The sequence below is a fragment of the Ipomoea nil genome, unplaced genomic scaffold, assembly GCF_001879475.1.
Source record: "Ipomoea nil cultivar Tokyo-kokei standard unplaced genomic scaffold, Asagao_1.1 scaffold3170, whole genome shotgun sequence".
In the NCBI taxonomy this organism is placed as follows: Eukaryota; Viridiplantae; Streptophyta; class Magnoliopsida; order Solanales; family Convolvulaceae; genus Ipomoea; species Ipomoea nil.
The window spans coordinates 783,765-927,943 of record NW_017619598.1 but is presented as its reverse complement, the minus strand read 5'-3'; the positions used below and the strand labels follow the sequence as shown (position 1 = coordinate 927,943).

The window sequence follows — 144,179 nt, the reverse complement described above, 5'->3', positions numbered from 1 at the left end:
AAACTGAGTCAAGCCAAACTTCAGAAACAAGTTAGAATTGAAGAAAAGTTTTGGCAACAAAAATCTCATTCTCAATGGGTGGTGGAAGGGGAGAGAAACTCAAAATATTTTCATGGCTTAGTGAAAGAGAGGAGAGCAAAACAGGTGATCCACAAGATTAAAAATAATGAGGGAGTGTGGGTAGAGGAACAAGGGCAAATTGCAGATTTAGCAGTGGAATTCTTCCAAAATCTATACACTGCTGAACCCCTAAATAGGGAAAATACAATTTTTGACTGTTTGCAGGTCTGTGTGACTGAGGAAGAGAACCAGAAGCTGATTGCAGAGCCTACTTTGGAGGAGATCAGGGCCACAGTCTTTAGCATGAACCCTAATAGTGCTTGTGGCCCTGATGGATTTGGAGGTGGATTCTATCAAATTTGTTGGGAGATAATAAAGCATGACCTTGGCAGCTTGGTAAGATCCTTTTTTGCTGGTAAAGGCCTAACAAGGGCCATAACCAGCACCTCTATTGTTTTAATTCCAAAAGTGCCAAATCCTGCCAGTTTTAATGAATTCAGGCCAATAAGCCTAAGTAATTTTTGCAGCAAAATAATCACCAAAATCATGGTTCAAAGACTGGCAGGAGTGCTAGCAAGAATAATATCCCCAACCCAATCTGGTTTTGTAAAAGAAAGGAATATAACAGATAATATCTTATTGGCACAAGAAATCTGCCATGGAATGACACCTTCAAATGAGGATGTTATTTTGAAGCTTGACATGACTAAAGCTTATGATAGAATGGATTGGGGATGTATTCAGCTAGTTCTTGAAAAACTGGGATTTTGTAGAAAATGGATTGAACTGGTAAATAACTCCATAAACAACATTTGGTATTCTGTGATCATAAATGGGGAGGCAAAGGGATTCTTTCACTCTACCAGAGGGTTGAGGCAAGGAGACCCTTTGTCTCCCAGTTTGTTTATTCTTGCTGCTGAGTTATTGTCCAGGTTAATAAGTCAAAAGGAGGCTCTCTTTACTCAACCAGTGATGGGGCCAAAAATCACACATTTGGCCTTTGCTGATGACATGGTGGTGTTCACATCTGGGAAAAATGGGGGAATTGAAGGTGTGATGGAGGCCCTGGGAAAATATGAAGGCCAGTCAGGACAATTAATCAATAAAAGCAAGAGTGCTTTTTATATGCACAAAAGGTCTACCCAAGAAGCTGTGGGGAGAATGGAGGAGGTAACAGGCTGTCAAGTTAAGGACTTCCCATTTACCTATCTGGGATGCCCCATATACCGGGGGAGGAAAAAAGTAAGTTTGTTTGTGAATCTGGTTGAGAGGGTGGCAGCAAGATGTAAGGGCTGGCAGGCTAGACTACTCTCACAAGGGGGAAAATCTGTTTTGATTAAATCAGTGCTTCAGACAATGCCCACACACATATTTTATGCTATCAAGCCCCCCAAAGCAGTGGTTAAGCAAATTGAAAGCCTGATAGCTGACTTTTTTTGGGGGAAAATGGAAGGGAAAAAGAAGCACCACTGGAGCTCGTGGAAAACATTGTCACAGCCAACATCTGAGGGGGGAGTAGGGTTCACTGGATTACAGGAAATGATTGATGCAGCTGGAGCTAAGTTGTGGTGGAATTTTAGAAGAGGAGAGTCAATCTGGAGTCAGTTTGTTAAAGCAAAATACTGCAATGAAGTACACCCAGTGGCTAGGGGTTGGAACTATAAGGACTCACATGTTTGGAGGAGGATGGTGGAAGTTAGAGAGAAAGTGGAACCTGAGATTCAATGGGATATAAGGAGGGGGAACCTGAATGTCTGGTGGGACAACTGGTCAGGGAAAGGGGCCCTTGCAATATGGTTAAATAGGAGAGGAAAAAGGAAAGCCAAAGACATGCTAAAAGATGGGTGGATAAATGGAGCTCTAGATTTGAACCACTTTGGGATTCAGGATCAGTCCTTAGCTCAGAACATCAGAATAAGAGAGGGGGCAGATAAGCCAAGGTGGAAGCCAACTGGGGGTGGCTTTAATTTTAAATCTGCAAAGGGTTTGATGAGGCAGCATAGAAATAGAGAAGGAGGCTTGTGGTGCAAGAAGATTTGGAACAAAGGGATTACTTGGAAGATGTCTTTTCTAGCATGGAGAGTTTTTAAAAAGAAATTGCCTGTGGATGATGTGCTAAGAAAAATGGGGTATCAAACAGTCTCTAAATGCCCTTGTTGTGTCAAGCCTGGGTGTGATACACTGCAACATATCTTTGGGATGGGGGACACTGCACATCAAGTTTGGGATTATTTCTCCAGGGCCATGGGAGCTAGAATTCTCATTAGAAGTGAAAGGCATGTATGTTATGAATGGTGGATGATGGCCTTTAAAAACAGGATGTTCAAGTTTATGGCAGACAGGCTCCCTATTCTGATTCTTTGGGAGCTTTGGGTATATTATACACATTGCAAATATGGGAAGGGGAAGCCTTCTGTTACAAGGATAATTTTTAAGGTGACAAAGGATCTAGCTGAATGCATTCAGAGAAAGTGGCCTGCTTGGGACCCTCTGCCCCCTAATTTTGGATTCATAATGAAAAGAGCTGAAAGCTTTGGCTGTGGTAAGATTGTGCAAAGGACAGGTTGGTGTAGACCAAGAAGAGGAAGTGTAAAGGTGAACTGGGCTATAGAAGACAACAGCTGTGGCTTCTTCATCAGAAATTCTAGGGGCATGTTCTGTGTTGCAGGTGTCTACTCTTTTGAGAATGGAGAGGACATACAGGCCGTAGCTAAGAGAATGCTTAGGGATTGTTGGAACTGGGGATGCAGAAATCATATAAGAGATATGTGCTTTGAATCTGATAAGGTGTTGGATTGGGAGTATGCTGACCAGGTCAACTCCAGTAGGACCAATGAAAGGGTTAATGCTGTAGCAAGGTGCCTGACTAGGATGTGTGCAGGGATGTGCATATGGTTTTTGAATGGGTGTGGTCTTCCTAGGGGACTGGACAGAGTTCTAGCTCTTGAAGGGATCCCCCATTTTGTTCTTCTCCCTGGAATGGATGCCTTAAGTAGATGATGTTGGGGGCTCCTGCTAAGTTGAGCAGGAGCCTTGGACTGGTACTGTCCCAATGATGCTCTTGATACTCAAAGACTGAGGGGCAGATCAGTTAGTTTCCATAAGTCCAGGAGGCACCAGATAGGCCCAATGAAGGTATCTGAGGGAGATTGGTGACCTGGCTCTTAGTCAAAAACCCCAATGAAGATCTTGCTAGCCTGGGCAGGTCAGAGGGTGCACAGGCCTGGGGAGCAGATTGATGAGGCCTATGGGCTGAAGTCTGTTCCCCAGAAAGATAATGACCCAATGATGGCTGCTTGCTGGGCAGTGCTGAGGGTGAAACAGCATGCTGAGGGTACTGACAGCAACATTGCTGGGCAGATGATTGTTTGGTGGACCTACTTTGGTAGGAATGAAGCCATTGAATTTTGCAGGTAGAGGAAAGCTGAAGATTGGAAGAGTGGATCTCCCGGCTCTTTATATGGACATGAAGGATAAGGATCACAACAAGAAGGGACTCTAGGGTGATTTTCTTCCTTAATGGCTCATTCGGGTTGGTGTTATGAAAGGTGGGGTCTTGATAGGCTCCACGTATAGCACACACTTGGAGTTGGGAGTGTTTTTGGCTTGAATGAATCCTTAGAAAAAAAAAAAAAATTTTGATTGAGACAAGTGAAAAAGTTAAGAGGGAGTGAGGGAGAAATAAGGATGAATATTGATGAAAAAAGAGCAAGGAATTGATGAATATGAGAAAGGAAAAATGATAAGTTAAAAGAGGGAAGGGAGTGAAGGAGATAAGCCATTGCTTAGGTCGGGATTGTAAAGGCTCCCCGGGCAAAACACGGTACGCCGTGCCGCGGGAGCTGACCTTGGGCCTAAGGGTGGCTGGGGAGGGAGCCATTGCTCATGTCGGAACCTCAAAAGCTCCCCCCGGGTAAGACATAGTACGCTATGCCGTGGGGAGTTGGTCTTAGGCATGAGGGTGGATGAGGTGAGTGCTATTGCTCAAGTCGGGACCTTCAAAGTCCCCCTGGATAAAAGCACGGTGCGCCGTGCCGGAGGGGATTGGACTTTGGCTTGAGAGTAGCAGGGTTAGATTGGATTCATAAAGCCTAGGCATCGTTCCCATCACTTGTGTGGGACGGGGAGCCTATCAATGACTATGGTATGTGGATGTTTGGAGAATAGTGAGTCTTTAAGGGGGAAACTCACTTAGTGGGTCTCTTTTAGTTGTAGGCCTTGGCCTTTTTACATGTCTTAGTTTAGGAGCTGGGAGCTCTAGAATTTCATTTGGAGGGGTGACCACTTTTGGGTCACCCCTTGTGGTGTATATATTTAGTTTGGCCGAATGGCCTTTAGACTCATTTGAGCCATAGCCCACTTTTGGGGCTATGACGTTTGATTGTAGACGCTTGGTTTTGGATGAAATAAATGTACAGCTTTATTAAAAAAAAATAAATAAATAAATAAATAAATACCAGTTACCCAAAATTTCAAATTAAATGAAACTTAGCTTATATCTATAATTCTATATAGATAGAGGATGGGTAAACATGATGATCTTGCCCTACCAAGGATGCCCATTGACCAGGATGTTTTTAACCCATGAAGCCGGCCTAGTCAAGACAAATCACTACTGGAAATTATGAAATTTTCGACCACTTGAAAGTGATATTAAATCAAGTCAAAAGTCTTGTTTCGACCACTTTTGGTATCCGGAAAAACCTTTATTGCTATTCCCAATCACTTTTTGCTTTCAACTTGATTTAAGATCACTTTCAAGTGGTCGGAAATTCCATAATTTCTAGTAATGAACTAATTTATAGGGGTGTATTCGATGAATACATTTTTTGAATTTTCAAGAATTTTATAAGTTTAAAAGTTTAAAGGTATTTGATTCAAATTTTTACGGAATTTTTAAAAGATAAATGATATTTAATTTAGACTTTTAAATAATCTTTAAAAGTTGAGTAGTATTCAATTTATATTTTTAAAAAGTCTTTAAAAATTCATTGGTATTCAAAAATTTATAGATTTTAACAAATAATTAAGTATTAGTCAAATAATCAAATCATCTTTGGATACACAAAATTACTTGAGGAGGCACTAAAATTATTTCCTTGAGTGTTATAAATTATTTGCAATGATAAATTTTTGGGTGGCCTCCTAGCATTATAATTTATAACTAATCTTATTGTCATCTAAGACATATCATTAATCTGAACAAAATAAATTCTATTTATTAATTGTCTATTATATGTTTAACTAGGCCACTTTGATGACTAACAAGTTATAATTAAAATAGACACAATAAATAAGTGAAATATAATTTTATTTCTCATATAAAAGAATTAGATTAGTCTTAATCATTATTTAACCAGATCACTTTGGTGACTAATAGGTTCTTTATATGATAGACTAAACTATAAACTTAACTAGGGTATAGGCTACAATTTTAATTTATTTACATTTAATCATTGTTATTTAGCATATGCACTTTGGAGACTAACAAGTTACTCACAACAATAGATAAAAATAAATAAATAATTTAATAATTATACAATTAATATATAAGATCAAACTTTTATTATGCAAATAACCGAATACTCCGTAGAATATTAGACTCCTGCTAATTTAATAAATTATACTATTATTTTTAGCCCAAAATAAAACACTAAACTTTAAAGCTAAAAAATTACATTAATGATTAAAATAAATAATCTTCCAAAATAATACTCCCCTTAAAATTGATAAAAGAATCTATAATTTATCAACAATTTAATAATTCAAAATAATTTATGAACAATTTATTGTGAATTGAGAAATGTTCTCACGTGAACTGTTATATAGTTATATTGTATTAATAGAAAGAGATTTTATTAATATTTAGATTACCTGCTACAATTATACATGGAGATATCTATTTATAGAGACAATTTATATATTGCACCAGGGCGCGCATTGCATTCTGCGCCCTGATGCAAAACGACGTCGTTTCAAATTTTTTTTTTTTTTTTTAAATTTCGCTATCTTGTGTTGGCGGTTAATTTTCTTTAAAAAAAAAAAAATCTCATGTTTAAAAATGTACATAATTTTATATTAGAATACACATAATTGTATACATGAATGTACATAATTGTATAACAAAATACACATACTTTTATTTTAAAAGATAAATACATATAATCTAACATAATACATAATATACATAAACTTTTAACATAATAAAGATCAACTCTTAACATAATAAACATAAATTACTTGTTTCGGATGTACATAATTGTATAAAAAAAGATGTACATGATTGTATAAAAAATGTACATAATTGTGTAAATAAATACACATAATTATATAAACAAATACACATAATTGTATAAACAAATACACATAATCACGTCAACTCCTTACATAACATATCAAAACGACGTCGTTTTGGGAAGCGCGAGGTGCACAGTGCTATGCGCGCCGTGGTGCAAGGTATAACGATTGATTTATAGAAGTAAAATACATAATCCAAGAAGACATTTGAAAGACAAAGACAAAAATCTAACAGATCTTTATAACTTAAGTAATTGAGTCCACATTTACTTAGACTTCAAGTTATTGTATTATATAAAACTCCTCCTTGAACTAATTACCATATGGATGAGCCCTTATTTGCCTCATTAAAAATCTTGGTATGGAAAATCCTGTGGAAAAAATAATACACACTCAAATCCTTAGTGCTTTAATGCTACTTTATTAAAACCTCAAGTCAAGGAAAATCCAGTGCGAAAATAAGACACATGGAAAAAGTGGGAAGCGCACCTGCAAATATATATTACTGATTACTCCCTTGATGTATAAATCGTTAGTCTTGCTTTTCAAGACTCCTTAGCTTCTCATGCCTATTTCATAAACAAGCTTGTCAAAAGTTGAGGTAGGCAAGAAGGACTAAGTAAAAAAGTCTACAAGGTTACGTTCTCACTAGATCTAATCTAGAGTTAATTCCAGCAAAGGTCCTTTGAATATAATGATTTTTCACATTTGGTCTTCGTCTTTTAATTTGGACAAATGTGACATTTGACTATCAAAATCGTTCCATCATTAGTCCTTCCGTCATCTTAGTGTTAGTTAGCCGTGATGTTCAGGGGTAAAATTGTCTTTTCGTTGCCTTAATTTCTTCTTCCTCTTCGTTCTCCATAGTGATATGAAGAACATAAATTCTGTAAACTGAAAAAGCTTCATATCACTACAACAATGGCTTGGATATGGACAACAACCGTAACAGTAGCCATTGCAGTCTATCTTCTCCGTGAGCTGTTGAACATCAAGAAAAAACTCCCTCCTGGCCCAAAGGGTATTTCCCTTTTGGGACATCTTCATTTGCTGGGCAAAACTCCCCACTAAGATCTTCATAAGATAGCCAAAAAACATGGTGGAAAGATTTTGATAGTCAGGTGTCACATTTGTCCAAATTAAAAGACGATGACCAAATATGGAAAATCACTATACTCAGAGGACCTTTATTTGGTGGAATTAATTCTCTAATCTAACATTAACTTGTCTAGTGTTTTAAAATTCATGTGTATGGAAGAACTTAGGTGAAATGTGCTTTGTTTTTCACCCATAATATAACACCTTTCAATTATTCAATACATGCATCATTATCCATTTATCCTCAAAAATAACTATAAAGTATCTATACTTGTGTTTAAGCCACAACACTTCTCGATATGCCCTATAATTGGTCTTAACTAGATACACTCTTTGCTAGCTTTATCTAGGGCGATAATCTCAAAGTGGTTGAAAAATGTTGCTACTAGTGTTTGTTTAGTATAATGCTATGATATGACAATTTTGTTATAGGTGAATAAATAACTAGTATGTGAACGAGCTTTATCTGGATCGAATTTAGATTCAACATCAGCATACCCTCCACTAGCTATCGTAGTTTTTTTTTTTTGTATATCAACTGTCTCTTTTTGCGAGAGTTTCATTGGTTATTTCCTCCTAATTTATTATATATAAATATTTTAGGTTATGTTATTGGATCTTAGGCTGAGATTATCCCAACAAATTTTGAATTGGGAAGATGATGTGGAATTGCTAAAGTAAATTTTCTTTTTGTTCATGTGGCTATCAAATTTGCTTTATTAGCAAATTTGCTAGCCAATTTACTAGGCAGCTTTTGCTGCCACCACCTTACTTTTTTATTTTTTTTTATTTCTTTTATTATTGTTAATGTTTTAGTTGCTCAAAAAACCCCAACATATAATTGGCAATATTATTATGGCAATCAAAGATAGGGTTAGCTTGGTGTCGGTTTGTGTTACAGAAGACTGATTGATCAGATACAGCAACAGATGTACTGACACAAAAGATCTGTTTTAGGAAGATGTTTCCTTTTTACTGAACGCGGTTTAAGAAGTCAGCTTTGGAAAGAATATCAGCGGATCTGTCTTGGAAAGGTATAGACCGAAAGTGTTCTTGCTATGGAAGTATAAGTACCCTTATTCAGTCATGAATTAGGGTTACGCTTTTGAGAATAAAGAAACACTCCGACATATACTAAGAGGCCACATCTTTGATTATCATGCCTCTTCTCAAGACAATTTGTTCTTGTTGATTATGATGAAGAACTTGAAAAGATATATCGTTGCTTAAAAGAAAAGGACGCTAAGATCACACAGTTGTGGGAACAACTTTGGGCTGCGTCACTGAAGTGGACGGCATCAGAGTTAGCTCTCCAAGTGAAGGGATTTCATTGGACTTCTGTATGCACGACTCTCCAACTTCAACAATCCACTAAATCCGTGTAGACTGGGTACATACCTTGTGTGGGGCACTTGGGTGAGATTATTGTTTCTCTACCTTTGTACATTGGATTATGAGTTAGTGGATTGGACGCTTCTGTGATCGTCCCCCAAATGTAGATACACACTGTATCGAACTGGGTAAACATCTTGTGTGTTGTTTCTTTTGCTTTCTGTCTTAGTTCTCTTTCTGGAATCAAATCAGCTATCTATCTAACTGACTGATATCATCGTTGATTCTGTCAGTCTAATCCATCAGTCATTTAATCCCATTAATATCCTTAAATTGAAGAAATACAAAATTACATGTGGTATCAGAGATTTTAAGTCTACATAGTGACTTGATCCGTACGGGAAGTGTTTGTTTTAGCATTGCTCTCTTTTTTATTGAAAGTGTCTTTGGTTGTCGGTTGGCAGTTTGCTTGCTTGTGTGTTTTTGGCTGGTTGTTTTTATTCAGGATGGATGCAAGCATGAAATCACCAGAATTGGATGGTCACAACTATTCATTCTGGAAGGCTCGTATGGAGATCTATCTCCAGGCACAGGGTACCAGGGTTTATCGTACTGTTCTCTCCGGATGGAGCCACCCAACTATTCAGAATCCTGATGGAACCACTGCGGCAAAGCCCATTGAAACTTGGACAGGAAATGAGATGACTGACTCTGATCTGAACAATAAAGCACTGAACTCTATCGTAGGATCTCTGCATGAATCTGTTTTTACCTTAGTTACTGGGGTAAAAGAAGCAAAACGAGTATGGGAAATTCTTGAAACCAGATTTGAGGGTACAAGTGATGTGAAGCAATCAAAGCTTCAAATGATTCTGTCAGAGTTTGAAGCTCTTAGAATGGGCGAAGAGGAAACAATATCAGTCTTTCACAGTCGTGTTCAGAATCTGATGAACAGAGCCTCAATAATTGGCGAACTGTTCACTGATGAAAGAGTAGTCAAAAAGATCCTTCGATCTTTGCCAAAACGCTTCCGAATGAAAGTAACCGCAATTCAGGAACACACAGGTTGGGAAAAGAAGAGTGTGGGAGAGCTTATGGGAAGCTTACACACGTATGAACTTGAAGTGCTGGCTGATGATGATCTTGCTGTCAACAGAAAAGGCAAGTCAGTGGCTTTTGTTGCTGAAGCTGATCGAGAATCGGACACAGATGACATAGATGATGAAGCCTTGGCGTTTGCTAACCAAGAATTTTAAGAAGATCTTGAAAGGTTTTAACAGAAGGAGTTAAGGACAACCCAACAAAACACAATACAAAGGTAGTAACTCCTCATATCAGAAAACAGAAACACCCTCTTTCACACAGAACAATCAGTCCCAAACTGGTCGAACAAGACAACCTAGAAACAGTTCGACTAACACAAGTAGATCTCTCAACCGGTCAGTGCAGTGTCGAGAGTGTGAAGGATTTGGTCACATACAGGCGGAGTGTGCAACTTATCTCAAGAGGAAGAAGACTATGTCTGTGGCTACACTAAGTGATGATGAGGATGAAGTATCTAATGATCAGTCAGATGACAACGTGGGAGACTTTGTGGCCTTCTTCTCAGCTATAGAGAATCAGTCAGAAGAAAATGAATCTGATGAAGGGTCTTATATTTCAACAGATGATTTTAAAGAGAGGCATACCCAACTTGAAATGGAATTTGCTAAACTTGTTGCAAGCTAGGAGCAACTGGTGAAAGTTAATAAAAATCTTAATGAAGAACTGAAGCAGCGAGATGATCTTCTCAAGAAACTAAACACAGAACTTGACACAAAAGAAGATCTTATAACTCAGATAAGATCTCGAGAGGGAAAATTGATAAAAGAGTTGGAGGATCTAAAGAAGAACATAAAAATGATGGACACCACATCAACTCTAGACAAAATTTTGGATTCTGGTCGAAATCCAAATGATAAAAAGGGTCTTGGTTATGAACGAGGAGAGCCTTCAAAGACTATTCCTGTGTTTGTCAAAGAGGGTATGACAATTAGTACACCAGCTCGCAAGTATGACCTTGGTCAGTCATCCCGGTCAGTCCAGATAAAGGAAAAAGGAAAGATCCATGCTCGAACTGCAAAAACTGATTTTGGCAGAGTGGCGTTCCAATCTCAGTACTCAAAGTTCAAAGCTAAATTTACCAGAATCAGACAATATACACCCATCTGTCACTACTATCAAACAAAAGGTCACACTCGACCTGAGTGTTATTTTTTTTACAGAGACCAAAGGAAGGAAAAATATCATAACAAGACTATTACACCGTTCACAAGACAAGTTTGGGTCAGGAAGTCAGAAGTAATATGCTATCCCACTATAGTTCTGACCGCCTCTACAACTGAAGCAAGATGGTATTTCGACAGTGGGTGTTCCAGACATATGACAGGAAATGTCAAGTGTCTTATGGCTGTTCAACCTAGCAGTGGATCAGTTACATATGGAGACGGACAAAAAGGGAAAATAGTTGGAAAAGGTACTTTAAATGTACCAGGCTTACCGCACCTAGAAGAAGTTCTATTAGTCAGTGGTCTGAAAGCAAATCTTATTAGCATCATTCAGTTGTGTGATCAAAACTGGAATGTGTGTTTCAATCGAAACTGTTGCAGAGTCAGTGATAAAGCAGATCAACTGGTAATGGGAGGAACACGATCCTCTGACACTGTTATGTGCTGACTAATGAAAATGATTGTCGCCTATCTAGATTAGATAAATCAAAACTAATACATATACGACTGGGTCACATAAACTACATAGATATGGATAAAATGATCAAATTAGATGTTGTGCGAGGAATACCTAAGATCAGAATAGAACAAAAAGGAGTCTGTGGTGTATGTGTCATTGGGAAACAAATAAGGACCCCTCACAAAGCAGTAAAAGTAATTACTACTAAAAGATGCCTAGAACTGGTTCATATAGATCTTATGGGACCAACACAAACTGAAAGCATTGGCGGAAAGAAATACATATTTGTGTGTGTAGATGACTTCTCTCGGTTCAGCTGGGTATATTTCCTAAGAGAAAAGTCTGAAGCCTTCAATGCTTTTAGAACCTTGTGTATAAGGGTTCAAAAAGAAAATAACGAGCCTATAATAAAAATTCAAAGACTAAGAAGTGATCATGGGAAAGAGTTTGAAAACTCTTTATATTCAGATTTCTGTTCCGAGAATGGAATAGCCCATAAATTCTCAGCCCCCCGAACACCTCAACAGAATGGTGTGGTGGAAAGAAAGAACCGAACCTTGCAGGAGATGGCTAGAGTTATGCTACATGCATCGCATCTGCCACAAAGTTTCTGGGCTAAAGCAGTACATACAGCATGTCATACTGTAAACAGAGTCTACATTAGACTAGGTACGTCCAAAACACCATATGAGATCTGGAAGGATAAGAAGCCAAACTTGAAGTATTTTCATGTGTTTGGAACAAAGTGTTATGTGCTGATCGACAGGGAACAAAGAGGGAAGTTTGAACCTAAGAGTGATGAGAGCATATTTCTGGGGTACTCTCCAAACAGTCGAGCCTATCGAGTCTACAACAAAAGAACTCAATCTGTAATGGAATCAGTAAATGTTGTTATAGATGACTATCCTGACGAATCTGTAGAAGCATCAGTGACTGATCCAGAGATAGAACCCCCTCTTAGTAAGTCAAACACAGCTAAAGACACCAGATCCAAAACACAAGATTCATCAGATGAAGATCAAGAAAGTTCTGAACAAGAGACTTCTCTCGCTGATAATGTGGGTAAGAACAAGCCCACCAGAACTTAGAAAAATCATCCTTCAGACAACATTATTGGCGATCCAACAGATGGGATGAATACCATAAGTCGGATGAGAAACAATCTGATAGAAATATCTGGATCAGCCTGCTATACCTAAAAAATAGAACCAAAAAGTGTAAAAGAAGCTTTACAGGATGATCTGTGGATCAAGGCTATTGCAAGAGGAGCTGCACCAATTTGACCGGAATCATGTCTGGGATCTGGTACCAAGACCTGATCGTGTCAACATAATCAGAACAAAGTGGATCTTCAAAAATAAAACTGATGTAGCTGCTAAAAGGATTCTGAAATATATCAAAGGAACAATTCAATATGGTCTATGGTACTCCAAGGACAGTGAGCTTGGTCTGGTTGCATACTGTGATGCTGATTGGGCAGGAAATATTGATGACAGAAAAAGTACTTCTGGTGGATGCTCTTCGTTGGAAAGAATTTGGTATCATGGCTGAGCAAGAAACAGAATTCGATTTCTTTAAGTACTGCAGAGGCAGAATATATAGCCGCTGGAGGTTGTTGTACTCAGTTGAGGTGGATGAAACAGATGCTTCTAGACTATGGTCTTACTCAAGGAATTATGACTCTTTATTGTGATAATGTCAGTGCCCTCAATATATCAAAGAATCCAGCAACATTCCAAAACGAAGCATATTGATATAAGGCATCACTACATCATAGATTTGGTAGAATCCAAGGAAATAGAGTTGGAATACATTCAAATGGATAAACAATTGGCTGACGTTCTGACTAAGCCACTGGATGCAAATCGTTTTGAAATTCTCAGATCTGCTCTGGGAATCTGCAGTATTGATTAATAAGGCAGTAGGATATACAGAAGGAGAGTATATGGTGTCACATTTACGGGTCAAAATTCAGTCTTTGACTTCCTTTTAAATCTCCCTCCTGTTTTTGTTAAGATAATATCTTAACCCGTCTTACCTAAAATTAATTCGCCTTTTTGAAATTCAAATCTTCAATCCTTCCGTTTCATTCCTAAAAAGGAGGTATACCATTGCGTCAATCACATCAGCTCTGCATGCATTCTGACAAGTCGCATTAAATAGGGTTATTCACCCTTGGGATTATATATGAGTTTTGGGTCAAGTGTGAAGGAAGAAGAGTTCAAAATATCTTTGTTCTCTAATTTCTCCTATCTACCTAGGGTTTACCTTCTCGCATACCCAAATTGCACATCAATGACATACGCTGTAAGAAATATCATTATCAAGCTTGGGAGAAAGATCCATTCACCAGAAACAGCCATTAAGCATGTCAAAACACTGCTCCAGTTAGCTATGAAGAAGAAATTGAAGCTTGACTCTGATCTACGCGATGAAATCATGGTCACCGTGCTTTCAGATTATCCGGAGTTCTATGCAGATTGGTCCGAGGATGATACCAGTGAGCTTTTGATGCTGGCCCAAGAGGCGAGTGATGAGGTTAGCCCTGCATCTATCCCAGAGCCTGCAGATGGTAATCGTGCTGGGGCATTCCTTCAGTATTTTGCTCAACGGGCTCTTGAATCCAAAGAAGTCTCACGTCGTCGAGCAGTAGCTCAACCCCGCTACCTACAAGCTACCTAGGACGAAGCCACACGCCTGATTGAGTTTCTTCGTAACAGGTCCAATGCCTCTGAATCTCCTATTGAAATCTCTCCTTACAAGCCTGATGATTTAAATTCTGATGCTATTAAGTCTGATATGCCTATTGTTCAATCTGATAATACGAAGGTGTTAATTTCTGAGAAAACTTCTGTATCTGTTGATCCTCCGTGTATCCTCTCTGAAAAGTCTGAACCTACAAAAGATGTTGTTGATGCTGTGTCTGATGAGAAAAATAAAACCTCTGAGTTGAGCAACAATCTTAGTTTGGTTGTGTATTCTGCTGATACTATGAAACATGCTCTGCATTCTACTGATATTGCTGTGTCCCCGATTGAGATCTATCCATCTGATAATCCCCCAAAATTGTCCACTGAGATTGAGGCTTCCAGTAAATCAAGCCCTCATGCATCTGATCAAATAGATGGGGTGCCTGTCTTTACATTTTCATCTTTGGCCGAGAGCCTGGAACACGTCCGGCATTTTGCAGGTTTACCCTCTGCCTCGATTCCAGAACCGTATCGAGTTATTCATCCTTCTGAGTCTTCCAGTGAAGACGAGAAGATCCTTGCTGAAGTGTATGGCTCACAAGCCCCGGTTTCTAAACCTCCTACTGTTGAAGCTACAGCGCATCCAGATTCAACCACCTTCAAGATTCGAGAGATCACAAATCTTCTGGGAACCTCATCTGCCCCAGTATCAGACACAAGTCACTCTGTATCACCAAGTCTTTCTGAGCCTTCCCTATCCAAGGAATCTAGAAAATCCAAACGCAAGAGTGTCCCTATAAAAGTTGTTGTTGAATCCGTTGATGACAATCTTGATGTAGCTCAACCTGAGAAGAGAAGAAAGTCTGCTGAATCAGTAAAACCTGAAGCTAATCCTCCCGTGCAACAAGTGTTCAAAACCCTGCGATCCTCTGTCAAGAACAAGGCACTTGTTGTGGTTCCTACTACCTCTACCCGGAAGGGAAAGCCAACTACTCGCTCAAGAGGACGAAGTGTCACACCTGAGGTTCAACCTGCTGCGGAGAATCCTGAAGCAAACATCTATAAACCTCAGTTTGTCTCCTCTTCTGCTCAAGAAAAATGGTCCACGATGATCTGGAGAGATCTTATTGTTCAGAGGTCTGTCGATGAAAACCAGTTGAACTCTGTTTGCGACATCTTGCCCTTGTTGAGTGAAGTGGGCCTCTTGAAGACTGTCACCTCCATCTGTCCCTACTCGAAGCTACTGACTTACGAGTTCTATTGTAATCTTAATGAGGAGATTGATAATTTGACGGGGACGCGGTGCATGCAAATCTTCATCCGGGGAAAATGGTATGTCTTTGGTCCAGATGTGATAAATGAATATTATGGTTTGAAGGGTGTTGATGAAGAAGAAATCACGGACTGGGATTTAGTGGCAAGGACCGTAACAGGTGGACAAACCTCTGAATGGCCTACGGGTGACATTGATACTCTGTCTAGCTCGAAACTCACCTCCAAATATGTCATTCTGCACCGTATTGCTCTTCACAACTGGCTACCATCTGCTCATTTTCATACGGTTGGCAAGCAATTGGAAGCTCTCCTGTTTCGGATTGGGACTAAAATGTCGATTGACCTAGGGTCATGAATCTTTTATCATATCCTCACATTGATACATCCGCGAGAACAGAATGTAAGGTTGCCTTTTCCTAACCTTATATTTGGGGTTCTGACAACGCAGGGACTTGTGCCAATGCCTAGTGAGGTTATCAGTCCGACTCTTCTGTATACTGTTGATCATCGTCTTCTGATTGGAAAGCACATTCGAGACGTTACGCCAGTGAATCCTCCTCCCTCTTCTGACGCTGACAAAGTGGATGCTGATTCTCCGCATGCGAGGGATGTTCAACTTTCTCTTCTCCTGAAGGCCCGGGTATATGAACTTGAGACTGTTTATGGAATAATTGCGAAGCAGCTGACTGCGGCCCGTACTGAATTGGCTACCATTCTTCTCCGCTTGAGCTTGACTGAATCTACTACTGCTGATGCTGCTAAGTCTGATAGTGAGAACCCCTCCAATGCTTGACTGCTCTTTGTCTATTTTTTGCCAAAAAGGGGGAGTGTGGAATTCAAGGGGAGTGTTTTTGTAGGAGTTTGTACCTTTTGGCCCTGTCTGGGCGTCTGATTGTGATGGCACCACTCGTATGAAGAATGTTGGTTTGGTTCAGCATAGTTTGTATGCTGTCTTTTTGTTATGATTTGTAATTCAGATCCTTGACTTTTATGCATTTGTTATCTTTGTCCTATTTAGTTTGTCTTTTTATCTTAGTCGAGTTGTTTTGCCAAATAATAGCCAAAGGGGGAGTTTGTTAGTGTTTTAATTGCTCAAAAAACCCCAACATATAATTGGCAATATTATTATGGCAATCGAAGATAGGGTTAGCTTGGTGTCGGTTTGTGTTACAGAAGACTGATTGATCAGATACAGCAACAGACGTATTGGCACAGAAGATCTGTTTTAGGAAGTTGTTTCCTTTTTACTGAACGCGGTTTAAGAAGTCAGCTTTGGAAAGAATATCAGCGGATCTGTCTTGGAAAGGTATGGACCGAATCTTTAAGATTACATTCTTCTCATATCGTCCTACCATCTACAAATCAGAGATGCATTTGGAAAGTGTTCTTGCTATGGAAGAATAAGTACTCTTATTCGGTCATGAATTAGGGTTACGCTTTTGAGAAGAAAGAAACACTCCGACTATCCCCTTTGTAGGGGGAATAGCCATTCCTAGGGAATCCCTTGGTATTAGCTATTCCCAAGTATTTGGGAATAGCTTTAGTACTATAATACAGAAAATACCCTACCACCGCCACCACTGCCGCCGTCTCCACCACCACCACCATCGCCACCGCCACCACCGTCGCCACCGCAACCGCAACCACCACCGCCGCCGCCACCGCCACCACCAACACCAACACCAACACCACCACATATTTTTATAAAGGTATTTATGTCTTTTGAAACATATTTCATTCTATTCTTTAAACCAATCAAACACTGTAATATAATTCCTAAAGTCTATTCCTTCTGCGAACCAAACAATAGAATAGAATTCATATTCTATTCTTTGCCTATTCCATTCGTTATGGAATAGAATTCATATTACCTCAAAATTCATTCTGTGAACCAAACGTGCTGTAAATGTCCTAATGGTTATGAACTTCTAGTTTACCACTTCGGATTTCCCTGCCACGTAATCTAGTTGTGAGGGATCGCTTGTTCTATTGTGTTCAACCTGGTGCATTTGCTCATGGACTTCACTTGATATATCCTTGATTTCTTATTTTTTATATTATATGTTTATTTGTGCTTTGTATACTGGCCTGGTACACTTTGTTTATTATGGGTCTAGCTTAATTGTGTGGGATAATGCAAGAACTTCATGCAATCTATGGCTATGTTTGGCAAATTTAACTGAAAAGGTAGCTGAAATTAAAACTAAAAAATTATAAGCTAGAAGCTGAAAATTAAAGAGCTATTAAGTTAGCTGATTATGCTTAAAAGTGTTTGGTAAAATTAACTTTTTGATAAGTTGATAAATGTAAAAAGACTAAAAAGTATATTTTAATAAAATTTAAATAGTTTTAAATTTAAATATGTTTGTTTACATATTAAAATTTAACATTTAAAAGTAATTGTGGTATACGATATTATAAGTGCACAAAGTGCTTGCTTTTTCTTTTTTCTTTTCTGTTCCAACTTCATGATGTATCTAATAAATATAAAATAATGAAACTAATATATTTTAATAAAATATAAAGTAAGAACATATATTTGAAAATGTATAAAGTAAAACAAAATGTTTATAGTTCATAAAATTAGTTCATACAAAAATTAATGTTCAAACACACAAATGTCAAATTGAAATTACAACAAAAAATATTGAAATAAAATGAGAATTCATCACTTGCTTGTATTATGCATATATATACTTTAAAGAGTTGTCGGGCGGTGAAGAGCGGTAGAAGATTGATGAATAAAAACATAGGAGAAGAGAAAATGTCAAAATGGTTTTAATTGGGAGGGGTAAATGTGTCATTTATTTAAAATAATAAGGATAAAGATGGAAAAAAAAAAAAAGTTAGGAGCCTACTGGCTTATTTTTTAAACACTATCTAAGATAAGTTTCAAAATAATCTCTTATTCTACGCTATTAACTTATTTTGGGAATATTACCAAATAGAATTATAACTTATTATTAGCTTAAAATAAATTATAAGCTTATACCTGAGTTTTGTGACATTATGCTGCTGCCCTCCGTAATAGAGACTGAAAGAGCAAGACGTAATATTTTTATCTATATTTTTACTTTTTTTATGGTAAATTTTATTTATGTTTTTCCAAGATAAACATTACTAATTTTATAGAAACACAGAAAGACATAAGGTGAAATACTCCTTTTCATTGGTATATTCAATTGGGTAGTGAAGACAGTTATTTTGATAAGAAGTCTCGTTAAAGAAGAATTTTCTTCTTCATTTATTTCACTATCATTCATCATTACAAATTTTATAGAAACACAGACAGAATATTTCATAGAGTAGCCTGCTTCCTGTAACTCTTTTGTTTGAATGCTACTGACTATAATACATACATTGTAGTACCACATCTCACATGTGAGAGGTCACTACATGCCATCTGAGCACAATGTGCTTGGCTGATGAGAGTCTATTATAACCATTGCGGAACAAGCTAAGGGACATGCTTGACCGGTAATTCACACTAGTGCAAAAATGAACAAAGAACACTAGTATTGCTATAATTAGTGAAACTAGTGTGGAGGAAAAATTAATCTAAAAAACATAACAATATTGTCAAATTAAATTAAAGTGTAATTAAATGATACATATTTTATTATCCACGTTGCTACATAAACCACGGTCCACCGTACAATTTGCCCTAGACTAGTTGGTGGAACAATTTATGGTTACACTTCCATGAAGTTTTAGTGGATTGTGGGCATCTATGGCAGGCTTGTAAGAGCAAAACACAAGAATCCATCAATACGAATAGCCCACAATTGAACTATCATCCCACTTCTAAGTTTACTTTGTTCTCTAATGATGTTCCATGTAGTTGTTAGCACATAAGTGATGCTGGAGGGTCCTCTCGCCTTCTTCATCTCCCACCGTCTCAAGCTCACCGATATCACGTCCATCTGTAATGATCCTAGTAGTCGAACACCAGGCTGTTAATCGTGGAAGTTGAGATTGGCTTAAACGGTGTCGTCTGAGTAGGTGAGGCAGTTAGGCAGTTAATTGCGTACGACGTCGTTTAGTGGTTAGTGAAGTGTTAGTTGAATCCCTTTGTATATAAACAGTGTAATAACGGCCAAAGAGGGTATTGAACACTCATAATGCAATTTCTCAGATTCTTCTTCTCTGTTTCTCTCCCTCTTCTCTATCTCTCTTCTCTTTAAAAATCTCTCAACCCTAGAAACGTTACATTTGGTATCAGAGCCCTCAAATGGAGGCTAGAATGAATCAATTGGAGAAGACTATGGCGGAATTAAGCCTCCAAGTAGAAGGACAAAGGCAGACTACACAGGATTTAGTCGAAAAGCTTGTTGCTCAAATGGATGGAAGGATGAATGAGTGGAAAAGCGAGATTGTAGAGACAATCAGATTGAATCGTCCGCCACCTCCACTCATAGATCCGGCTCCTGGTGGATCATCTGTCAACGGAGCAAGGCGGGAACCTCCTGCTAGTTCCCAGCTGGGCTCAATTCCACAACCAAGGAGAGCATGAAAGGCTCCAGTAGCTGGATTCCAGCTAGCTGAGGAAGATGACTCAGAGAATGAATTGGAACTAGAAGGATCCAACATCAATTGGAGAAGTCAGCTTCCGGCAGTTCGCAGACACACATCGGAATTTCCGATGACAAGGTATCAATACGAGTTTCCTCCTTTTGATTATGATCAACCACGTCTGTGGATTAATAGATGTGAACGGTTCTTGCAAATGTCACATATCCCCAAAATTGAAGTGATGCACTCTATGTTAACCTTACTGGTAGAGTAGGCCTCTGGTTTGAAAGCTACTTAACAGGGATGGAAGGTCCTTTTGTTTGGTCACATTTTGCTGAATCTGTGTGTAGAAGATTTGGGGAGGACAGTGGGGCTGTTATGGAAGCATTTTCTGGTTTTAAGCAGTTAGGGGAAGTCTTGGACTTCACGGATAAGTTCGTAGAATTGAGAAGCCAACTTATCCAAAAACATCCCACCCTCACAGACCTATATTTCCTTGAAGCTTATATGGCTCGACTTAAACCTAATCTTAGGTGTTTTGTGAAAACCATTCAACCTAGAACATTGGCAGATGCAATGTGGTTTGCTAAACAATTTGAGAAAGGCTTGCAATCCAATGAACACCCTAAACCAAACTTCTACTACAGTACCAAACCTACCACCATACTACCCTCACCCAAACCATATAATTCCAATTCCAAACCCACAAACTCACAAGGTTCCATAGCTTCAAATAGCCTTAACACCACTGCAAAAATACCAGAAGGAACTAAACTGAAGTCACAATTGAGAGAGCAGAATAAATGCTTTAAATGTTTCGAATCCTGGCAACCTGGGCATAGATGCAAGGGCTCTACCTTCCATGTTATTGAAGAAGGAGAATTTCATGATGCACCAGAGGAGTGGATAACAGAAGGACAGGAACAAGAAGTTATGATAGACCAGGAGCAGGCTGAGGTCTCCCTACATGCCATGATGGGGGGGGAGAGGGGATGAACACAATTAAACTACTTGGATCCATACACAAACAGCCAGTAGTAATCCTTGTGGATAGTGGAAGCACACATAGCTTCATAGACCCTAAACTACTATTACAACTGAGGATTGGGTCAGAAAAGACTCAGGCACTTAATGTCATAGTAGCTAATGGGAATCAGATGAGATGTGACTTAGTTTGCAAGAAATTGGAATGGCAGATTCAACAGGAAGTCTTTGAGAAAGACTTCAGAGTGCTTAAACTAGGAGGATGTGATATGGTTCTTGGAATGGATTGGATAGACCAATTTGCTCCCATACAACTCCACACTAGGCCCTTGGGTATTTCCTTCCATAAAGAAGGGAAGAAATTTCTGTTAAGAGGACTGTCCAGAAAGGGGAATAATCTGCAAGCAGCCACTAAAAGGGACTTAAAAAAGTGGCAAAAGTGTGGTATACAAGGATTTCTGGTGCAATGTGAAGGGGTTAGCAATAATAACAAGGAAGAAGAGGCCAACATGTGCTACAAGATGATGGTCCAGACTGAGTTTACAGAATTGTCTGCAATCTTAGATGACTATAAGGATATATTTGAAGAACCAAGGTCACTGCCTCCAAGAAGGGCTTATGACCACTCAATCCCTCTTATTACAGGTGCACAACCAGTAAACATCAAACCATACAGATACTCTTTTGATCAAAAGAATGTGATAGAAACCATGGTGGGAGAAATGTTGGAATCTGGGGTCATTGCAGAAAGTGTATCTCCTTTTGCTTCTCCTGTCTTGCTAGTACCCAAGAAAGATGGTAGTTGGAGATTTTGTGTTGATTACAGGGCTTTGAACAACACCACTGTTAAAAACAAATACCCCATTCCAGTGGTGGAAGATCTTTTTTCTGAGCTGGCTGGTTCCAAGTATTTCTCTAAGCTAGACTTGAGAGCAGGCTATCACCAAGTAAGAATGAGAGAGGGTGAAGAGTACAAAACTGCCTTTAAGACTCACCAGGGACTTTATGAATTCAGGGTTATGCCCTTTGGCCTCACTAATGCCCCAGCAACGTTCCAAGCCTTGATGAACCATGTGTTCAAATCCTTACTAAGAAAATTTGTGTTGGTATTTTTTGATGATATCCTTATTTACAGCCCAGGATTAGAGGACCATTGGAACCACTTGAGAGAAGTTCTAAACCTGATGAGAACTCATAAACTACTGGCCAAACTGAGCAAATGTGCATGTGCAAAAAAAGAGGTGGAATACTTGGGTCATGTTATATCAGAAAAGGGATTACATACAGATCCAGCTAAATTGAAGGCTGTAGCTGATTGGCCTAAACCAACCACTATCAAGGGACTAAGAGGATTCTTAGGTCTAACTGGTTACTATAGGAGGTTCATTAAAGCATATGGAGTAATTAGCAGGCCTTTGACAAGCATGCTAAAGAAGAACTCCTTTCATTGGAATGAGGAGGCTGAAACTGCATTTGCCAAACTAAAGCAAGCCTTGTGCTCATCACCAGTTCTAGCCCTACCTGATTTTCAGAAGACATTCATAATAGAAGCTGATGCTTGCAGTAAAGGCATGGGAGCTGTACTGATTCAAGAAGGAAAGCCAATTGCTTACTTCAGTAAGGCATTTGGAGACAAACATTTGGGGCTGTCTATATATGAGAAGGAGTATATGTCAATCATAAATGCTGTGGAGAAATGGAAATCATACCTACTAGGCAGACATTTCATTATTATGACAGATCACCATAGTCTTAAATTTCTGTTGGATCAGAAGATAACAACTACCACCCAGCAGAGGGGTCTATCTAAGCTCTTGGGGTTACATTACACTATCCAATACAAAAGGGGCATTGAGAACTGTGTTGTAGATGCCCTATCTAGAAGGGATACTGATCAGGAAGTGGAACTTAATTGTGTTCTTTCTAACTTCAACTAGTATTTTCACCCGTGCGATGCACGGAATGAAATTGTTGTAATATATTAAGAATATTTAAATCAATATATAATTATTTAAGAGTTAATTTCACCAGAGGTCGCTTATCTTTCCTGACAATTCCAAATTGAATCCTAGACTATAGTTATTAATTATTACGATTTATTCTATGTTATAATTCTTACGTTAATATTCTTACTATTATTATTAACACATAATTACTTTTAGATATTATTATTACCACTTATATTATTATTATTATTATTATTATTATTATTATTATATTATTATTATTATTATTATTATTAGTTTCTTTTCAAGTTCTGTTAGTATATAATGGCCGTGAGGCACAATAATAATATAACCATAATTAAATATTATTGTATTGTATTCCGTGAGTCAAAATAATAATATAACAATAATTAAATATTCTTCAATTCTATATTCTTCTAGGCTTTCTATTACCATCATTAATTATTATCTAAGTTACCATAATTAAATAATTTGACCAATTATAAAGAAAGATTATTAAATAATGCACGGGATAATTATTTAATTAAAAATTATAAAATTCATTAATAAAACATAAGGTTCTCAAAGTTTCTTCATAGAAACTATTTAATAAAGAATTTTTTAAGAAATTGGTGGACCAAACCGCCTACGGCAGTTTCGGTAGATAGATCTAAAAAAAATACGTGATTTCAAATTTTTTTTATCTAAAACGGACAACCGAGTCAAAAGTTATGCCTTGCCGAACTTTTGACACTTTTCAACTTAAAAATAAAAATAAAAAATTAATCGCCGAGTCAGCTGTCGAGCCGACCGCGGAGGAGGCCGATTCCGGCCTTCCTCGCCGCGGCAAGCGGCGCGATTTTTGCAACACTGATATATAGTATAGATATAGATTAGAATAGGAATTGTATTACACGATTTTATTTATAATATTAGAATAGAATTTTAACGCAGAATTATTGTATGAATGGGAAAGTAGAAATCAATATATTTTATTGGGAAGAGAGATTTTTTAGGAATTGGGCGGGAATTTAAAATTCCAGGATTTTGTTTATATATATAGTATAGATTATAATATGAATTGTATTACACTATTTTATTTATAATATTAGAATAGAATTTTGACGCAGAATTATTGTACGAATGGGAAAGTAGAAATCAATATATTTTATTGGGAAGAGAGATTTTTTAGGAATTGGGCGGGAATTTAAAATTCCAGGATTTTGTTTATATATATATAGTATATATTACAATAGGAATTGTATTACACAATTTTATTTATAATATTAGAATTGAATTTTAACGCAGAATTATTGTACGAATGGGAAAGTAGAAATCAATATATTTTATTTGGAAGAGAGATTTTTTAGGAATTGGGCAGGAAAAGTTAAAATTCTAGGATTTTATTTTTATATATAGTGTATAGATTAGAATAGGAATTGAATTACACTATTTTATTTATAATATTAGAATAGAATTTTAACGCAGAAATATTGTACGAATGTGAAAGTAGAAATCAATATATTTTATTGGGAAGAGAGATTTTTTAGGAATTGGGCGGGAAGTTAAAATTCCAGAATTTTGTTTATATATATAGTATAGATTAGAATAGGAATTATATTACACTATTTTATTTATAATATTAGAATTGAATTTTAACGCAGAATTATTGTACAGATTGGGAAAGTAGAAATCAATATATTTTATTGGGAAGAGAGATTTTTTAGGAATTTGGCGGGAAAAAGTTAAAATTCCAGGATTTTGTTTTTATATATAGTATAGATTAGAATAGGAATTGTATTACACTATTTAATTTATTATATTAGAATAGAATTTTAACGCAGAATTATTGTACGAATGGGAAAGTAGAAATCAATATATTTTATTGGGAAGAGAGATATTTTAGGAATTGGGCGAGAAAAGTTAGAATTCCAGGATTTTGTTTATATATATAGTATAGATTAGAATAGGAATTGTATTACACTATTTTATTTATAATATTAGAATAGAACTTTAACGCAGAATTATTGTACGAATGGAAAAGTAGAAATCAATATATTTTATGGGGAAGAGAGATTTTTTAGGAATTGGGCGGAAAGTTAAAATTCCAGGATTTTGTTAATATATATATATATATTATAGATTGGAATAGGAATGGTATTACACTATTTTATTTATAATATTAGAATAGAATTTTAACGCAGAATTATTGGACGAATGGGAAAGTAGAAATCAATATATTTTATTGGGAAGAGAGATTTTTTAGGAATTTGGCGGGAAAAGTTAAAATTCCAGGATTTTGTTTTTATATATAGTATAGATATTAGAATAGAACTTTAACGCAGAATTATTGTAAGAATGGAAAAGTAGAAATCAATATATTTTATTGGGAAGAGAGATTTTTTAGGAATTGGGCGGAAAGTTAAAATTCCAGGATTTTGTTAATATATATATATATATATTATAAATTGGAATAGGAATGGAATTACACTATTTTATTTATAATATTAGAATAGAATTTTAACGCAGAATTATTGGACGAATGGGAAAGTAGAAATCAATATATTTTATTGGGAATAGAGATTTTTTAGGAATTTGGCGGGAAAAGTTAAAATTCCAGGATTTTGTTTTTATATATAGTATAGATTTGAATATGAATTCTATTACACTATTTTATTTATAATATTAGAATAGAATTTTAACGCAGAATTATTGTACGAATGGGAAAGTAGAAATCAATATATTTTATTGGGAAGAGAGATATTTTAGTAATTGGGCGAGAAAAGTTAAAATTCCAGGATTTTGTTTATATTTTGTTGGGAAGAGAGATATTTTAGGAATTGGGCTGGAAAAGTTAAAATTCCAGGATTTTGTTTATATATATAGTATAGATTAGAATAGAAATTGTATTACACTATTTTATTTATAATATTAGAATAGAATTTTAACGCAGAATTATTGTACGAATGGGAAAGTAGAAATCAACATATTTTATTTGGAAGAGAGATTTTTTAGGAATTGGGCGGGAAAAGTTAAAGTTCCAGGATTTTGTTTTTATATATAGTATAGATTAGAATAGGAATTGAATTACACTATTTTATTTATAATATTTGAATAGAATTGAATTATTGGACGAATGGGAAAAAGTAGAAATCAATATATTTTATTGGGAAAATAGATTTTTTAGGAATTTGGCGGGAAAAGTTAAAATTTCAGGATTTTGTTTTTATATATAGTATAGATTAGAATAGGAATTGTATTGCACTATTTTATTTATAATATTAGAATAGAATTTTAACGCAGAATTATTGTAGGAATGGGAAAGTAGAAATCAATATATTTTATTGGGAAGAGAGATTTTTTAGGAATTGGGCGGGAGGTTAAAATTCCAGGATTTTGTTTATATATATATAGTATAAATTAGAATAGGAATTGTATTACACTATTTTATTTATAATATTAGAATAGAATTTTAACGCAGAATTATTGTACAAATGGAAAAGTAGAAATCAATATATTTTATTGGGAAGAGAGATATTTTAGGAATTTGGCGGGAAAAGTTAAAATTCCAGGATTTTGTTTTTATATATAGTATAGAGTATAGATTAGAATAGGAATTGTATTACACTATTTTATTTATAATATTTGAATAGTATTTTAACGCAGAATTATTGTACGAATGTGAAAGTAGAAATCAATATATTTTATTCGGAAGAGAGATTTTTAAGGAATTTGGCGGGAAAAGTTAAAATTCCAGGATTTTGTTTTTATATATAATATAGATTAGAATCTGAATTGTATTACACTATTTTATTTATAATATTAGAATAGAATTTTAACGCAGAATTATTGTACGAATGAGAAAGTAGAAATCAATATATTTTATTGGGAAGAGAGATTTTTTAGGAATTGGGCGGAAAGTTAAAATTACAGGATTTTGTTTATATATATATATATATATATATATATATATATATATATATATATATATATATATATATATATATATATATATATATATATATATATATATATATATATATATATATATATATATATATATATTATAGATTAGAATAGGAATTGTATTACACTATTTTATTTATAATATTCTTATTGGGAAGAGAGATTTTTTAGGAATTTGGCGGGAAAAAGTTAAAATTCCAGGATTTTGTTTTTATATATAGTATAGATTAGAATAGGAATTGTATTACACTATTTAATTTATTATATTAGAATAGAATTTTAACGCAGAATTATTGTACGAATGGGAAAGTAGAAATCAATATATTTTATTGGGAAGAGAGATATTTTAGGAATTGGGCGAGAAAAGTTAGAATTCCAGGATTTTGTTTATATATATAGTATAGATTAGAATAGGAATTGTATTACACTATTTTATTTATAATATTAGAATAGAACTTTAACGCAGAATTATTGTACGAATGGAAAAGTAGAAATCAATATATTTTATGGGGAAGAGAGATTTTTTAGGAATTGGGTGGAAAGTTAAAATTCCAGGATTTTGTTAATATATATATATATTATAGATTGGAATAGGAATGGTATTACACTATTTTATTTATAATATTAGAATAGAATTTTAACGCAGAATTATTGGACGAATGGGAAAGTAGAAATCAATATATTTTATTGGGAAGAGAGATTTTTTAGGAATTTGGCTGGAAAAGTTAAAATTCCAGGATTTTGTTTTTATATATAGTATAGATATTAGAATAGAACTTTAACGCAGAATTATTGTAAGAATGGAAAAGTAGAAATCAATATATTTTATTGGGAAGAGAGATTTTTTAGGAATTGGGCGGAAAGTTAAAATTCCAGGATTTTGTTAATATATATATATATATTATAAATTGGAATAGGAATGGAATTACACTATTTTATTTATAATATTAGAATAGAATTTTAACGCAGAATTATTGGACGAATGGGAAAGTAGAAATCAATATATTTTATTGGGAATAGAGATTTTTTAGGAATTTGGCGGGAAAAGTTAAAATTCCAGGATTTTGTTTTTATATATAGTATAGATTTGAATATGAATTCTATTACACTATTTTATTTATAATATTAGAATAGAATTTTAACGCAGAATTATTGTACGAATGGGAAAGTAGAAATCAATATATTTTATTGGGAAGAGAGATATTTTAGTAATTGGGCGAGAAAAGTTAAAATTCCAGGATTTTGTTTATATTTTGTTGGGAAGAGAGATATTTTAGGAATTGGGCTGGAAAAGTTAAAATTCCAGGATTTTGTTTATATATATAGTATAGATTAGAATAGAAATTGTATTACACTATTTTATTTATAATATTAGAATAGAATTTTAACGCAGAATTATTGTACGAATGGGAAAGTAGAAATCAACATATTTTATTTGGAAGAGAGATTTTTTAGGAATTGGGCGGGAAAAGTTAAAGTTCCAGGATTTTGTTTTTATATATAGTATAGATTAGAATAGGAATTGAATTACACTATTTTATTTATAATATTTGAATAGAATTGAATTATTGGACGAATGGGAAAAAGTAGAAATCAATATATTTTATTGGGAAAAGAGATTTTTTAGGAATTTGGCGGGAAAAGTTAAAATTTCAGGATTTTGTTTTTATATATAGTATAGATTAGAATAGGAATTGTATTGCACTATTTTATTTATAATATTAGAATAGAATTTTAACGCAGAATTATTGTAGGAATGGGAAAGTAGAAATCAATATATTTTATTGGGAAGAGAGATTTTTTAGGAATTGGGCGGGAGGTTAAAATTCCAGGATTTTGTTTATATATATATAGTATAAATTAGAATAGGAATTGTATTACACTATTTTATTTATAATATTAGAATAGAATTTTAACGCAGAATTATTGTACAAATGGAAAAGTAGAAATCAATATATTTTATTGGGAAGAGAGATTTTTTAGGAATTTGGCGGGAAAAGTTAAAATTCCAGGATTTTGTTTTTATATATAGTATAGAGTATAGATTAGAATAGGAATTGTATTACACTATTTTATTTATAATATTTGAATAGTATTTTAACGCAGAATTATTGTACTAATGTGAAAGTAGAAATCAATATATTTTATTCGGAAGAGAGATTTTTAAGGAATTTGGCGGGAAAAGTTAAAATTCCAAGATTTTGTTTTTATATATAATATAGATTAGAATATGAATTGTATTACACTATTTTATTTATAATATTAGAATAGAATTTTAACGCAGAATTATTGTACGAATGGGAAAGTAGAAATCAATATATTTTATTGGGAAGAGAGATTTTTTAGGAATTGGGCGGGAAGTTAAAATTACAGGATTTTGTTTATATATATATATATATATATATATATATATATATATATATATATATATATATATATATATATATATTATAGATTAGAATAGGAATTGTATTACACTATTTTATTTATAATATTCTTATTGGGAAGAGAGATTTTTTAGGAATTTGGCGGGAAAAAGTTAAAATTCCAGGATTTTGTTTTTATATATAGTATAGATTAGAATATGAATTGTATTACACTATTTAATTTATTATATTAGAATAGAATTTTAACGCAGAATTATTGTACGAATGGGAAAGTAGAAATCAATATATTTTATTGGGAAGAGAGATATTTTAGGAATTGGGCGAGAAAAGTTAGAATTCCAGGATTTTGTTTATATATATAGTATAGATTAGAATAGGAATTGTATTACACTATTTTATTTATAATATTAGAATAGAATTTTAACGCAGAATTATTGTACGAATGGGAAAGTAGAAATCAACATATTTTATTTGGAAGAGAGATTTTTTAGGAATTGGGCGGGAAAAGTTAAAATTCCAGGATTTTGTTTTTATATATAGTATAGATTCTGTGCTGGCTATTAAACCTCAGTGGATGGAGGAGGTGTTCAACAGCTATGAAGGGGATGAGTGGGCTCAAGGACAACTTGCAGCTAACTTAATCACCCCTGGGTCTGACCCTAAAATTACTATTGTAGATGGGTTGGTCAGATACAAGCAGAGACTGTATATTGGTGAAAAAGGAGATTTAAGGGCCAAATTGGTATTGCAGATGCATGATTCCCCATTAGGAGGGCACTCTGGACAGCAAGGAACATATCAAAGGTTGAGATCCTTGTTCTATTGGCAGAAAATGAAGTTGACAGTTAAGGAATTGGTGGAAAAATGTGATACCTGCCAGAGATGCAAATCTGAAACTGTGGCTTCACCTGGGCTATTGCAACCATTGGCCATCCCTGAACAAGCTTGGAAGGGAATTTCTATGGACTTTATTGAAGGCCTTCCTAAGTCCCAAGGGAAGGATGTAATTTTGGTAGTTGTGGATAAACTTACTAAGTACAGTTACTTCCTTGCATTGACTCACCCCTTTACAGCTGAAGGAGTGGCAATACTGTTCATGGAAAACATTTATAAGCTACATGGCTTACCTGAAAATATTGTAACTGACAGGGATAGAGTGTTTCTTAGCAAGTTTTGGCAGACAACCTTCAAACAGTTGCAAGTACAACTGAGCATGTCCACAGCATATCATCCCCAATCAGATGGACAAACTGAGAAAATCAACAGATGCCTGGAAACATATTTAAGGTGCATGGTTTTTAACAAGGCAAAAACTTGGGCTAAGTGGTTATACCTAGCTGAATATTGGTATAACACAAATTTCCACTCAGCACTGCAGTGTACACCATTTCAAGCCTTATATGGCTACTCACCACCAATGTTAGCTCTGAGATCTAACCAAGGGATTGGAGGGGATGACTGGCTTTCTGAAAGAGAAGCAGTCTTAGCAGGCCTCAAAGACAACCTAAAAAGAGCCCAGAACAGGATGAAACAACAAGCAGATAAAAGAAGAAGTGAAAGGTCCTTAGAGTTGGGAGATTGGGTCTATCTCAAGCTCCAACCTTACAGATAAACTATAGTGGCTGTGAGATCTAACATCAAGCTTGCATCCAAATATTATGGGCCCTATCAGGTGATTGAAAAGATAGGACCTGTGGCCTACAAACTGGCATTACCTCCCAGTGCACAGATTCATCCAGTCTTTCACATATCACAGTTGAAGAAGAAGGTTGGGGAACAAGCCACACCACAGTTGGAACCACCACTGGCTGGCCAAGATGGGGAGATGCTTGCTCAACCCCTCGCTGTACTAAATAAGAGGTTAGTCAAGAGGGATAACCAAGCCGTATCTCAAATCTTTGTGCAGTGGGCAAACTTACCAAAAGAAGCTGCAACATGGGAAGATTTCTACCACATTGTTCGCCAATTTCCAACATTCGATCCTTGGGGTCAAGGATCCTTAAATGGGGGAGGGAATGTAATGATCCCAGTAGTCGAACACCAGGCTGTTAATCGTGGAAGTTGAGATTGGCTGAAACGGTGTCGTCTGAGTAGGTGAGGCAGTTAGGCAGTTAATTGCGTACGACATCGTTTAGTGGTTAGTGAAGTGTTAGTTGAATCCCTTTGTATATAAACAGTGTAATAACGGCCAAAGAGGGTATTGAACACTCATAATGCAATTTCTCAGATTCTTCTTCTCTGTTTCTCTCCCTCTTCTCTATCTCTCTTCTCTCTAAAAATCTCTCAACCCTAGAAACGTTACACCATCATCGGCGTTATCACCGGGACATCCATGGAACCCACGTTCTTCTCATTGCGTGTACACAACATAACCTCTTCCTCCTCCGTCAGAAACGTCTCATATAAAAGCTTCGTCGGAATGAACAGCCTGTTATGGTGCTTGCTTGTGTCTTTTACTGTAAGCTGCTTTTGAACAACCAGTTTCTCCGCCGAGACTGATCGGGTTTCCGGCAGGTGGAGAAGCAGTCTCTTGATTTCCGCCGGCAGCTCCAGCGGTGGTTCTTGGCTGTTGTTTCTTCTGCCGCCGCGCTTTCGCTTATTGGAGTTGGTCATCTCCGCTGCCCCTCCCTCATTCCTGGATCTCTTTCTTTTTCTGCTCGGAGAAGGGTTCAGTTCCGGTACCGATTCTCCGCCGTCGCCGGAAGATGAGACACCGGATTCGAATTTGTAAGAACCCTTCGGAAGGGTATTGTGTTCCACACCTTTAAGACAATCCATGATTGTAAATAAATTCCTTAAAGAAACTATGAACTGTTGTGGTTAAGAGCAAATAATATTAGGTTTGGGATGTGTGTTATATATAGGAATCACTCAGACTTACTTTCTAAATCCAATTAGAATTGGGAAATCAGAAGTCAACAAACAAGTTTGAGAGTAATCGTTGATTTATGATAGAATTCGGAAAGTAAGTTCTAAACCCTCAATCCTAAACCCTCATTCCTAATCCCTAATTGTTGATTTCTGACACGATTTGGAAATTAAAGTATATACACACGATATCTGGAGATTTGTTCTAGTAGAATCAGGTCTAGTCCAATCATTTTTATAGGTCTATGCATAACCAAAAAAAAAAATAGACTCTACCTGAAATTAACATATATTTTTAAACCTAAAATTTAAATTACATAGAGAAACAAAAAAAATACTCATGCCGAGCAAAATAATAAATAACTTCCGCTTTAGGGTTTAGGATTTAAGTATTTTTTTTACGGTGAATTCCATTTTTAGTCCTATCGTTATATGGGCGTTTCCAATTTAAGTCCACCTCAATTTTTTTGCCACTTTATAACCACTATTATTGAATGTGTTCCACTTTTAGTCCCACCGTTAGTATTTCCATCAAGAGGCCGTGTAATCTAGGGGTATTTTGATCTTTCTTTTCATCCAAGACTATGTTTGACTAAAGAAATGAGAACATTAAACCTAAAACCTAAGAAACCTCGACGGCCCATGTTGGAACGAACGAAACGATGTAGCTTTGGCTTCCCATTCTCGTTGTCCGAAGAGCCATCTTCGAATATCAGAGGAGGAGGACGGAGCACCTGGATTAAAAGAAAAGAACAAACATAAAAAGACCAAATTAAAATACCCTTTAATTATACAGCATCTTGACGGAAATATTAACGGTGGACTAAAAGTGAAACACATTCAATAACAATGGTTGTAAAGTGGCAAAAAAAATTAAAGTGGACTGAAATTGAAAACGCCCCTATAACAATAGGACCAAAAATGGAATTCACTCATTTTTTTAAATGCAAAATGAATAAATAACTTCCGATTTCATAAATAAACAAACAATCACAATATTATCATAACAAATAATAAATTAAATATTTATGAAATTTTATAAAACAAATCAGAACTTAAACATGGGCAGCGCCAAAAATCTTTATGATGAGTTAAAAATCAAAATACATCAAAACGCTATAAAAATATGAAACATAATATTATATATATAACTTTATAATATATACACTGTTATGGATTTATATTTTTAATGGGAAAGTATAAGTTCACTGTCTGTTTTTGCACTGAAAATAGCATTTACCTGATTGCTTAAAAATATCCATGATGTTCCCTCTTTACGAAATAAAATAAATAAAATATAAATTATATTATATTATTTGGTTCACAGAAGGAATAGACTTTAAAAATTATATTACAGTGTTTGTTTGGTTTAATGAATAAAAAAATGAAATAAGTATTCAAATGACATAAATATCCGAGTTAATACCTCAAATGGTCCTTCGAGTATTAGCGTTTTACCAGGTATGGTCATCCTAGTTTAAAACGACTACAAGACGTCCTCCAAGTTTAAAAAAATAACCACCCATGGTCCTCCCGTTATGTTTGCTGTCAAATGATCGTTAAGTGTGAGGGAAAACCTGTCATTTCTCCTATATTAACTCAAAAACCAATCCAAATTAGACCAATTATGTTAGACCCATTGCTGAGTTGTTGTACTCGTCTTCTTCCAAAAAAGTTTTCTTCTTCTGCCAAGATAATGGACATCAATGTTGAGCTGGAGAATGAACCTGCGCGATCTGCTTGGCGGGCGAGAGGTGCGGGTGTAGGAGTAACGATCGGTGGTAGTGGAGATGGAGGAGGTGTTGAGCCTGGCTGCGGAGCAGCTGTAGTTGGCAGAAGTGAAGAAGTGGGCATAGTCGGAGTTGACGGTGCCGGGGTGGTGGTAGGAGAAGCGATCGGAGCTTGACCTCCAGGCTCCAACACCGGCGACGATTACGCAGACAAAACCAATGAGAAGAACGCGTTTCCGATCCATCCTCACAATGTGCATCAACAACTGGCTTTGTTTGGACATAATTTTTTTTTTAATGTTTGCCTCCAACAATATTCCTTAAACAGCCATAGAGCTCTTGGCATGTCTGCCCACAAAATGAAGTATTTATTGCCGTCAAAAGAATAACATGTACAGAGAAAGCAACATCGTTAGCAGCTACAAGTATCATCTCATCAAAACCAAATTCATTCGACCGCCGCTGGTGTGCAATCATCAATCGGAACAATGACGAAGGTTCCCGAAGATCGATGAGGCGAGTCTAGTCGTACCACCTTGTTGAGTTTGTCTCATATATGGATTAGGAATATGAGTTTGTCTCATACTAGGAGTAGGAGTGAAACGGGTAGACCCTTTGTACAGGGATTAGATGCCTATAAATATATTGGTTGTATCCCTAAGGGGTTGTGTCACCATTATCACCATCACTATGAATAAGAGTATTGTTTCACTCCCGTGGATGTAGGCACTTTGCCGAACCACGTAAATCTTGTCCTCTTTACCCTTCCAGCCATTGTTATTTGTTTCTTGTTCTTGTTAATCTCAACAAATTGGTATCAGAGCATAGTTGAGATGGCTAATTCAAGTACAAAATTCGAGATATCAAAGTTTGATGGTATAGGAAATTTTGGGTTCTGGCGGTCTGGGCAGAGGATTTGTTGGCATATCAGGGCCTTCTGAAAACCTTGAGGGCGGAAAAGCCAACTAATCTGGAAGAGGCTGATTGGGAGGAGTTGAAGAAGCAGAAAGCTATGAACGTGGTTCAAGTCGATGACTCTTATTATAGTGAAGGTGATGTTCTAGCGGTAACTAGTAACAAGTTCGAACATTGTTTGGACTTGTTAGGCGTTTCTAGAGTCTAGATGTGAAGGTGGTGAGGGGCGATGTAGTGTTGGGCAGCGCGGATACCAGGAGGGGTCGTGGACCTGGTATTGGTATGGGTGGATATTGGCTCGGTATGGGCCAGTATGGCACTGGTATGGGTCGGGCTTGGCATGAGTCACGGCTGGTATGGACGGACGCTACAGGATGAAGCGGTTCATGAACATGCACTGGGAACGTTTGATGCTGCGTGGTGCATGTTGCTGACCAGTGGTAATGGCTGGTTAGTGGAGCATTGGGCAAAACACACAGGTTTAGTGTGACTTTGTAGGGGCGCTGTTGTGTTGGGGCAGCGTGGATACCAGGAGGGGACATGGACCTGGTATGGGCCAGATGCAGGAGGTCAGCTAAACGGGACAGTAAGCATGAGTCGCGGCTGGTATAACAAGTCGACGGCTGAGGGGCGAATGGCTTGGGACAAAGCGGTTCGTGTACATGCTGAAAAATGTTTGATGCTGCGTGGTGCATATGGCTGGCTAGTTGGGATGAGCGTGGTTGTTCCTACCCATGTGTATATATGAGATAAGTCTTTTTCTCCTAAAGGGTATATATGTGAAGGTGGAGATGATGAGATAAGTCTTTTCTCCTAAAGAGCATATTCGTCAAGGTGGAGATTTGTTGAGTTATCTTTTCTCCTAAGGGACATATTCGCAAAGGTGGAGATAGTCTTTTTTCCTAAAGGGCATATATGTGAAGTTGGAGATGGTGAGATAAGTCTTTTCTCCTAAAGAGCATATTCGTCAAGGTGGAGATTTGTTGAGTTATCTTTTCTCCTAAAGAGCATATTCGCCAAGGTGGAGATTGTTGAGTTTGTCTCATATATGGATTAGGAATATGAGTTTGTCTCATACTAGGAGTATGAGTGAAACGGGTAGACCCTTAGTACAGGGATTAGATTCCTATAAATATATTGGTTGTATCCCTAAGGGGTTGTGTCACCACTATCACTATCACTATGAATAAGAGTATTGTTTCACTCCTGTGGATGTAGGCACTTTGCCGAACCACATAAATCTTGTCCTCTTTACCCTTTCTGCCATTGTTATTTGTTTCTTGTTCTTGTTAATCTCAACACACCTGTTTCTTGATCGACCAGAAATTGCAGTGGTGACGAATACGAGGGAATTCCGCAAATATTAATAGAAGCAGTGGTGAAGGGCGATATATCTCTCTGGGCTGGCGGCGTTCTTGAGAGAGATCCCGGGGTCAAACCTATGTCCCTGAAGTTGGCTTGCTACCAGAGGCTCGATCATAAGGTTTAAGAAGAAATATAGGTGAAATGACATGTTTATCCTCACATTTAACGTCCATTTGACACCAAACTTAACGGAGGACCACGAGTGGTTATTTTTTAAAATTTGGAGACGTCTCATGGTCGTTTTAAACTCGGATGACCACATCTGGTAAAACGCTAATACTCGGAGGATCATTGGAGGTATTAAGTCTAAATATCCTTCACATAGAATGTTGTATATATGGGAGAGAGAGCAACAACAACAACAACAACAACAACAACAACAACAACAACAACAATAATAATAATAATAATAATAATAATAATAATAATAATAATAATAATAATAATAATAATAATAATAAAGACCAAGACAAATTAAACAATAAAATAGGTCTATTTTCGAGAATGGTATTCCATTCCTGACCTATTATTCCATGTACCGAACATGCTGGAAATGTTTTATATGATAAGAATTTCACTATCTCATACCCAATAATAGTAATAAATAATAATAATAATAATAATAATAATAATAATAATAATAATAATAATAATAATAATAATAATAATAATAATAATAATAATAATAATAATAATAAATTCTTGTACAAGTAAACAAGAAAATTCTAAACCTGCTAAGAGGAAGTCAATACACGACAGACTCGAAGCACCAAAAAGGCAAATATGCAACAGCCATGTACATATTGATTCGCATGGCAAATATGCAACAGCCATGTACATATTGATTCGTACAATACACGACAGACTCGGAGCACCAAAAAGGCAAATATGCAACAGCCATGTACATATTGATTCGCATGCGAATGGCACAGGTTTTCTATATCCTGCTTTAGGTTTTTTTTTTTTTTTAGTCAAATCATGGTGACTCAACTGAACATTAACCACAGAGGCTAGACCGGTGCTCACTGCGCACAAGGAGCCCCCCTCACTTTGAGAGGTTGCTCCCACACTACCGCTGGTGAGACTCGATCCCTAGAGCTGTCAAAACGGGCCAGCCCGGCCCATATGGGCTGGCCCGTCTCGGGTTCAACTGGAAACGGGACGAGACGGGCCGGCCCGTTTTTCTACTGGTTGGGATTTTCCTAACCCAACCCGTGTAGGACGGGCTGACGGGCCAGCCCGTCAACCCGTTTTTTTTTTTTTTTTTTTTTTTTTTTTTTTTTTTTTTATTTACATTATTAAAATATTTATTATTGTATAGATAAAGAATTGAACCCATTGAACCCATAACCTCTAAGTTAGTAGTCAAGACTATTTCCAACCAACCACATTAACCACAATGAACAAATGTGTATATTTATATATATACAAATATGTATATACACATATAAAATTAGATTTTAGTTTTTAATATGTAATTATAATTTATTTAATTTATATTTAATACTAATATATTTTACATGTAATATTTTTTTATTTTGTAATTATAATACTATTAAGTTATAAAGTTTATAAAATATATAATTCATTACTTTATGTAATTTATATAATAAATAAACTTTAAATTAAAATTTATATAAAGATACAATTAATTGTATTAATTAATACTTGTAATAAATGTAATATAAATTAATTATCAATTATCAATTATATATTTAATAATGCTTGTGAATGATGTAAATAGATATATAATTATATTAAAATGTTCAACATGTGTTCTTAGCATAGTTGGTTTCAATATTAATAATAACTTGATAACTTAAGTAAAAGGTCAAGGGTTCAAGTCTTGTTAGTACCAATGTTTTTAAATATTAATAAAATACCCAATTATATAACACATTTGGGGGTGGGATGGGTGGGGATACGGGTTATACGGGCCGGCCCGTGTAACCCACGGGCCAACCCATATAACCCGTATCTCCCACGGGTTACACGGGCCGGGTTGAAAACGGTACGGGTGATATGCACATTTTACACTCATAGTTTAGCTACATATTTATAATAATTTTGCATTAGTTATTTAATATTAATATATATAATATATAATTTATATAATTTATAATACCTATTACGTACTACTACTATATATATGCATTATATATATATATATATATATATATATATATATATATATATATATATATATATATTATATTATATATTATTTAAATAAATTAAGTGGCCCACTTCTTAGTAAAAAAACAAAACAAATATAAGGATTATAATTATGTTGTCTTTTTTTTGTCTTCAATTCGTGTGGATCATGCAGGAAAGTTGAGAAAATGCGATTCCATCGCCGAGAGTCATGCAAAAGACATTTTCATGCAGTGATAAAAAATAAGAATTGGATGGTTGAGGTTCATTGAGCCTATTTTTAGAATGCTATAAATAGTAGGAGTTTCCTATTGTAAAATGTTCATTCTTCCCCTCTCGATTATTCTCTAAAGTTGTTACCAATGTCCATTCGTGGCTAATTTCTTCTAGCTTGGCTTAGTGAATTGATGCCCCGGAATTGATTATGCTGTAAGATTATTTATTTATTTTTATTATATATGTTTCTATGCATTTGAGTATTAAATATTCTGCTAAAATTATTTGAATAGTTATATCATTTAATTGCTAGGGAGGCCTACTAGTTATTTATTTGATATAATTATTTGCTATATTAGATAATGTTGTGCTACAAATTATTCTAATATTCAGTAGCAACTGAGGTTAATTATTGACGGCTTAGTGATAATTGGTCTCGGGTAGAATATTTTCCTAAATTAAATGCAACCGCTTGTGCTTGTGTTATTTAGTTTGTCGGTTTTCCTAGTTCCTATTGCTGCTATTAAATTAAATCTATAGCGCTTGTCTTAGATTATTTAGTAGTTAGGGGTAATTAAACCGCTTGTGCTTTATTTACCTACAACTAAGGGAAAACAGAAATGAAATAATTTCACAACAAATATTCAATTGCATATTAATTACTTTATTAATCAATGATCAGTGTTAAACTCCGGTGGTGGATCTTTACTGACCAAGGTTTCTTATTATAAGTGTTTTCGATATATTATTTTCACTGTTTATTCGTTCGATTAAATTTCTCGTTTATTTAATTTCTCTTTTATTTAATTTTTATTCTCGATATATTCCAAACCCCCCATTATTTCCTTGAGCACAAAAGTTAAACTAGTTACTCCTCGTGGGATCGGTCCTTACTCGGGGAGATTTTCTAGCTTATTTTGTGTTTGTTTATTTATTTATTTTGTTATTTGTTTATTTGTTTTTCAATTTGTCCCAAACGAAAATAAAAATAATAATTTTCTTTTCTTTCATTACTTTTACATAATTGCAAATCAAAATATATTTTCTTTTTGTTTATGCCTATAACTCGATCTGCTAATCAAGAACTCTTGCCGTACTATTCGGAAATTGAAAGAACTATACGCAGGTGGAAGAAACAAGCTTTGAGGAAATTAGAGTTTAGTGATCTGGCTACCGATTCTGCCAACTCTGATTTAGAAGAGGAACCCATGGCTCAAAATCGGACCTTAAAAGAGCTTGGAGCTCCAAATTTAGATCAACAACCATTATGCATCACTTTCCCTGCTCTGGATGCCAATGTGCAATTCGAACTAAAGTCTGGATTAATTCATCTTTTGCCTTCTTTTCATGGACTTGCAGGTGAAGATCCTCACAAACATTTGAAGGAATTCCATGTGGTGTGTTCAAGTATGAAACCCACAGGGGTTACTGAAGAACAAATCAAGTTGAGAGCCTTCCCATTTTCTTTGAAAGATTCAGCGAAGGATTGGCTATATTATTTACCTTCCGGAAGCATCACCACATGGAATAACTTAAAGACATCATTTCTTGAAAAATATTTCCCAGCTTCAAGGGCGGCCAACATTAGAAAGGAAATTTGTGGTATAAGGCAAAACAATGGAGAGTCATTGTATGAATATTGGGAGCGTTTCAAGAAGCTTTGTGCAAGTTGCCCGTACCATCAAATCAGTGATCAATTACTCATTCAGTATTTTTATGAAGGACTTTTTCCTATGGATAGAAGCATGATTGATGCCGCAAGCGGTGGTGCTTTAGTTGACAAGACACCGGACGCTGCGAGAACTCTAATTGCAAACATGGCTGCAAATTCTCAACAGTTTGGCAATAGACTTGTCCAACCGTCTAAGCAAGTGAATGAGGTAAATATTTCTGCTCTTGAACAACAAATTACTGGTTTAACTACTCTTGTTCGTCAATTAGCAGTAGGCAATATGCAAACTGTAAAAGCATGTGGAATTTGCTCGGTAGTTGGGCACCAAACTGATGCCTGCCCAACACTTCAAGAAGTTGAACAAGTCAACATGGCTGGAGGTTTTCCTGGACAACCTCAAGGTAAGTATGATCCATTTTCTAATAAATATAATCCTGGATGGAGGGATCACCCGAACCTTAGCTATGGGAACTCACAAGGGAACCAGTTTGTTCAGAATCGTTCCAACTTTCAACAGTATAGACAACAATTTCCTTCCAGCCAACAACCAGCCCAAAGCTCTAGCTCAGGTATGAATCTAGAAGATATTGTTAAATCTCTTGCTACTAACACTTTGCAGTTTCAACAAGAAACACAACTATTCCAACAAGAGACAAGAGCTAGTATTCAAGAAACAAAGGTTAGTATTCAAAACTTAGAAAGGCAAGTGGGCCAACTAGCAACTACGGTAAGTCGGTTGGAAGCACAGAGCTCTGGCAAATTACCCTCTCAAACGATCGTTAATCCTAAAGAGAATGTAAGTGCAATTACTGTGGGAAGTATGTCGCTGGAAAAGAATGTTGATTTAGACAAGGAAATAAGTGCAGGTAACATTGCCAATAAAGAGAAGTCCCAAGGTAACCTTTCTTCTTTTTCTGATTATGAACCAGTACCCCCTTTTCCTCAAGCTCTTTTGGTACCAATAAGAGGAAACTCAAATAATGATTTATATGAGACATTTCGTGAATGTGAGGCTAATAAACCACTTTTAGATTCTATGGAAAAAGTACCTCACTATGCAAATTTTCTAAAAGAGGTACGCACTTTGAAAAATAAACAAAATAAAGGAATTGATGAAGTGAAAGTGCACGAGACTGTCTCTATGGCTAGTCAACGCAATCTTCCTGAAAAGTGCAAAGATCCAGGTATGTTTACTATTCCGTGCATGATAAGTGGTGTGAAACTTGAAAATGCTATGTTAGATTTAGGAGCTTCTATTAATGTGATGCCATATTCTGTTTATAAATCGTTAAATCTTGGACCCCTGAGCAAATCTACTATAGTAATTCAATTGGCTGATGGATCTACTACATATCCTAGGGGTGTGGTTGAGGATTTGCTTGTTGAAGTTAATAATTTGGTTTTTCCTGCTGATTTTTATGTGCTTGATATGGAAAATAATAATAAAATTTCTCATATTTTGTTAGGAAGGCCATTCTTAAAAACTGCAAAAACAAAAATTGATATTCATAGTGGTATGCTTACTATGGAGTCTAATGGTAAACTTGTGACTTTTAATATTTATGATACCATGAAATCTCCTAGTGATGATAATTTTGCAATTTTTGTTGATTCTTTGAAGTTTGTTACATTTGATGAAATTGCTTCGAATGAAAAAGAAAGAACTAATAAATCATCTTTGAGTACTAATCTGCATGAAGGGGCTGTTTCTTTGAATACTCATAATCATCGAAGGTACTCAAAAAGACGATGGAAATTTAAAGATATATCATAAGTCGAGCCAACGACGATAAACAAAGGCGCTGCTTGGGAGGCAACCTAAGGTGTGTTTGTTCCATTTTTATTTTATTTTATTTTATTTTATTCCCTATTCTCATTCAATAACCCTTTTTCTGCATGTTTTTATTCAACATTGGGGACAACGTTGATAATAAGTGTGGGGGAGGGAATTTAGTTTTATTATTTGTTTGCATATGTCAAAATTTTCAAAAATTTTCACAAATATTTTCTTAGTATTTTATGCTAAATAAGTATTATTTTGAAAAATAATATTTTTTTTTCTTTCTTGGAATGCATAACATGATTGAATAAATAGTTTGGCAAGTTGTGATTAGTTTGTTAGCATCTCTTGTTTGATATGTAGTGGCTATATTAAGTAAGCAATAAACCTGTGAGTGTTTTGAGCTATTGACTGACACTTCGGTCTTATTTTCTTTCTATTGTGTGATTTCTTCCATAACTTTGTTTCTCTAGAACTTGCCTTGATTCTCTTTTAAAGCTAATTAGACCATGCATGATTCAAATGTGATTAAGGCCATTATTTGACTTTGAGCCTCACTAGCCAAATAACCGGTTTGTCCTATGATTTATTTCCCTTTGTTAACCACTTTGAGCTTTATGGCCATTCCTTTCTTTATTTTGGACCACATTACAAGCCTTTTATATCTAAAATAATGCCTTCACCCAGCTGAATAACTAGTGGAGCAAATTTTGGATTATTTTTGTAATCTACGTGAGGTTGGGAATGATAAGTGTGGGGGAGATCACTTACTCTTATTAATATGATTGAGAGTGAGGTGAGTTGTATCTTCGTTGCCAATATGTCGCTAGTCTTCTACGAAAAAAGAAAAGAGGAAGCAGTTCACGATTCAAAAAAAAAAAAAAAAAAGCATGAAAAATTGAAAAAAATGAAATGGAAAAATGAAGAATATACGTTTGAAAAAGAAGAATATTGCTGAAAATTTATGAGAAAATGAAAAAGAATCAGCAATTGATTTTGAGTTGAAGTTACTTCTAAATAAATGAAGTAAGGGGAAATTCTGGTAATACTGAGGAAGCATTCTGTACCTCAATGGGATGTATTTTTTGATTGGAAATTGAGGGTGTTGGATTACTTGTATTTATTTGTTCCTCTAGTTTGAAGCTTTTGTTTAAGCTAATTTCCTAAAAATTCCCTACCTTAACCCTAGCCCCATTACAACCTGTGAAAAGTCCTTATGATTTGTGTCATGCATGACTCTTGTAGTGGTGATTGAGAAGATATGCAAGCCTATGGTAGAGCAATTTTATAGGAATGAACATGAGTGAAATCTATACCCATCAAACACTTGAGTGATGAGTGATATTCCTGTGAGAGCTTACTTGTTTAGTTCTCTCCTTTTTTGAACAGAGGTGCTAACTTATTAATTGCAAGGTGCTTCAGATTGTTGTTCATGATATGTTATGAGTTTTGGGAATTTCATCTTAATTTACTTCGCAAATAATATTTTTTTTGCTTGAGGACAAGCAAATGTTTTAGTGTGGGGGATTTGATATGCACATTTTACACTCATATTTTAGCTACATATTTATAATAATTTTGCATTAGTTATTTAATATTATCTTATAATTAGTTCTTTTTATATATAATATTTAATATATATAATATATAATATATAATTTATATAATTTATAATACCTATTACGTACTACTACTATATATATGCATTTTATATATATATATATATATATATATATATATATATATATATATATATATATATATATATATATATTATTTAAATAAATTAAGTGGCCCACTTCTTAGTAAAAAAACAAAACAAATATAAGGATTATAATTATGTTGTCCTTTTTTTGTCTTCAATTCGTGTGGATCATGCAAGAAAGTAGAGAAAATGCGATTCCATCGCCGAGAGTCATGCAAAAGACATTTTCATGCAGCGATAAAAAATAAGAATTGGATGGTTGAGGTTCATTGAGCCTATTTTTAGAATGCTATAAATAGTAGGAGTTTCCTATTGTAAAATGTTCATTCTTTCCCTCTCGATTATTCTCTAAAGTTGTTACCAATGTCCATTCGTGGCTAATTTCTTCTAGCTTGGCTTAGTGAATTGATGCCCCGGAATTGATTATGCTGTAAGATTATTTATTTATTTTTATTATATATGTTTCTATGCATTTGAGTATTAAATATTCTGCTAAAATTATTTGAATAGTTGTATCATTTAATTGCTAGGGAGGCCTACTAGTTATTTATTTGATATAATTATTTGTTATATTAGATAATGTTGTGCTACAAATTATTCTAATATTCAGTAGCAACTGAGGTTAATTATTGACGGCTTAGTGATAATTGGTCTCGGGTAGAATATTTTCCTAAATTAAATGCAACCGCTTGTGCTTGTGTTATTTAGTTTGTCGGTTTTCCTAGTTCCTATTGCTGCTATTAAATTAAATCTATAGCGCTTGTCTTAGATTATTTAGTAGTTAGGGATAATTAAACTGCTTGTGCTTTATTTACCTACAACTAAGGGAAAACAGAAATGAAATAATTTCACGACAAATATTCAATTGCATATTAATTACTTTATTAATCAATGATCAGTGTTGAATTCTGGTGGTGGATCTTTACTAACCAAGGTTTCTTATTATAAGTGTTTCGATATATTATTTTCATTGCTTTATTCGTTCAGTTAAATTACTTATTTATTTAAATTCTCTTTTAATTTATCTTTATTCTCGATATATTCCAAACCCCCCTTCCTTTAATTTGAGCACATACATTAAACTAGTTACTCCTCGTGGGATCGATCCATACTCCCGCTACTACGTTTGTAAGGTTTTAATTTGGGAGCCTACGACAGCTCACCAACGGGCTGGAAATCCTCTAACTCAGCCCGTGTAAAATACGGGTTAAACGGGCCCAACCCTACGGGTTGGGCCCGTTTTGACAGCTCTATCGATCCCTGGTCATTCTTCCAAAGTTTCACCTCTATGACCAGTTGAGCTACCCATGCGGGCCCCACATATATATTACATATATAGTTTGTGTATGCGGATTTGACATATATATATATATATATATATATATATATATATATATATATATATATATATATATATATATATATATATATGTGTGTGTGTGTGTGTATATATATATATATATATATATATATATATATATATAATGTAGAATGCTATAAGGGTTCACAACTACTTTTAATTATTATTAGCAGAACATGTGGTTAGGAGACAGTATTTACAAATTAAAGAAAATTAATCTAGGTTCCCTTTACAACTTTCAATATTCTATTTGGAAATTACTTTTTTTGGTTGTCAAATTTTCTTTCAAATTCTCCCTTTTTTAGGAGACAGTATTTATAATTCACCTGTTAAGTGGTTATAGAAAGAGACAGTGTATTTGCATGGCTGTTGCATATTTGCCTTTTTGGTGTTAGGAGATGGCCTTACCTTAGGTCTATCTCCAAGGTAGCACAAAAAGGCAAAAAACCCTTACGATTGTGTCCTTATTTTAATAATTTTAAATATATTTTTTATTTGTTTTATTTTTATTTTTATTTTATTAAATACTTATATTTAAAATTTAAATTACATCATTTTAAAAATCTAATTGAAACGATCGAAACAAGACTGATATTGAATATATAATTATCCGTACATCGCACGTGCATTGCACGCGCACTGCACGAATAATTGAACAATTATTTACTCAAATTCAAGCAAGGATAACATCAAAAAACATAACTGATACAACCCATTTTATCAATTACACTATATAATATTTTCGTTGTTATAATTTATATTTGTATATTGATCAAAATATCATTGACTGTGTCACCGTGGCCTTCATGGTAGGCCAGAACCTCGAAACCTTTATATAAGTAGGATGAATACCTATTGCCATTGTGGATTGTGAAGTTCATGCTCCAAGACGAGAGGCTATCGTTCATCACAAACACTTGGTTGACAGCAAAATTTGGGTCTTTGAGATTTAATTTTTGGTTAATAAACACAAATGTGGCATTGTATTAAAATTCATTAATGCAACACGCAATATTATCCTTTTAATTTTTATGGCAACCTAGAGACATAGGCATCTGCATATTAAAGGACACAATCGAATTATTATCTGACGTAAGAAACAAACAAATTAAAAGAACTAGTACACTATCCGAAACTTTGGTCTTTGGAGAGTTAAAGAATAAAGTTTTGAATGTTAAATACAACCTTTGTCATAACTATTTACATTAATATCACTAATTCATTAAAATGCATCACGCAATTTATAATTAAATCAATGATAAAAAGAAATTGTAAAAGTTATATATATATATATATATAGTGAAAGGTTCCCGTGCGGTTGTGCGGTTGATTAATGTGCGTGAGATTTGTACTCAATGTGCGTGAGTGTTGTGTCTATTGTGTCTGAGATTTGTACTTAATGTGCATGAATGTGTAAAATGCAGCATAAAATATGGATGTTAGCTTCTTCCCCATCCCCAGTAGCCATTGCCCCCTCCCTGATGATGATGATGCGGAGGCGAGCTATGGTGGTTAAGAATTATGAGAATAATACAACAGAAATCCACACTTAGCTGGTGTGCAAATTTTGCTTTGCGTGCGTCATCTATATAAACATTCAACTGTACTGAAGGTAGCTGATAATCCAGAATTCATGGCCAAATTGAAGGAAGAAGTAACAAGAAGCTTGGGCGTTAATGTGCATGAGTTTTCTGTTCTGCTTCCTTCTGAGCTTGTAATTCTGAACTACTCACGCACATTAAGCACAAATCTCACGCATATTAATCACAATACTCAAGCACATTAAGTACAAAACTCACGCATATTAACATTACGCACATTAAGTACAAATCTCAGGCACATTAAGCACAACACTCACGCACATTAAATATAAACCTCACGCACATTAATCCACCGCACAAACCGCACGGGAAGCCACAAATGCACCTGATCCCTTCCCTATATGTGTGTGTGTGTGTGTATATATATATATATATATATATATATATATATATATATATATATATATATATATATATATATATATATGTGTGTGTGTGTGTGTGTGTGTGTGTGTGTGTGTGTGTGTGTGTGTGTGTGTGTGTGTGTGTGTGTGTGTGTGTGTGTGTGTGCGTGGTTTTCTTTCTTAAAGTACGTTGTTTATCTTTTTAAGGTGCGTGATTTGTATGCTTAAGGTGCGTCATTTGTGTGAAACTTAAGATGCACCATTTTAAAACCTTAGGTGCGTGGTTTGTGTTCTTAATATGCTTTGTCTGTGTGCAAGGTGCATGGTTTGTGTACTTAAGGTGCGTGGTTTGTGTTCTTAACATGTGTCATTTTAATGATTAAGGTGTGTCAATCGCATAACCGCATGGGAAGCCATCTGCACACCACAACTCATTTAGTTGTTATACCATTGACCAGGACCCACCTTGTAAAGTGGACTCCGATATTAAATTTTGTACTTTTAGTGTTGAAATTATGAACATCTAAAATATAAATTGTGTTTCTAAATTTTGAGAATTTCTAAATACAATATATAGCCATCGCAAATTGTGAACTTTTAAAAGGTAAATTGTGAACATTTAGCTCACTTGAACTTCACGGTCCATTAGATAAAATCAGCCCAGCTCCAATAAACCAAGCCATGAAAAATAATTTTATCCCAAGCGCAAATTATACCATGCGCCCTGGCTCAAAAATGACGTCGTTTTGTATCTTTTTCGCGTGTTTGCTATTAACCCCTTAAAAAAAATCATTTTCGAATGTACAGAATTATATAATAGAAAACACAGAATTTTATACCTAAAAAAAAATAATTTATACCTGAAAATCCACATGTTTCAAATGTACAGAATTTTATAACTGAAAAGTCCCATGTTTCGAATGTACAGAATTATATAATAGAAAACACAGAATTTTATACCTGAAAACATAAAATTTTATACCTAAAAACACATAATCTTTTTTAAAAGGATAAAAATCCCCTGTTTCGAATGTACAGAGCTTTATACCTGAAAATACAGAATTTTATAACAGAATACAAAACGACGTTGGGAGGCGCGGGGCGCACATTACTATGTGCGCCCTGGTGCACGATATAACGATTGAAGAAGGCAAATTATATCGTGCACCGCGGTGCATAATCAATTATGCACCGCGCATAAAAACGACGTCGTTTTGTTTAATGAAAAGAAGCGGCATCCGTTTTCCGCCGTTCTGCACCATTTCGCAAAATATAACTTTGTTATTCAGTTTCATTTTGTATACACATGCAGTTTCAGTTCAACACAACTACAATTTCATTTCGATATAACTACAGTTTCATTCGATATTTATAGACTCAAATATGTGAAAATGTTATTTAATTTCATTTTATATACACTATAGTTTTATTAAAACACAACTACATGATCATTTTGATATAATTACAGCTTCATTGTACAATATACACTCAAATATGTGAAATGTTATTCAGTTTCATTTTATATACACTGCAGTTTCATTTCACCACAACTACATTATCAATTTGATATAACTGTCTTTTCATTTGATAATATAAAAATAATACGTGAGGCAGTGTCGGTTTAAATATACTGTAATGGATACCCTATATATACACACTACTTGCCTCAAGTGAGGTTCGAACCTATCACCTCCCACATAGGGGAGCAATCAGGTACCAGTGGACCACAAGGTCCTTGGTGCGCTCGTTTCTTTATTCACTACAAGAAAAATGCACATAGACAACGGTTAATAACCGTTGTCGTAGGGGTATAATTTCTGTTGTTGAAGCCGGTGTTGTTGTAAGTCCCGCGCATAGACAACGGTTTTTTAACCGTTGTCTTTTCTAGAAACAACAACGGTTTTTTAACCGTTGTCTATTAAGTGTTGTTGAAGCCGGTGTTGTTGTAAGTCACGCACATAGACAACGGTTAATAACCGTTGTCTTTTCTAGAAACAACAACGGTTTTTTAACCGTTGTCTATTAAGTGTTGTTGAAGCCGGTGTTGTTGTATGTCACGCACATAGACAACGGTTAATAACCGTTGTCTTTTCTAGAAACAACAACGGTTTTTTAACCGTTGTCTATTAAGTGTTGTTGAAGCTGGTGTTGTTGTAAGTCACACACATAGACAACGGTTAATAACCGTTGTCTTTTCTAGAAAAAACAACGGTTTAAGAACCGTTGTCTATTGAGTGTTGTTGAAACCGGTGTTGTTAAAAGTCATGTACATAGACAACGGTTTTAAACCGTTGTCGTTTCTTTCAAAGACAACAGTTTTTGACCCGTTGTCTATTCAATGTTGTTGAAACCGGTGTTGTTAAAAGTGATGCACATAGACAACGGTTTTTAACTGTTGTCTTTTCTTTAAAAAACAACAGTTATAAACTGTTGTCTATTGTGTTATTGAAACCGCTATTGTTAAAAGTCACACTCATAAAGTGTTGTCTTTTGTAGAAAAGACAACAGTTTCAAACTGTTGTCTTTTGTAAAATAGACAACGGTTTTTAACCGTTGTCTAAACGGTTTTAACTATTTTTAACCTGCTGAAATTTTAATCATATAAAAATCAATTTATCCATTCACCATGGCCAAGTGTAGTTACAAAAGAACTAATTAACAAGTCTAAATACTTCCATGAACAATTCTAATCGAATCATATATCATCCAAGTCATAATACTACAAAAAAAATTCACGAACCAAGTCTAAGGATGCCAACTTCAAACCCAGCTCCTTTACTCTGTCCGTGTACCATGTCAAAGAGCTAGAACTTTCACTGAACTTCCTCTCTACCTGAATTTGTCAATACATTCATATCAGTGATGTTGTGTGGGTGAACCAAAGAATAAATAGTAGGCATGACATGCTCTTCAATACCAACTTACATCAGAAAGTACATCAGAAAGTTTAACAGACATGTATATGCCTCAAGTTTGGAATGAGTTTTACGAAGGTTTATGAGATCATTGACTTTGGTAGTTAACTCATCATTAAGCCATGTGTGATGCCTCTCAATTAGTATCATGATGTACATGATACTAACAAAGACATGTTTCTCATAGATATGTGACCTCCTTGAAGTATACTTTCTTCAAAATCTCTACAAAAAGTGTCACATTTTCTCCCTCATTAATGTAATCAAGCTCTTCAAAGAAGAGAGCAGCCCATTCATCAACTAATCCAGCCACAACAAAAGAGATGCTGCCAACAAATTTCCATAAATGCAAAAGTTATGAACCTGGCAGATTATATTAGATCTAATGGAAGCAAAGTATTATGAGAATTTAGTAGTTTGATAGGTTAGTGGATGCACCGGCTCCTATAGGGTTGAACTAAGTCTGCCCTTTAAGCTGACAATCATTCTGAAACCAAATCTACCAACCTCATCCCCTGTATAAAAGAAAGGCCTTGATACTTTTCTCTTCACCAAGTAAAAGCATAAAACATATATCTACCATACCTGATAAACTCTGAATTGCAACATGGAAGCATTCAGCCACAGCATTGCTAAATCGCTCTACCCTTTCTTGTTCATTAGCCTTTTGGTTCTCTATGCAAATGCATTTTCTTTGGCAAATGCTGAAGTTCACAAACACCAGTTTGTTGTAAGAATTTGATCCTAACAATGCTCTCTTTTCTCAGTATTTAATTTTTCATTTTCATTTGGTTTGTATTTGGCTCTCATAAACTGGAAGATACTGATTAGAGTTGTGAAACATATTCAAGCAACACCAGTGAAGAGGTCGTGCAATACCCATAACACAATAACAGTGAATGGACAGTTCCCTGGACCAACCTTCGAAGTGAACAATGGTGATACCTTAGAGATCAAGGATATCAATTAGACATAATACAATGTCACCATTCACTGGTAAGACCATGAGATCAACAGACCTATAGATCATTGTTAAATGAAGTCACCAAGTAATTAAAAATTTGAGTATTAATTTGTTAGCAAACTAGTAATGCTCATCACATCAAACGTAGAATATGAGAACACGTGAATGATCAGTAGTCACTTAAGTAAGATTTGTTCTATCTTGCCCAGTTGCACATAAGTAAACAAAGACAGACTACAGGAAGTCAATTAACAACAACTTTATTAAATTCCACTTAGTTTACCCTGTCCAGAGACTGCTGTTCATTTTGATTCATTTAAAACCATCATCTCAAGGCTAAAGTTTTATCTTGTATTCTTGTTTGTGAGAATAGAAGACATTAAGATTGATTACCTTTATAGGAAGGTTAGAGACAGAATCAAGCCAAGTAATAGTCCCTGAGAAAGAAGAAAATAAATTAGTTATCAATTATCTTGAAGATATTTGGTTCACGAAACTATGAAGAAATAAAATCAGACCTGGATTGGTTGGACGGATTAAAGCATATGTATTCAATTCTATAGATAAACCCCCATTTGTAATTACAAACTGGATTCTTTTAACTTTGCGCTTCTTCAATAAACGCATTCTTAATTGGTCCTTCAGATCTTCAAATCTGATATATAGAAAATAGTTACGGAGCATTTACAAGTTACAATATAAGTACAGACAAGTAACCGGGGGAAATTCTGGAATCCTGTGAGTATATAATAAGATGTAGCACCACCAAAGCTGCTCTAAAGGTTGAGGGAAAACATTTCAAGATTGATATTGTCCACACATCTTAATAATATGATGACATGTTTGCATTCTCATAATAGAAAGTATATATATGTGTAGATACATTCTTGTCAAGTATGTATTCAACAGAAGTATGAAAACCATCTAAGTACTACACTCATTAACATGCAAACGGTAGACTATATCATGAGGAATTAGTCTGAATTGTGAAACAATTGAAATACCAAACCCTACAGTAAAGGAAACTTTGTTGCAACAGACCTAACAGCTTGCTTCATGCTCAGAGTTGTCTTTCACCTCAGAAGTCTGCTCAGATTCTTCAGACACGGTTGCTTCTGAGCTGCTACTCTTCTACAATAGAGAAGTAGAGGATAATTTAAAAAGCCATTAGCGGAAAATCATAGCAAAAAGTAATGTAATAATGATGTGAAATAAGGAAAATATCAAAAGTGATCAATTTCAAAGAGAATTACAGAGACATTTTTCTTGAACTCTTGCATAGCTTTCTCATACTCAGACTTCAGAGGTGATGCCTTTGCCACATATGGAGCTTTCTCCTAACAGTAGAGTCCATATAGCAAACGTGTGACAGATGTATCGAGCAATTTAATTCAAATTTAAATACACAAACTTAATAATAACTCTAAAGCAGAAGATCAGAGCTCACAGAGTCAGACATTGCCTTCCATTTCTCACCACCAGCTTTCCCAACCTTAAATGAAATTAAACAGGAAATAATCTATCAATTGAAGCTTTGGTTCAATTTTAATATACAAAAACACAATAGTGATAATGCTTAAAATAATAATAACATTATGATCGTATCATCCAAACAACTATGCAATTAGTATTAAGAATAACTTAAATGCAATGCTTTAAGAAATCTCACAATGGCCATAGATTTGTTATCAGGAAAATTCTCCTTGTAATTCTTGCGGAAATCACTCTTGTATACCATAAAATCATTGCAATAGTAGAAACAAAATCAAGCAAATAGAAGAAAAAAAAAAACCTAAATATACATACGAGAAAACGAGGAAAATAGAGTGAAAATATTGAAGAACTATTAACAATATGAAATAACATAACAATATACATGAACACTATGCAGAGGCGAATGGTTAATTATTTATAGGCAAGAGGAAATCAATAAATTAAAATTTCTCACAAACTCACATCGGAGCCGGCGGCTGTGGCGTCGTCACAGGGAGGCCGCCATCGTCGCAGGGCAAGGGAGGGGTTCAGATCAACGGCGTGGCAGCGGCTGTGGCGTCGGCGTCGCGGTGGTGGCTGTGGCTTTGTCGCGGTGGCTGTGAACGGTGGTGGGTGTGACGTGAAGCCGGTGGTAGTTGTGCGATGGGTGCGAAGCCGGTGGTATGTTCAATTTTGTACTAGTGTTTTAGAAGCAATTAGACTTGGGCGCCTAAAAATAAGGTTTTGGTGGGAATGAGATTTGAGTGAAATAATTTTCAGATAATGATGATGGTAACAATATCTTTCATGTCAATAGTCAGAGTATACTTTTAAAATAAATATATAATTAAAATTTTGTCACTAAATCATAAACTTTTAATTAGAGTAATTTTTTACTTTCACAAAAATTATACAAATAATACATTTAGTGAGGGGTTTTTCTACCCATCACTAAATTTTTGTCACTAAAAATTGTTTTTTTTTTTTTTTGTAGTGTAAATATTCAAAATTTTTATATTGTAGATTCATAATTTCTATACTAAAGTTTTGTGATTTGTGAATACAGAGTTCAACATTTGGTAATATGAATATCGAAAATTATGAACATAGAGTTCTGTAATTGTGAATATATATAGAGTTCAATCATTATGAATATGAATTTCAAAAATTATGAATATATAGTTCGGTAATTATGAACATAGAACAGTGTGCACCATGGTGCACACAGTTGCACATCATAATTTGTCCTTTATTACCCAGACAGATGGCGGCCCAATTATTACAAAGATCGCGGCAAAAGAAATGGGCTATAACTAACTGTACAATATCAACTACTCTTTCATATCCATTCTCCACGTGTCCCATGCATGCCGGAATGGTTGATTACCAACATATAGCTAACCTTGTTAGTCATGCGCTAGCCGAAAGGATCGATTACCAACCTAGGCCCCTATCATACCGCCCTTACGCCGATCCACACCATACCGCACCATTCGGAACACCACACCGCACCGCCGGGGCCGTACTAGGCCATGTCGGACCGGCGCGACCGCACAGGGCCCCCAATTTTTTTAAAAAAATATTATAGATATAATCTATTATTTTTTATACTTGATAATTATTATTATTATTATTATTTGAATTCATAGATTGGTCTTAATTGTAATTGAAAATAAAACTTTAATTAATTAAAATTGAAATTTTGGTGAATAATTTTATATTTAAATATGAACGAAAATATAATTATTAAATTAACTTTTGAATTGTATTCTTTCTTTGTTCAAATGCCCGGAGGTCAAAGCTGCCAGCCCAAAATTATAAGTAAAAGATAAGGTGTAACACTTTAGTAAACAAAGGTTGGTGTGGTTTGGTGGGTTTAGTTTTGTTTGTTATGTTAGAGGTTTTGGGTTCTATCCTTCCTGGTAGCATCTTTAACCTATTTTATACAATCATTGTCTTTGTTCTCAGAGACAACACAGAAGCAAACTGGTTATATCCTAGATGTTACGCTTAAATATATAAGTGTTGGTGTAGCTTGATGGGTTTAGAGTTTATTATGTTAGAGGTCTCAGGTTCTATTTTTCCTGCGGGCATCCTAACACAGAAGCAACCCAGTTATATACCAGATGTTGCACATTCATACATAAGATGTTAACATCTTTTTTTATATTTTAAAGACAACGGTTAAATAAAACCGTTGTCTTAAACAAATAAAGAACGCGCAACGACAACGGTTTTAAAAAACCGTTGTCTTTGTAGTGTTGTGTATTCTAGTGCGCTTAAAGACAACACACCAACAACAACGGTAAAAAAACCGTTGTCCTTTAAATAAAAAAGAGCGTGCAAAGACAACGGTTTTTAAAAACCGTTGTCTTTGTAGTGTTGTGTATTCGAGTACACTTAAAGACAACACACCAATGACAATGGTTAAATAAAACCGTTGTCTTTTTTAAAAAAAGAGCGCACAAAGACAACGGTTTTAAAAAACCGTTGTCTTTCTAGTGTTGTGTATTCCAGTGCGCTTAAAGACAACACACCAACGACAACGGTTAAAAAAACCGTTGTCTTTTAAAAAAAAAAAAACGCACATAGACAACGGTTTAAAAAACCGTTGTCGTTGTGGTGTTGTCTTTTCACAAAATGCACAAAGACAACACACTTACAACAACGGTTAAGTAAAAACCGTTGTCTTTGACAAAAGTGTTGCATCAAAGACAACGGTTTTGGACCAAACTGTTGTCTTTTATACAAAAGACAACACTTTTCTTAAAAACTGTTGTCTTTCTAGTGTTGTCTATGTGCATTTTTCTTGTAGTGATTTAAAGAAATGACGTCGTTTTGACTGCGATGCACGTGCACCGCAGCCCACGATATAACGACCCCACGAAGAATCTGAATCCACTTTTACTTAACAAAAATTGAAACTGAATTCTACATATATTTTCTCCAGATTTCTCCATTCCTAGACCAGGCCCACTATTCGGCCCATTTTCCCCAATCATTATTGTATGGACCATGGTTCACACAATTTGTGTGGACCATATTTTGTCTAGTGTAAAATAATGTACATTCAATTCAAAAATAATGTACATTGTATTCAGGGGATGTACATTATTTTTGTTCTGAGTGTACATTATATTGTATAATGTATATTCAGTACAAAATTAATTGTACATTTAGTATATTAAAAATGTACTTTTTGTTATGATCCACATAACATTGTGTGGATCATGGTCCACACAATAATTTGCCCATTTTCCCTCTTCCTTTCGACTGATCAGTCCCAACCTCATGAGCCTCATTATCCAACCCATTAAGCCCTTTCTGTGGGCCCACCTTTAAGAGCACGGATAGTTATACCATGGATACGAATCCACGTTGCAAGACAGACCCGCGTTAAAATAAATAATTTATATACTGAATGTTCTAAAAAAAAGTATGCAAAATTACTAAAGGATTAAATAAAGCATTAGTTGGTTAACTAATTACTAGCAGAGACGGAGCCAAAGATGGGGCCAGCTGCCCCCCTTCATCCTACCCCAACCTCATATATAATATTTGTATGTATATATGTGTATATAGTACATGTTTTAGTATTAATATAAAAAAAAAACTATTATATGTTAAAACAAGAAATAAGTTAGATTAGTTGGTAGAATACATGTTTGGTAATAGTAAAGGTCAAGGGTTTGAATAGCATGTTTGGTATTTTTAGTTTTACAGTTTTCTTTGACTCCTTCAACACAGTCACGTTTTTAATAATTTTTTAATATATATATATATATATATATATATATATATATATATATATATATATATATATATATATATGTGTGTGTGTGTGTGTGTGTGTGTGTGTGTGTGTGTGTGTGTGTGTGTGTGTGTGTGTGTGTGTGTGTGTGTGAGAGAGAGAGATGTATAATTTATAATGTGTTTTATATTCAAAGTATTTTATCAAATTAATTATGTTTTTCATATTTTGTTATGAATATTTTTATAAAGTATCGATGTGTTTTATTTTTCGTCCATATCCAACAATATTTACAACTGTATTTCTTAAATTTTTTTTAATTATCTATTTTGTTTTAATGTTTCCCTTTACTGAAATTTTTTTTCGCCCCAGGATATCCTAAGCATCGGTGAAATCCATCTAAATTCTAGGGTTCAGGCTTTCTAGCACGATTCAGTACATGTACATATTGATTCGTATGCGAATGGCGCAGGTTTTGAGGTAAGTGACGAAGAGAAGGAAGTGAAGTTTCAGAGGAGATGGCAGAGGAGGGATCGGAGAGGGAGAATGCGTTGATGGATTCGATCGAGGCGCGTTGGGTGTTTCTATTGCGATTGGCAGTGAAGGGTGAAGAAGAAGAAATAACACTGTTTCATTAGATTGTCCTCAGATACAGGGAAGAGCTATTTATGAGAGGAAAAGGGAATCAAGGGAAAGCAACTGATTCTAACTAACTTCCTAACAGATTACAACAGAAAGATTAAGGCTAGTTACAACAGATTTTGGCTAGCTTTTTAGAGTGTTGTTTGCATGTGTTGACACCCCCCCGCAAGCTGGAATATACATGCTATGGAGATCCAGCTTGGAGATGAAGTTGTTGAATGTAGTTTGAGCATGTGGCTTTGTAAAGACATCTGCTAGTTGATTATCAGTTGAGACATGCAGTAGCCTTAGGATACCTTTCTGCAGCTTTTCCCTCACCAAGTGGCAATCAAGCTCTATGTGTTTTGTTCTCTCATGGAACACAGGATTTTCAGCTATGGCAATGGCTGACTTACTGTCACAATACAGCATGGCTGGAAAAACTTCCAAGACTCCTAGATCCTTCATGAGATAACATAACCATTGAATCTCACAAGCTGTTGTGGCTAGGGCTCTATATTCTGCTTCAGAAGAGCTTCTGCTAATAGTAGCCTGCTTCTTGGACTTCCATGAGACAAGGGATGAGCCAAGGAAGATGCAAAAGCCAGTAATGGACCTTCTTGTATCTGGACAAGCAGCCTAATCAGAGTCAGTAAAACCTTTTATTTGTAGAGTGGATTTTGCTGAGAAGAATAACCCTTGTCCAGGTGCAGCCTTGATGTATCTCAGGATCCTATGAGCAGCCTGCATATGAACATTAGTTGGACAGTCCAAAAATTGTGAAAGTTGTTGAACAGCATAACTGATGTCAGGCCTGGTGATAGTAAGGTATAGAAGCTTTCCTATCAGCCTCCTAAATTGAGTGATATCTTCCAACTGATCTCCGGAGGTTTTGCTGAGTTTGATTGAAGGAACCATAGGGGTTGAGGCTGGTTTGCATAGCAGAAAATCTGTTTCCTCAAGAAGTTCCAAGGCATACTTTCTTTGTGACATGGAAATGCCTCTACTATTCCTTGCAATCTCCAACCCCAGAAAGAACCTTAAAGGTCCTAAATCTTTAATGTGAAACACATTGTTGAGATGCTGCTTAATCTGCTCAACTTGAGGTAAATCAGGGCTTGCTATCACAACATCATCCACATAAATGAGTAAAGCTACAAAACTGTCTGCACTGCCTTTGGTGAATAAAGATGGATCAGAGATGGCTTGTTTGAAACCCATGCTGATCAGTTCTTGAGTTAGCTTTACATTCCATTGCCTGCTTGCCTGTTTCAACCCATAGAGAGATTTTACCAACTTGCAAACCTGGCCAGATTTCAAAGGAGTAAAACCAGGAGGTAGTTTCATATAAACATCTTCATTTAGATCACCATGCAAAAAAGCATTGTAGACATCTAATTGGTGAAGAGTACACCCCTTTATAGCTGCAATGGCTAACAACATCCTGATAGTGGTGATCTTGGCCACAGGACTGAATGTGTCCAAGTAATCTAAGCCAGGAGTTTGAGTATACCCCTTTGCAACAAGCCTAGCTTTGTGTCTTTCTATTGTTCCATCAGCTTTGAGCTTGGTCTTATATACCCATTTGCACCCTATAGGCTCTTTGTTGGGAGGAAAATTTGTGACTATCCAGGTGTTATTGTCTTGTAGGGCTTTGATCTTAGCCTCCATGGCCTTCTTCCAGCAATCTTCTTTAATTGCTTCATTGTAGTTCTTTGGCTCCTTAGCCTGTAAGGCATTGATGGCAAAGACTTTAAATCTTTCTATCAGATTGTCATAGGAGATAGTTTTAGAGATAGGATGTGGTGATGTCTTTTTGGCCACTGCATTTTGGCATGTATAATCCATCAAATAGGCAGGAACAGTCCTGGTTCTATTTGATCTCCTTGGTTGAGGTGCATGTGTTGATTCTGCACCATGCTGCCCATCATTGCTTGGTGGTGATGGTTGGGATTGAACTTGATCTGCTACTGATTCATCAACTTCAGAAAGATGCATATCAGTAGGGCTTTCCACATGCTCATGTAGATCAAGGCATACAGTTTCATCAGAGGGTAACACAAGATCAATAGACTGACTATCTTCAACATTGTGGAAAGGGAACTTGTTTTCATAGAAACAGGCATCCCTAGATAAGAATACCTCCCTACTTTGCAGATCAAGGAGCTTGTACCCCTTAACTCCATTAGCAAACCCCAAGAAGATGCATTTTCTAGCCCTTGGTGACATTTTGTTTCTCTGACAGCTGGGGACAACTGCAAAAGCCAAGCATCCAAGAACTTTAAGGTGTTGGTACTGGGGCATTTTGTTAAATAGGATCTGATAGGGGATCTTGTTATCCAAGGTTGCAGATGGCAGCCTGTTGATTATATACACTGCATGAAGGATGCAATCCCCCCAAAGATCCTCAGGCAGATTTGCTTGGAACCTTAGAGCTCTTGCCACTGCCAAGATGTGGCCATGCTTTCTCTCAACCACACTATTTTGTTGAGGAGTGTATACACAGGAGGTTTGGTGCACAATGCCTTTACTGAGGTAGAAATCTTCCAGGTTAAATTCTCTCCCATTATCTGATCTTATGCACTTTATACTTTTAGCAAACTGTGTGTTGATCAACTCATAGAAAGTCTGTATAATTTGCTTAACTTCACTTTTCTTCCTCATTAGGTAGACCCAGGTAGCCCTGCTGTGATCATCTACTAAGGTTAGGAAGTATTGATGACCATAAATGGTGGGGGTGTGATATGGACCCCAAATATCAACATGCACAAGGTCAAAACAGTTTGCAGAAATGGAAGAACTGGATTGAAAGGGCAACCTTCTTTGCTTTGCAAAATGACAATAGTCACAAACATCTGGTTTGTCATTACAAATCTTACTATCTAAGGTGTGTAAGTACTTGATTTTGCCCTCAGAGGGGTGCCCTAGCCTGGCATGCCAAAAACTACAGACATTAATAGCCAGATTACATTGAGTAAAAACAGGAAATGTAAGCTGATAGAGTCCCCTCCTTAGTTCAGCCATACCAATCATCTTCCCAAGGTGTTGAGCCTGTATAACACATTGATTAGAATGGAACAATATATGGCAATTTGATCTCCTTGTAAGCTCTCCTAATGAGAGTAAATTGTAGTGAAAGACAGGAACACACAGAACATTCAGCAGTATCAAGTCTGTGGAGAGCTGAGCAGTCCCTATGTGGGAAACCTGAGCTTGATTTCCATTAGGCAAGTCAACAAATATTCCCTTGACTTCTTTAGGATTTTGCAACAAATTTACATTGCACACAATGTGATGTGTGGCACCACTATCCAAAATCCATATTGACTCAGATTTTGTGAGATTGGCATTCTTACCTTCCATCCTAGTGTCAGGAATGAAGTTTGCTGCTACGGCATTAGCCTTGGCTGGTAAGATGTTGTTATTGAGAGGAGAACTGATGGCTCTTTCACTCTTCATGAATTCCAAGAATCTTCTAAAGTCATCTTCATTAACAGATGAGTTGATTTCTGATCCATTCTCTGAGCCATTGACAGTAGCTTGTGTTTGATTAACTGCCCCCCCTTTATTTCTTGATTTCCAGCCAGGGGGTAACCATGCTTCTTGTAGCATTTATCTATAGTGTGTCCAGTATAGCCACAGAAACTACACACTGGTTTTTGTTTTTGACCAGGGAAGGATCTTCTTGCATTATTGTCATATTTTGTAAAGAAAGCACTGGCCCCTGCCAAGCTATCTCCTGGAATAACCACTTCACCATCCAACTGTCTTTCTTGTTGGGGAACCATAGCAAAGGCTTCCCCTACATCAGGAAGAGGCTTCATCAACATTATCTGCCTCTTAGTGTTAGTGTAGTTCTCATTCAGTCCAATGAGAAATGCTGACAACATATCAGCTTCTAGATGTTCCCTAATCTTTTCAGATAGAGCCCTACCACACTCACAACTTGGTGAGCACTCACATGAGGGAATTGGTCTAAGAACAGACAACTCATCCCAAAGTAACTTCAAATGAGTGAAGTAATCATTAACAGATGCAGTACCTTGTTTGATCTGGTGAATCTCTGACTGAATCTCTGCAATGCGAAAAATATCTTGTTGGCTGAAACGTTTCTTCAAGTCCTTCCACATTCCTTCAGCCGTATTGATCCAGAGAACACTCCTTCCGATTGTTGGTGAAACAGCCCTGAGAATCCATGAAAGCACCATGGTGTTACATTGATCCCAGTAGAAGTACCTGGGATCTCCTCTGCTTGGAACAGCCATGGTTCCATCTACAAACACCATCTTATTCTTTGATCTCAACGCCATTTCCATGGCCCTCGCCCAGGGATGGTAGTTCGACCTCCCTTCTAACTGAGCAGTCACCAGCTGAAGAGAAGGAGTCTCACTGGGATGAAGATGCAGTGGATCAACTCGATCCTTAGGATCATAGGCAATAGGGTTTGGAGTGGGATTTGTGGAAGTTGTGGCATTCTGGCCGAGATTCGGAAAAGGATTTGCACTGGAGGAAGCCATTGTTGGTCTAACTGTGTTTATTGAAGGTGCACCCCAGGCCATGATCTTATGGCTCTGATACCATATTGCGATTGGCAGTGAAGGGTGAAGAAGAAGAAACAACACTGTTTCATTAGATTGTCCTCAGATACAGGGAAGAGCTATTTATGAGAGGAAAAGGGAATCAAGGGAAAGCAACTGATTCTAACTAACTTCCTAACAGATTACAACAGAAAGATTAAGGCTAGTTACAACAGATTTTGGCTAGCTTTTTAGAGTGTTGTTTGCATGTGTTGACAGTTTCAGGACGAGGAGGGATCGGAGATGGATAATGACGGCACTGATACCGGCGAAAGCGTCGATGATTCGCTGCAGCTGAACGGTATTGACTCCGACGACGAGGACAACGCCGAGCAGCGGCTGATTCGGACTGGTCATTGGATTGATTCTTTCGACGTCGAAGCTCTGGAAGTTCCCGGTGCTCATAAGAATTACTATGAGGTGCACTCTTAAGCATCCTTCAGCTCGTTTTGTGCTCTTCACTTACAGTGTCATTAGTTTTGGTTTTTACATGTTCACTTCACTAATCGAGATCCACTATAACAACTCGTTTGGTTCGCTGGAAAATATTTGAAGGGAAATGGAATTGAAATTTCATGGAAAATAAATTTCAAGAAAATAGATTCCATTGTTTGGTTGGTGGAAAAGAAATTACTGGGAATATGAGTTCCATTGTTTGGTTGAGTTTGGAATGGTAAAGAATAATGATTACAATGACAAATATAACCCTATACAATAATAATAATATAATAATAATAATGAGAGTAATTAATAAAGAATGATGAGGGTAAAATTGTCATATTAGTTTTTCATGGAAAACCTTTTCCATGGAAAACAAAATACCTAGTATGAGCTAGGAATTTGTTTTCCTCATTCTCAAGAAAAATTTTCCATCCAACCAAACAACATAAAACATCATTTTCCTTCACCTTTAGGAAAATGTTTTCCATCCAATCAAACACCCCCTAAAAGACTTTCGATTTGTGGATTTGTAGCTTCTCTACCATACCTTCAATTGAGCAAGGTAATGCAGCAGTAATTGTTTCATATTGTACTTAAAAAAACCATGATACTTTGTTTTAGAAAAATTATATTATGCTAAAGTTAGTAAATTCTTAATCTGGACATTAGGGATATAACTAATTGATGTTTCCCTTTGTTCATTCAATAGAACAATTGTAGTTATATTGATTAAAATAATTATCCAATTATTAGGTTTCCATCTATAAAATTCTGTAACTCAAGTTTGACTAGAAAGTCCATTTTTTGCGCCATGTCACATCTATAATTTCACTGCTTTAGATGTTCGGACCATTCTATTTTATATCATGTCTTACAAATTCGAGGGTGGAAAATTCTGCTGCTCTATGATTTTGTTCCCCTATTCCTTGCACTTTGCTTTAATTTATTACATTGTGTAGATTGTTAGAGAGCTTTGTTTATGCTAGTGTTTGGTAGAACAAAGACATCCATAAACTGCAAAATTGCTTCATCAACCCACACATTAAGGAACCACCTTCTACAGCTAGAGATTGGGAAGTCTACTTTTCTATCTTTTCAAATGCTTCAAAGAAATGGCAAAAGCGATAAGGGATGAAGAAAACAAATGATGCGGGCCGTGGGTCAATTATTGAATTTCAGAATTATAAAAAAAAAAAATCATTTGAGCCATAAATAAAAATTTAAATATATAAATGTATATATCGTATGGGTCTTTAATGTTTTTCCGAATTTCTAAATTTAGAACTTTTAAAAGAAAAAAAAAATTCATTTGAATTATCTCCACAAAAAATGGTCTTGGGCTTATAGAATGATATGTGGGTTTATGGAATGACATGTGCATAAAGAATATATTATATAATCATATATAAAAAAAAAAAAAAAAAAAAAAAAAAAAAAAAAAAAGTGTTCAATTAGAGTTTAAATTTACTCCTACAAAATTTGGAATTTGCTTTCTAAATGTAATTATCTTAGTTATTATTCGTATTGTGAAAATTATAATATAGATGAAATACAATTAAGAATAAATCAATGTAATTATGTAAATTCTCTTATAAATTTATTTGAATATGTACATAATTAGAGATTATATTAACCATATAAAATTTTAATTGTAATTTTAATTGTAATTTTGTGTTCCATAAAAATAATAAATACTTGACAAATGGAAGTTCAAAAATATTATTATATTAAACAATTTAAAATATTTTTATTTTTTCTATTTTTTTAATTTATATTTATAATAACATAAATTTTTTCCCGTGCATCCCGCGGGTGAATTACTAGTAATAATAATAATAATAATAATAATAATAATAATAATAATAATAATAATAATAATAATAATAATAATAATAATAATAATAATAATAATAATAATAATAATATAATAATAATAATAATAATATAATAAAATAAATAAAATTACAAATAAATAAATAAATAAATAAATAAAACATATGGGGAGCCGAACGTTCGGATCCCCTTAGTTTTGTCACTTTTCCCACATCGGTGAGAAAAGTGGCGTGGGAGCCTTGTGGCTCCTATAAAACTAAGTTTGCCCATCAGTAAGCTAACGAAACTGGCTCTTGTTATTCAATGAGTCGAAATGGCTCTACAGTAAACTTTTTTAAAAAAAATAAAAATATAGAGGTGTTTTGGAGAAATCATTCTAAAAAATACTAAGTGAAAATATTGTAAATTGCAATGTTTGTATTTTCAGTGGTTTGGAACAAATTGTTGCTTCAAACTGTTGAATAACCAAACACTTTCTTTAGCATTTTTATTTTTGGGTTATATCATATTTACCAATTGTCCAATATCTTTGGATTATATTATAATTAAAAATTTTAAATTTTTACTACATCTAAATTCCTTAAATTAGAAATTTCTTTATCCATAATAATGGTTGAACTAAATGAACACCGAGTAAAACACCTAAAGGACTGGTACCGTTGATTCATTCATTGATCTTGTATACATGTGCATTCATTAAATATATTAGAACCCTTTGCAACAAAAATACTTTATTACTATTTAAAAAAAAAAAAGTGTAGTAACAATTATAATGAATTTCTTATATTACATTGTATTCATATACTATGAGTTATATATTTAAATAAACAAATTCGACATTAAATTACTTAATGTATGAACTTCTCATATATAATCTTGCATTGGTATACTTTCAAATATTTATTTAATTGTAAACATTGGGCATTAACTCATTTGCGCAATGCGCGTGTAAAACTAATATATATATATATATATATATATATATATATATATATATATATATATATATATAATACATAGATGTATATATTTTGTAGTGTGTTATTTGGTGGTTTTTGAACTCTCCGATTGGTTTTGGTTATTCTTATTATGAGAGCTGTGGAACTCTTTGTTTCGTTTGGCCACCGATTGGTTTCGCTTCGATAATCAATATAACACTGCATAATTTAATTATTTACATATGTTAACCAATAACAAATAAACAAACCCAATAGGGTAGTTCAAGTGACAAATGAGTTTTCTTTGTGAGAGAGAATTTTGGAATAACTCGGGTTCAATTTTAACAAATGACGATTCCCTTTGGGTCAACTCTCGTAGCGATACATTTGTTTTTTATTCATTCAACCTTGACTTGAAATTGCAATTTCAACATTATTACATTGTACTCATCTCAGTCCTTGTCAGACTTCAATTTCATAATCATATCTTTTACTACTTCATACTCACTTTCTAAATTTTCAAGCAACAAACCTTCAATCTTCAGAACTCCACTTTCTAAATTTTCAAGCAGCAAACATTCAATCTTCCAAACTTGCAAAAAAATACAAATTCGAATTAGGATAGGATGAACCTATAATCTAGTGATAGCATAAAATGGATACAAAAATGCACGCATCCTTTCCCCTCTTGACCACTCTTCATTCGAAGGACAACACTTGTAATGTCTATCATTTAATCCAAGAGAGCGAAAAAGATGACGATACCGTATAGCACTATCAAGCATCACATAAGTTGAATTCCAATGAGTTAGCAGATCAAAAGCATATTACAGCACTAAGATCCATCAGGATGTTATATCACAAATATTCACAATATTATGACAGATATCATTGTCTAGAAAAAAACAAAATTGAAAATACTTGACTATAGGTTGTGAACAACACTCCATGTTAGATGTAATATGATAAGAGCATCTCGAGGCCAAAATCCAAACATCTGACAATTGGATCGATAAAACTGTTAGAACACCACTTTCACTATAATCTGAGTCATCAGTCTATACCACATTCACAGCCTCTTAATGCTTCTTCATTAAACATTCTCTTTTCAAATGCCCAAACTCCTTGCACTTGTAGCACCGAACTTTGTTGTTGTTTCTTGATTTAAATCTAGAGTGTCTCTTACTAGAATTATCATTTCCTTGTTTCCTTCCACAATCTTGACTCCCTTAGCATACAAATTGTCACCAACAAATTACAAGCCAAACAGCGCTGCAGAGATCTCATTGAATTTAATCGTGACTTTCCCGTATGTAAGAGTAATCAACTGATGTTCAAAGAAAAAAGACATTGAACATAGCCAAATCATCCCTTCAATCTTTGACATCAAGTCTAGTAAGATTTAAGATTATTAGGCTAAAGACATTAATATGTTACACCAATGGCACTCTAACTATCACAATGTAATTGAACTCCACATTGCTTAATACACAACTCTTTAATCAAACATGAAAACCATAAAGCTTCTTTAGTTGCCTCAATCACAACCATGTATTCTATTTCAGTTGTAGACAAAGCTACAACAGAATAAACTGATAACCTCCAACAAACATGACCAACACTAGTAGTAAAGACATATCCTATTATAGAACGTTTGTTATCCATATCACCAGTATAATCAGAATCCACATATCTCATTACCATAGGATCACTCTGTTTCTTTTCAAAATACAATACCATGCCTCATAGTACCCCTTAAGTACCGGATTATCCACTTAACTACTTTCCAATGCTACTTCCCAAGTTTAGACATGTACTTCTTGGCTAACAGCATGAGCCAAATCAGGTCGAGTACAAACCATCGCATGCATTAACCAGTAAACTGCACTAGCATAAGGAACATTTGTCATATCTTCGATCTTATTAACTACTTGGGGACACTGAGTAGATGAGAGCTTAAAACGATTAGCCAAAAGAGTGCTAACCAATTTAGACTTGTCCCAAACTTTTCAATGACTTTTTCAATATAATTCTGTTGAGTTAATCACAACTTCCTTGCACCTCTATTCCTGTGAAATTTCATGTCATGAATTTTTTATGTAACTACTAAGTCTTAGGAGCAATAAACATATTATCCACATACAGTAATAGAAAAATCAAAGAACCATTACCAAGGCTCTTAACATAGACAAAACAATAATACTCACAAAATGTGTAGCCAATTTGAATCATGTAACAACCAAATGGCTTATACCACTATCGTGAATCCTATTTCAGCCCATACAATGACATCTTAAGCCTACAAACCATAGCCCACCTCTGAGTTTCACCCTTTAGATTGCTTCATAAAAATTTGTTCATCTAGATCACCATGTAGTAAAATAATCTTCACATCCATCTACTCCAAATGCAAATATCAAATAGCTATCAAATCAAGTACTAACTTGATAAAAATGTTTAGCAATAGGAAATAAAACCTCATCATAATCTATCCCTTTCTGTTAAGAAAACCCTTTCACAACTAACCGAGCCTTAAATCTTTCTCATTTTTCTAATACAGGTGTTTTCTTCCTAGAAACCCACTTGCACCCTATAGCCTTCTTGTTTTGAGAAAGTTGAACTAGCTCCAAGTATGATTCTAATGTAAAGGCTCCAATTTGACCTCATTTATCTTTCTCCTGGCTAGAAACAACCTCTTGAAAGATAACTGGATCATTATTGCTAGGTGGTTTGACAAAGGTACATATCGATCTATCTTTGACCAAACAATAATCTTGTAAATTCTCTGAACTCAAACTTGTTGCATATGTGGCACCTACAACTTCTTGAGCCTCAACAGTATGTGGATTATCTATTCTTTCATTCAGAAGAACCCGACCTATATCCACATCAACTGTGATAGACACCACTTTCTTGGTTGAATGATTCCAAAACTTGTACCATTTTACACCTTTTTCGAAACTCAAAAAGATGCACTTCTTTGACTTGGATATAATTTTGATCTCTCATGGAACAAAGACATAGCCAGCCCATTGTTAGACCTCAAGGACTTGATTTTTCTAATAGTTTGGTTCTCAATCTCAGCCTACCACAACTTGAATTTCTCAAAAACTTCACATGTTTGTTTCAAGAAATACACCCAAACTTTCTTAGAAAAAGATCAATAAACATAACCTAATATCGAGAGCCACCTAGGATCCCTAGTAAGTCCCAAACATCAGAATGCACATAATCTAGAATCCTTTCAGTTTTATGCTTCCCAGTAAAAAGCTTATGGAATGTTTCGCAAAGACACTAAACTCATAGAAACCAAGCTTTTAACTCCTTTTAACATATTCTTTTTGTATAATTCAGACACAACTTAATAATATCATCATTAAACACAACAAAATGTGCTCCATCCACAACAGTACTTACCAAGAACCTATAAATATTTCTCGTGGTCTTTTCCCTTTCATAACAATTAGAGCACCCTTATTAATTTTAATAGTTTCCGATCACATTCAAATCTATAAATAAAACTATAGGCATACAAACTAGCAAGAGAAATCAAATTCTTAGTTAATATAATATCATGCAAAGTTCTAACAATACCATCATACATCTAGATTGATTTAAGACATGACACTGTGGCTTAAGCATGTTTGACTTACAGCAATCACAGGATAGTGACTCACTAGGAAGTAAGCATAGTACAAAGCTGAGATTTATAAATTGGTATTAGAGTTGAGGTCACGGGTTCGAATCGATGACGAGACTAAAGCAGAGTCTAGCCCTAGATCGAATGTGGGGTCAGGCCAAATTCAATCCCAGGAGAGGGATTAGTGAGCGCGAAAGCTAAGAACCGAGTCAAGCATGCTGTTGAGCTTTGTGAACAAAGTTGCGACACGTGATGGGAGGTGGATTGTTGAGCGCCGGTCGAGTTGACGGAGTTACGCCCTGCTAGATTCGAGGCGTGGCATTGTAGCTTACCAATAAGGGATGTGGTTAAATGATTAATGTCAACATACTTAAGTAGGATATGACAACTATATAGTCAAAAAACTCCGTGGTTAAGCATGTTTGATTTACAATAGTCACATGATAGGTAACTCACTGGGGAGTAAGCATAATGCAGCACTGAGATCCATCAAGATGTTCATCACCAATATCCACAATAGGTTGTATACCACACTCCTTGTTAGATGTAATATGATAAAAGCATCTCGAGTGCATAATCCAAGCATTTGACAACTGGATCGATGAAAATGTTAGAACATCACCTGCACTATAATCAGCGTCATCAGTATATACCATGTTTCACAACCTCTTACTGCTTCGTCAACTTTGAACAATCTTTTTTCAAGTTCCCAAACTCTTTGCACTTGTAGTACCGAACTTTCTTGTTGTTTCTTGATTTAAACCTAGAGTCTCTTACTCCCTTAAAATACAAACTGTCACAAACATATTACAAGCCAACATGGCTTCAGGGGTCTCATTGAGTTTAATCGTAACTTTCCCGTATGTAAGAGTAATCAACAGATGTTCAAAGAAAAAAGACAACGAACATAGATAGATCATCGCCTTGCCTTCATCTTCAATCTTTGACAACAAAGACAAATATTCAAAGAAAAAAGGATAGTGAACATAGTAAGATTTGAGATTATTTGGCTAAAGACATTAATATGCTACACCAAGTCTGAACCTATACATCTTAAACTCAAAGCCCCTCTACTTTAGATACAGTTTGTTTGTTAAAAATAAATAAATAAATAAATAAATAAAAATTCCATGAACTAACTCTCCAATTGGTATCAGAGCCGAGGTCACCGGTTCGAATAAACGGCGAGACTAAAGAGGAGTCTAGTCCTAGATCGGATGTGGGTAGGTCACGCCAAATTCAATCCCAGGAAAGGGATTAGTGAGCGCAAAAGCTAAGAACCGAGTCAAGCATGTTTTTGGGCTTTGTGAACAAAGTTGTGACATGTGTTGGGAGGTGGATTGTTGAGCGTCGATCGAATTGATCGAGTTACGCCCTTGCTAGATTCGAAACGTGGCATTGTAACTTACCAATGAGGGATGTGGTTAAATATATAATAATATATAATATATGATATGATATAATATAATATTATATTATATATATATATATATATATATATATATATATATATATATATATATATATATATATATATATATATATATATATATATATATAATATAAATAAATAAATAATTTAATATTAATCTAATATGTAAAATTCCTATAAATTTGTAATGTTGTTATAATATTGTTTTTGTATATTTTCTTATGAATTTGTGAATTTATTATTTTAATTGGATTTTTTTTTGAATGCTACTAGCTCTATTACATTATAGTATCTGTTCATATACTTTCTCAACCTACTGAAACACAGAGAGCTAATAACGCCTCCACTGAGGCTTGAACTTACAACCTTCCAAATGGAAGTCCAACCCGGATACCATTAGACCACATAGTCCTGGTATATTTTAATTGGATTTATTGTTATAGGTATATGTATTATATTTAGAATTTAAAACTTTAGTTTAAAAAAAATTCGGTTAATTGATTAACCGACCGATTAACCAAAAAAAAAAACTTTTATTCGATTAATTCGGTAATACAAAGTTCGGTTCGATTAACGGTTAATGTTTTAAAAATTTCGGTTAAAACGTTCACCGATTGAACACCCCTAGTTTCAAGCATCATATTTGAGTTAATACCACAAATAGTCCTCTGGCTATTGGACTAATACTCCTTTTAGTCATCGACTTTCAATTCAATCAAAACACATACATTGACTATCATTTTTTACCACAAATAGTCCTCCATTAAGATTTCTGTTAAATAGGTGTTAAATCTAGGGGTATTATTGTCAAATTATAATTAATATAATTATGATTACTTTTTTTAGAGAATTATATGGTAACATAATTTTTTTTAATATGACAAAATAATTAATTTCAAACATTAATAAAAATTAAATTAAATTAAATTAAATTAAATTAATAAATAAAAACAAAATGGGTGTGACAAATCACATAAATGAACAAATTAAAGAAAAACTCATTATCAATGTACGTAATTAGTACTTTTTTTTTTAAAGGGATACGTAATTAGTGATTGATTTTTATTTTCTTTTGAGAAGGAAAAACCCATTTATTAATTGCTTATTTTTAACTTTTTATACTCTAGTGTACATTAATAATTAATAATTTTATATTTATTAACTTAATTTTTATTAATGTTTGAAATTAATTAGGTTGCCATATAATGTTACCATATAATTATCTAAATAAAGTAATCATAATTATATTAATTAATTTGACGATAATACCCCTAAATTTAACACCTATTTAATAGAAACCTTAACAGAAGACTATTTGTAATAAAAAATGATAGTCAAGGTACGTACTTTGGTCGAATTAAAAGTCAAAGACTAAATAGAATACTAGAGCAATAATCAGAGGACTATTTGTGATATTAACTCCATTATTACAAGTACAAATAAACCCTATAAGTCCCTAAATTTGTTCCATTCATATTTCTTATATGACATACTCAACACACCCTTAGAGTTTATGATTTTGTTACTTTAAAAAAAAAAATCCCTTTAGGGGAACAATTTTTATAGTTTACGATTTAGTATTTATGATTTAAAATTTAATGTTTTATATTCTATTTATTTATGTTTAAGAAGTGGTAGGACTGAGTGAGGTGAACCTATTATCGAGAATCACATATGGTCCCTGATAAGTCCCTAAACATCAGAATGCACATAATCTAAAATTCGTTTAGTTTTATGCTTCCCGGTAGAAAAGCTGATGGAATGTTTCGCAAATACACAGAACTCACATAAATCCATCTTTTAACATTCCTTTTGTATAATTCAGACAATTCACATTCAAGGCAACCCATTCTTAAATGTCACAACTTAATAGTATCATCATTAGACACAATAGAATGTGATCCAACTACAACAGTACTACCCAACAACTTATACATATTTTCCGTGGTCTTTTTCCCTTTCATCACAATAAAAACACTCTTATTGATTTTAATAATTCCTAATCACTATAAATAAAACCATTGGCGTGCAAACTAACAAGAGAAATCATGTTTTACGTTAACTCTGATATATGTAGATGCGTTGAATGTTGATCAGGTTGGTCGAATTCAGCCCTTGCTCAATTCGAGACATGACGTTGTAGCTTACCATGGAAAGATGTGGTTAAATGATGAATGCCTACCCTACTTATCACCAATTGTAACTTACAGCAGTCACAAGATAGGTAACCCACTGGAAAGTAAGCATAGATCAGCATTGAGATCCATCAATTGGTAATAAAGCCGAGATCACAAATTCAATCGATGGGGAGGCGAAAGCCAAGTCTAATCTCAGATGGGATGTAGGAGTAGGTCGGGCCAATTATGACTTACAACAGTTACAAGATGGGTGACTTACTGAAAAGTAAACATAATGCAACGTTGAGACCCATCAGGATATTAACATCACCAATATCCACAATATTATGATGGGGAGGCGAAAGCCAAGTCTAATCTCAAATGGGATGTAGGAGTAGGTCGGGCCAATTATGACTTACAACAATTATAAGATGGGTGACCTACTGAAAAGTAAAGATAATGCAACGTTGAGACCCATCAGGATATTAGCATCACCAATATCCATCTGTGAGCCATACTTCGTGTTAAATGTAATATGATAAGAGGCATTGAAAAATCCCAAAATCTGACAACTAAATCGATGAAACTATTAGAACATCATCTTCACTATAATCCAAGTCATCAGTCTATACCACGTTCGTAACCTCTTACTGCTTATTCAACTTTGTACAGTCTCTTCTCAAGTGCCCAAACTCCTTGCACTTGTAACATGAAACTTTCTTGTTGTTGATAGATTTAAATCTAGAGTACCTCTTACTATCCTGATTCCCTTAGCATACAAATTCTCTCCAACAGATTACAAGTCAATAGGGCTACGAAGATCTCATTAAATTTAATCGTGACTTTTCCATACGTAAGAATAACAAGCAAATGTTGAAAGAAAAAAGACAGGGAACATAACAAGATCATCGTCTTACCCTCTTCAATCTTTGACATCACGTATAGTAAAACTTGAGATTATTTGACTAAAGAAATTAATTAATATGATATACCAAGTCTGAACCCTCCTACATCATAAGCCTATAAAGTCTTAGATAGAGTTGTTCATAAAAAATTTTCCATGAACAAACACTTCAATTTATCCAATTTTCTTTTTGGATTGCCAAGGTCAAAATACGATACATGATTTCATCTGCAACATATATAAACCAAATGGTTCATGCCGCACGATCCTTCAGCTGATTTTTCTACCTACAAGGTTTTCAAAAAAAGACTTACTGTGCCACTCGAACTGGCCATCTTACCAGTGCTCTGATACCAATTTGTTGAGATTAACTAGAACAAGAAACAATAACAATGACAGAAATTAAAGTATGCAAGATTTACATGGTTCGGCAATGTATCTACGACTCTACGCGAACACTAGTAAATCTGTTCTTTAATAAAGTGTGATGTCAATTATCCATGGTTTCAAGCATCACATTATATGTAACCCTAAACATATACAAGTACAAATACCCTTATACTATATGTTCGACCTAAATCTGTTCCATTTATATTCCTTATATGACATATACTCAACACAACCCTTAGAGTTTATGATTTTGTTCTTTTAAAATAATTCGCTTTAAGTGAACAATTTTTTATTGTTTACGAATGAATTAGTATTTATGATTTAAATACAGGGTTGTAAAAATCCCGCCTAGGCACCGAGTAATCGGCACCTAGGCGCTAGGCGCCCCTAAGCCGTGGCGATTTCCCCCCTAGGCTCCCGCCTAGGAGACTGGCCGTCTAGGCGCCCGCCTAGCGCCTAATTCAACCGCCTAGCGCCTAACTCGTCCAATTACGCCGAGTTAACTCGTCAATTTCTGTCGAGTTAGCCGAGTTAACCCGACCGACTCGACCTTGCTAATTTTTTTTCATTTATATATATATATATATATATATATATATATATATATATATATATATATATGTGTGTGTGTGTGTGTGTGTGTGTGTGTGTGTGTGTGTGTGTGTGTGTGTGTGTGTGTGTGTGTATGTGTGTGTGTGTGTGTGTGCACTTACACACGTGCACTGTTTTTTTTTTTTTCAGTTAGCCGCCTAAGCGACCACCTAGGCCGTCTAGGCGCTAGGCGCTACTCTACCGCTCGACTAGCGCCTAGCGCCTATTGCAACCATGTTTAAATATTATATTTAATATTTTCTATTTGTGTTTAAGAAGTGGTAGAAGTGAATGATGTGAAGAAAATATTATACTTGGAAGGAAAATATAAACAGCATATAATTATATAAAATATAGAATTTATATGTTAATAAAAAATGTTTTTATATAAATTGTGTATTAAAGAAATAAAATGAAAAATAAAAAAAATAATATTATAAAGAATATATTAAGACAGGATTTACACAATACATACCTCAAGTAGTAGCTACGAGTTTTCCTCATCACTCAAAGAAAAAAAATGCTAACATATTCCTCTTGGCTCATTTTTTGGTCCCGCATCATTATTGTTAAACGGACGGATTAATGACAAAGGGACAAATGTTGAGTAACTTTGTAAGGAATGAGAACATTGCCCGGACAATTTTAATTATATTCAAAGAGTGAGGTGGATCATAATCAATTTACTGCATTTGGGGATAGAAAATATAAAGAAAAGACATAGTAGTTCATGTCATTCTAATACCTGTTGATTATACGCTTTGCAATCCCTCATGTTGAAATTGACGGCTCTGTACCCTTAACAATTCTTTCAGAGCTTTATGACATCTGGAAGTAAAGATAGTGTTAGATCCAGTATAGCTAAGTACGTTAGGGGAATACTAGCTTGTTCACATACCTCCGAGGTAGATGATCAAGAAAAACTGTCGGTGCAACTGTTTGAAGAAATACAAAGAAATGGAGAAAAAAAGTCACTTTTTCAGTGAAGCGGACCTGGACAGTTCAAACATTTAAGACTCTTACGCAAATGATTAATAATACAAAGTGTCTAGAATAACTTACTGCTTTACAACAACAGAAGTATTAATCATTTGAATCACAATTTCATATTGTAACATAAAAATCAACCATTCCGAATTAATTTAACACCATCAAGAAAATTAATTATAAAAGTATGTAGTTAATTATAAAAGTTTTTATAATTTTAAATAACTTTTTATTATTTTTATATTTAAGACAAAAATTTGTGTGAAACTGTGCCTCTATATTTGATAATTATAAAATTAACTACTAATAAATATTAAATATAATATTTAAAATTAAAACTATATACTATATTATATATTATATATACTTATATGACTAAAACAATTTATATATATATACAAAAATAACAAAAGACTTAAAAAAATAAAATAAAATAAATAAAAAACAACTCTATACAACCACTCCGAAACGCCTTAGCCGGCGCGTGTGTTACCGTTAGGCTGCAGGCTGAGACGCGTTGTTTTTTTTTTTTTTTTTTTTTTTTAAATTGGGAAAAATCTCACTTCCTATGACAATAAAAATCTCAAACCCCCAACACGGTGTACAAATACGAGATAACACAATAGCCCAAAATAAATAACAACGGAAGGGACACAAGATTTACGTTAAAAACTCCAAAACCACGAGGAAAAACCACGGACCACCACCAACAACAATTCCACTATAAGGTGTGAAGTGGGAGAGAAAGATGTCATAATTGGGGTTTTGAAAAAGACAACCCTTTTCTTTTTCATTTTTTTCGTTTTCATATTGAAAAAGTAATAAGAATGAGAGGTCTTAAGCTTTTTATCATCCTGGCGTCAAGCTATTTTTCCGCAGGACCTCCCCTACAGTATCGTCACCGCAGTAGAGTTTAACCACCAAGTTCGGGATGGATTGGTGTGGTTCCTCTACGCCTAGGACACCAGAAGATCAAATCATGAACGAAGAAAAGCATGAGAGAAAAGCATATTGACTAGCGATTGTGAGGCCCCAATTCTTGACTGGAGGGACACCAAAGGCCTCTGCCCTTCCATCCCTTGGCCATTCCATCCCTTGGTAGAGAGGGAGAACAGAGATTTTGGTTTTTTATGTTGTCAAAGAGTTGAATAATGAAAATAGATGGTCAGTGCCTGATCGAATTGATCAGGTCATGTAGGAACAAGGTTCAACAAATCTTAGATACAAAATTTCTGGCTACCACCCGAGCCAAACATCCAAAAAGATCATCAAATACAACAATTCTAAGTCACAGACTTCTACAATGTTTCACAGATCTAAAAGGGATACCAACTCGTACATAAAATATTCAACCACCACAAGCAAGGTGAAAAGAATACAAATATTACGAGATTACCCAAAACGATGTCTGAAACAAACAAGCTTACCTCCAAAAGTATTTGGTGAAAAATACCACCCAAGAACCTCAGTAAACTTCACGGCAAAACCAACAAACATGCGACAAAGGATGAAATCCGCCTAACACGCTGCTGCCGAACTACCAAAGGAGACAAAGAGACAAGCAAAAGAAATCTTTGTTTATTTCACTACCTTGCCTCACGTCTCTCTTTCCTCTCTGCCAAATATCACCGTATGTGTGTGTAGTAGTGTAGAGAAAGGAAAAGCTCACCTTATATAGCTTTACTGACGAATGGGAAAAGGCAAAGGGAATTAATTCCACCTTTTCAGAAGCTCAAAATGACTTTTCTCTTGCTCCAACTTCTTATATTTCCTTAATATTATTATATATAATATAATAATAATTAGGAATAAACAAAAATAGTGAATACAAAAGGCTTGGTCCAAACTTGGGTTATTTTATACATAGGAAGGAAGCCTAACCAAACAAGTGTTGCATGAGAGAGAATTATCCAAAAACCAACACCCCCATTTGTGAAAAACTCAACATGGGAGATTTTACTATTTCAAAATCTGAGAGCAAACCCCTAATGGGGATGTGCTCTTAGTATAACTAATGAATTTTATAATTTTATTATGTGTAAGTAATTTAAATATTATTTTTTAAAAAATTAATAAAATGATAAGTGGTGAGTATCTGTAGTGGCATGGGGGTGGGTGGAATAAATATAAGATGAGTCGGGTGATAGATATAGAGCCCCGATCCATTATCATCCCTAAATACAACCACTAAAAGAAAGCTTCCCCGAATGCCTAGCAAATCAGCAATGGCTCCTCCACTACACTCACATCTTGATCCCAATAATGAGGAGAGAAACCCACCTGTTTAGGAATCAAAAATTTGATAGCAATATCTAAAGGTGAAAATAAAGCTTTTTAAAATAAAACCTTTGGTTATTCTATATAACCAAATTAATAAGCTAACATCAAATAGCATTTATGCCATAAATAGCATACATCAAATAAGAGCAAAACTAGAAATCTGCAGAAATCTCAAGGATAAGATACAATGGAGAAGGTAAAAACACAATGTTAAATTGCTAATCATGCCTCAAGCATGACATTATGTTGTAGGTCGTGTTCTCATGAACATTGGAATATTCAGCAAACACTGGCCAGAGAAAGGGTGAGGCAAGTCAAGAACAACAATTATGTCTAGGCACACACACAATCCACAAATATAAAAGAAAAGTGTGCTGATTCTTAAGTAAGGAAAGAACATTATATCAATTCTTGAAGAAGGTGCAGTCAAAAGATCGGTATACGCAAGTTCTTACACCCAAACATAAGTTAGAATAGTTCTTGCTAAAATATGTCCTCAAGAAAGGTGCATTGTAAAGGAAAAAGGCTCAATGCCCCATTTCTGGATTGCACAACACCTTTTTATGTGAACATTGGACCTAACCATTGTCCACCATAACCATCTTCGGTATCTCCTCTTTAGTGTAACGTAATAATCAGTCAGGAAACAAAATTTAAAAGTCAAAATGATGATGATTAATGAATTCACTGAAAAATAATTGTAATATTAAGCCTTGCATTGAATCGATTGAAATGAAAAACTAATATTAAAGATGCTTGGAAATCGTTTTTAAAACGAAAAGAGAGAAAAGTACCCTGCGTTCCTGGCGTATATTGGGATCGGAATTGGAATTCGGAGAGAGGATGGTGAGAGCGGAAGCCTTCTGGTTGACTCCAGTGCGAATCATTGCTAGAATTCTAGCGCAAGAGACCATCGCCGCAATGTCGGCCCTCCCGCATGACGGAAGACTGGCCTCCGCCGCCATCACGACGGAGATTACCAGGGCAATGATCAGACCCTTGGATGCTCCAAGAAACCAAACCGATCATCGCACTCTCCTGATTTGAATTTGGAATTAAGCCATATTACCGTTGAAATATATAGCTTCCATTTACTCAAGACTATCTCAGCTTTTTGAAATATCTTTTTATTTATTTACAATCTCACCCCTCCTCGAAATAGCCGTTTGAACCAGTCCGTTGTGGGGCTTTTTGAAATGGACAAATTTCACTTGCCATGAAAAAAAGAAAAAAGAAAAAGACACATCTTAAATATTAGACAAAAATAATCAAATTTATTTAGGAAAAGCATTCTGGATTTCTGGTCAAACCTGATTAGAAATGCATCTCCTAAATAAGTTTTACTTCACTTTAAAATCAAATTTTAAAATTTTCATGAAAAAATAATGTCAAAAGTAGAGATATTAATTGGGTTAGCCCATTGGATTTTTGGCTAGTCTTATAGGGTTATTGGGTTTATTGATTTAGGTTTAAATGATTTTGTTTTGTTTAATTTTTGAAATAAGGTTCAAATTGGTCACTGCTCAAAACGTGAAAGTGTAACCTAGGGTGATCTTCAATAACTACGTTTCTCTCTCGCTCATTCGCGAGTAACCTAGGGTTTTCTTTGTTTTACAACTGCGACTTTGTTTTTACGGCGTAGCAGCCCTGCAACTCTCCGTCATCATGGCTGCTAATGATGTAGCTGAACAGTGTGCTAATCTCACGCTTGCGGATGTCGACGACGAGGAGTTCACTATCCAGGTTCCGCACGTATCTGGAGAACAGGATGAGGAAGAGGAGTCCTTTTATGCGGTGGGGAGGCTTGTTACCAATCGACCGGTTCGGTTTGCATACTTCCAGGATACCATGGCCAGTGTTTGGCAGGCTGCGATGGGGGTAAATATGAGGGAACTGCAGCCCGGTATGTACTTAATACGCTTCTACCATGAGGGGGACCAGAAACGAATACTCAATGAGGAGCCATGGACTTACGAGCAGAGTTTGTTATTAATGAAGAAGGTGCAACCTGGAGAGGACCCCGAATCTATACCCTTGACTCATGCAGATTTTTGAGTTCAAATTCATGCGTTACCGGTTGGCTTTCGTTCTGAGTCTGTGGTTATGGCAATCGGATCGTTCTTAGGGTCTATTGTGCAAACTGATGAGCGAAACTTTGACGGCTCAATGAAGACATTCTTCAGGGTTCGTGTCTCTTTAGATGTTTCGAAACCACTCAAGAAACAGATGAAGTTGAAGCGGGATGCGGGTAACTGGTCTTTTGTTGATTTCCATTATGAGCGCCTACCTACTTTTTGCTTCCTGTGCGGGTTGATTGGGCATGGGGATAGGCATTGTCGGTTGGCTTTACAACGTACTGATCCAAAAGCCGAGAAGCCTTACGGAGCCTGGCTTAGAGCAGGCTCTCGTCGGGGAGCTCCGACTCAGAATCTGTGCTGGATCGCCCCGGAAACAGCGACCGAAAGGAGGGTTTGGAAATCACCTGCTTTGTCGTGTGTTCCAGAGGTTCGTTCCGACGATGGGGTAGAGCAGACACACGCTAGCAAAACTGGCCAAGGCATGGGCAGTGTGCATACCGTGGCTGCTGCGATGGGTGTGCCGGGAGTTGTGGTGGGGGAGTAGAAGAGAAGATGAGTTGATCAGGAGGAGGCCGAAACTCTTGAAGGGGATGTGGGCATGGAGTGTGATTTAGCAGTGTCAAAAAACGGATTGGAGGCGGGTCTTGCGGAGCAGGCCCGCCTAGAGTCATGAGTCTGATGACTTGGAACTGCCGGGGGCTTGGCAACTAGACGGCAGTTCGTGTGTTAGCGGACCATATCCGCTCTAAGAGGCCGAGTGTGGTTTTTCTCATTGAAACTTTTGTGGATAAGCAGCGAATGGAGTCTATACGGGTTCAGTTGGGCTATAACAGTGTGTTCACGATAGAGGCTACGGGTCATAGTGAAGGATTGGCTCTACTTTGGTCTAACACTGTGGATTTGAATGTTAAAGGTTATTCTTCTAATCATGTGGATACGGAGATAAGGTTGGATGTCGGTAGTCCAAAATGGCGTTTAACGGGGTTTTATGGGTACTCGGATCGGAGTCGTAAAAGTGAAGCCTGGCAATTGTTGCACACCCTCTCATCACTTTCGTCATTACCGTGGCTGGTTATGGGGGATTACAATGATATTTTGGACCAGTCTGAAAAGTTTGGCCAGACACCACACCCTCAGTGGTTGATAAATGGGTTTCGGGATGCAGTAGCGGACAATGGCTTGCAGGATGTTCCTTTTAGTGGGCATCAGTTCACTTGGGTTAAGTCACGGGGCACGGATCATATGATAGAAGAGAAGCTGGATCGTTTTCTTGCTAGCGACAGTTGGTTGAATATGTTTGAGGGAGCCCATGCACTTTCTTTATCAACTACCTACAGTGACCATCTTCCTCTAGTTATAACGCCAGTCATGCGGCCTAGAACCCGGAGGAAGGCGAGATTTTTCTTTGATAATATGTGGATAAGGGAGGAGTCGTGTAGGGAAATTGTGGCGCATAGTTGGAGCCGAACAGTGGGACTGGACACGCTGGAAAGGGTAGAAGCATGTGCTCGGGATATCTCGAGATGGGGGCGGAACTATAATAAGGAGTTCCAGCGAAAAATAGAGCACAACAAGCGCCGGTTAGATGGGTTGATTTCACGTCGAGATTTAGCCGGCATGAGGGAATATGCTTCTGTGGAGAAGGAGTTACTCTTTTTGTTAGAACAGCAGCACTCATATTGGAAACAGCGAGCTAAGGAGCATTGGTATCAAGGTGGGGATACAAATAGTAAGTTCTTTCATAATTCCGTGAAGGCCAGACGACGAAAGAATGCTATAAGGAGGTTGCGGGATGAAAGCGGGAATTGGGTAGAGGAGGAAGTGGCGTTGGATGGGATTATGGTAAACTATTTTGCTAATCTGTTTGCGCCGGATTATGGGGATATGCAGGAGGTAGTGGATGCTATTGATGAGAGGGTTTTTGAGCGTGATAACGCATGGGTGTTACGGCCTTTGAGTATGGAGGAGGTTCGTGTTGCTGTTTTTCAGATGCACCCGGATAAATCCCCGGGACCAGATGGCTTTGGCCCAGGCTTTTTCCAGTACTTTTGGGATGTTGTTGGGGGGAGGTCACGGCATTTTGTAGGAGATTTCTGGAGACGGGCAGTTTACCTAACAAAGCAAACGATACTCTCATTGTCTTGATCCCAAAAACAACGAATCCGGAGACTATGAAGGACCTTCGCCCAATGCGTTGTGCAATGTTGTGTATAAGGTGGCGGCCAAGGTGTGCGCTAATCGAATGAAGTCTCTTTTGCAGAATATGATATCACATGCGCAGAGTGCGTTCATTCCAGGTCGGTTGATCACTGACAATATAATGCTGGCTTATGAGGTGCATCATCATTTGAAGCGGAAAACTCAGGGTAGGGAGGGGCTAGTGGCTTTGAAACTTGACATGTCGAAGGCCTATAACCGGGTAGAATGGCAGTACCTCCAGGCGGTGTTGTTGAAAATGGGGTTTAACAGGAGGTGGGTGGATTTATTGCTGGAAACGGTGACATCGGTACAGTATCATGTTCTCCATGACCAGCGGCAGCTTGGGCCTATCATCCCGGGTAGGGGACTCAGACAAGGTGACCCGTTATCCCCTTACTTGTTTCTTTTTGTTACAGAGGGGTTGAGCGCAATGATTGAGAAGAGGATGTCTATGGGCCTTTTACATGGGGCGGTTGTCGCCAGGGGAGCCCCGTCTATTTCACACTTGCTATTTGCGAATGATTGCTTCCTTTTTCATCGTGCGAGTATCGATGAAAGTGTGCAGATGAGGTATGTGTTAGATACATATGCTAAAGCTTCTGGCCAATATATAAATTACGACAAATCCGCTGCTTGTTTTAGTGCTAATGTACCACAGAATATGTGGAATGAGGTGGTGGATATTCTCGGTGTGGAGGAGGGGGAGACTAGTGGTAAGTATTTGGGACTGCCTTCATTAGTAGGCAAGAAGAAGAAAGCTATTTTGGGGTTTCTGAAGGATCGAGTTCTGTCCCAGATTCATTCATGGAATACAAAGTTCTTGTACAGAGCGGGAAGGGAGGTTCTCCTAAAGAATGTAATTCAGGCTATGCCAACATATGCAATGATGGTTTTCTTGCTACCCTTAGGGCTATGCCATGAAATTCAGAACATAATGAACCAGTATTGGTGGACAGGAAGAGTTGGGGATGGCCGTGGAATAAAGTGGCGCACTTGGGAGGGTTTGTGCAAGCCAAAAGTTGTTGGTGTGATGGGTTTTCGACGGTTACATGAGATGAATAAAGCCCTTCTGGGGAAACAGGCCTGGAGGTTGTTAACTAGACCTGCAAGCCTAGTTGCACGTGTGTATAAGTCCAGGTACTATCCTTGTTGTGATTTTTTCGATGCGAGAGAAGGGAATAATCCGTCATATATCTGGAGGGGAATGATGGAGGTGAAGAGTTGTTTGAAGGAGGGTAGTAGGCGGGTGATTGGTGACGGGAGGGACACTATAATTGGCTCGGATCCGTGGCTACCTGTTGATGCAAACCCTTATGTGGAGACTGAACTACACCAGACGATATATGATGCTCCGGTGTCTTCACTCATGAATTTGCAAGGTAATGGTTGGGATGTGGGTTGTGTGAGGGATATTTTTTGTGCTCGTGATGCTAATTTGATTTTAAATATTCCACTCAGTATTAGGAAGCCACGAGATCAGTGGTTTTGGAATTGGGATCAGAATGATGCTTACACTGTTAAGTCATGTTACAGGCAGCTTACTATGGTGGCTGGGGATGATTGGCCGTGGTCTACAATCTGGAATCTACACATTCCGCCCAAGGTGAAAAACTTCTGCTGGCAGTTAGCATCATCTTATCTCCCTACCCGTGACATTTTGATGATTAAAAATGTTGCTTGTGCGTTGAATTGTCATAGGTGCAGAGATGTTGAGGAGTCTGCCCTTCATTTGTTTGTTCATTGCCCGCAAGCAGTTCGGCTCTGGAGTAAGTTAGGGATGCCGCATATCAGTACCTTTCAAGGTAATCATCTTGCCGACTGGTTTTTTTGGGGTGTAAATTCTTTGAATGCTAGTCTATTGCCTAACTTTGTGATGGTACTGTGGGGTGTGTGGTGTAGCCGAAATGACAGCGTCTGGAAGGGTGTTGTTTTTTATTTGAATGTAGTGGTCCAGAGAGCTTTGTTGTTTCTAGATAATTGGAGGGCTGTGAATGAGGTGACATCAGGACAAGCTGTGCAAGAGACCGTGACACAATGGACCAAACCTGCACAAGGGAGACTAAAATTGAATACAGATGCGGCGCTACGGGTGGCTAATAATGTAATGGGCTTGGGTTGGGTGCTCCGTGATGATAATGGGAACTCCCTTGCAGCAAAGAATGTGGTGATGCCCGGGGTCTTTATGGTGAAAGAAGCAGAGGCTTTGAGCATCAGGGAGGCTTTGAGTTGGTTGAAGCATACAGGGATGGGTTCCGTGGATGTAGAGATGGATACTCAGGTAGTTTGTCATGCAATTAGTTCGCCACCATTTAATTCGGCTTTTGGTTTTATTGTTGATGATATTAAAAATTTAGCATTAGAGATAGGTGATGTTAAATTTTATTGTGTTAAGCGATCTGCGAATAGTGCTGCCCATGCTGTTGCTAGGGAGGCCTTTTCTGAGTCAGGTTGCGGGGAGTGGTTTGACTCTCCACCATCTTTTCTTGTAAACGTTATTCTTGGTGATTCAATGAATTAATCTTTCGTTTTCAAAAAAAAAAAAAAAAAAAAAAAAAAAAAAAAAAAAAAAAAAAAAAAAAAAAAAAAAAAAAACGTGAAAGTGTAATTTAGTCACTGAATGGAAAAAAAAAGTACAATTAGGTCACTCAACACTTCAAATGTATGCAATTTCACCTGACAGCAGGTTGCATGTTGACATGGACGATGACTTGACATTTTTTTTAAATTTCCTTTTCATTTCTTCTTTTTATTTTTGAAAATCTTTTTCTTGCATAAAATTTGTTGTAGTATATATTCAATTTTTTTTAAAAGATATATATTCAGTTTATATAATAATTAAGATGTTAATAAATAAAATGAAACAGTTTATATAATAATAATAATTAAGATGTTGGAAGGACAAGAAGAATAAGTAGTGGAACAATTTAGAATGTTTAAGTATATTTTCGGAAGCAGTAGCAGGAATCCTGTTTCATTCTATTTATTAACATCTTAATTATTATATAAACTGAATATATATTTTTCAACAAAAAAAAAAAAAAAAAAAAAAAAAAAAAAAAAAAAACTGAATATATATTGTAGCAGATTTTATAAAAGAAAAGAGTTATCAAAAATTTGCAAAAAAAAAAAATGAAAAGGAAATTTAGAAAAAAAAATGTCAAGTCATCGTTCAGGTCAACATGCAACCTGCTAGATGGAGTGAAAGGAAATTTAGAAAAAAAAATGTCAAGTCATCGTTCAGGTCAACATGCAACCTGCTAGATGGAGTGTTAACATGCTATAAGGTAAAATTGCATACATTTAGAGTGTCGAGGGGCCTAATTGCACCTTTTTTTTTCAGTTGGCAAATTGCACTTTCACGTTTCGAAGTGAGTATACACTTAATTCAAAATAAGTTAAATTATTTTTTTTAAAGCTACTGACTCTATTACATTGCAGTATTCATTCATCTATACTTTCTCAACATCTCAACCTCAACACCGCCTCTTTCTCAACCTGTTGAAGCACAAAGAGTCAACACCGCCTCTACAAAGTTTTGATCTCATGACCTTCCATATGAGAGAGTCACTACATACCATCTGAGCACAAAGTACTTGACAAATAAGTTAAATTATTTATTTTGGATAAAATTGTTTATTTCATCCCAAATAAGTTAAATTTAATAATTAATACTAATTTAAATCATTATTTTCAAATTTCAATTCAAAAAACATAATCAAGCATTAACAATGAATTTAAGTTCCAAATATAATCATAATTCACATGCCACAAATACACAATTAACATTAAAGTTCAAAACAAAAAACAAATCAAACGTAAAATAATAATCTTCTTTTTTCCTTATTCTTCCTCCTCAACATTTGAACCTCCAAGTCTAACTTCACCAACATAATCTTCATCTTCATCTAAAAACAATAACATTTATTTAATAGTACAAAAAAATAAATCAAACTTAATAAATATATTAATATTACTATTTGTAAGAAATTCATGCAACTAATTTCGAGAACAAATAAGATCTTGTACTTTTTTGGGGAGGAACCTATTTATATATTTGTTCAAAATATGCGCTTCAATGCTAAAGGCCGATTATGATGTTACACTTGTAATAGGTGTTAGATCGAAACGGGTTCACAACACCAAATTTACAATAGCAACTTGAACCGGAAATATTGAGAATAAATTCTAGTGTAAGATTTAAAATAATCATACACAGAGCAAAGAAAATTGAAGAAGAATTTTTTCTGTATTGGCAAAAGAATAAAACAATAGGAATTACAAATATAATTCTCTATTTTCTCTCTACAGAATTTGCTATGCTACTGGAAATTTTCGGATGGGATAATTCAAATGAATGAAGGATGCTGCATATTTATAACACCAAAAAGGTCTAGAGAATTCTTAAGCATTTAATATAATATTAAATGCCTAGGAACTTGCCATGCAAGAAAAACTTCTCCTGCAAATTTCCCCAAAGCAAATCTAGCCCCATGTTTTTCCCTTAGGCAACCTCCTCCCAAGTCCCTTAGGAAACCTCCACCCAAGTTCCTTAGGAAACCTCCTCCCAAGTCCCTTAGACAAACCTCCTCCCAAGTTCCAACCTCCACCCAATTCCTTTGGGAAATCTCCTCCCAAAATCACCCCAGACAAAATCTCTGCACATTCCACATTTGAATTTAATATTTACAAATCTCCCACTTAAATTCACAATGTGGATCTTCATCCTTTTTGCCAATCTCATGTTGCTTGCATTCCTGTTAGACCAATTGAGGATCTACACCATACGAATTTATCGTTGGTAACAGGCTTTGTTAACATATCTGCCAGGTTATCTTTAGTATGGATTTTTTGTATATCCACACTTCCTTCTTCCACCTTCTCACGAACAAAGTGATATTGAACCCGTATGTGCTTCGTCTTGGAATGAAATGCTGGATTCTTTGTCAAGTACAAAGCGCTCTGACTGTCACAAAATAGAGTCATTTTCTCTAATTTGTGCCCGAGCTCCTCCAATAACATTTGCAACCATATTGCCTCTTTACTAGCTTGAGTAGCCGCAATATATTCTACTTCCGTCATTGAAGTTGCCACAACCGACTGCAACTTCGAGACCCAGCTTACTGCTCCGCCAGCAAGAGTAAACACATAACCCGTGGTAGATTTACTACAATCAAGATTACCTGCATAATCTGAATGCAATATCTGAGGTACCCTTGGTATATCTAAGGATCCTCTTCACAGCACTCCAATGCTCTCTACCAGGATTCGTCATGTATCGATTGACCACTCCCACTGCCTGTGCAATGTCTGGTCTAGTGCAGATCATAGCAAACATTAAACTCCCCACTGCTGATGCATACGGTACTCGAGACATCTCCATCCTCTCTGCTTCGTTGCTAGGACTCATACTTGAGGATAACTTGAAATTAATAGAAAGAGGTGTAGAAATTGGCTTAAAATCTTGCATGTTGAAGCGCCGCAAGATTTTATTCAGATAATTCTTTTGAGAGAGCCAAATCTTCAAATTATTTCTGTCTCGATGAATTTGCATCCCTAGAATCTTGTTTGCTGGTCCCAAGTCCTTCATTTCAAATTCCCTAGCCAGTTGAGCCTTCATCTCCGTGATACGATCATTGTTGGGGCCTACTACCAACTTGTCGTCAACATACAACAGCAAGATGATAAACTGATTATGATCAAATCTCTTGCAATATGCGCAAGGATCGGAATTAAACTTGTTGTATCCAAGCTCAGAATGAATGAATCAAATCTCTTATACCAACATCTCGGCGCCTGTTTGAGACCATATAGAGATTTGGTCAACCTGCAAACCAAGTTCCTTTTTCCTTTTTCTTCAAAACCTTCTGGTTGGAGCATAAAAATTTCTTCTTCAAGTTCTCCATGTAGAAACACAGTTTTCACATCCAACTGCTTAAGATACAAGTCATACAGAGCACACATCACTAGGACTACTCGAATCGTTGTAAGTCGTACAACAGGAGAAAATATCTTGTTGAAATCAACTCCTTCCTTCTGAGCAAATCCTTACACAACTAATCGAGCACGATACCGTTCCACTTGGTTGTTGCTATCTCGTTTGATCTTATAGACCCATTTGTTTCTAATAGCCTTCCTTCCTTGTGGTAACGGGACAAGTTCCCATGTTTTATTCTTATGGAGAGCTTCGATTTCTTCTTGCATTGCTGTCATCCACAGAGATGCATCTGGACCTTTAATAGCCTCATGGTAAGTTAAAGGCTCACCATCTTCTGTTAGTAGACAGTATGCAATATTCCCCTCCATAGAATAATCTGAGTGCCAAGCTGGTTGCTTCCTCTCCCGAGTTGATCGTCGAACTTCTGAAGTTGAAGACTCAGCTTGCTCTTGTTCATCATGCTCTATTGTTGCCTCAGGGGAAATAGAAATTTCTTCTTCCTTCCTTCCCTCAACTTGTACTGTAGCTATCACTGGTTTCTCATTCCCAGTGCTTTCACCTTCTTGTACCTTCCCTTCTACAAATAGAACATCCCTGCTGATGATAACCTTGTGGGCAGTGGGATCCCAAAGGCGATACCCCTTCACTCCATCAGCATACCCCAAGAAAACACATTTTCTTGATTTTGGATCAAGTTTTGATGTTCCTTGGCCGTTGTATATCACATATGCCGGACTCCCAAATGTATGTAAGTGAGAATAACTAGATGGCTTACCCGTCCACATTTCCATTGGCATTATCAGATCAATTGCGGTTGATGGTGAACGATTGATCACATAACAGGCGGTCTTGACTGCTTTAGCCCAAAATGAATTTGCCAAATTTGCAGTCCTCAACATTGCTCTTGGTCTTTCCAACAAGATTCTGTTCATCCGCTCTGCCACTCCATTTTGTTGTGGAGTATACGCCACTGTGAACTGTCGTTTGATACCTTCTTGCAAACAGAATTTACCAAATTCATCACTAGTATATTCTCTTCCATTATCCGACCTCAAACACTTGATCCGTTTCTCGGATTCAAGTTCCACACGCGCTTTGAAGAATTTGAAAACTTCAAATACATCCGCCTTCCGCTTGATTGGATACACCCAACATCTCCTTGAGTAGTCGTCGATGAAGGATACAAAATATTTTGCACCTCCCAAGGATATAACTGGTGCTTGCCAAACATCGTAGTGGATCAGCTCCAAGATAGCCTTGCTCCTTGCTTTAGAGCTCTCGAACTTCAATCTATGCTGCTTACTTGAAACACAATGCTCATAAAAGGGTAATGATACCTTTGTTAGCCTCGGAAGAAGATGTTGATCAGCAAGAATCTTTAGACCTTGTTCCGGCATGTGGCCAAGTTTCTGATGCCACATCATCGTTGATTCCTTTATAAGATTGTCTGCTGCAACGGCTGATTCTCCTTGTAGTTGTGTTTCTCCTTTAAGCATGTATAGATTGGCTGCTATCTTATCAGCTTTCATCACAACAAGCGCGCCCTTGATTACTTTGATGATCCCATCCTGAATGTGAATTTTATATTCACGGCTATCTAATTGTCCTAGAGACAATAGATTTTTCTTCAGGCCCTTCACGTGTCGTACTTCTTGGATAGTGCGAACCGTACCATCAAACATTTTTAGTTTAATAATACCTAAGCCAGCAATCTCTAAGGTATGGTCGTCTCCCATGAACACATATCCTCCAGAGACAAGTTCATATTCATGAAACCATTCTTTCCGTGAGGTCATATGCCATGTTACTCCCGAGTCCATTAGCCAGACATCAGCTAGACTTTTCCTGCCTTCAACAATCGTTGCTGCTTCACCAAATAAAACTTCGCATTCATCCGATGTACTCACAACACATCCCTGAGCATTTGATGTCTCGGGATTTTTGCCTTTGGTCTCATCCTTCTCGAGTTGCCAACACTCATTCTTGTAGTGCCCCTTTTTGCCACAGTGAAAACACTGACATTCTTCTTACCCCTTGACTTTGATCTACCTCGGTTGTGACTCCCACTAGAGCCAGACACCATTGATCTTCCTCTCGTCACTGTCAACGCTTGAGATTGTTGTGAAATTTCAACTTTGTCTTCTTTGTTTTTGCGCCGACTTTCTTCTTCAAGAACCGCAGCTGCAATATCATCGAAGACAAGTACCTCATTGTTGTTGACCAAATTGATGATGAGTTGATCGTATGAATCCGGTAGACTTTAGAGTAAGATTTCAGCACGTTCATTCACTTCTATTTTATAACTCAATGCCGAGAGTTGTGAAAATAGAGTGTTGAGAGTGTTGATGTGCTCAGTTACTGAGGATGTGAACATCATCCTGAGAGTGTATAATTTCCTCTTCAAGAAGATCTTGTTGTGTAGTGATTTGGCCTCATACAAATTTACGAGAGTATCCCATACCTCTTTTGCCGTATCTTTTTTCGCCACACTTGACAAAACTTCATCAGCAAGTGCTAAGTGCAGATTGGCTATAGCGTTGCTATCCATTTCTGTCCACTTCGCATTGTCAGTGAAATCGGCTGGTCTTTCTTCAATTGCTGCTACGCAGTTATCTTTCCTAAGAACTGCTTTCATTCTCATTTTCCACAAAAAGAAATTGTTCCCTTTGAACTTTTCAATCTCGTACTTGGCCGCCATTGTAAGTGGTGTTCTTGATTCAAATCCTTAACAATATATCTAAATAGTATTGTATAATAGAATAATACCGGCCTTGAGAATCCAATATTTATTCTAACATAAACAATACAAAAAAAGAGATATCTATGAACCAACCTGAGGCTCTGATACCACTTGTTAGGATCGAAACGGGTTCACAACACCAAATTTACAATAGAAACTTGAACCGGAAATATTGAGAATAAATTCTAGTGTAAGATTTAAAATAATCATACACAGAGCAAAGAAAATTGAAGAAGAATTTTTTCTGTATTGGCAAAAGGATAAAACAATAGGAATTACAAATATAATTCTCTATTTTCTCTCTACAGAATTTGCTATGCTACTGGAAATTTTCGAATGGGATAACTGGAAATTTTCGAATGGGATAATTCAAATGAATGAAGGATGCTGCCTATTTATAACACCAAAAAGGTCTAGAGAATTCTTAAGCATTTAATATAATATTAAATGCCTAGGAACTTGCCATGCAAGAAAAACTTCTCCTGCAAATTTCCCCAAAGCAAATCTAGCCCCATGATTTTCTCAACCTGTTGAAGCACAAAGAGTCAACACCGCCTCTACTAAGTTTTGATCTCATGACCTTCCATATGAGAGAGTCACTACATACCATCTGAGCACAAAGTACTTAGCAAATAAGTTAAATTATTTATTTTGGATAAAATTGTTTATTTTATCCCAAATAAGTTAAATTTAATAATTAATACTAATTTAAATCATTATTTTCAAATTTCAATTCAAAAAACATAATCAAGCATTAACAATGAATTTAAGTTCCAAATATAATCATAATTCACATGCCACAAATACACAATTAACATTAAAGTTCAAAATAAAAAACAAATCAAACGTAAAATAACAATCTTCTTTTTCCTTATTCTTCCTCCTCAACATTTGAACCTCCAAGTCTAACTTCACCAACATAATCTTCATCTTCATCTAAAAACAATAACATTTATTTAATAGTACAAAAAAATAAATCAAACTTGATAAATATATTAATATTACTATTTGTAAGAAATCCATGCAACTAATTTCGAGCACAAATAAGATCTTGTACTTTTTTGGGGAGGAACCTATTTATATATTTGTTCAAAATATGCGCTTCAATGCTAAAGGCCGATTATGATGTTACACTTGTAATAGGAATAGAAATCACATCACATGCCATTTTAGCAAGCTCCCCACGTTGTTCTTTTTCTTTCCAATACAATAGCACATCTATATCATCTAATTGATTTATTTTCATTTCTTCCAAGTATTTGTCTAAACTAGTATTTCACCCGTGCGATGCACGGACATAAAATTCTAAATATTGAATTTATTTTATAAAATTGAAAGTAATTATTTTTGTTATTATAGTTGCAATATAAACAATTTTTCGAAATTGAAAGCGTTTCTAAATTTTAAAAAATTGTTACATTAGTGGCATTGTCAAAGTCAGGCATAGTAATTACTGTTGTTATTATAGTTGTAGTGTAAACAAAATTTTCAAACTGGAAGTGTTGAAAAATGTTAAAAAAAAAAAAAAAAAAAAAAAAAAAAAAAAAAAAACTTGTACATATATATATATATATATATATATATATATATATATATATATATATATATATAACAATAATAATATTATGAAGTGACATTTAAAAATCCTAAAAAATTACAAATTATTGAAAGTTTCTTTGTACACTACAATATCTGTAGTTTCAAACCCACATTAGACTCTCCACATATTAAGATTTTTAGGCCATCTGGATTACTAACTCGAGATGATGCTACATACAACTGGCTATGGTTAAACACGGGTTTCTTTAATAGTAGTCCAACATGAGATAAAGTCTGACCTTGACTCTTGTTGATTGTCATAGCATATGACAACATTATTGGAAATTGCTTCCTCTGAAATTTAAACGGTAGTCTTGGAATCAATGACAATCGTGGTATCAGGACCCGGGTGCCTACATTGTTTCCACACAGAATTTGAGATTCGATTACATGGTTTCCTAATTGCATGTGTAATAGAAGTTGATCCATTAGTGGCATTGTCAAAGTCAAGCATTAACAAACGATTCAATCGTACATTGTCTTGAGTCAACGTTTGCTTAACCACGCATGAACCTAGAAAATTATAAAAAAATCTCAAATATATAAAAATAATATGATGAACAACAATAATGACAATATTAATTAAATAATCGAATGAATTCGTGTATCATAAAATTACCGTTTATGGTGTTTTTAAATGGTTGACGAATAATCTCTTGATTAATAGTAGTTATTTTCATGTTTGTTTGTTTGCTTGTTCTTGAATTTGTATAAAAACCTAAAACGGTTATAAAATCAATGATCTTAATCTTAGTTAAGAATTTGAAAACTGTAACACATAATTTCACAAAACAACACACGTTAATGATATTTAACCATATTAGATTAGAGAAATTATAGCCAAGACTTTGTGGTCTAATGACACCCAGGTTAGACTCCCATATTGGAGATTGTAAGTTCGAGGCGTTGTTAATGGTATTTTGAAACATTAAAAATTTGTTTTCTTTGATATTTATCCAATTCTTTTGAAACATGAAAAGTTATCCATGCATATTTTGAAAGCATTAATGATCGGAATTGTTCTCTTTGAAATTTCAAATATTTAAATTATCTATGTAATTTAAAATTATTAATGTTAATAAATAAATTTCATATATAAAAATGAGATATGAGATTATTCTTTTCGCATAAGGTCGAATACCCAACAGAGTATTTGAGAATATGCAAATCACAATGTTTTGCAAATAGTTTTGTTACCTAATAAGTACATTTGCAATTAAATAAGAATTATTATTATTTAAAATGGTAATTAGCTAAAACAATAAAATTTTAATACAAAGTATTTAAAATTAAAAATTATTAAAAACATCTTAGTAAATTACAAAATCAAAAGCATTAATTAGCTTTGGAGGCGGCAACAAAATCAAAAGCAAATTTAGTTTTCAAGTCTCTATTGCAACTTTTGATCCCACCAATGCAACACTGATTTGCAACTTTCCATTCTATAATTGCAATGTAACCTGCAAATTTAAAAATATGAATGAGAAAAAATAAATTGAATTTTAATTTAATACGGAGTAAATTATAAAAATAAAAAGCGGTGACAAAGTGGTCCTCATCATCTACATAACCACTAGAAAGTTCAACTGACTGAGCACCATAGTCTCCTTGACCAGCAATTCCACCAAAATGTACAAAGTGAGCACCCCATTTCCTGCATTCCAACATATCATCCCAACTTTCCCCAACCAAGACACCCATGTTCCTTTAAGGATCATGATCCGGGGGAATTGGACCAAAATGGTCTTGAGGTATGGTCACAAAAATCTTTCCATTTGCAGCGTTAGACTTTCCAGGCTTTTTTGCCCGTTCTGTAGTAAATGCTTTGTCAGGTCTATTTTTATTGTGAATAAAATGATATGCTTTTGAAGGCCCTTCAGAACAACAACACCAGAACAGAATAATAAGGTTTAAGTATAAATAAGAAACTATAATATAGTAATTTCAGTGAAGAAAATCAACTCTTTTTCATTCAGTCATCAACTTGAAGATGAAACACCATTTTATCCAGATAGATTCAGCCTGAGTAATTAAAGCTAACAACAGTAAAATTCAATTGATTTATTTACAGGCATACCATGGCCACTGCTAGTAACATACTTCTCTTTTTTGCATTGACAACCTTGCCCACATTTTGCACACTGAACAACAACAACAACAAAACACAATAATCAGGAAAAAATACAAATAGAAAGTCAGAGGATACTCATTTTACATTATTTACTCCTTATGTAAAAATACAGTAATTTGCAGCCATGGTAGAAACCATTCAAGGTTGACAAAAGAGATAGAGGCAAACATCCAAACAAATAATGATATAAACATCAATCACAAACAATAAAAATGGATAAAGATAAATACATTTTCACCTTCAAAATGGATCAAAAAACAGCATAGTGATTCTCTATGGTAACACAGAGGATCAAATAGCATAGTGATTCTCTATGGTACTGCACAACAAAGGAAATACTTGTCCACAGAGATTGAACAATATTATACCAATTTAAAATTAAATACCAACCAATGGTTATACTACTGGTTATATTACAGTTTACAGTATTTCTAAATAACATTTTGGAAAGAATGAGTTCATTAGGGTACCAAGAATGAAATCTAAATACGAAGAAGAAACATACCACTATTCTTTCTGATATTGGACAGCATACTACCAGTCTCCCAATGCTCATCCCCACCCTTACCTCCCGTATTACGACTTCAACTCCACATAACGCCGCCAATTCGCCGGAACCAACCAGATCTCTCTCTCCATCACCATTGGCCTCATGATCGGCATCTTCAACCTCCGATCCTTGTCTGATGGGGCACCTCCTATCTCCCAGTCTCCTACTGCTCCCTCGTTCTAGGCAAAGTCGTCTCGCTGGCGTTGGATTACATTAGTAAAAACCCAGACCGCTCACCAAAGCCAAGCATTTCGTCGGATTCTTTGGCTCCTTACGTCGTCCTTGAGTTCGGCTACCGCGACGCACCCATCTGAAGACCCAACCGAGGTCTCTAATCTAACACATACCCATTATGCCGCTATATATATATATATATATATATATATATATATATATATATATATATATATATATATATATATATATATATATATATATATATGTTGGGGAAAAGCGCAACGTCAACGCACGATCTGGAAGCCTTTTAAGAAGCACGGACACTACTGGTGTATGGTTGAAAGAAAATTTGTGCCGTGTTATAATAACACTACCTTAAAAGCGTTATTTGCCCGGTAACGGTGCAGATAGAACCCAGACACACTTTCGACAGGCTACACAGACCAACTACGGATAGCTTGCACTAGCAATCACGTAGGCGAACCTCACTATTGCTCAAACCTTAATAGGCAGACGCGAATTATATATATTATATATAATATAATATATATTAATTCTTACATAGAAAGAAGGAAGAAGCTTTTGTGTTTTTCTAATGAACAAAGGAAGTATGTTATATATAGTAATATAGTCTTCACTTCTTGGCCACTAATGTCCAAAAGAAATGCTACATGCCTCATTCTCAATAAATGAGATTCACTCATTTTGAGTGAAAGATGGCAGCCACATAAATTGTCACATACTAAGGACAAGGTATGATGTGGACTAACGCATAAGAAAGCTTTCATCTTTGATTTTCCCAAAAATCCCCCACAAACTTAAAGAGGAAAGGAAAAGGATAATGTCTGAGCAATACAAATGAGCTGATCTTAATGTCAGTGTTTGAGAACTTGAACTGACACGTAGTGACATTGAGTAATTTTCTTCCCGAGAGTGATATGAATCTTGAACTCACCGGTTAGATAAATTTTGAACTCGAATGCACACACCAACTCAAAAGGCAGGTTCTATAAAAGTCAAACTCTTTGACTTCTTATGAACACCCTTAGTATTAAAGAATGTTATGTCTGTCTCAAATATAGACTACTACCATGTCAAAGTCTATCACAACATAGACTTTTAACTCTGACAAGTCTTACCTCATTACAGATTTTTATGTTTTACCAAGTCTATCTCAACATAGACTTTTAACTCTATAGAGTAGTTAAAGACATAAATCAGTTGTAAGTCTTTTCTTTCTATCGTAGGCACTGTTATTTGCAACGCAAACGACAGTTTGTGAATCACAATGTGGTGGAGGTGTTGAACACCCCCCACAACTGCACGGTTATCACCATGTTTCTTAGTCATTCAGCTTCTTGGGATAACCTCATTATCTTTCATAAGAGGCGGTTAGCCCTTTTCTACTTAAGTTAGGGATCTCTTTAGGTCTACCTCAACATAGACCACCCCAATTGAGTATAAGTCACCGAGAGCACTTTGTACTCATGTCATTATGCGGTGAATTCATTAGGTTTGTCTCAACAAAACCACCGTTTCTCAAAGAGTTATGAATTCATTAAGAGTTGTAGCTCAACCTCACAAGTACACACACTGTCGGAATGACCAACTAGTGTACTATTTTGTAACTCTTTCCATGGCTTCGTTTGACCACAGAAGTGGGATCCACCATGAATTTATTACCACTTTTGGACTTTAAGTCCTTCCAATAAGTCAGTGACTAATCCTCATAATTAGCCATCAAGTAAGTTGATTCTCTTGACCAATCTTACATGCACTTTGACGAGTACTTCGTTTACTCATAAATAATCCCTTGAGATTTTCATGTTTAACATGAAACATTCTCTTTCATCATTATTCTCAATACCATAGAGAAACTTTTGATGAAAATATAAGGATTTTATTACCCCCACAATGCAACACTTACAAATACTTTTGTCAAATGTATTTGATCTCTTACCCAGACTGATCTTTGGTGCCCAACATTAGCTCCTTTGTAGACTGAGTTTTGCCGATTTGCTTTGTGGAGCATTATAGAAGCTTCGCACTCTGCCTGATACATGTTCAACAATTGAATATATTTCAACAAACTTGGTTATCTCAATTGATCACAATTACCCTTTAATTAGGAATTATAGGTATTTCAATATGACTCAACTAAGAGTTTAAATAATATATATACAAATGTTCATTGTTAGTAAGCCATAGAAATAATGTTGTCCACATGCTACATCAAGTTGAACAACATAATCACAAGTTTCACATCATATTCTTATAAGAAATTAATCTCATACACAAGGAATATGTTCGAGCTCATATTTATTCGGAAATATCTCTCAACAATGAGACTTCAGAGTTGCCACTTGCACAATTTTCGCTTCCCTTGAGGAAATTAAAACTTATATAAAGCATTCATAGGATGCAGATCAATATTACTATTGCAGTACTTCAACAATTTCTATTGCAAGGCTTTGATTGTTTAACAACATCTGAAAGTCAACATCATTTCAGGTGAAGATCAAGTGGCACTCTAACTAGCCTGCATGATCAACGCCCTACTTCTTAAGTACTCCCAGGTCGAGTGGTGAAACCGAAGTTTACTTAAAAACCACCTTCCTAGACAGAGTATTCAAGAGTGATGCCTTTCCATGTTCTCATTAAATTACAATTGAAGCCTATGATATATGCTCTTATTTTTATACAAATAATTTTAGTAAAAAGTTTGAGCAATATCTATGCACAAATTATTTCAATCAATGTCATTAGTATTCAACATACTAAAGAAGCAAGTACTACTAAGTAATCAAAATCTAGGCAACTCAACTAGAATTCAGTACTAAGACAATCATACTTCATGCGAACCCTTAGAACTAGAGCAAATGACGTTACTCAAAAAAAATAACTACTTATTTAAAGAGACTCAATACTCATCTTGTTCTGTCAGATTGACTTTTGCTAGTTTTGCCCTTGTGATGGTAGTACTGGTGTTCTCGGTGTCCTTGCTTTCTGCATGCAAAACACCTTCCTTTGAACTTCTTGATTTTTCTACTCCTTTTGTTGTAGACGGTTCTGACACTTTGATTTTCAGTTTCATTGGCACAGTACTTTTCTGACAGTGATTCCCAAATGACTTTTGCCGAGTCTTGTTTGACATAAATGTCGAACAAATCGTCATTCATTTGTGACAGAGGGTATCATCTGGCTGCCGCATTGTCATTTCTAAACTGCATCAAAGTTACACCCGGTTCTTAACCCGGAATGTAATCAGATTCATGGTTAACTTTTGTAGCACCAAAGGGAGAGAACACTGTTGGAGTAGGTTCAGGTGCAACTAAATATAGCACGTAAACCAACTTTAATTGTTCAAAGAGAATATGCATTCTTTGAGCCACCTACTGTAATTTTTCCCATCAAGCGCAGTGATTTTTGATAGATCCGGTATGACGGAAGGTGCTATAATGCTAAGGTTGACTGTTGCACAACTAACGCTTTTAATTGTTGGGAAAAAGCGCAACGTCAACGCGCTATCTGGAAGCCTTTTAAGAAGCAAGGACACTACTGGTGTATGGTTGAAAGAAAATATGTGTTGTGTTATAATAACACTACCTTTAAGCGTTATTTGCCCGGTAACGATGCAGATAGAACCCAGACACGCTTTCGACAGGCTACACAGACCAATTACGGATAGCTTGCACTCGCAATCACGTAGGCGAACCTCACTATTGCTCAGACCTTAATAGGCAGACACGAATTATATATATTATATATATAATATAATATATATTAATTCTTACATAGAAAGAAGGAAGAAGCTTTTGTGTTTTTCTAATGAACAAAGGAAGTATGCTATATATAGTAATATAGTCTTCACTTCTTGGCCACTAATGTCCAAAAGAAATGCTACACGCCTCATTCTCAATAAATGAGATTCACTCATTTTGAGTGAAAGATGGCAGCCACATAAATTGTCATACTAAGGACAAGGTATGATGTGGACCAACGCATAAGAAAGCTTCGACAGACTACACAGACCAATTACGGATAGCTTGCACTAGCAATCACGTAGGCGAACCTCACTATTGCTCAGACCTTAATAGGCAGACACGAATTATATATATTATATATATAATATAATATTTATTAATTCTTACATAGAAAGAAGGAAGAAGCTTTTGTGTTTTTCTAATGAACAAAGGAAGTATGCTATATATAGTAATATAGTCTTCACTTCTTGGCCACTAATGTCCAAAAGAAATGCTACACGCCTCATTCTCAATAAATGAGATTCACTCATTTTGAGTGAAAGATGGCAGCCACATAAATTGTCATACTAAGGACAAGGTATGATGTGGACCAACGCATAAGAAAGCTTTCATTGTGGACCAACATTATATATATACAAATAATAAAAATAGAAATTATATATTCTAAAAAAAAAGTGAAAACACTCCTTGAAAACTGAAAAGACTCATTGAAATGCATTCAGACTTCAATCTTGGGAAACCCAAACGGTGCATTAATATAATATTATTATTTTTATTAGTATTTAATTCTAATACAACTACAATTACTGTGAATACAAAGTGTAGAAGAACTCTGTAAACGAAGAAACATTACTTCAAAATGACATCACTTTTTATGGGCGGGAAAATGCAAGCATTTGATTGGCCATGGCTATATATATGGCTTTTAATATATATAAGGATTAGACATTGAATCTTGAGTGTCACTTTTAGCTTTGCTTCAATAATCAATATAACCCTACATAGTTTAAGCATTTACACATTTTAACTAATAACAAATAAACAAATATGATTAATACAAATGTATGTGTAAATATGAACTAAAAAGAATTAACATACGAGCTTCATCTAATTATCTGTTTCCTCTTCTACTTCTCAATCCTACCCTCCCTACTCCACAAATATTTGTTTCCAAAAATTATTGTGATTGAGAAGTAAAAACTCTAAAAGATGAAGAACCAACACTCTTCTTCTTATACTCATTGTACAACTTGTATAATTTGTTCTTTATCTATTTAACCTTACAAGTAAGTGGATTAAGCATCTTATAAAAATATTCCACAAATTGCAATTTCAACCTTGGATAAAAAATAGCTCACATTGCAAGTGTTACACTGTACTCATCCAGGTTGGTCCCGGTGGGGGTTAGGGTACAAGTCTAGAGAAGGGGTGAATAAACTTGTAAAGATTTAAAACTTTTTGCGAATGGTTAGAGTACGCATAGGTAACTTTAACCCTTCAAAGAGTATGCATAGTGAAAATTAAGTTAACCCCTTTTAAAACTTGTTTGCACGTAAGTTTTGATCTTGTTAAACGGTTAGGTTTGAATGAAATAATAGGTAAGTGCAAGCAGTTAATAAAGTAGAGAGAGAGATTTTTACAGTGGTTCGACCAACTCAGCCTACTCCACTGCTCTCCATGGAACTCCTAAGGAGGTTTGCGCTATCTCTAATACAACACGGATGTCCAAGCCGACTTTGAACTCCGTCAGGTTTTTCAATTCCTCACTGAGTTTACTCCGCCTCTTTCTACTACTACCGAGTAGAGAATACAAGTTTGAAGAAAATAATTCTTCTTTCTCCAACAAAGAGATCTTGGCTTGTGGATCTTGATCTTGACAAGTGATAGCATCGCAAAACTCTTGAAATCTGGATTTGAACTTTGAAGTTTGTCTCTCTCTTTCTCACTGGTCACTATATGTGAAACTCTTGAATGCTTTGAAAATTTTGAACACCTAGAAAATTTTTGTAAGTAACCAGCACCTTCTTCAATCTTAGAAGAGGGTATTTATAGGTGCGTTGAAAAATGTCCATTGGAGGGAAACCAATTTCAAACGACTATTAACCCATGGATAGAGATTGGCCGGGGTATGTGACTTGTCAGACTTTCCAACCGTTGGTAACTAATTTTGTGCTGAACATATATTTTTGTTATGCACAAAGTGTCTGCCTTTTTAAGGAAAATCTTCTTTGGGGTGTGAACCTAGGACTCACTTTGCCTTTGGTCAAATTCACTAGTGTTTTAAGGTTTCGAACTATTGACTCGGAGAATTTCTCAAGTGGTTATTTCGAATGGTTAATGTTTCAAACCTTAAACCTCTCAAATACGAATGGTTGACCTTACCATTCATCCCTTCTTACTCCTAGAAAGGTAGGTCCTTCCATCATTTGACCTTTTGCAACCTTTCGGTTACGGATGGTTGTCCTTACCATTTGTTCTTCTTACACTTCAAAAGGTAGGCATTTCAACCATTCGGTTTTTGCAACCTTTCGGTCTTGTAGTCTTCTACTCTTCGAATCTTCAAGTCTTCAGGTTTTCAATCTTCAACTCTTCGAGATCTTCTTCTCGGGCTCTTCGAAAGATAACCATTCGAGTTACTATTCAAATTTGTAGAAACTATCCGAGATGTAACCTTTCGAGTTATCATTCGAATTGATTTGATCATTCGAATTTTGACTTCTCGAGTTACTATTCGAACAATTCAAAGTTTTTGTAGAATAACTCTAAACCTAAAGAATAAAATAAGTTTGGGGACTAAAATTCCTAATCAGTTGGTATCATCAAAATCTATATTCAAAGTGTTCCTAATAATCTCAATACTTGTCAAGCTTCAATTTCATATTCATAGTTGTATATTTTACTACTTCATCCTCACTTTCTAAATTTTCAATGAACAAACATTCAATAATCTTCCAAACTTGCAAAAAAAATACAAATTTGAAGTAGGATAAGATGAACTTGAAATCAAGTTGGTGATAGCATAAAATGGATGCAAAAATGCACACAACATTTCCCCTCTTGACCACTTTTTATCCGAAAAGACGACGATATCGTATAGCACTATCAAACATCACATAAGTTAAATTTCAACGAATTGGCACATCCAAAGCAAGTCCACAAGTAATATCTACACTAACACGTTGATCACATTCTTGAAATGATATCATTCTTACTTCAGACACTTTTACATACTTAATGCTCTCTAATTTTTCCTAATGCAACACTAGCAACTTTCAATCCATCTTGAACAATCAAATTCAATATATGTGTCCAACACCTTACATGAAAAAATTCATCATCAGGTGCGACGAGGTCCTCTCGTGCGGCAATGCGGCGGGTTTCAGAATACACCAACAGTTAACCAATATATGCACCAACATCAGGAAATGCACCACAAAAGCACACAAATGAGGTACGCATCATCAACAACACACCATTAGGTATGACTAAAAGCACCACACAGTATTCAGAAATACATCAATAGTGGTAGGGAGGTATATGGTGTATTTTTTTGAGTGTGTTGTGTATTTTTTGTGTATTTTTACATTTCATTGTGGTGTGTTTCCCTTGCACTGTTGGTGTATTCTGAAACCCGCCGCACCGCAGCACAGGAGGACCTTGTCGCATTTGAACTTTTTCGTGTGTGTGTGTGTATATATATATATATATATATATATATATATATATATATATATATATATATATATATATATATATATATATATATATATATAACTTTAATGATGTAAGAACAATTTTGTCTCATAAAAAAAACATAATACAATATTTGTAATGTAATGTACAATTGTACCATTATATAAATACAGGCAAAAAATATTAATACCATATTAACCTAAATCATTTCCAATAATGCACAAACATGAAAATATTGAGTCTTGTTCTAAACAAACAAAAGAAAAAAGGAAAAATAAAAACTAAAACTAGAATTGTTTTTAGAAAAGATGTAAGGAAATAATTTTCAAGGTTTCTTATTTGTAATCTTTGATGTTCAGCTTTGAATGTTATGTATATAGTTTGGTTAATTTTTTTTTGAAAGTTACTGGCTCTATTACATTGTAGTATCTGGTTATATAGTTTGGTTAATTAATTGACCAAAGTTCATGTTAAATTTTATATTGTACGGAGTATTATTTTTTTTAATACATTTTAACATATTCATAGTATATGTTCAACAATTATTTCAACTTTGATTGGGATGAGGTTCGAACCTAAGACCTTCCTTATAGAAATCAATGAGTAAGTTGAGAATAATAAATAGTTAACGGAATATTTCGTTACTAAAATTTATACTGACAGGATGTAAGGTATTTAGGAAAAGTAAATGATATAATAGGGTAAAGTAGAAAAATTAATTTTAAAAAAAAAAAAAAAAAACTAAAATCAGAATAATATGAACCATTCATTTCAACCAACAATTAAACCCATATTTTTTTATTCTCGTTATAGGCTTAACTTTATTGGCTCTTATTAGATTTATTATAAGTAGATTAGTAGAATAGTAGACATCAATCATTATTGTGTGGATCATATTTTGTATAGTATAAAATAATGTACATTTAGTACACAAATAATGTACATTTAGTATATTAAAGATGTACTTTATATTTAGGGAATGTACATTATTTGAATACTAAAAGTACATTATTTTATATAATGTACATTCAGTCACAAATAATGTACTTTTGGTATATTAAAAATCTAAGTAGTGGGATGGGCCCCTTCAAGCATGGCCCTTGGGTAAGGGTGTAGCTTGCCATTGCCCACATTCGCAATCGTTATACCCTGCACTACGACGCACATAGCACTATGCGCTTCGCGCCTCCCAAAATGACGTCGTTTTGGTAAGTTATGTAGCGAGTTGACGTGATTATGTGTATTTGTTTATATAATTATGTGTATTTGTTTATACAATTATGTACATTTTTTATACAATTATGTACATTTTTTTATACAATTATGTACATCCGAAATAGGAAATTTATGTGTATTATGTTAAGAGTTTATATGTATTATGTTAAAAGTTTATGTATATTATGTATTATGTTAGATTATGTGTATTATCTTTTTTAAAAAAAAAAAATATGTGTATTTTGTTATACAATTATGTATATTCATGTATACAATTATGTGTATTCTAGTATAAAATTATATACATTTTTGAACATGAGATTTTTACATCGAAAAAAAAAAAAAAAAAAAAAAAAAAAAAAAAAAAAAAAAAAAAAAAACCACCTCGTTTTACATCAGGGCGCACAATGCAATGCGCACCCTGGTGCACGATATAAATTGACCCCAGTCGACTCTAATTGTTAATAACTTTAGTTAAGGGTCTATCTAGAAACCCAAAAATGACTTTTGAAATTTTTTTCATATTTTTTTTTGTGTTTGGATGTTCAAAGAAAATAATGTCAAAGTAAAATATTCATTCGAGTCAACGAAAAAATATCCATTTTAACATAAAAGGTTTTTCTAGATTTTTAGTAGGAATATATTTTCCAGATTATTTATTTTCATGTCTCTCTCATCTCTCATCAAGTTAGTTTCCGGATATTACCACCACCACCATCACCCAACATCCACCACCACCACCACCAATAATAATAATAATAATAATAATAATAATAATAGTAATAATAATAATAATAATAATAATAATAATAATAATTATTATTATTATTATTATTATTATTATTATTATTATTATTATTATTATTATTATTATTATTATTATTATTATTATAACAAATAATGTGTTATTATCAGGAAAATGAACCAAACAGAAAAATCAAATAAAATTTCTTAATTTTTTGCCAAACAGAAAAATATAATTGTATGACATTTAACTAAACATCAAAAAATTAAAATATTTTCTAAAAAATAAGTCATTTAAAAAAAAATATTTTTTCAAGTTTTTAAACAAACCATAAATCTCCGTAACTAAATAACATACATAAAATGTGTAGAAGGAAGTAAAAATCATAATATAATATCTCTGGAAATGCAATTAGGTCACTGAACGAAAAAAAAAAAAAAAAAAAAAAAAAAAAGTGCAATTAGGCCACTGAACACTCCAAAAATGTGCAATTAGACCACTGAACACTCCAAATGTATGCAATTTTACCGGATAGCAGACTACCATCAATTTTAGCAGGTTACCTGCTTACGTGGCAGATGATTTCGCATTTTTAATAAATTTTAATAATTACCTTTAAAAAAAGTTGGAAAAAATTAAATAAATAATTAAACGGCAGCCACCCCGTCATTTTATTTTATTTTATTTTATTTTTTAAAAAAATTATTATTAAAATTATTTAAAATTATTAAAAATGTCAACTCAACTGCCACGTAAGCAGGTAAGCTACTAAAATTGACGGTAACCTGCTATCAGGTGAAATTGCATACATTTGGAGTGTTCAGTGGCCTAATTGCACTTTTTTCGTTCAATGACCTAATTACATTTTCAGGTTACGTTCAATGGCTAATTTGAACCTTATTCCATAGAATTTTAACACAATTGATTTTTAATCGTGGTTGGGTTGTTGGTTTTGTAATTGTTTGATATTAAACTGATTAGGTATGAGTAATATATCTTATTTATTTATTTCATTGTAATCCTTTTGCTATTTTCATTGTAATCCTTTTGCTAGTATTTTATATGCAGCCCCAACAAGCAAACCTCATCCACCGCCAACTCCATGTAACGAAGAGTGGTGGGAGCGAGTGGGATTAGCACTTCAATTCCCTCCGCCAAAGCCGTCCAAAACCCACTCCAAACAGCACCTTCCTCTCTAGATTCCCTCTCCTGTTTTGCCTGTATTACTGTATTTCTTACCAATTTTTTTCTCCTGAACATCTTCAATCTTGAATCACCCACCTATGGCAACTTCCTCCATTTTCCTCTCAAACCCATTCCTTCATCTACCCAAGCCAACAACAACTACAAGACGACTATCATCCCCTTCTCCTTCTCCTTCTCCTTTTTCTTCTTCTTGGAGGACTAATGGACTCGCCAAGCCTTTCCGGGTAGAAATCCCTCCCAATAATCGGAGGAAACTCCCGCTGTTGTTAGTGGGTGTGGTGGGTAAAACGCGGGAGGAGGCAGAAGCGGTGGTGGGAGAGGATTCCGCGGAATTCGACTTGTCAAAACAGAAGATTTCATCTTGGCTTTACTTCACTGTGATTCTTGCCGTTGTTCTCTATGCTCTCAACTTGCTATGGATCGATAACTCCACCGGCTTTGGCAAAAGCTTCATAGACACCGTTTCCGGCCTCTCTGACAGTCATGAGGTTGAACTATCTCTTCTTAACATAGAGCAAATCTGCTATCACTTAACACTCTTTTCAATTTTCACCTCTTTGTGATTTCTTCATAATTTTGCCTGCTATAGTGCTATGTAGTATGTACTTGTATTTTCTTTTGGGGAAAATTGAATTGGGTTAAGTAGGCAAGTAGTCCATTAACTAAATTGAAACTCTTAATAAGAGAGAACGTATGGGTTTATAATATTGTGTTAGACTAGCTAATTTATTGGATTCAATCGTTTATTGTGGTTTGGCTCATGTGCATTATAGTCCAATTGAGCATAAACCGGTTCTTCCCTCTATTACCTTTGTGATGAGGGTACTAATCCTTAATGTTTCTGTGCAGATTGTAATGTTCGCCCTTACTCTTATTTTTGCAATAGTACACAGTGGTCTTGCTAGTTTTAGAGACCAAGGTGAAAGACTGATAGGAGAGCGTGCTTTCCGTGTATTGTTTGCTGGGATATCTCTTCCATTGGCTGTTAGCACTGTTGTGAGTTCTTAACCATCAACTCTATCTCTTAGTGGACTCAACCAATAGAATTTTTGCTATGCTCCTTCGGTGACTATAATGAAGTTCATTAAATGTTCATGTTGTAGGTGTATTTTATTAACCACCGATACGATGGAGTACAGTTATGGCAATTACAGAGCTTTCCAGGGCTGCATCAGTTTGTTTGGTTATCTAATTTCGTTTCTTTTTTCTTCCTCTACCCATCGACATTTAATCTGTTAGAGGTTGCAGCTGTGGATAAGCCAAAGATGCATCTTTGGGAAACTGGGATCATGAGAATTACTAGGCACCCCCAGGTATAATCCTAAATGTGTTGTTTTTTGCATTTTTGTCATATATATAATGTGCTATTTACTTAGGGTGTGTTTGGTTGGTGGGTTTTGCCCATAGGAATGGGTATGAAAGTGATTGATGTTGTTTAGTTGATAGGTTTTTAGAACACTACTATGGGTTTCGAATACCCCATCAATTGAAAAACCCATACCCAAATAAAATAAGGGTTTCGAATACCCCATCAATTGAAAAACCCATACCCAAATAAAATAAGGGTTTCATTCCCTTATTCATTCTCAAGCACTACTATTAGTAACTATTTTCATTCCACCCTATTACCAAACATGTTAAATACTTTCACCAAAATCCATTACCATTACCAAGTATTTGATACCGATTCCGATTTCGATTCCCATGTGTGAACCAAACACACATTTAATCATTATCCGATCCCTAGTTGCTTACCCAGCCGGTGTGCTTTACACTTGGTGTGTTGTCTATGTCAGATGGTCGGGCAGGTGATGTGGTGCCTTGCTCACACTCTATGGATTGGGAACTCGGTTGCTGTGGCGGCATCCTTGGGTTTGATAGGACACCATTTGTTTGGAGCCTGGAATGGGGACCGGAGGCTGGGAATCCGATATGGGGAGGCTTTTGAAGCTGTGAAGAATAGAACAAGCATCATTCCATTTGCAGCAATTGTAGATGGTCGCCAGAAGTTGCCAAAAGATTATTACAAAGAATTTGTTAGATTGCCATACTTGTCCATAACAGTATTGACATTAGGTGCCTACTTTGCCCACCCACTCATGCAGGCTGCAGGCTTCAGGCTTCACTGGTAGTTCAACATCTCACTTTTGCTCCATGTAAAAATAAAAATAATGTAATATTCTTCACCCTTGGGGTGTAGATGAGGCGGTGCGGGTGCGGGGTGCCGGTCTCTTCAAGTTTAACCAAAGGTATATAGGGTTTAGCATATCCTGACTAAGGAAACTTGTGGTCCGACAAAAAAAAAAAGTGAAATACTTCCCATTGCATTTATGCCCGGCTTTAAGAAGCTGGTCTAACCATATTTCATACAGTATAAATAATGTACTTTTAGTATATTAAAATGTACTTTTTGTTATAATCCACACAATACTGTAATTTTACTTGAAGGCAAAGTTTTAATCTTATATTTTGAAAGCAATAAGCATATAATGGAATCAAATTGTCAATGGTACATATTAAATTGTCAAAATAAGATATAAAACACTTGCAATCATTAAAATCAATAACCCTCATGGTCATAAACATCAATAAAATGGAGGATGAAACCCAAGAAATAGGGCAAAGCAGGTTTTCAAGGAGACTTTCCTATGGCACATAAAATTTTGTTAGTCTAGTCTAGAACTATATTTTCCAGAGTACAAAGTTTTAGCTTGAGAATTATGATCATCTAGGGTTCATAAAACTTCAAATTCATCAGATAAAATATGCTCTCCAAGGGTATACACAGAATATCGATGGCCCTCCTTATAACTATCAAGGTGAGCTATTGTAGAGATGGGGGTCAAGATTTCGATACTCCCCCCGATTTCTCAATATGATGTGTATGTTGGTTCAAGTTGTATGTCCAGAGGCCAGTTGCAGTTCTATGAAAAGGTCAGAGGAAGCTTCCCAGAGGTCCTTGGCAAGTTTTGAATTGTAAGAAAGGGGGGAAGATTTGAGTGTTCTACCGTTTCCTCCAAAGAAATAAACCCCTGATATTTCCTGAAATAATAACAATAAATTAATAATGACCTCAGATGTGGTAATTAAATTCATAAGCTGCAGAGTAGAACAACATGAGGTTTCAAGAGTTTGTTAATTCAATGAAAAAATTAACACGTACCAACAATGGGTCACACTTAGTCCGTCTCACGGATCTTTATTCGTGAGACGGGTCGTGTCAATATGCAAATGTAATACTAACTATTACATTTCATCTTGACCCAACCCGTCTCACAGAGGTTTCACACAAGGTTTTGCATTTCATCTTGACCCAACCCGTCTCACAGAGGTTTCACACAAGTTTTTGCCACCAACAAAAAATTCACAACTTTTTACAACTCAAGTAAGCCTTTAAACTGATCTCTACTCTTTTCTAAAGCAGGCTAAATATTTTAGAGAACCCTGTCATATATAAGTAATAATCACTAAAGTCCTAAAGCAATCTTTGTTAGCTTTGTTTGAATAGATTTGGTGTGCCCACCAAGAACTTAAGTTGTCAGTTGTTTTTTACCGCTCTTAACTCATATGATGATGAATCTTTGATATTATGTGAACAAAAAAAAAGTGACACATCACATCAAAACAACTGAATATAAAAGAACTTACTGGAGGTGCAAGTGCAGCATCAAGAATGGAACAGACCCCTTCTTCAGATGACTGCAGAAGCCCCAAAAGCCTCAAAGTGAAAAAAGCCAGCTGAGAGATGCATTTAGGAAATTCTCGCATAATATTTGTTTTCACTGTTCCAGGATCCACAGCACTAGAATTATTTAAAGCATCCAAAAACAAATGATCAGGTAAACCAAATCACCAATATATACTGGGCGGAAAGCGGTTTCACTTTAAAGTTAAAGATAAGGTTGCAGAGCCTAATTGCCAAACTAGAAAACAGAGGAAATTTTTTTTTTAAATGCAAGTAAAAACCAGCTATGGTAGCTATGAGACTTGTGAAACTGGTTAGACCCAATAGCTCAGAGTTTTGCAAAAGAAGTAATCGTTATCATGTTTTTCTATACAAAGAATTGACTGAATGAAATCACAAATCTAAATAATCAGTTTTCGTGCATTTGGAATCAGTAAAGAAATGAAGGAAAAGAAATGCTGGAGATCCTAACTCCTAAGTAGAAATAAGCTATTATGCATGAAAAATCTTAGAGAAGTGCATTTTCCGTATTTGGAACACATTTCCAAATCGAAAACTCACCAAAAACTTCCCCAAAACATTTTGAGGTCATTTCTATAATTTAAAAAAGTTTCTGAGCAAATTCAGTAAAAAGAAATGTGTTTCTGGGCCTTATTGAAAAAATAAATTATTGGGTCAAAAGAAATACAGATTCTTATTCCTTAAACCCATATACCTCTATAGTATATTATTTTTAACTATGGAACTACCATAGATGTAGCAGCTAGACAAGAGCCTAAAACTCTTGTTGGAGGGTGTCTTAGTGACAACCCTATATCCCTTTCCCATTCAATAAAGCCAATTCATCTTTCTTTTATCTTTTTCCTGATCTTTACTCTAACAGGAACTAGTTGACAATTACGGAGTAATATTTATGCATAGTAAAGGAAAAAAATATTTGAAAATATACTCTATATTTTTTTTTTATTTGAACGTTTTCTTTCCTGTATTTTTTAAAATTGCTATTTTCACATGTCGTGTATCTCATTTACCATTTCCATGCTACCTAAAAAATAAACTAAGATGTCATAACTCAAGTCTGAGGGTACATTGTCCAGATTGGATTACTACCAATGTCCAAATACTAGTTTTGTTGACTTATTTTCACTCTAATCTCACCCAAAAGTGTGAAAAATAGACAATATACAGTGAAAAGTTGTTCAGACTTTTCATTCCAAAAATGAAATTACCCTCCACCTAACACCCAATGCTTCATCCAGAAGAAATCACTAGTAGTCACTATCATCCTTAGGGTAATGAAAAAGTGAAGCAGTTAAGAAACAGAGAATGCATAAGACTAAAAACCATAATAATAAAGATCGTGTCTATATGAGAATGATCAGTAATCAGTATATCAAATCATGCATGTGAAGTATACTCTTTCCACCAAGATAGCTTAAAAGTTAAAACACTAGTTTTCAGGACAACAGTTCCATCATTAGCAAAACAAAAGACTGAAATATTAAGAGTAAATTTCGGGGAGCAACATCCACTTGGACCACTGTAACCTACACTTTAAATTTTAACAACATGCAACTTAAACTTCAAAACTGTAACAAATAACAAATTCTGATCAATTTTCCAGCATATTTTTTAATGAATTGAATTTAGCCATTAAATATTTTTCTAACCATTGCTTTATGTTTTTACAATCTACTTTCCTTTACAAGCTATAGTCTTCCTTACTTTGTTCATGTCATTAACAATTTTATTAAAACTTAAACTCCAAGGAAATATTTCTGTTCCGTATTTGTCCCAGCTTATGTTCTTCAGAGTAGATAAGCTCCAACATAAGCTGGGATAAACAAGCACAAAGAAGGATAAATAAACTTAGAAAGTGATGACTGAAAGCAAACAAAAAAAGGAATCAAACGTACATCACAGAGACTTGACTGGATTGCTCCACTAGTTTAACTTGCCGATGAAGCTCATAAGAGAAAAGAAGTAGGCACACTGTCAGCAAAGTTAGCATGTCTTAGCTGGAAATGATTTAAAAGCTAGATAAGCTCAGTCTAATAATGCAACTTACATTTAGAATACTCATATACATGAGCAAAAGGATAAATTCTTGATCCAGAAAAACACTTCCCAGAAATGGTTTCTTTATTGATCTTCATGCTAGATACTGTAAAGAAGTGTAAATGGTAAATTCCTTCCATATATATGCAGCAAAGATAATTTAGCTCCTTTATAATGTAGACTGAATCTTATGCTACCAATAGATGGAACAAGATTTCAGAACATGAGAGCTAAATCTTAATGGGGACAAAAGAAATGAAGTTATGCTGCAATACCCATACTAAGATTCAATATTTTCAATCCAAGATTTGATGTATATCATAAGATAGAAAATGAATCCCAACCATACCACTCCGATGTGTGAATGATGTGACATTAACAACACGAGAAGGAATAGGACTGTTCTGGAGTAGCGGCAGAAGAATTTTAGTTAAACAAAAGGCACCAACATAATTAGTCGCCATAATCCTGTGAAGGGGGTATGAGTGTTTCATTAGTTAAGATTTAAAGTTAATCAAATACATAACAAAACTTGATCTTCAGAAAAGTGGTAACATGAAGCTTCAAGATTTAAAGTTATACACTACAGTTTGCACATAAGATGTCATGTGTTAAAGTGTACAAGTAAAAACAGGGAAGGGTACCTCCCACTTTTCCTTTTTAGTTGCTATGGTAGGGGAAGACTTTATTTCACCCTTTCTGTCCAAACATTGAAGGGTACTTGTAAATAAATAAATGAATCAAAGGATTAAGATAGTAACTTATCACAGCCTTCTGTAGTTACCCTGCTCCTTGTTGCCAGGATTCCAGCATTATTTATTAGAAGTTGAACTGAACAATGCATATTCATATCTGATAGCCACTGCTGAAATTCCCTCTTAAAGTTCCAGATTGACTTGAAAGATGATAAATCAACCTGGAAAGCTTTAACACAAGCATCTCCACTTTGTTCTTTAATATCAGATGCAATCTGTCAAAAGCTAATACATTAAATCAATAAAAAGTAGAAACTATAAGAAGCTAGAAGAGGTAAACAGTGACTTTACCTTTGATAACAAGTCCAATGATCTTCCAACTGAATTCATAGACAAATCCCAATAAACAATGTTAGTAGCAATACAAGATATTCATGAAAGCATGTGCACCACAGGGGGAGGGAAATAGCACATTACCACGGGAAGTGATATAACTACATAAGCATAAAAACTATACCACATTCTTAGCATATCAGAACGAAACATAAAAGTTTTATCCAAAATGAGCAAGAAATAGTAACCCACTATAAAATTGAATTGCAAGATCAAGCACGAAAAGGAAAAGATCACAAACCCAACATTGTATTATGGACAATTGGTCATAACTGAGTAAGGTAAAGATAAAGATAATAATAATACGCAAAATTACAGGTTATTGATGCCAATAATATATCACCAATAATATAACAATAGATTATTATTAAATCTATGTTTAATGTAAACAACTAAACACTTGTACACTGACCAATGTGGATGCAAAATCCAAGTAATAAATTAGGCATACACAGAGTATTAAGGAAGAAATTAACAGGTGCAATACCAAGAACAACATAATATCCCTCTCTTGAAAGAGCACACGCAGCTGCTGCACCCAAACCAGACGTGGCCTGGAAGGTGACCAATTAGCAAATCAAGCTAAGCAGAAAATGAGACACATAAAACTCAAGCCAGCACTTAGTATGGATAATGAGCATTTTTTGCACTTTCGTATCCATGGAAGGAGGGATGTGCGGTATCTCAAGGTTAAATTAAAGGCTCTGAACAACAGGCATTCAGAAAGCCAAGTGATCAAAGACTCATCATGTGTGAGCGTATTGAATTGGAAATTTATCAATTTCTGCATTCCCATTTACTTACGCCGGTGACTATGCAGATTGGCCTTCTTGTGGCTATGGATGAGGGAGAGCAGCGAGGAGAATAGGGTTTGGATTTGGATTTGGCGGAGAAAAGGGTTTGCCGAAACAATTGAAAGTAGGAGTAGATGAGTGAGAGTGTCCATAACACGCCCATCCTCCAGAATTCCACACTGCAAATAAAGCTGAAAACCTCTTTCCACTCTTGTGCATCCATTTGTCTTGATGAAGAAGATGAAATCAATCAACCTGAGGACGGTCTCACGGTATAGTTCAGAAAGCGAACAATACCAATTCTTGTCATAGGACTATCATTGTTGCCAAATTGCATGCACTATTATCGTTTTCTTTCCGATTTCACTCCTTCCTAATTCCAATCACAAAACCGACCAAAACTCCCTATTCCCCATCCAAAACGAAAGGAAAATGCATTTCTCTTCAGCCTTCTCCTTTCAATCTGATAGAAGAAATTAGGCAAAGAGTTAAATTATACGTATCATGGTCCATGGTATATTTAAAGCTGTCAAAAGTGCTGGCGGCGCTGGCGCGGGCCAGCCAAAACCCGCCAAAGCCCGTCAAGGGAGGCCGGCTTAACAGGCAAACGCAAATTATGCTATGGAATCGTGTTCACCGAGAATGGTGAACACAAGGCAAAACGATGTCGTTTTTAGGCCCAAAAAAAAATTTTCGCAAGTTCATAATCTCATAACAGAAAATTCATAATCGCATAACAGAAAATTCATAATCGCATAACAGAAAATTCATAATCTCACAACTGAAAATTCATAATCTCATAACAGAAAATTCATAATCTTATAACAGAAAATTCATAATCTCATGGTTCCAAAGTGAATGTGTAGGCATGGTTCCAAAGTGAATGTGCAGGCATGGATTCATAATTTATGAATGTCCGTGATTTCGGACGGGAATATGTAGGCATGGTTCCAAAGTGAATGTGCAGGCATGAATTCATAATTTATGAATGTCCGAAATTATGAATGTAATGAAAATTCATAATCTCATAACAGAAAATTCATAATCGCATAACAGAAAATTCATAATCTCATAACTGAAAATTCATAATCTCATAACAGAAAATTCATAATCTTATAACAGAAAATTCATAATCTCATGGTTCCAAAATGAATGTGTAGGCATGGTTCCAAAGTGAATGTGCAGCCATGGATTCATAATTTATGAATGTCCGTGATTTCGGACGGGAATGTGTAGGCATGGTTCCAAAGTGAATGTGCCGGCATGAATTCATAATTTATGAATGTCCGAAATCTTTATTCACCTCAAATTAAAGTGAAACCGCAAAATGTGAAAATAAAGAAGAAAAATCACGCAATTAATTAATTAAAAAAAAAAAAAAAAAAAAAAAAAAAAAAAGATAACGGTATACTAACACGGTTCCATGGCATAACGTCTGACAGGCAAATTACACTTTGCAAGGTAGACACAGTTTTAGAACTGTTCATAATTGTATATATATAGTTCAAAAATTATGAACACATAGTTCTATAATTATGATCATAGAGTTGTGAACATAATTATGAATATATAGTTCTGTAATTATGAATATAGAGATTCAATAATTGTGAATATAAGTTCAAAAATTATGAATATATAACTTTATAATTATGAACATATCATTCAGTAATTATGAATATAGAATTCTGTAATTGTGAATATAGAGTTCAATAATTATGAATATGAAGTTCAAAAATTATGAATAGGGAAAATAGTATTTTTTTCCCCTGAGTTATATACATATAGCATTTTTTCCCATGAATTATTCAAATAGCAGTTTTTTCCCTGAAATGTTAAATCGATATATTTACCCTTAAAATAAATATTCTATTTATTTTTCTTCTCCAACAAAATATGACCACGAGTAGGACTGTGCATTCGGGCGGTAAGGGTCTTCTGATCGGATTTCGGATATGTACTTTGACTACCCTATCCGTTTAAAGTTGTTGACTTATCTGGTCGGTTATAACGTTATTCGGACCGGTCGGATATCCGACATTATTTCGGATATTAGAAAATGTACAAATCAAATAAAAAATTCAAAAAATAAAATCAAAAGCACAATAATAACTAACTGAAAGTCTGAAATATTGAATAAGTAAATAATTGATAGAATGATAGTGTAATAGACTAATACCTGTAATACTAAATTACTAACTTAGTAATTAGTATTACTAAGTAGTCTATTAACCAACATTAAGAGTCTTAACTCTTAAGTGTCTAAGACTGCAACAAAACTACAAAAGTAAATAACTTACTGTAAGAATTGTTACAGACCAAAACTCTACAAAAGTACATATACAACTGTAAAGGAACTAAGAAGTAACTTACAAATTTACAAAATACAAATTCAGCAAACTGAAGCACCAAAAAATACAAATTAAGCAAAATCAGCAACTCAGCAACTGCAAGTGTCAACTACTCAACTCCTAGAGTTTTAGATTTCAGACAATTAGACCTACTCTTCTTCCTGTGAATTGTGACAAGTTAGTGTAAATAATTAGTACTACACAAGCAAGTAAGCAACTGAGCAAGCATTAGAAAATGAAAAATAGAGAATGGATTATATAAATTTTGGCTCAGTAAGCATTTTTTCCATATCATTTGGATTAAGGGCATATTGCTTCAATATAACATAAGTATAGAGCAACTGACCAACTTAATCCTTTCCTTTTCAGATTAAAGGTGGAAGCTTCATCATTGCCAAATGCCAACTTAAAGTGAACAGACAGAATAAAATAGTTCATACATTACCAACCAAATGCCCAAGGTACTTGAGGCAGCAACTTAGTACAAGTTACCAGGCCTTCATACTTACAGAGTTACAGATGTCCAGTGTAATTGAGTCAAACACAGTGGGCTCAAAAAATACCAAGTGAAATTAGATTGCAATTTAGTTAAACAGTCAAATACTGTAAAAGATTGCAATAAAATCAAGTAATGTAAATAATAACATTACAGGAATTGTAGCAAGTGTAGAACCAAGAGACCTCCCACTTCCACGATCACCACTTAACTCTGCAAAATAAACAACAAAAGTTAAGTGTATTAACAATTTAAGTAATTTAAAATATAAGTATAAAGGAGTATAAAGTTAAAACTTAAAAGTCATGCCTTTTTCAAACCTCTCCAACTCTTCCAGATTCTCCTAAATACATAAAGGAGTATTTTGCATTCTAAGCCAATCTTGTGTACACACCAATGCTTCCACAATTTTTGGAGTTAAAGAACTCCTAAAAGGATCCAATACTCTCCCATAAGTACTGAAGGCAGATTCTGAGGCAACAGTGGAGATTGGAATGGCTAGGACATAGCAAGCTTAGACAGAACTTGAAACCTAGCAGAGTTGATCTTCCACCATCCAAGTATATCGAAAGATTCTTCCTCTTCAAATATTCCCTCACTCAAGTACATATCCAATTCAGTTTGTTTCTTACCCCCAGACTCCAATCTTTGCTTTTTAATTTGGGACTTCAGAAAATGTTGTGGCTTCCCAACAGAAACAGAAGAGGCAGATGTAGCCTGAACAGACACAGGCACAGAAGGGACAGAAGAAGAGGCAGATGTAGAATAATCATCAAATAACTCAGCAAGAGCAGCAACTACTTTCTCATAGAATGGTTTACCCTTTTCCTCACCATACATATGATTAAACTGAGTAGGCATATACTCTAACTTGTCTCTAGGGTCTACAATGTTTGCAAAAAAATATAATTAGATTCATTTTTTCAACATCACCCCAATACTTCTCAAATTTTGCCTTCATATTTTTCCCCATCACACCAACTAGCCCACCAACTTCCACCATGCCTTTCAATAGGCAGTACAGATCAGATATTTCAGTAAAGAATATGTTTGAGGTGACATATAAAGAACCAGAAATTCTAATGGTCATGTCATAAAAACACTTCAGTAACTGAACCAAACTGCCAACAGATTCCCAGTCCATAAAATCAGGAATTGAATTACCCAAATCAGACTTGGAAGAACAATCTGACTCCAAAGATTCAAATACTTTTTGGTAAGTTAAAGCAGACTGCAACATCAAATAGGTAGAGTTCCATCTGGTTGGAACATCTAAACACACAGAAGACCTTTGTTCAATACTCAACCAATCAGCCAAATCCCTGAACTTTTTGAGTCTAGCAAGAGAGCTTCTAACATATCTAACCACCTCCCTAACCTTCTTCACAGAACTATCACAATCTTTCAGACCATCTTGAACTACTAAGTTTAAGATATGGGCAATACATCTCATGTGAAGATACTTTGCCCTCACAGTAGATGATCCCCAAGACACCAATTTTTTCTTCAGAAACCCCATAGTAGTGTCATTTGATGAGGCATTATCAACAGTCACAGAAAATACATCTCTAAGCCCCCACTCTAGCAAACAATTTTCTAGGGCTTTGGCTAGATATTCACCTTTGTGAGAGGTAACAGGGACAAATGCAAGGATTTTCTTATGAAGCTTCCACTCAGAATCAATGAAATGGACAGTTACTACCATGTAGTTAATTCTTTAGATGGATGTCCAAGAATCTGTAGTGATACTAACCCTATGACTGCTTCCCCTTAAAAATGACTTAAATTTTAGTCTCTCCTCTTCATAGACAACTAGGATGTCCCTACTTATAATCCACCTGGATGGAACTATAAACCTAGGGTAAGCAATAGTTATGAACCTCCTGAAACTATTCCCTCCACAAATCTAAAGGGCAATTCATCTATGATTATCATTTCAACCAAGGCCCTCCTAATTGACTCTTGATTAAATACCCAAGTCCCTATTTCTCCCACAGTAGGCTGACCATCTGTAAGTGATGTAACAGCCTGAAATGTTAACAGGGACTGCCTAGTTTCCTTGGAGTGAGGATTTTTCAAACAGCTAAACATGTGATTTCTTAAGGAAAAAGTCCCATGTTTTTTTTGTCTCACAGTGATAAATTTTTGCACAATAAATGCATTTGCCTTTAACAACCACATTATTATTGTCCTTTATCTTCTCAAAATGATCCCACACTGGTGATCTGGAATCAACCTGTTTCCTCTTCTTGGCAGGAACAGCAGTAGGAGGTTGCTCATTCTGTTGATTCTCAACAGTTTGGGCTTCCACCCCTGAAGGTCCATCAATTGGGGAGTTGGGAGGTTGACTACCAAGCATACTGATATTTTCCATCTAAAAATGGTGAACTATCAGTACACAAAGCAGGATTCATATTCAAGAAGAGGAAGCACATGAAATCATTTAAGCATTCCAGAATCAGACACATTTTGTGTCATCATTAAACAGGAATGCATAATTAATTAAAGGGTATTATTCAATACAATTATACAAAATTACAAATATACAAATAAAATTAAGGGCATACATCCATAAACTTACAAAGAAATCCAGATTCAGGGATATATTTTAAATATCCAAATGAATTAGAGACTGTTATAACATAAAAACAGCTCATTTCATCAACATCATTATAAGGATTTCTATGCGGCTTTCACCCATTTAAGCCTTTAAGAGACATTATAACACTCTAATTTATAAGACTCTTATAACAGTCAGTGCTTCCACCAGAATATATCACACATTATGAAATCAAGATACAATCTGGAACTTCTCAACAGATTGACTTAATCACAGTCCAAAGAAATCACAGAATCATAGAAACCCTAATCAAGTATCATAACATCACAAACAAGGGACAAGTGACATACAATCTGGAACTTCTCAACAGATTGACTTAATCACAGTCCAAAGAAATCACAGAATCATAGAAACCCTAATCAAGTATCATAACATCACAAACAAGGGACAAGTGACATACAATCTGGAACTTCTCAACAGATTGACTTAATCACGGTCCAAAGAAATCACAGAATCATAGAAACCCTAATCAAGTATCATAACATCACAAACAAGGGACAAGTGACATACAATCTGGAACTTCTCAATAGATTGACTTAATCACAGTCCAAAGAAATCACAGAATCATAGAAACCCTAATCAAGTATCATAACATCACAAACAAGGGACAAGTGACATACAATCTGGAACTTCTCAACAGATTGACTTAATCACAGTCCAAAGAAATCACATAATCATAATAACAACAACGTATCACAATCTATAAGAGTAATAAGACTATAATCTAATTATGTATAAGATTAGGGTTTAGAGATTACTTCGTTTCTCCAAATTAAACCCCCGAGAACAAAGGGCTTTGATTCCGAGCCAACAATCTACAATCCACCGCTGACCGCACTGAATAACAAAATCAACTTCCACCGGAGTGAGTGACTGACCGGACAATATTAGCTTCCATCGAGCAATATTAGCTTCCACCGGAGAGTCGGAGACTCACACTCTCAGAGTCTCAGTCTGTAAGTCTAGAAGAGACTCAGAGAGAAGTTTAGATCGAGAGAAGTCAGAGAACTAGAGAAGAAAGTGATAGTGTGAGAGACAGAGATGAGAGAAACGGAGAAAGAAACCCTAAACATTCGACTGCGCAAAGAGAAAATGAGGAGAGATCTGAGGTTTTGCCCTACAAAAGGACTATATATACTATCCCTAAATGACGCCATATCATATGCATTCTACGTAACCCTAATGCTAAATCGGGTATTCGGGCGGTTCGGGTGGCTTATTTCATCACCCAAACCGATCATCCTCAACACGACGTCGTTTTACGGGCGGGTTCGGTTATCCGTGCTCGGGTTCGGTTCTAAACGGGTGGGGTAGACCGGTCGGCGGGTCGGTCGGGTTTTTCGGGTATTTCGGGTTCTGCACAGCCCTAACCACGATACAATTAAACAAAGTTAACAAATAGAGACAATTAATCACAAAATTGAGTATTGAAATTTGAGAATAGAGTACTATTTTACAATGAAAGAACGTCAAACAATTCAAGAAAATTAATTAAATTACATATATTAATTTTGCTGTAACTAGCTGTGAAATAAAATTAATTACAGTACTACCTGGCTGTGGAGTGTGGACGGACTGCGAGTCTACGACGGAGATGCTCGACACCGGCGGACTGGACGGACTGCGACTTCGTTTCTGGTTGTAATGCCGACGACAGACTACGAGTCTGCGATGTCGTTTCCGACTGCGATACACCGGAATGGCTCACAGACTACGACGTCGTTTCTGGCACTGCGTCATTTTTTGCAGTTCTGCAGGTGACGCCATCGGAGTGAAGGTTGAAGTGTGATTCCTGAAGTGTGAACTGACAAGTCATTTGGTTGGAACAAAGGAATTAAGAGTAAAAGAAATTGTAATTCAGTGGAAAAAGAATAAGGTGAGAATAAAGAAGGAATTAAAATATGGATGAATAGAATTATTCGAATGGAAATGGGAGAAGTGATATAAAACTAAAATATCATTGTGTAATATATATATATATATATATATATATATATATATATATATATATATATATATATATATATATATATATATATATATATATATATATATATAATTAAAAGTAAAATTCTCCTTCTACCATTTTCCCGCCCAAAATTTAAGGACATTTTTTGTAAAACCAAACTCATAATTATTTTAGTCAAAATTATTAATTTTATTGACTAACCATATATATTTCATTAAATTTATTGGCTAATCAATTATTTTTACTAAAATAACCATATATAATTTTACTAGAATAATTATTATAATTTTGTGCTATATATTCTTCTTCCCAAAAAAAAAAAAAAAAAAAAAAAAAAAAAAAAAAAACTAAATTGTGCTAAAACTAATTTGTGTTTTCTCTCTAGCGCAGATGACATCGAAGGCAGGCTACAAAGTGACGACAAAGAAGGCTCCGGCATAGAAAGCTCGAGCAGAGAAGAAGCCCAAGGCCAAGAAGAAGCTCCCAAAGAGGGTGGAGTCGCGGCGGCCGGAGATAAGAAGAAGAAGAAGAAGAAGAAGAGGGTGAAGAAGTCATCGGAGATGTACAAGATCTACATCTTCAAGGTGGTGAAGCAAGTCCATCCTGACATCGGGATCTCTAGCAAGGCCATGGGCATCATGTACAGCTTCATCAACGATATCTTCTAGAAGCTCGTCCAAGAGGCGACTCGCTTGACCCACTACAATAAGAAGCTGACCATCCCTCTTCCCACGAGATCTAGACCCTCGTGAGATTGGTTCTTCCTGGTGAATTGGTAAAGAACATTGTCTCTTTGAAAGCACTAAAGCAGTCACCATATTTTCAAGCACTTAGATGAGATTATTTAAATCTATATTTCCTTTTGATATAATCTAAATTTGGGTTAATAGATGTAAAGTAACTTGGATTTGGGTTTAATTTCGGATTATACAGTACTGTTAATATCTACCTTCAACTATCAGTGAATCAATTAGCATTCTCAAAAAAAAAAAAAAAAAAAAAAAAAAAAAAAAAAAAAAAACCTTGAATGTCTAGGATAAATGAAAACAAAAAAAAAAACTTAAAATCCAATATATATATATATATATATATATATATATATATATATATATATATATATATATATATATATATATATATATATATATATATATATATATATATAATGCTTTAGAATATAATTAAGGATTTAATGAATACAAGAATATTTAATTATGGTTATATTATTATTGTGCCCCACAGTCATTATATACTAACAGAACATCACAGGAAAATAATAATAATAATAATAATAATAATAATAATAATAATAATAATAATAATAATAATAATAATAATGATATAATAATAATAATAACAATAATAATAATAATAATAATAATAATAATAATAATAATAATAATAATAATAATAATCTATATCTATATCTATATCTATATCTATATCTATATCTATATCTATATATATATATAAAAGTAAAATCCTCCAAACCAATTTTCCCCCCAAAACTTAGGACCATTTTTGTAAATTCATATATATTGAAATAATAATTATAGATATAAAAATTTATATATATAGTCATTTATATATACGTGTGATATTATATATATATATATATTAGATGTATATATTGATAGTAATAATATATAAATTAGGTAGTAAAAGAATAATTAAATAATTAAATATAGTAAATATTCTGTGTGATATATATATAGACATTATATACAATTAATATTTAATTTAATCTATATATACTAATAATAATAATAATAATAATAATAATAATAAGTTTATTACCTTACTTACTTTACTTTCTATATATTTTTAAATAAATTATTATACTTTCCTTTCGAATTACTATTTTTCACCTATAAATACAAATTTTTAGACTTTGGCATTCATTCTTCTTCCCTCACACTACTGGTTCTTCATGATTTTTAATATATTCGTACGTTTTCTTCAATCCTAGCAAAACTCATTCACTTAATCTCTACTTTAGGTAATTGTTTCTACTCTCCAAATTCTTTTGTTTAAATCTAAGTTTGTTGACATTGATGATGATGATGATCAATGAATAATATGCTTCGCTTGTTATTATTATTGGATTTATTTGATTCACATGCAGGTTTCTTATCAAGGTGGTTAGGATGCTATTAAGATTATACAAAGTTTGCCTTTGAGGGTAAGATTTTATATTCACCAAAATTATTATTTTCCCCGAATACTGTATGTATTGATATTATATGTGATATTATATGATATATGTTATTCATGTGAACACAAGTACATTTATCGATAAATAGTAATATTGTGAGTGGTGATTCTCGAAATATCGAGAATGAGTTTCGATTTGTAGAACTCGTGCGTTATGTAAATACTTGGCTTGAAATTTTTGGTGTTGTATACATAGTAGTATTGTGAAATTGTATTAATACTGGATTATGGACTATAATTATATTTTGGACAAATCATGTGGAGAAAATTGTATTTTTTTTTCTTTTTTTTTTTTGAAAAATGTATTTGGAGAAAATTATATATTCTGGAGAAAATTATATTTTTGTGGAGAAAGTATTTATTTGTGGAGAAATAATGAAATTTTGAGAAAATAATATATTGTGTGGTGTCCAAATAAGAGTGAGTACTGTTTACTTGGACTATTTACTACTCATTAGGCTTAGAATCACATGAGAGTGCATCACATAAGTTATGATTCAGTTTCCAAATTGTTTGAGTGGTAGTAGGTAGGAAAACCTAACTACTTGGATCATATATTACCCAGTGGCTTGGAATCTTCTGGGGTGTGCACATAGGTTTTAGTCCAGTTTCAAAGTGGATTTCAAAAAGTTTGGTTACTTCTCCATAAATAACTATTTATTCTCCATACAAGAAAATGTATAACTCCACATGTATTCTGGAAAAGTATGAAATTATATGAGTTTTGAAAATATAAAAAATTCAAACTATTATTTTACGGGGTGAAGTAAACTTACTTAGCTTATGCTAATTTTTGTCTACATTCTGTTTTTGTGTAAAATTATTTATACAGGTGAGCATGGATAGGAATTCAGGATGAACAAGTTGAGAAGGAATAAAGTTTAATTATTTGTTATTTTGAGGAAAATATTATTGTATAGTAATTGCAATTTTAAGTACTAAGTTGATTTTGAGATATTATTTGATGTTGTAAATTTAGCATAATTACCATAAATAATGGTTAATAATTGACAAATTCTATTAGGCAATAAAAATTAGCATTATAAAATCTTTTGTACTATGGATACATTATTTTTAATTATTTCGGTTTAATAATATTATATCTTATTTATAAAAAATCAAAGTAATACTTTTACTACTATTGAATATTGATTGACTAATTAAAAATAATCTTAATTATTATTTTGGCAATTAATAGGTATTTAGCTTTAAAAAGTCTACAAATATATGAATTATACAACCATTGAATCAATTAGTAGGACAATTATATTAGGTAATCTAATTAATAATTTACTTTTTAAATTATATCCCATTTTCTTCCGTGGTAAACATATGTTTAATGTAAATTGATTAAAATGTATCAATTGGTAATATTGCATAATTATGGTATATTGTAAATGTATTAATTGCTAATCAATTTATAGTAACGTGAATATTATGTATGGGAATAACATATGAAACACGGATTTGGAAAACGAAATTGAAATTATGCAAATTGAAGAAGGAAATGTATATTATTAATGGGCTGAAAATTATAAAAAATTTCTAATTGACTGAATAGAAACGGAAATGGAAAATGAAACTTATATTATTAATTTATAATTCTCACATTCTCTACCTATAAATACAATCCATTGGTGACCCCAAAAAAAAAAAGGGAAATGGAGAGTTTTTTTTTTTTTTTTTTTTTTTAACCAGAAGTTTCAGTTTCTATGTTTTTTCGTATACAAATTTATAATTGTAAATTTATATTAATAAATAATTATTAAGACAAGTATAATTTATTTTATATTGTGGACTCGTTATTTTTAATCATTTTGATTTAATAATATTATACCTTAATTATAAAAATTATACCTAATAATCTTAGTATTAAATGTCATACAATAATTACCATAAACAATGTTTAATAATTGACAAATTCTATTATGCAATAAAAATTACTATTATAAAATCTTTTGTAATATGGACACATTATTTTAATTATTTTGATTTTAAAATATTGTATATTATTTATAAAAATTTGAAGTAATACACTTAGTACTATTGAATATTGATTGACTAAAAATTATCTTAATTATTAAGATAATTAATAAGTATTTAGCTTTAAAAAATTCAAATATATGAATTATACATAGTAGTATGGAATCAATTAGTAGGACAATTATATTAGGTAATCTAATTAATAATTTACTTTTTAAAATTATATCTCCTTTTCTATAATTATATATATACTTAATGTATAATATTATTGGCATAAAATAAATTATACTTACCTTAATATATAATTAATTTTTAATATAATTTTCTAATTTTTATTAATGGTAATTATTCTAATAATTTTCTTTCCTTCTTTCGTGTAATTATTATGATAATTATGGTAATGTGTTTAAATATTGGAAGAGAACAAATATTAGAATTAATATAATTAATGAAATTATTATGGTAATAATATTTATTAATTATAATTAATATAATTATTGAAACTGAGAAATATAAGATTTCTTCCATTGAAATATTTGTGACAATTTCATTAAATTATAATTAATAAAATATGAAATATAATTAAAGAAATGAAAGTATAAAATTAACAAAACATGAATATTTATAATTTTTTTAAAAAAATATACATAAAATTATACACTATAGTAATCATACAATATTTAAATGCTACTTTTTAAATTTCTAAATGTAATTTTTTTAATTATAAATCTATCAATATAAATTATAATTAATGAAATTATATTATAGAATTTTTATATATACATATTAATAAATATTATGTGTATATACAATTTATTATACAATCATATAAGGAAATGTGTCCGATTAGAGTTTAAATTTATTCATACAAAATTTAGAATTTACATTTTTTTATTGATTTCTAAATATAATTCTCTTAGTTAGTATTCATATTTTTAGAATTATAATATATATGAAATACAATTAGGAATAAATAAACTTAATTATGTGATTTTTTTAATAAATTTATCTAAATATACAACATGATTAGAGATTATATTAACCATACAAAAAAAATTCTCACACCAAAAAACATTAACCATACAAAATTTAAATTTAAATTTTGTATATTATGAAAATAGATACTTGACCAAATATATAAAAGTCCAACTATATTATTATATTGTACATTATAATATATTTTCATTGTTTTCTATTTTTAATTTTAAATTCATAATATAAAAAAAAAATTCGTGCAACGCACGGGTAAAACACAATCGTTATACCCTGCACCACGGCGTGCTCAGCACTGTGCGTCCCGCGTCTCTCAAAACGACGTCGTTTTGGGAGACGCGAAAGGGGGTTGACGTGATTATTTGTATTTGTTTATATCATTATATGTATTTATTTATACAATTATGTGTATTTTTTATAAAGTTATGTGTGTTTGTTTATACAATTATGTGTATTTATTTATACAATTATGTGTATCTTTTTATACAATTATGTATTGCATCAGGGCGCACAATGCAATGCGCGCCCTGGCGCATGATATAAATTGCCGGTAAAACACTATATTTTAAAAAATACAATTTGATAAATATCATAAATTAATTACTACAATATCATTTCTGTTTATAATAATTAAAGAAAAAATAAATAATTCAAATATGTGAACCAATGATTTCAAAATAAAATTAATATACATTTACAAATAAATATAGCATTATTAGATGTACTTTAATTAGTTTTAATTTTCTTAATGAAATGACTTTTCTTTATTACATTTTTATGGGAGTCTAAGGGAGTGTGTGGGCCGCTAGAAAATATTTTAAAAATAAAAATACTTACTAATAAAAAATAATTTTAAAATATGTTTTAACCCCTCATAACATGTGTAAATCTTATATTTTTTAAAAATATAATTTGATAAATATCATAAATTAATTAGTACAGTATCATTTCTGTTTATAATAATTAAAGAAAAAATAAATAATTCAAATATGTGAACCAATGATTTCAAAATGAAATTAATATACAGTTACAAATAAATATAGCATTATTAGATTTAATTTAATTATTTTTAATTTTATTAATGAAATGACTTTTCTTTATCCATTTTTTGATGGGATACTAAGGGATCGGAGTGTTTGGATTGCTGGAAAATCTATAATCTATAATATAATTAAAAACAAAATTCTATTTACTTGATTTCCTGCTCAAACAATAGTAAATAGTAAAGGTAAATTAAAAAAAGAACATAAATATTTCACAATAATTCTCTACATCATCATCAATTAAAAATGGAACAAAAATGAGTTAAATTAGAAAATAAATGAATATTAATAATTGACTGAAAATTAAAAATGAAAAAAGAAACAGAAATTAGGTTAATTGTAAAAGGAAATGAATATTAATAATTGATTAAAAATAAAAAAAATGATCCATAATTGACTAAAATGGAAAAGAAAATTGTCTGATTATTGCATTTTAATTTTTCACATTAATATTACAGAGTAGAATAAATTAAATCACAATTATATCATAAATATTTCACAATTTCAAGCAATGAAACATAAATAAAAAATGAAACGGAAATATTTCAATAATAATATCCTACATCATAAAGTAAAAGTAAATAAAAAATGAAAAGGAAAGATTTCAATAATAATATTCTACACCATCAATAGTAAAGACATATTTTAAACAATAGTAAAGGTAAACTAAAAATGGAACGGAAATATTTCAATAAAAATATTCTACATCATTAATTAAAAATTGTTCAGATATGTAAAAATATCACTGCATCTGATATTCTAATTAACTAATTGACTGAAAATAAAAAAGAATAAGTGTCTGAAAATGAATCTGATATTAGTAATTGACTGAAATTATAAAAGGAAATGAATATTAATAATTGACTACAAATAAAAAATGATCCATAATTGAAATGAAAAAATAAATTGGCAGATCATTGCATTTTAATTAAAAAATGGAACAGAAATTAAAAATTGGACGAAAATATTTCAATAATAATATTCTACATCATCAATAGTAAATGCATATTTTAATTTTGGAATAAGGTTCAAATTGGCCACTGAACGTAACCTGAAAATGCAATTAGGCCACTGAACACTCTAAAAATGTGCAATTTCACCTTATAGCAGGTTACCCTCAATTTTAGCAGGTTATCTGCTTACGTGGCAGTTGAGTTGGCATTTTTAATAAATTTTAAATCATTTTTAATAAATTTTAATAATAAATTTTTATTTAAAAAAATAAAAACGCCTTTATTTTATTTTTTATTTAATTTATTTTTCAATTTTTTATAAAATTTATTATTAAAATTAATTAAAAATTATTAAAATGCAAACTCAGCTGCCACGTAAGCAGGTAACCTGCTAAAATTGATGGTAACCTGCTATCCGGTGAAATTGCATACGTTTGGAGAATTCAGTGGCTTAATTGCACGTTTTTGGAATGTTCAGTGGCCTAATTGCACTTTTTGTTCGTTCAGTGGCCTAATTGCATTTTCAGGTTACGTTCAGTGGCCAATTTGAACCTTATTCCTTTAAACAATAGTAAAATTAAATTAAAAATACAACGAAAATATTTTAATAAAAATATTCTACATTATCAATTATAACTGGAACAGAAATTAGGTAAAAATATCAATGCATCTAATATTCTAATTGACTAAAAAAAAAGTAAAAATAAAAAAGAATAATTGGCTGAAAATGAATTTGATATTACTAATTGACTGAAAATATAAAAGGATCACTAATTGACTGAAATTTTACCATTATATATTTTCACCCGAGTCACCCATCCTTTTGGACTAAAGGTGTTAGCTCTAGACGAAGATAGACAAGATTGTGTTGTTACTACCAATGTTGTCTACAAAGAGGTTTCAATAGTATGTAAATACAATTTGTGATATTATGTTTTTTTAAATGGAAAAATTGCTATATATCTAGACAAAAAAATATATTTTCCATACAAATAAATTAGGATATCAATTCATTTTTATAACTGATTTGCTAGAGAACGAGCACATTTAACTAATTTATAAAAGTACTGAACAATGATAAATAAAATCTCCAAAGTTACAGCACCGCATGCGTACATCTACATATTAGCTATTAATTTGAGCAATTAATAACATAAAAACACATAAATGATCCAAACCATACATTTAATTGCACTATATAATATTTGATGTTTTAATTTAAATAATTATATATCGATCCAAATATTCTTAATATATTACAACAAATCCATTCCGTGCATCGCACGGGCGCAAATACTAGTAATAATAATAATATAAGTGGTAATAATAATATCTAAGGGGGCGTTTGGTTCGAGTCATCTGAGATTATCCAGGTAATCTGAATCTGGTAATATTATATTACCTTGTTTGGTTCAAGTTATGAGATTATCAGGTAATGTTATATTACCTAAAAGCTGATGTTGCGGTAATGTTTGAAGGCAATGTGATTACCCTCATTTTGTTAGGTAATATTAAATTACCTTGATTTATTCCAACATTGCCCTTGATAACTAATCCTTATATATAATAATAATAATAATAATAATAATAATAATAATAATAAAATAATATATATATATATATATATATATATATATATATATATATATATATATATATATATATATCTGTGCGTGTGTTTATTTATTTTATTTATTTATATGTATGAATATATATCAATACTTAAATAAAAAAAAAAAATTAAACATATAAATATGCACACATGTATATTTGATATGTTTAATTTTTTTATTTAAGTATTGATATACATTCATACATATAAATAAATAAAATAAATAAACACACACACACACACACACACACACACACACACACACACATATATATATATATATATATATATATTATTGAGGACATCAATGTAAATTGATCCATATAACCTAAAATATAACCCTTAACCAAACAAGGTAATATTATATCCCACAATTCAAACCAAACACATAAGGTAATCTTACATTCCCAAAATATCACATTAACTTCCTGAAGGTAATCTTGTTACCTAGGGTAATCCAAGATTCCATGAACTAAACGCCCCCTAAAAATAATCAAGTGTTAATAATAATAATAATAATAATAATAATAATAATAATAATAATAATAATAATAATAATAATAATATTATTATTATTATTATTATTATTATTATTATTATTATTATTATTATTATTAATATTAATATTAATATTAATATTAATATTATTATTATTATTATTATTATTATTATTATTATTATTATTATTATTATTATTAACGTAAGAATTATAATATAGAATAAAATGTAATAATTAATTTATATATATATGGGGGCTTCAAGTAAGAACCCTAGGTTAGGTAAGAACATAAGAGCTAATCCAATCCCTTAATATTTACTCAATCAATGGTGTAGATAAAGTAATCATTTATATATAGATCTTTAACATAATTAATTAAAAAGGATACTAGCGTAATTTTGTCCGAGAACCTATTATAAACTAATATTATATTTGGATTGATTCTAAGAATCTAGGAAGAGAAAGATAAAGAAGGAGTCCAATTTTTCTGAAACTCTGCAAATGCCTATTCATCCAAGGATTATCTTACACCGCTAGTTACGAATTCTCGACGTCCGTGTGCATCGGAATACAGACGAAGGCCATCGAGAATTAAGATTGCTATTGTAGGATGGCAAGTGAAAACCACAAAGGTAATAGTAACATCTGAATTTTGAGTCGTAACAATGGGTTATAGTCTGCCATTATATGAGTTGTTCATCATCATACTACCTTGCGCAAATGCATGAAGAGATGTGATACTTCATGCGCCCACACCTTGGTTGGCAGTTTTGATGATCACAGACAAAATATGCTACAACGGCACATAGTTCGGCTCTGGGGTGTACAACCCGGCGTGGACAGCCTTGGCTGGGTGCACACATATCTCATAGTGAGTGCACATATATCTCATAGTGAGTGCACACATGAAATCACGTGTGCAGAGAGTGAATGAGTGCACCAATGGGTTTATGAATGTGTCATTGCCATACACGCAACAGAACCCATGGAGGCGTGCACTTTGGTTCTAATTAATGTGCCAGACTGCATAAACATACACTGAGAAAATAAATTGGCACACTACGACACTGAAGTGCACAATCTGTACTGGTCAGCGTGGGTTGTGTGCACATAGCACTCTGTGTAAGTGCACAAAACTAATCACGTGGGCGGAGAAAGATTGTGTCATTTTACACACCCCAAACTCCGTTGGCGTGAAGACCGTGTGTGCACCCATGAGGTTATAATTGTGCCAGCCAGGCAATACAAACCCTGAGAGCGTGCACATTGGTTCTAATGTTTGTGCCACACTACTTTACTATATACTATGTAAATAATTTCCTAATGCTCCACAGGTCATGACGGCTCATCAGGGAGTTCAACCGGGTGTTTTATGAATATTTCACCAGGTTCAACGAAGTACTGGACTCCAGAGTGTGAGGAGTAAATTAAGCCTTTGGTGGGGCAACCGTTCTCATTATTGGAAGCAGGAATTGAGTTCTATACAACTTACACAACTATTACTGGATTTGATGTGCGGCACGTGACTAAGAAAAAAGATCGGCAAGGAGAAATCACATGGAAGTATGTGTTGTGTTCACGTGTTGGCTTTAAACTCCATACCGGCGAAGGGAACAACATAGGGGTGCTGCCAGATGAAGCCAGAGCCCCATAAAAAAAAGACAACGTGTTACGAATAGGGTGGGATGCAATGCGAAATTAGTATTGAAGAGATTAGCAAACAGTAACGGTTATGTAGTATTCTCATTCGAAAAAACGCCACACCCACTACTTGTGCACAACAGTTTCTAGGTTTACCGTCTTGTCAAACACACACTTGTTCTATTTATTATGACACACACTGCAAAACCCAAGTGCACAACTCCACCTGTCACATCCACCTAGGTTGTGTGCACACTCAACTTACAGTAAGTGCACACACGGAAATCACGTCTACGGAGAATGGATGTAGGCGGGATTTCCATGTGTGCACTTACGGGATAATGAATGTGCCACACATGCCACTTGAGAAACACTGAGCGCTTGCACATTGGGCCAATTGTTTGTGCCACCTAACTTAACCAAAATGAGTGTAGTTCTAGGGGAATCTACTACTTATTTCCAATACCGATCATTCAAACCTGTAAAACACACATCGACATGGATGGCGTGATTAACTTGAATTCCAAAGCAATCTATCTACTACTTGTATGTATGTACAAATAAATGTAAATGTATTACTTACAATCCATGCACAATCATTGGTATTATGTTGCAGGAGATCAGACCATGAATCAAAACATAAACTGTGTGCTATAAAATGTAGAATGATCAGTGTGTGAAAAAATATATATATAAGAAGTTGGTGTGCACTAAGGTTGAAGTATGCGTGACACAATGTGCAAAAATACTGCATTATTATTTCAGAAGGTATTTGAAACCTATGAAGATCATGACAGTTCATTTAAATATGATTTGGGTGGAAGTGTACCTAATTTCATGGATTGGGAATCCATTGAATATTTGGTTAAGATTCTGAAATCTTTTTATGAAATGACTGTTAGGATTTCTGGTTCATTATTGTATGTGACTTCTAATACCTTCTTCTCTGAGGTTTCTGATCTGTCTTGCTTGTTGACAAATATGGGGGCAGCTGAAGGCAGTGTTAAATAGATGGGTATAAATATGAGGGCAATCCGGGAGGTTCCAGTATAAGTATTCTTGTGCAATGATGATGCTTCCATCATGTTCTCTGAATATATAGAATTGGATTTGGTATGTTGCCTATGAAGTGTGTTGTTTATGCCATACTCATTGAGTAGTGTGCCCCCAATCCTAACTTGATATGGAAAAAAAAAAAACTATTTGAGCACTCTTTAGTTTATAATCTATTAACTTAATCAATTGTTCCAATATTCAAGGCACAATGCATTAAATTATGAAAGTTTTTATGTTATCACTTATCAGGAAGAAGAATAGACTACTGAATATTAGATAATCATATGTTAATTGTATATTGGGTATTTGGAATTTTGAATTTCTGGTTTTCTTTTGCTGAATGGCCGAATGCTGATTGCTGCTGCTTGGAGATTGGAGAATGATGCTGATTGCTAATGCTGTTATTTTGCTTTGAAGTTCTAAGACTTTTAACTCAAAGTTTTAAATTTGTAACCTAATATGTAAATTTATATGTTTTGAACTTTGAGTTCTAACTTCTAAGTTGTATATTTGTAAGTTTGTTAATTTGTTTATAAGTTTTGTAAGTTTACTTAAGTAACTTAACTCTTAAGTAGTTAAGTGTTCAAGTTTAAATGTAATTTTTTTTTTTTACATGTTTGATGTTTCAGTGTTTCAACGAAAATGTGAAACATGTAAAAAATTGTTTATTTTGAAGTAAATTTTTTAACTTTCAATGTTTTTTTTTTTTTTTTTTAAAATCGAACTAATCCGACAGATAAATCGGATATCCGTCGGAGTAGTTCGGACAATTATCCGACGGATAATCTCTTAGTTGAACGGATAGGATGTCCGTAACAAAAATCGAAATCCGAACGGGGTGTCCATCCGTCACCCCGATCCGTCCGACGCTCACCCCTACCACTAACCTAGAAAATGTAAAAAAAAAATAATAAATAAAATAAAAAATCCAAACCATCTACTTAATATTGATACTTTATGAGTACGGCCTAGGTGCTAGGCCCCCGAGGAACACCTAGCGATTTTTGCAACCTTGTTTCATACTGTAAATACCTTATCTGAAAGTCACCATAGCTGGATTGATGCAGAGCTTGGAGATCTTCAATGTTGATGTTCGGTTCACTGATTCACCATCACTGCACCTCAGTTAATATGGAATACGGTCCTTGAAGTGATAAAATCACTTGAGTTTCTTCTTTCATGATCAATGAAAATCCAGGTGTAATGAATATCTTGAAAGAATATTATTTTCAGAGTATTTCTTGTTTTTCTATAACTACTTTCCCTCTGAAATATATATACTCTGCATTTTGGTGAGAATAACTATCAAGATATTTCATGAAGATCAATTACTCTTTCACCTTGAGGTTTTAATTGAGATAATAATAAGATCTCCTAATTAAATAAGGATAATCTCGTAAAATACTTCAGGGCGGTTATTTCCTCATCCAAATGTAAAATAGCCATATGGAATAGTTTATGGACACATATGTTACAATGTTTTATTCCACCAGGTCTTCAGTCACGAATGAGTAGCACTAGGTCCTAACCTATCTCTTTGTCAATTACAAAATGAGGTTTGCACAATTAACTACTAAAAGATAATAAGTTGATAAACCAATTTAAAATCGGAACAATTCAAGTAGTGTGTAAGTCACATTTTACTTAAAACCCATCCGTTACTTCCGATGGTGCTAGGAGCTTTGTAGTGTCAATCTCACATGATAAAATGGATTATGATAATATAATTTGAGCATAAATGTTATATTAACTTCGGTGAACTATAACTTTTAGTATAACACACGAATTTACAAGGAACATGTGAGCATACATTTTGGAGAGAATGAACAACATTTTAGGAATAAAAAATATATATTTTTTGAGAATGCTTAAACTATATGTCCAACACTACAATATTTATAGAAGACGATTAAAACCGTAGCACTAAAATGATAACTAAATTTGATTTAAAAATCAGATTGTAACCTCCCATAACGATCATTAATTATAAAAATAACAGCGATTGCAAAAATTAATTATAATTAATTTCATAAACTACCCATAATTAACTTGTCCCATATACGTTACACCAAGAAGTGCACTTGATAAGTAGAACCTACTTTCAAGTATCAACAGATAGTGCTGTCAATACGGGCTGGCGGGGCGGGGCGGGCCAAAGCCCGGCGGGCCGCGGGCCTAAACGGGTGGGCCAAAAAAGCCCGCTCCTTAGCGGGCCTGGGTTTTGTTGGCCCGGACCGCCCCGCCTTTGGCCCGCGGGCTAGGCGGGCCCCGCCTCAAAACCATTTTTTTTTTTTTTAATTATTAACTTATTGGTTATTGTTTTGTTTTGCTAAATTTATCCAACTGGTATTCTGGAATTTAACGTAAAAAAAATTAACATAATCTACTCAATTCATTATTCACACAAAGAAATGATAGAATCCACTCAATTCATTAAACTTTCGCACAACAACACACAATTTAACATAAATGCAGAATGCAAAATGAATCAAACAAAATTGAAGTTGGAGTCTTGGAGAGTGGGACTAGGATTTGTTGTGGACTTGTGGGTTGTGGCGTCTGAACTCTCTATTCTATAATAATATTTAAAGTAGTAAAGTGTAAATATTATATATAATATATAAAAATAAAATTAAAAAAAAAAAACAGGCGGGCTAGCCCGCGGCCCGCCAAGCCCTCCCCACCAAGCCCGCGGGCCTAAACGGGGTGGGCCAAAAAAGCCCGCTCTTTAGCGGGCTTCTATTTTTGAAACCCGCCCCCTACCTAAGTAGGGGCGGGGCGGGCTGCCCCGGCGGGCTAAGCCTGTTTTGACGGCTCTATCAACAGATAAATAAATGCCAACTTCTAAGTGAATTACATTTACACCTCTATGCGTGATAGACCTCACTAATATTTATACCACAAAATAATCACTTAACGTGTCATTTTTAATATTAAAATTTCCAATATTTTGAAACTAATCAACTTAAACAATTAGTCATTTATCAATCACTCATTTTAATTGACGTAAAAAGTTTATAAAGTAATCAAACCAACTAAAAAATTGATAAGTCATTTATCGAACACCCAAAATTGAAATTATATAAATTCATAAAAATAAATTTAAGCATCAAATCAAGATTTTATCAAAAGAAAGGGTTAAAATGGGGCTCCACAAAATAAGTGGGGGACCGGAGTAGTGGTGTTGATCTTGTTCTTGATAATAGAGCGCATGCGCTTTTCCTACTCTCAATATATAAAAGTACTCTATTACCCCCAACACCTATCATCGCCCCTTTCTTAATTGCTGCTACTGATCTTTATTGCGGATAACTAGAGCATCATTATTCGTCGTCATCATATCCAAAGCATGGTCGAGGTTCCCGGCCTTCTCTCTTGCCGACACCCCACACTCAGATCTACATCGGACTCCTAAGCTATCATCATAACCCCAGTAGAATCCAACCCTTTATGCGTCTTCCCCGTATCTATTTAATCTTACAATACATATAGACAGTGGGAGAGCCAGAGAGGGAGTTGTTCTTGTTGATTGGGTTCAACCCAGACGACCCGACAAACTTTTCTGGTGCGGTTACTAACCCTCGTCCCAAATTCCTTCAGTTTTTGCGGATGCCCAGAACCACATATATATTTTCAATGAAAAAAGATTCTTTTTTTATTTTTATTTTTTTTGGGGTTTTAAAAGAATCTGTTGCTTTTTTGGTCTGTGGGGTTGTATATTTCTGGGGAGGAAATTATTTTGTGTGAATATCCGGAACCACTTATCTATTTCTCCTGAATCTTTAAAATTTTGAATTAAAAATCCCCTTTTTCTTGATTTTTAATGCGTGGAAAGATATAAAAATCGTTTCATAGGTTAGCGGTTTTGATTTTCCAGTGTTCAAACGATTGTTTTTTATATGTTTGAGTTTTGTTTGGCGTATGATAACATTAAGATGAATGTTTGAGTTTCTTGGTTTTTTGAAATGCAGACAGGGGGCTGGAGAATAGAATAGAGCAGGAGTAGATGGAATACATGGACTGGGATGATGGGGAAGGAGATGATTTCATGGACGAGTTTGGTGGAGAATACTTTAATTATCATCATAACAATGAGGACAATGTTAACCACGATGAACATGAACATGATATGGTTTGTTGTGCTCGCTTTATTTAATAGATTAATTAATGTGCTTTGGAGAATTGAAGTAGTGATTCTTATCTTCTTATTCATATCCTATTTGTTCTTTTGTTCTTGTATTTTGATTTTACTGTATGTTTGTGTCTGTGTTTAGAGAAGATATGCATTTTTTTTAAAAAGAATTTTATGTTTCAGAGCCAGTCAATCTTGAGAGTATACCTGTTTCATTTAGGCGTTAAACTAGTGATTTTATATTATGTATCCAATTTTGTTGTTCCCTTTCTAAGGTGGTGTATTCAATCAAGACTTTCAAATACTAGACTTTAAAAATTTGGTGGTATTCAATTTAGACTTTTAAAGGCTCTTTAAAAGACTACCTGTATTCGATTCAGGCTTTTCAAAAGTCTTTAAAAGTATAGTGGTATTCGATTCAGACTTTTATACGGTCAGTCTAGTGGTATTCAAAAACTTATTAACTTTCCTAGACTCTATCAGAATAAGATTTGCTTCCTTCATGGTATTGCATTTACACTGATTTTCAGAGCCAATATTGTTCTTTGTGTAGAGTTTTCTTTTTTTCATGTCTGAAACAAACATTATACAGAGCTGATCGCATGCCATCTTATGTGGTATATTGTTCTAAATTACACGCAAAATATAATAGAATTGCATTAATCAACCGTTTTCCACAAGCACCTTGAGTAACACAACACAATTTTTTATATATATATAATTAACATAATTTTATGTAATTGGATGTTTATTAATTATTAATATATGCTTTTGCATTAATTTATTTATGATTTATAAAAATATATTTTTGTAAGAAAATTATAAATAATGTATTAATATAAGCTATGGAGTGTTGTTTGTAAGGGTGTATTCAATTTAGAAATTTACTGACTTCTGTAGGGTTTTTAATATGGAAAAAGTTTTTAAAAGTTTGTCCCACGGATTTTTATAGACTCGTACAAAGTTTGAAAGTTTAAAAGATTCTAGGAAGTTTGGAAAAATTCTGCAAAAGTCATTTAAAATCCATCACTTTAAAAGTCTTAAAGTCTTGATTGAATACACCCCCCTAATTTCCTCTGATTTCTGAAATACTGAAATTTGTTAGTAGTTGTTTTCTTGTATTGAAATTTGTCCTATTGGTCCCAACCTTTTTATGTGTTTTTGATGTTGGAATTTTCATTAGCTTCCCAAAGTGACTGATACATCGGCTGCACAAGCTAGGGAAGGGAAAGATGTGCAAGGCATTCCATGGGACAGGTTGAATATTACGAGACAAAGCATTAGAGTAACTAGGCTTGAACAGTACAGGAATTATGAGAACATACCCTTGTCTGGGGAATCTGTTGATAAGGTATGCACTTGTTTTCTTTCTAGTTTTCATACGTAGTTTATACTGGGGTTTCGTTTTGACCAGTTTAGTGTCGTATTCTTTACTCACATATTTTAATTGGCTGATAAGGAATGCGAACAAACAGAAAAGGGTGCCAACTACTATGACTTTTTCTATAATACAAGAGTGGTGAAGCCTACACTTCTCCATTTTCAGGTGTGTTTTCTCAAAGGTTCTGCGTTTATTTATAGCTTCTTTTCATTAAGTTTTGTCATTTGGTGGATTGCTCGTGTCCAGTGATTCTTGGTGTAGGATGGTTTCTTCTTCTTATTTGCTGTTGAGTGCTTCATTTTCACTTGCTAGGTACATTATTGAGTTACCCGCAACTTTCTTTCTATAGATTTCTCAAGATGGCACATCCATGACTTTCTCCAAAGCTTCACTTTAAAAGAGCTTCTAACTTTTCCCACTTTTCCTGCCTGGAGAAATGCTAAATCAAACAAACACAACCTAAACAGCTAAACTTAAAGTTATTGCCATTTGTTGTCATGCACCCGAATCTGTTTTCTGTTTCCATTGGGTGAAGTATTTTAACTTTTTTTGGGTTCTGATCTAGCCTAATAATGTCTAGTAATGTCACTTTATGTATCTCAAAAGTACAAGACAATCAATTGTGTTTGTTAAAATGGTATAGTGGAATAAATCAAGTTTGGAGTGAAAATTGTTTATGATAGTTAATTTGTTGGGCCAGAAGCAAAGATGTGCACACACAGGCTCTTAAGAGCACAAGTATTATTTTCTGGAAAACTACATAATTATACACTCTTATAGTATGCTTCCACTAGCTTAAGTCTGAAACTAGTGTATGTAAATTCTTATATTCTGAAAGTGACATCTTTACTCATATTCTCTGGTAAGATGCTTGTGAATTTGGTGATACATCTTTTGAACTCTGTATTATTGAAGTGAATAGTGAAAGACACTACACCAAAAGACATGGATTTTGGTTATGTCCTTTTTAGTTCGTTTCAAAATAATGTCCATTTTTAATAATGTCCGTTATATATATATATAGGGTTGTGTTATGAACTTGGCAGATTTAATAATCAGTTGATTCAATCCCGACATGTACATTTGCTAATGGATAATTTCTTATGTCTTAAACAAGCAAACTGACTTTCTCTTAAACAAACCAAGTCAAACATCATTTGTGCATGTATGCAGGTCATTTCTATCCCTTTTGGAAAGTAGAAAGCAATTTTGTAGCGAATGTGTACTCAAGTGCAGTATTATTCTAGTTTTAACTACATTTTAGCGGAAGTGCTCTTACTGCTCTATAAGTTTTGTGGTTCTAGGAAACAATATTCTTTATGGTTAAATATTTGTGGTTTGTGAGTTTGTTGGCATAAAATAATAACACTTTGTTTGCAGCTAAGAAACTTGGTGTGGGCTACTTCAAAACATGATGTTTATCTCTTCTCCAATTGTTCACTCATGCACTGGTCATCAGTATCTCACAACTTGTCAGAGGTCCTCAACTTCTCTGGCCATGTTATCCCAGCAGAGGTACGTACTTGATAAGTGCATAGTTTTCCCGTTCATTTGTGCTGCAGTATCTACTTCTCATAGTACACTAATTTCTGTTCCTTGGAGATGTAGAAACATGCAGGAAGCTTGCTAGAAGGTCTATCGCAAACTCAGGTCAGCACATTGGCGGTGAAGGACTGTTTTATAGTAGCAGGGGGGTTCCAAGGAGAACTCATTTGTAAGGTGATCAGATAGATGTTTATTTTAATACTTCATTTCTAATCCGGCATGTCATGTTAAATCAATGTTCTGAATGATATCATTTCTTTGATCATGCAGCATTTGGATAAATCAGGGGTTAGCTTCTGCACAAGGACAACATATGAGGATAATGCAATTACAAATGCGATTGATATTTATGATAGCATGAGGTTAGATGCTGTTTAACTGTTTTATTAGATCCATTTCCGTTTGATATTATATTACGAGACCTGCCTTACCTTGTATGCCAAATATTTATTTTTTTGTGCAGTGGTAAGCTTCATTTTATGGCATCCAACAATGATTGTGGTGTACGAGAATATGACATGGAGAGATTTCAGCTAGTAAACCATTTTCGCTTCCCTTGGCCAGTAAATGTCAGTTTCCCCACAAGCTTTCTCATGTTACTGTTTTTCTTCTTCGCTCCATTATGTTTTTTTTTTTTTTTTTTGGTTTTTAACTTTCAATTGCAAGAATGGGAAGAAATGACGGGGGTGTTTGGTAAATAGCTGTTAGTGGGTTTGACTAGTTGATATCATTAGTTGAATGTAGAAAAGTGTTTGGTAAATTAGCTGTTAGTTGATTGCATGCAAAATGACTTTCACTAAAAGCTGATCGGAAAAGCTATTTTGAGCAGTTTTTGAATTTTAGCATTTTGGAGCAATAAGTTGTTACAAAAAGCTAATTAATCAAATACTCATATTGATTGTTTAACCAGGTCAAACAGCTAATAGTGGTCAAATAAGCCAAAATTGGCTGATAAGCTAACTATGTTACCAAACATTGCCGATGTGTTTCTAGAATGGTCTGTTTTTGTTTGTAACATGTTCCCGAGTCACTTATGTGCAGTAATAATTTCTGCACATGCTTGTGTGCTCCACATATGGATTATATATACTCCGTATTTAATTAACATGCACATGCATAAAGATTAAGTGAGCTTTGCAAATATCGGTAGCTCATCGGTGTAGATTTTCTGTTTTCTGGTTTCTTGGTGTGCAGCATACATCAATCAGCCCCGATCGGAAGCTTGTTACTGTCATGGGAGATGATTTGGATGGATTACTTATCGATGCCCAAAATGGAAAGGTAACCTAATTAGTCTCTCGATACGGTCCTTGTCGGGCTCCATAGTGCAATCAAATGGTTGTAATAATAATCATCTTAAGAACCAACTTTGTTTTTCAGACGGTTGCGTCAATCGTTGGTCACCGAGACTACTCGTTCGCGTCCGCATGGCACCCGGACGGGCACACCTTCGCGACGGGAAACCAAGACAAAACATGCCGGGTCTGGGACGTGAGAAACCTGTCGGAGGCGGTAGCGGTGCTCAAAGGAAACATAGGTGCCGTGCGGTCGCTCCGGTTCTCCTTGGACGGGGAGTTCCTGGTTGTGGCCGAACCCGCGGATTTTGTTCACATCTACAGCACCGAGGCGAACTTCAAGAAACGCCAAGAAATCGACATATTTGGCGAGATTCCCGGCGTATCCTTGAGTCCCGACGATGAGTCGCTGTACATTGGAGTTTGGGATCGTACATACGCGAGCTTGCTGCAATACAACCGAAGGCAATCGTACAGATATCTCGACGCTTTCATGTGATCTTCGAATGCATGAAAACCGGAAAGCGTGGCAGGAAGGTATATTGATGATTTTTGGCTTCTCATATTTCTGGCACAAGCTTTGTCTAGTGTAGTAAAAGATATATGAAAGTGAAACATTTCATTTTGCCCTTCATGTCATAACATGTGTACAGGAGGATTTGGTAAATTGTGCTTCTCCCATATTTGCTTTTAGTTGCACTTTTGCTTCTTATTTTTGCAAGGAAAATGGATATACTGCTCATTCTGCCAAATATTCTGCTTATTATCCGCAATTTTGGTCAATTCTGTTATACTGTTCTATTGCACATGTTTATGTATTTTGGATATATCTCTTTCAAAAAACTCAAATTATGTCTTGTGATAATTATATTTAAGTATTTAATTTTTGATAACTTAATACTCCGTATTAAATTTGTGTTTTGTAATAATTATATCCAATTATATTAATTGATAAGGAAAGTAATTCAACTCTTTTGAATTATATTGGAAAATGGCGAGTTTGGTCCTTGAGTTATAGCTGTAGTTACGACTTAGTCCCTGTGTTATTATCGTATTCATTTTTAGTCCTTTAGTCATGACTTATGAGAGAAGTGGTGAGTTTGGTCTTTTATGCTAATGGTGTGTTGACAAAGTTAATTCTAGGGGTAAAGAAGTAAATTTCATAATAAATATTGTAAAATTAATCAAAATACTCTCCTCTAAATTGACAAAAGCTCTAAGTTGCTTATGTAATCAGCGTGAAAAAGTTTCTCCTTTTTTTCTAAAAAATCAAATTTTAATATTTTAATTCTATTTATTTATAAAAAATAACTTAAATTATAATTTTTTGACAAATACAAAAATTTGCTCCATGACATGGATGAGCTTGGTACCTTTAGCATAACTCCATGACATTTTGATGGGTAATAAATCATCATATCTACGTCCAAAATTATCTCCAAATTGAGGAAAATATGAAGTACTACACAATTAAGAGATGACATCCTATAATTAATGGTTAAATTACTTTATCAATATGGAGAATATTTATTATTTATTTAAACATATAAAATAGAGAAACAACTCACATGTGAATTTCGGAGCTTGAAAGTTGACAAATTTGAGATTTCAGAGCTTGGGGAAGAAATAGACCTTCGATTGTAGGTATAAGAAAAAAAAAGAATGACGGTTGCGTAATGAGTTTCAACATAAGAAGGTGATTATAATATGAAATTCATATTTTACCCCTCTATTATTAAATTGTTTTTAAGTTTTTCGTTAGCTACACACAGAATATTAACGCTAGGGACCAAACTCGTCACTTCGCTCATAACTGAGAGACTAAACTCCGATACGACCATAACTTATGGACTGAGTCGAAACTTGGTTATAACTCATGGACAAAAGATGCAATTTTTCCTAAAAATAATTATGTGTTTGATTCGGTATTTCCTCCATCCTATTGAAGTAATAAAATTAATTAATTATCAAAATGATTCATTGGCTATTGCTAAATTATGATTTGGTCATCGACTAATATTCTTACTAAGTCTTTTAACTATGTAAACTTTATTCAATTTAGTCTTCGTTATCAACATCGTAAGTCTCCGTTCACATGTTTCCTTACTCAAATTAGAAATATCCAAAATGGTCCATTCTTATAAATTTGGGTGCCAAAACTAATCATCATGAGTCTATCTCAGCTCCTATATACCAATCTTACATCAACCTGTGAGGAGAGGGGAGGCAAATGTCAGACTCGTTATCCGTTGTTGTGTGGTCTTAGATCTTCTTTTCCCTCGTAATAGCTAAGTCAGCCTCGCTTAACCCTCAAAAGTGATGCTAAGTAAACGTGTGAGTAAGGCAAGAATCCCACAAAATAAGTCAAGAGTGTTTCTCTTTATAAGAAAAGTCTTTGACTTCTCTCTAGAGCTCCTTACTGCCAAGCTCATTCATTCACGCTTAATCTTTCTAAAAATTATCCTTATGGAATCGCTTTTTGTCCCAGATTTGTGAAACATTACTATGATAGATTATCCTTAATCTACGGCCAGTGAATATTCCATCAAATGGGCCGATAGAGATTCTTGAGGCTCTCAGGATCATTCAAAATTTTGACCCTTGGCGATCCTTTGTTCCGTTTATCACATCTGGCGAGCTAGAAATGTATAATTTTTTGATGGAGTCCAGGTGGTGGTGGCCAAAATCAAGACCATTATTATTTATCAAGTGTTGAAGATTGTCTACAAAGTTGTCCCGAGTTGCGGTTTGCGAGATGACTTGTAATTTTTTGAGTGTGTTTGTGCCTTTGTTACTGTTGGCTTTTTTTTTTTTTTTTTTTGTGCCCGTTAAAAAAAAAATCCTCGTTGGTGTTTGCGCATTTGCTACTGCTAGTTGATTTCTCTTTTTGTTTTTTTTTGTTGTTTTGGGGTTTGGTCAGTCTTGTTTTGTTGTGGATTTACTTGTCTTTGACATGTATTACTATGATGTATTTTTGTTATTGTGTTGGCACTTGTTTTGGTATACAGGCGGGACAATGACACTATTAATAACGATTTACCTACGGTTAAGAGGTGCCTTAGCCCACCTTGTCGGGATGTGATAAAGTCATGTCAATTCGGTGTGCAGGTGTTAATGGTTTAATGACACCATGAATAACAATGTACCTATAGTTAAAGAGGTACCCTAGCCCACCTTACCGGGAATGTGGTAAAGGCACGTCAATTCGGTACGCAGGTGCCAGCGAAATAATGGCACCACCAATAACGCGGTACCGGTTTATGGCCAGGGTAGTTGAGGTTTGTGCACCCGGAATGTCGCCGTTAGCGGCTTGAATGACACCAGACTTGTTACTTTGTTTTTTTTTTTTTTTTTTTTTTGACCTGAGTGTTTGCATGGACTGCATGAATTGTTTTCTTGAGTATTCTATTTGTCTGTAGTGGTCTTCTGGATGTCTAGTGTTGGGTGGGATTCTCATTTTGTAATCTGGAAGGTTTTGTGACTTTGGAAGGATTATAATATAAAAACTGGTCAGAGCTAATTGACGGAAGAAAGGTGTTCAACCCGCCGAAGTTCAATGCGACGGTGAACCTGCCGAACTTCAATACGGCGGCGAACCCCTGAAATTCAATGCGACGGCGAACCCCAATCATGAATTTGAGTCGTTGCATAGGCCAAAGAGTATTGCATTATATAAAAACACATAAGTTCTTGGGCTTAGACAATTTTCCTATTATGGATATCTTTTGTCTGATTGTAAGGAAATTGGGCTGATGGATCCAGATGTTTAAAATGGTTGATCATCATGTTATAATTGGGGTCAAACCATGGTTGTGTTTAGGCGTGTGATGCTCAGTGGCCTTGTTCTTGGGCGGTAGCCTCAACTTTTGAAAGCAAGAAGGAATTGATGATATATTATTTTCAT

At 34.5% G+C, this 144,179-nt stretch overlaps 6 protein-coding genes and 3 long non-coding RNA genes across 17 annotated transcripts; 4 read left to right on the top strand and 5 right to left on the bottom strand.

Annotated features, from left to right (window-relative positions):
* Positions 1-51,626: 51,626 nt before the first annotated feature.
* LOC109167807 (high mobility group B protein 3-like) lies at positions 51,627-52,720 on the bottom strand. The gene is made up of 4 exons (XM_019316887.1): positions 52,533-52,720; positions 52,311-52,355; positions 52,117-52,200; positions 51,627-51,994 (listed from the first exon to the last, which is right to left on the bottom strand). Exons 1-4 carry the CDS (start codon positions 52,599-52,601, stop codon positions 51,905-51,907), a joined length of 288 nt encoding a protein of 95 aa, XP_019172432.1. The 5' UTR covers positions 52,602-52,720; the 3' UTR covers positions 51,627-51,904.
* A 3,920-nt stretch (positions 52,721-56,640) lies between these two features.
* On the top strand, positions 56,641-61,695 carry LOC109167811. The gene is made up of 3 exons (XR_002051911.1): positions 56,641-56,665; positions 60,296-60,298; positions 61,505-61,695. It is a non-coding gene; the product is annotated as an uncharacterized LOC109167811 (long non-coding RNA).
* Positions 61,696-72,482: 10,787 nt separating this feature from the next.
* On the bottom strand, positions 72,483-74,559 carry LOC109167809. Its single transcript, XR_002051909.1, has 3 exons — positions 74,470-74,559; positions 74,317-74,399; positions 72,483-72,961 (listed from the first exon to the last, which is right to left on the bottom strand). It is a non-coding gene; the product is annotated as an uncharacterized LOC109167809 (long non-coding RNA).
* A 12,100-nt stretch (positions 74,560-86,659) lies between these two features.
* Positions 86,660-96,225, bottom strand: LOC109167810. The gene is made up of 3 exons (XR_002051910.1): positions 96,214-96,225; positions 88,335-88,345; positions 86,660-86,732 (listed from the first exon to the last, which is right to left on the bottom strand). It is a non-coding gene; the product is annotated as an uncharacterized LOC109167810 (long non-coding RNA).
* An 8,526-nt stretch (positions 96,226-104,751) lies between these two features.
* On the top strand, positions 104,752-128,782 carry LOC109167937 (15-cis-zeta-carotene isomerase, chloroplastic). Of its 2 annotated transcripts, XM_019317020.1 has the most exons (5): positions 104,752-105,358; positions 105,720-105,866; positions 105,974-106,183; positions 106,667-107,030; positions 128,765-128,782. In XM_019317020.1, the coding sequence occupies exons 1-4, from the start codon at positions 104,948-104,950 to the stop codon at positions 107,000-107,002; spliced, it is 1,104 nt and encodes a 367-aa protein (XP_019172565.1). In that variant the 5' UTR covers positions 104,752-104,947; the 3' UTR covers positions 107,003-107,030; positions 128,765-128,782. The 2 variants fall into 2 exon arrangements, with proteins under 2 accessions (XP_019172565.1, XP_019172564.1); XM_019317019.1 differs by lacking the exon at positions 128,765-128,782 and having other exon boundaries at positions 106,667-107,293.
* LOC109167936 (dehydrogenase/reductase SDR family member on chromosome X-like) lies at positions 107,406-112,962 on the bottom strand. Of its 6 annotated transcripts, none has more exons than XR_002051943.1 (10): positions 112,506-112,962; positions 112,189-112,255; positions 111,660-111,688; positions 111,375-111,583; positions 110,963-111,081; positions 110,624-110,719; positions 110,472-110,547; positions 108,519-108,672; positions 107,694-107,912; positions 107,406-107,659 (listed from the first exon to the last, which is right to left on the bottom strand). XR_002051943.1 is itself a non-coding variant. In XM_019317014.1 (9 exons), exons 1-9 carry the CDS (start codon positions 112,716-112,718, stop codon positions 107,763-107,765), a joined length of 1,113 nt encoding a protein of 370 aa, XP_019172559.1. In that variant the 5' UTR covers positions 112,719-112,962; the 3' UTR covers positions 107,406-107,762. The 6 variants fall into 6 exon arrangements, 4 of the variants coding, with proteins under 4 accessions (XP_019172559.1, XP_019172560.1, XP_019172563.1 ...); XR_002051944.1 differs by lacking the exon at positions 107,406-107,659 and adding an exon at positions 108,224-108,314 and having other exon boundaries at positions 107,824-107,912; XM_019317014.1 differs by having other exon boundaries at positions 107,406-107,912.
* On the bottom strand, positions 115,838-117,044 carry LOC109167841 (zinc finger BED domain-containing protein RICESLEEPER 2-like). The gene is made up of 2 exons (XM_019316912.1): positions 116,273-117,044; positions 115,838-116,223 (listed from the first exon to the last, which is right to left on the bottom strand). Exons 1-2 carry the CDS (start codon positions 117,042-117,044, stop codon positions 115,838-115,840), a joined length of 1,158 nt encoding a protein of 385 aa, XP_019172457.1.
* LOC109167840 (histone H2B-like) lies at positions 119,604-120,596 on the top strand. Its single transcript, XM_019316911.1, has 2 exons — positions 119,604-119,716; positions 120,314-120,596. The coding sequence occupies exons 1-2, from the start codon at positions 119,604-119,606 to the stop codon at positions 120,594-120,596; spliced, it is 396 nt and encodes a 131-aa protein (XP_019172456.1).
* A 6,409-nt stretch (positions 128,783-135,191) lies between the features above and the next one.
* On the top strand, positions 135,192-141,027 carry LOC109167933 (uncharacterized WD repeat-containing protein C2A9.03-like). 3 transcript variants are annotated; one of them, XM_019317009.1, is made up of 10 exons: positions 135,192-135,487; positions 135,894-136,054; positions 137,238-137,405; positions 137,514-137,600; positions 138,816-138,950; positions 139,044-139,154; positions 139,251-139,342; positions 139,444-139,549; positions 140,175-140,261; positions 140,361-141,027. In XM_019317009.1, exons 2-10 carry the CDS (start codon positions 135,929-135,931, stop codon positions 140,772-140,774), a joined length of 1,326 nt encoding a protein of 441 aa, XP_019172554.1. In that variant the 5' UTR covers positions 135,192-135,487; positions 135,894-135,928; the 3' UTR covers positions 140,775-141,027. The 3 variants fall into 3 exon arrangements, with proteins under 3 accessions (XP_019172554.1, XP_019172556.1, XP_019172555.1); XM_019317011.1 differs by having other exon boundaries at positions 135,199-135,355; XM_019317010.1 differs by having other exon boundaries at positions 135,199-135,376.
* Positions 141,028-144,179: the final 3,152 nt, after the last annotated feature.

Bases quoted from the DNA above. Each gene is read 5' to 3' on its own strand.
- LOC109167937 (XM_019317020.1), top strand. From the start codon at position 104,948: ATGGCAACTTCCTCCATTTTCCTCTCAAACCCATTCCTTCATCTACCC. The intron at 105,359-105,719 runs GTTGAACTATCT...GTTTCTGTGCAG, and splicing joins GCCTCTCTGACAGTCATGAG to ATTGTAATGTTCGCCCTTAC. The intron at 105,867-105,973 runs GTGAGTTCTTAA...TTCATGTTGTAG, and splicing joins CATTGGCTGTTAGCACTGTT to GTGTATTTTATTAACCACCG.
- LOC109167807 (XM_019316887.1), bottom strand. From the start codon at position 52,601: ATGGTATACAAGAGTGATTTCCGCAAGAATTACAAGGAGAATTTTCCT. The intron at 52,356-52,532 runs GTGAGATTTCTT...ATTTCATTTAAG, and splicing joins ATAACAAATCTATGGCCATT to GTTGGGAAAGCTGGTGGTGA. The intron at 52,201-52,310 runs GTGAGCTCTGAT...CTCTACTGTTAG, and splicing joins GGAAGGCAATGTCTGACTCT to GAGAAAGCTCCATATGTGGC.
- LOC109167936 (XM_019317014.1), bottom strand. From the start codon at position 112,718: ATGGATGCACAAGAGTGGAAAGAGGTTTTCAGCTTTATTTGCAGTGTG. The intron at 111,584-111,659 runs GTAAAGTCACTG...AGCTTTTGACAG, and splicing joins CATTGGACTTGTTATCAAAG to ATTGCATCTGATATTAAAGA. The intron at 107,913-108,518 runs GTAAGTTCTTTT...TTATTATTTCAG, and splicing joins ATGCTGCACTTGCACCTCCA to GAAATATCAGGGGTTTATTT.
- LOC109167841 (XM_019316912.1), bottom strand. From the start codon at position 117,044: ATGGTAGTAACTGTCCATTTCATTGATTCTGAGTGGAAGCTTCATAAG. The intron at 116,224-116,272 runs GTGATGTTGAAA...CAAACATTGTAG, and splicing joins AAAATTTGAGAAGTATTGGG to ACCCTAGAGACAAGTTAGAG.
- LOC109167933 (XM_019317009.1), top strand. From the start codon at position 135,929: ATGGAATACATGGACTGGGATGATGGGGAAGGAGATGATTTCATGGAC. The intron at 136,055-137,237 runs GTTTGTTGTGCT...AATTTTCATTAG, and splicing joins ATGAACATGAACATGATATG to CTTCCCAAAGTGACTGATAC. The intron at 139,343-139,443 runs GTTAGATGCTGT...TTTTTTGTGCAG, and splicing joins GATATTTATGATAGCATGAG to TGGTAAGCTTCATTTTATGG.
- LOC109167840 (XM_019316911.1), top strand. From the start codon at position 119,604: ATGCCGACGACAGACTACGAGTCTGCGATGTCGTTTCCGACTGCGATA. The intron at 119,717-120,313 runs GTGACGCCATCG...TTTTCTCTCTAG, and splicing joins CATTTTTTGCAGTTCTGCAG to CGCAGATGACATCGAAGGCA.